Source organism: Polistes fuscatus, unplaced genomic scaffold, assembly GCF_010416935.1.
Source record: "Polistes fuscatus isolate 324 unplaced genomic scaffold, CU_Pfus_HIC Scaffold6, whole genome shotgun sequence".
NCBI classification, from domain to species: domain Eukaryota; kingdom Metazoa; phylum Arthropoda; class Insecta; order Hymenoptera; family Vespidae; genus Polistes; species Polistes fuscatus.
Window position 1 is genome coordinate 3012811 of NW_025113140.1, and position 141361 is coordinate 3154171.

The window sequence follows — 141361 nt, forward strand, 5'->3', positions numbered from 1 at the left end:
AGCACTTTTTATAAAATAGCTTGTATATCGATGAGAAGAAATAAAACGAAACTTCGAAAAATTGGATAGTTACAATAGATGAACGAACAACTCAGCACGTCGTGGTACTGATTGTCATTTTCAGAATCTAATCTTCTAATGGTGCTTTGATACGTTCAACTTCAATTAGAAAAATAACACTAGTAGGGTCAGGTTTTCTTTAGAACATGTTCGAATTATTGATCTCAACGATATTCTATTTAGTAAAGTAACGCGTTTAAATAGTATTGATGTAACAAGAGTTATTAATCTTTACTTTCGAAAATCATATGTAATTTTTATGTAATATTTTATTAAGTATATTATAATAATACTGTCAGAGCTACTTATCATATAAACAATGTTTTCAATTGCACGTGGTATGTATGTGTATACGTAAGTGTTAGTTTTCTATGATTATTATTTAATTAATGTCTACAAAATAATCAACAAAAATTTATGGACAAATTTAAAAATATTATTATCTTTTACAATATATATATATTTTAAAAATTATGTAATTAATAATTAACGAATTATTTTATTCTCTTAAATTGTTAGATAAAAAATAATATGTTTATTTTTCAATTTAATTATTTAACTAATAGCTGATAATAGTAACCGCCTGATTATTTGTTATTCTATTTTCTTTGAAATTAAAAAAAAATTAAAAAAAGAAAGAAAAAAAAATCGCCCGAACAGGGACTCGAACCCTGGACCCTCAGATTAAAAGTCTGATGCTCTACCGACTGAGCTATCCAGGCTATGGAAATATAGTACAAATATGTACTTCATATGCATAGTCTATATGTTATAAGTTTATTAAAATATTTCTAATTATATGTAAATTGAAAATATTTACGCAAACTTTTAAATTATTATAATTATTATGACTTACCATCGTGGAGCCAAGATTCCTGTCTCGTATAATCTTGAGAAGGATACAATTCGCTTCCTGTAACACAAAATAAAACAACACACATTTAATATTTAATTAACGAAATAATAAACTAATATATATAATTACAATGTTAGAAATTTAATAAAAATTCAGTTATATCCCAAAAGAATAACGAAAACAAGAAAAGAAATGTAAAAAAAAGTTTAATGAACGAGTGCAAATGATAAAGGATAAGAAAAATAATTACAGAGGAAGAAAAAATGGCGACATGCGAGAGAAGACCCACCAGAGAATAAGAAAGCGAAGGGATGAATCAGAAGCAAAAACGAACCCTTCGATGCGAGAACATACATACATAAGAATATATATTGTAGGACACCGTATGACGTGGGGTGCGTTTAATGGATCTCAAGATTCGCCATGGGTAGCCACTCGTTGGTAACTTTGTTTTGTTCGTACGCAGAATCCCGTCCAACGAATCGAATCTATTTAAGCTTCAGCTCATTGCTTAGAGATAATGATACTACTGCTATCGACTATCCTTTCAGTGAAAAAGAATTTCAACGGGGAACAAGAACATCGACACATTATTCTATTATTCGACACGTCTTTATCATCAATATTTTTATAGAATATATTTTATTTCAAGAAAAATAAAAAGAAAAGAAATCAAAACAAAAAAAACAAACACGATTAAGTTAATAATTTGATATTTTAATAAAATAAAAATCTCGAGGGGGTTTTGGGGTTGGTTCGTCGATGATTGAAAAATATCGAAGAATCGTAACATACTTAGCGCGTAGCGATTCTCTCCTCCCAGAATTCTGTGACGTTGTAATATTTTTCAATGCAGAATCACAAGAGCCGAAGAATGAATGGGAACGGTTGGTAGGGCGTAATACGATTACGATAGAGAAATTGCGGCGTTATAGGTGGTGATTGAGTTAGGCGGAGGTGGTCCATCCTGACTGCCGTCTCACACCACAGCGTGCCGATGCTAGATATAAAGTGTCAATCATTGAAGCCAGATTTCCATAGGGCTCTTACGAACAGGAGGGTCACGCTTACGCTACTGTATACTTGCTTCTATGAGAACATACCTCACAAGGGAGACTCTTTCGGTGTTGATAATTTCCTACTTATTGAATTAGAGAAACAAATGTATACAATATCTAGTATATACGTTACTAGGTCAAGGATGTTTAATAAGAAATCGAACAAATGTATTTAACGAAATCTACTAAATGTAATATGATAGCATAAACCTACACGTGATTCGTTTGATCATTAGATGTTATAGTTTGGTACTACAATGAACGTAAACTTCAGTAGACCGTTCATTCTATCGATGAAAAGGCAATTGAAAGGATGATTTTGTCTATAATTGCCTGCTAGACTCGACCACATCGTTTCTCCATCAAAGATATAGTATAATCCTGAGCGACGAACCGTAGAAAATAATATCGTCGTTGATGCGACTATATAAAGATATCGACTCGACAGTCTGCGAGTGACAGCCTCTCTTCGGGGGTCGATCTGTGTTTTCTTTCTCTTTCTCTCCCTCTCTCTTTATTTCTGTGTATCCCACTTCGTTCCTCCTACCGCATACATCTTATGCGTGTTTCTAATCGAGCCCTCTACGTCTACACACTTTTCTTATGTGTTCGCGACGTTTACTGGTATATTGGTTGAAGACATGTTAGAAACTTCGCGACCTGATAGAACAGCCGCAAGAAGAAGCAGTCTAACAACGTGATGTTATCAAAAGCTTCAATCTTACAGAAGAGAGACACCATAAAATGAAAAAGGAAGGAGAGAGAGAAATAGAGAGAGAGAGAGAGAGAGGGACAGAATTTTCTTCGCTCGTACTTTCCCCTTTCCTTCCATTTTGTTCACCAGCTTTTATTTCATCTTGAAAAATCGATAAACCATGTTGTACTATCTAGTTCTACGTCTTTCCGCTTTTTACCTGGATTTTATATTGAAATTTCTTTTTCTCTTTCTCTTTCTCTCTCTCTCTTTCTCTCTGTGAAAAGTAACAAATAATATCTTAAAGTTGGGTTACCCTTACCAGGTTGCGTTTTCTCGTCGTTTCTCGTCTGAGACGTAGAGTAATTATTGTGAGTACAATAATCGCTGCTCGTAGTTTGAACCGATACAGCTAATCTTCCGTAATCTTCCGATGGCTGAAATAAAAATAAACACGCAATCAGTGTTAAATATATTGTTGATATATTGTCAATATTATTATATAACAATTAGAGAAAATCGTTTTGTATACAGTTTTATAAAACTAAACCAATCAAAGTGTAGTGTATATATATAGAAGAAACAAGCTTGCGACGAGCCTGCCAGGAAAATTGAGAAAAGGGAGAAAAGTGAGAAAGGAAGAGAGAGAAAGAGAGAATGAGAGTGAGAAAGAAAGAGGGTAAGGAAAGGAAGAGAGATGAGATGCGGCACAGAGGACATCCGGTGAATGATTGGATGGGTCCTTCCTTGCGGAGCAATCTTGTGGTAAACTTGATTACCGGTTTCGGGAATTCTCAGTTATTAACGCGCATTCCGATAACTTTGTGGGCGCCTTCGATATCACGAATTTTGACTAGACGTTCTGATTTTCTTCCTTTCCTAGGTTCCGACTTTGTTTCACAACAGGTAGAACGAATTTCGATATATTTTCAAGTTAAACTAAGTTACAAATGTAATTATTGTTTCATAAACAATATTTATTGAGATTTGAATAATAATAATAATTTATTATTATTAACCGATTAGTTGTAGTGTTTTAATAACGTTAAAATGAGAAATATTTGATTGATATTTTTATCATATTTCTTTTATCCACCTTTTTTTCTTTCTCTCTCTCTCTCTTCCTTCGTTCTTACTTTCCAATATTTTTCGTCGACACTAATTAACAGAGATTTGCAAATTAATCGACCTAATGACCGTGGTAAGGCATTAAATCCACGTGCCACGTGCCAAGACATAAATCTTAATTTACTGGGTATTATATTAGATTTAATCATTAATAATACTTTCGTCGTAAAAAAAAAAAGAGAAAGAAAAAAGAAATTAAATACACATATTTCTTTATCTAACGTTTATCTATCTTACGCGATATTATTAAGAATAATCTAGGAAGACAATTGTTATTTTGAACGTAACATTTTCACATAGAAAAGTAAAAGAATAAGTGACACATTATTCGAAAAAATGTATGATAGCCAGGAACTATTGTACATTTCTTTTTCATCGATGATGAAATCAATCGAACGAATTAACGTGGTAATGATTCGTAAGCGGAAAGTGCAAACATTGCCGCGTGCCGTTTAACGTATGGTCCCCTATGACTTTTCCCATCGGATGCGTTCATGACCCAACCGAATGTTAAGTGTCAGTACAGCAGCAACGGCAGCAGAGTAACGTTACGCACGTGTTCGTATGTATATAGATAGATGTGCACGCGTACATATATATATGTGTGTGTGTGTGTATATACGATGCAACACGACAGAGAAAGAAATAAAATAAACATACACGTTCGTCTCTTTCGGGTATTCGTGAAAAAGAGATACTCATGAACATCGAAAGGGGAACGCCCCGTCGTTCTTCTCGAGTTTGCGAGGGTTCGACACCCCCTTCATTCTCATAACTACCCCACCCTCGTAATTGCGCACTTCGCTTCGCTTTATAATAAAGTCATCTTACAGACAACGATGGTACCTACGCGAGAACAGATTTCTGACCTCCGATCCGTTCGATTTGAATCCGACGGATTCACACAAGAAATTATATTCTTAAAAGATAAGGGATGTATATTATATAAAATATCTAAATCGAATTTCTTCTCTTGCTATCTTATTTTCCAAATATCTTTACTTTCATTCGTTTTTACTAATTAGATAAAGAAAGAAAAAGTTTAGCTACTTTGATATATATATATATATACGAATGTTCTTTTTACCTTCGTTCGAGAAAAGAGGGTGCGAAAACAATGACGATCCTTACCACTCGAAGACGAACAATACTTGTCAGCACGAGCAGGCCAACTATCCGAGAAAAATATCAATCCAGTGATTTTGCTCTATTCGAGCTTAACAAAAGAAAAACAAGAAGATACAGTTTCTTATCTTCAAAGTAAATATTTTATACTATTTTAATCTCTTACTTATGCATAAAAAAAAAGAAAATATAAAAAAAGAAGGTTTAGGTTTTCACGTTCGAGAAAAAGGTCATTTTAGATGATCATTGTTGAATAGATATATGTTACGAGCTGCCAAACAGAACAGGGTCACCCCCCCTTTCGATTCCCTTATGGGAAATTCGACTGGTATCATATGCACTCGAACACAAGAGTCAATTAAGCGGTGATACAAGCACGTGAGTAAAGTACGTGGGAATCGGCTGATTATTCGAATAGAGAAACATAAATCAAGCATATTTCGAGAGAGAGAGATCTACGATGTCTCTTTCACCCCCTCTTTTCTATACTTCTCGAACATAGGGTAACCATCGACCACCCACGGTTTAGAATTATAGATGTGTCACCGTTACGACAGCATTTCAATTCTAAACTTTACAATTTCGTTAATATTCCTATAAACAATTATATAATAAAATACTTTAAAAGCAAAGAGAAAATACAATAAAAATGAAAAATCTTCATAATTATTTAATTTTTACGATTTTTCTCAACAGTCCTAATCATATTAAAATTATTTGAATTTTTAACACGATAATAGAACATGTATCACTTGAATGAAAGTAACGATACTGACCAACCTACGTTAAAAGCTTTTTCTATGTAGAGAAAATGATGGGGATTTTCACATACACATATATATATATATATATAATATCTACGCACGCACAACCGTACATATACAGAAGGGGGATGCAATGGTTCAAGCAGTGGTGACAATTACGTGTTTAGAAGACACAAAGGGGTTTCACCCGTGGGACGAGCCATCGATGCGTGGAGTCGCGTGCCAGGGCAATTTGGTAGTTGAGGATCATCGTTTGGAAAGTACATTATGTTTTGTTACGCTTCACTATATGATCTCCATTGTAAACGTTGAGTGGCTTTACGGTCACAAAAGCTTTACCAGTGGTATTTTACCCGCTACGTGACTTTCTTATACTTGTCATCGAAAAATACGTCTTATAAACTTATAATTCTTTTCTTTTTTTTTTTAATTTAACATATAATTTTTTTACATCTTTCTGGTTTCTTCTTTATTCTTTTTCTTCTTTTTTTTTCTAATATACAGACTTTATAATAGAATTATATTGTAGGCACGTGAATATTTCTAATATTTTTCTAAATATAATCATACGACAAAAATACATGCATTGGAAAAAATCTTGAGTGTATACTCGACTTAACAAATACTATACAATTGTAATAGTTTAATACATCAATAATACATAGAGTTATAATTGTATATTAACTTCTTCAAGAAAACTAATACATATATATGTGTACATTTAGTTTATTTATTATATTAACATTTTGCTATGTGAAAATACGTTACAATCTTCTTCCTGTACATTCATTGTTTGTCCTATTCGTCCTGGCTTAGAGAATCGCTATTGATATAAAATGAATAAAGGAAGAAATCAAATAAGAAATTAAATCATTTTCTTTTCACATGAAAAAATTTATCCCTGAAGAAGTTACAATTCTTATTAATATAATCTACTTTAATATTTTATTAATTATTCATTATTACATAATAATTATAAATATTAAAATACACTCGACTTTATTTCATTTCTCCTAATAAAATTTAATTAACAAAAATATTAGATACTTAATACGCTCTATCACATATATATATATATAAACATTAATCATTAATACGAACATACCAATCTCCCCAAATTTGCGGTAGCAGCTGGTACCTCCTGATCGGGGAGATTCATCGTTAACCGTTTCTAACACTTTCCTTGTTATCCAAGATTTATCGCGCTCGTTATCGAAAAACAAAAATTCACTAAAAAATAAAGAAATAAACTAATTAACAATGAAAAATATACAAAATCGAAAGAGAGAAAAAGAAAAGCACCATTATCCGATTGCAGTAAGAAATAAGAAGAAGAAAAAGAAAACTAACAACTAACTAAGAGAACGACGAAGAAATATAAACGTAAGCAAAAAATATGTAAAAATAAGAGATAAAAATAGAAACTCTCGTTCTCTCGATATGATTTCGATTCGATCTTGTCAACGCGAACGTCACGAAGTTCGAAAAGAGAACTGATTCCGAATCGAGTGATTTGATTTCGGGTAGACGCGGAAAAGACATCCCCCGTTTCGCTAGTCTACGTCCTCCTCTTTCTCTCTTTCGAGGGGTTGTGTCTCCGATCTGTCTACGCCCACATCGTGACGTCGAAAACAGTCCTGCGCGGCTTTTGATACTTAGGGGTTGTTTCCTACCACTGCTTGGTAGGCGGAGCTTGAATTCATTGGCGGCATGCACCCTTCTCGTATTATATGAAAGCTCCTCCACGGAGAACTTCTCTTCTTTGATGGACTTTTCTCTCTACGTCACTTATTTCTATAGTATACGTCATAACACTGTGTTGAATTTCTGGATACATTTTTGTAAAACGTCTCTGGAAAAACGTCCCCGTTGAAATTATACTATATAAGAACTACAAGTAAGTATAACGTATTTATATGAAATATCTTGTTATGTTTGTCATAATACATTTGTTACTTACAATTAATTTAAGAAGGATGGAAATAAAAGGAAAGAAGTACTTAAATATCCTTCAACGAGATTCGTTTGAAAATTAATATTTAAGAACAAAGCCTAAATGTGTAATTTAGTAATAGATATAGATATATACCCTTAAATCGTTGATAATTTATAAGAGTCAACAATTGATACTAGATTATACTTTTATTTTTAACATGTTTTCGTTTTCTTAATGTTCTAATCAAATATAACATTTATAGATTTAATGTAAACACGTGTAAACGGTCAAACGAGGATACGTTTATTATGAAAAGGCAATAAGAAGATGTAAATTACCGTTTATAATATACTTCACGTGTAACAATAATTATAATAATTTTACTTCAGTTTTATAATAGTTTTATTGTAAAAATATATAATATTACTTACTTCATATCGGCAAGCGGTTTTTCTTCAAAAAAATGAAAACTAATAACTGTTACAGAAACATAGTAACGCCCTCTATACTTACTTGGTACTAAATCGAAAATAAATCAAATTTTAAATATATTAACGCTTTTTCCTATTAAATGCATTTGTAATATATACTTGGAATAAAACTTTCTATAAATTAATTTATAAATTTTCTATTAAAAATATATATATATATATGAATTACGTGAATTAAAAAATTATAATTTTAATAAAAAGAAAGTATGTTTTTAACGTAGTGTACCATATCGATAAAGTTGTGAGTGACGACATAGAATGATAAGAAATGATTTTTTGCTTTGTCGATAAAACAGTTTAATAGTCATTCAATAAATAAAACTTTTGTTGTCAATTAATAATATTTTTTAAGAATATTACATATTTCTACGTAATAATGTATTTGATGAAAGTTAGACATACATATTTGTTATTATTTTCTATTTTAATATCGAACGATTAAAAAATGAAAATCTCTTTATAAAATATAGAAAATAAAATTATAAATAAGACGTTTAAACACATAAACTGTATTTATAATAGTATTTTTTATTTTATTAGTAAGTATTATTAAACTCTTTACATAGTTTATCATTATCATGAATAACTGATAGAATTCTTAGCTTAATACATTCACTCGTTCTCAATGCACGCAGTATGTACCACTCGATAATTATACTCGCTTTTCATGACTATTCGTTCAACCCTTGACAACTTATAGAATAATTCTAATTGAACATATTACAAAATCTATTTATTAATGCATCCCCAAGTTAAGTAAACTTACGTGGAGGGCAAAGTTTCTGAAACCAGCTTTTTTTAGAGAATTAATAATAAAAATCAAATGGATATTTATATTAAATATATACTAGTACACAAAATGAATATCTTATATTTTGAGTAATAATCTAAAAATAAGCTGAAACATTTGAAATAGCATAACTACTAAATGAAATAGTCTATGTATATTCTTATTGTACAGCTCAGGGAGATTAAAGACACATTTCTACAATGTGTACAACTATTGAAAATGCGAGTTCATGAATAACAAAAGAGCATACATTATTGTACTCTTTTTATGCTTACATTTTAGGCTGTTTCAACGTTTTTATATTTGTAAACTTGTATTCATTAACACAAAGAGAATTACCATCAAAGAAAAATCATTCTATGTCTCTTCACATTGCTACATATTTTACTAAAACTTAAAATTTCCATATTTTATTAAAATGATAACGCAATTGTCATTGGTGCAACTGTATTGTTTAATCTGTATGTATTTATTTATATCTAACTTTACCAAATTGAATAAAAATTATAATTAGCTTTTTTAAATTCGTACATCCACAATTAACATTTTTAGGAAATAATGAATAACAGTAAAAAAATATACATTAACAAACTACCAATTATGATATACAAGTAAATATGAAGAATTAAAAATTTATTTTTTTAATGAAAATGAATGGATATTTTTATTTGTTATGTATATTACATAACTTATATCTTTATGTGAATCCTCTTTTTACAATTCAAGATTGCATAGAGAACAAATAAATGTTGAGAAATTGTACAACTTGGTTTCAGTTAATTTCAAATAAATACAATTCGTACAAAGAGTAATAATACAATACAGCAGCATTGATGCCATTTGATGATCTATTCCGGTATAATCACTAGCAGCTTAAGTTAACACCATAAACATTATCAAATGTGACAGACTGAAAAATACCAAAACAATATTTTTGATACATTTTCATAGTACTAATTGTCAATGGTAATCTGTTCGCGTGAAAATTATATTATTTTATTTAATTATTATAGTCCAATTCCATCCACCACAGAAGAACATATATTTTTTTGAAAGCTAACGACAGAAAAAGATTCTTTTTTGATATTAAATTAAATGTTATTTTAAAATTATAAATGAATATCTCATTCTAAAAAATGTAAGAAACTGCATATCTATATCTGTTACATTTTTGTTTGTTTAGTGAATAATTAATTTGTAAATGTATTAGTATTCGTATATCGCAATGAATTAAAAATAAATTTGCATAAAATGTATCACTTTAAATGATAACAAAATAGCTTCCTCCCGCTATAAATTTCATGTAATTATTTGATAGAATCTGAGTGAGAATCTAAAAGAGAAAAATTGTATTAGATTATAATAATTACAGGAAATTTTATACATACATATATATGATTCCTGATTTCTTATATTCTAAATCTGTTCTAATATACAAATTTTAAACATACCCAATTTCTATCAACAGAAATAATTCATTAATATTTGATTGAGTTTTTTTTTTATGTAGTGAATATATTAATTAATGAAAAAAATTGATGAATAGATATAATCGTGCAGAATTATTATTATTTTCTCAAATTACAAACTCTTTAGTAAACTATTTTTTTATTGTAATTATTGATGGAAAAGTGACATTTAGTTAACATTTGAAGTGATCCATCAACACACTTTATATGATAATATCAAGCATGTAAATCTTTCAATTATTAAACGTAACTGAATCAAGACAAATATAATGTAATTTACAGCATTGATAAGTTAGGACTACAATAGATCATTTACATAACATTTGAATTTATGTAAGACATTGAAATATTATGCAGTCACACGAGAATCACATATAAAGTGCTAGATCATATAAAAAGAATAAGAACGTTGAAACATTCATCAAGAGTGCCAACTTCATACAATCCTACATCACATTATAAAACAGTGTAATACTTATAGAAAATATTTATACTTTCTTGTTATTTAAATTTTACACAATGAAAATGATAAGTGATGCATTTATATTTACTTTGGAACTCTAATTAATTCTTGTTATATGTACTCTCTAAGACCCTATTTTATTTCTCTCTCTCTCTCTCTCTCGCGCGCGCTCTTTCTCTCTCTCTCTCTTTCGCGCTTTCTCTCGCTCTCTCTCTCTCTCTCTCTCCCCTCTCTCTTAAGAAAAACTTTTGTCTGTCACGAGCATTCAAGTATCTATAAACGTTCCTTTAATATAAAAAAAAAAAAAGATTAAGAGTTCATATTTTAATTAAGATTGAATATTAGGTACAGTATTACTTATTATTGAAACTAACTGAATCAGATCAAATACTTATTGTTTAATGGCCCCGATAGTAAATGAACTTAACGAATGTAATTTAGTAAGATACATATATGTTGCATATTAATTATGAAAAAAATATTTCATCAATTTTGATTCATACATTGTACATTTTATAAACTTCACCTTCCAGCTAATGTTACCCTTCAATAGTTTAAAAATGGTTGCCATATATTTTGTAACTTACAATATTAAGTGGAACGTAATAATAAGTGGAACAGTTTTACTTGGATATCTTTAAAATCATTGATTTTTAAGTGTTTAAATATACAATGAATTGAGCAAGAGTGGAGCATAAACAAATGCTAGTATTTTTGTGATTAATTTTCATTTACAAGATGCCACTTCACGGCCTGCAGTGGATCATATATACAGCATAATATTATAATATTACAGTAAAACGTCACTTTACTATGTTGCACTATAATGCCATTACAGTGCAACAGCACGCAGATAAAAACACACATTCATCTAGGACATTTATGTTATCTCAAAAGCCTGCTACGACGATACTATTTAATGCAAAATCATTTTTCATCCTTTATTGTACTTAAAGTTCGCTTGTACTTGTCCTAAATACATTAAGTCATGCAGCTATCATAGCTCTGTGCATTTTGTTATTTCTTGATGGCCAAGTATTTACTATATGCACGTGAAACTGTATATCACATGTATCTTAGGGTAGTTTTGTTTCTTTTTTTGTTATATATCCATTGTACTTCTTTATGTATGTATCAAATTATGTATCACACCTAAAATCTAATATCCTTTAGAATATACACATATAAATCAATAGACATTAGCTGCCTTCATAAAGGAAAAAAAAAAAAAAGAAAAGTGTAGGGAAAAAATTTAAAGACGATATTTCACTCTAAATAATAAATGATACTAAAGTCAGTAATAAATATATAAGAGAGCAACTCAGTAAAACATAAGTCTTAGTTTTTGCAGGTGATGGAAAAACTCATTTATCAATTAATACTTGCAATTAAATAAAATAATATATTTCTTAGGACAAGATTTCATGAGTTATCAAATTAAAAGGATGTAATTTGAATTCTTTCGCGATCATAAGTTAATAATGAATCAAAAAGAATTCTCTGTGTGTAGAGTCTATATTATAACAAAATCATTTGACAATGTATAAGCAGAATTTTTCGCACATGACTCCACATACATATCAATCTTCATTTTAGAACAGACTCATACGACCAAAACTGTAGAAAGAGTACGATTTCGCAAAGCACAGTACATCACAATTCTCCTATGTAAAAGTAAGAATGTCATATAGTATACTGTGTTCATTGAGCCAGATGATGCAACTATCACATAGCACTATTAAATGCATTGTTGTCACATGTACGGTGCTGTTGCTGTTAATACAAAAAATTGTTTACTCTGTCTCTTAGCAACAAACTTCTCATTACAAAATTCTGCCATGTTCTTTCTATCCACTAATTATCGGCAGTTGATGTACGAACGTCATCTCTTACACAAATATCAGTCAATAATTTATTCTGAGAAGTAACCTCTTCTTATACATGAAATAGCATCGTTAAGCAGGCATTCACACTTTTTTCCACAACAGAAATTCGTTTCCTTTTAAAATCCTATAACAGACAAACAAACAGTCACCATGTTTTGGGCTTACCTCATTAACAAGAGTGTGATATTTTAAACTTGGCTTTAATAAATATGCAATGTGTATCCACTTTGATGGTGGCTGTACTAGTGGTAGTAGTAGTGATGGTGGTAGTAGTGGTGGTTGTGAGAGTAGTTGCAGATATAATAATTTCTACATCATAGTGTTTGTCGTTTGATCTTGCACAAAATATTAGGCAAGAATTACAGTTTATTCAGTCCTGCATTTCCTCCGGCAACTCATGAGGATTGAGAATACCCGGTACTGCCATTTGCTGTCTCCTTTTTTCTTCCTGAGCCAATCGCAAAGCTGTTTCTCTTTCTTCCAAATAAAGATCAGAGTCATCTTCACCAGTATATTCCTAAAAAGAAAAGATACAAATTAACAAAAATTTTCTTTCACGTTACTATTATTAACAACTTTCACGTTATTATTAACAAAAATACCATCGATTAATACTTACTCTTATCTCTACAAGAAAATCTCTCAAATGTTCTTTGAATGCAGGGATGTCTTGATCAAGATTAAACAAACCTTGTACAGTTATTTTAATCTGATTATCAGTCAAATGTTGAAAAGCAGTCCTGAGTAATCTTGCTACAAATTCTTGAACATACATTGTATTATCAGGCATAGGTCCAAGCGGTACCTGTATTCTTCCTAACTCAACTAATGTAAACATGTACGCCAAAATTGTAGCGTGCATTGTAAGGCCTATAGAATAACATTAATAAGTATACTATACAAATATAAATGTAACAGATAAATAATATATATAGATATAATATCTACAATGTAAGACAGTAATGCAAAATAATTTTACCTGCGGTATGCGATGTATCTGTAACTACGCTAAATACATGTTGAAGAATATCTGTAAAATATGTCTGATAAAAGCTTTGTGCAGCTTGTTCATGCTGCTCAATATTTCTTAGAAGTTGAAATAAGATCTGCAATCCTGTATCAGCTACATTTCTCATTGTATGTTTGAATGCCCAAATAATAGAATCAAGCACAAGCTTGAACTGTGCTGGTGGAATTGATAAAAATGCGGGGAAACAATGATTATTCACTGCCTAAATGAAAAACAAAAAATTGATCAGAAGTATTTAGTCATGATATTACACAACATATGTATTATGATATTGTTTTAATTATTATTATTTTTACCTGTAATAAAAGGAAGAAATTCGTCCTATGTTCAGGAAATTCTTCAAAATCTTTATTAATCATTTCTAAAGTGCATTCAAATACAGCATCAAATATTTTAGGTACTTCACTTGTGATATGAGCTTCCAGTTTATTTACTATAGTAGCCATAGCACTGAGTACTTCTGGTTCTCTAGCGCAATGAACATTTGTCTTTTGATAATCCAGTAATACTGCGTCTAACAATGGTGGTATAAAATTCTCTAGTACCTAAAATGTTTGAGAATGAAGACTTTTGTTAACACGTTCTTTAAACGCATTTTTGTGCCCTTCCTAAATTAAAAAGTATTCATCTATAAAAAATGATAATACTATACCATTTGTGGATCGATAGATTTGCTAACCCAATCTGATATTAATTTTAGTGTTTCTTTTTTTACTACTCTCATACTCTTAATTAGAGGTTGCTTCATTACTGTTTCTCCGTTTAAAGCTATTGCAGCACTTATATTCTCACTCATAACCTAAAACATTAATATTTGTTAAATCATTTCCTCTGAACTTGTTGCATTAACCATATATCACATTTTATATTACTACCTTATAAACATTCAACATATCGAGATATATTCTTCCTAACTGTATCACATATGGATGTCCTAGAGCTTTACAAGCTCTAACATTTGTTTTCAAAATACTAGCAAGTTGTTTAACTGCTTCAGGATCTTTCAAAACATCAACATTCTGAAATGAGAATCCATATAATATTATATAATGAACATATATATTAAATAATCTGTTTAGAATTAATGATTTTTAATCTTTAAATTTAAATTATGAAAATTAAACTCACTTTTGAAGCTTGACATATAATATCATCCCAAACTTGATTGGGCAAAAGCATATATTTTTCTATTAGTCGTTCCTGAACTAATGTATCTGTTTGAGCATTAATCATATAACCAACAGCTTCATAAAATGTATGTACCTATACAATGTAAATGAAAATGAATGTGTGTAACGATTTCCAATATTTTTTTACATCACTAACAATTTTAATAAAATCCTTAAACTAAGACTTTACCTGCTGAGTCTGAAGATCACAAATAATGCTACTAATTGTTGAAAGGATTTCTTCAATAAACGGTAATGCTTCCCCAACCTGTGTTGTAACAAAATGTCGCCTACATTTTAAAGCTATTTTTATGAATGTGTCACAGGCCATATCTTGTACTCCATCGTGTGTCTCTAAAATAATTATTAAAGAATATTAATACATGTTCATTTCCTCTATATATATATAAATAGTTAATATAATAAATAATTAACAATGTATAGTTTAAACTTTTTAATACATTACTTACCATGCATAAATTCAAAGAGCTTATTGACAACAGTTTTCAAAAATTTCCAATGAGCTCTAAGAAATCGTGGATACTGTCCAACAACATACATAATATTACTGGCAATTATAGCTTTATTATCTTTACCCTTTTTTTGTTCACATAATCCAAGTAAGTCTTTAATTACTGTCACTAAAAATCTCTTCTCATCTTCCTCGTGCATTGCACCAGAAATACTACCTATTGCCCAGCATAGCTAATGTCCAAAAAAAAAAGTATTATATAAGATTGATGAAATATTAACTATGACAAATATTACCCCTTTAAAAAAATTAATTACCGTATTGAGATTTTTCCAAGACCATTCTGAACCGTTAACCTGATTCTGGAGTTTTTCCGTCATAACACGATCAGTATCCACACAGTCCAAATGAGTAAGATATACAAGAGTTTCTCTCATATTTTTGTACAAATTAATAGAATCAGTGTCTTTCATAAATTCTCGTACTACTTCACCATGTTCATTTTCAACCACCAAAACTTCTTCTGGTTTAGCCATTCTACTGATCATTATATATCTGACTTTAGTCAAAACTGTACAGTAAAAGACTCTCCTATGTGAAATTGCCATATTCTTGGACGCAAACAAAGGTGCAGGTGCCACAAATGGATGATCTTTATATAAATCAGCTAATAAACCATTCCAGTACTCTAGGCAAATTTTGAATATTTCAACTTCTTCTACTTCTGAGATTAATACAAGATAATGCAAGGCTTTTAATAATGTTTCATTTAACTGTTTCTTTTCTATCAATTGACCATGTTCCTTTAAAAAAGTACAAAGAAACATTGCCAAATTTTGTATAAAATTTTGCTCTTGGTTTTGCCCAACTGCATATGCTTCTCTAATATTAGTTTCAAGTGGAAGCATTTGTTCTAACTGCTGCATCGTATTAATGAATAATGCAACAAACATGTCGTCATAACTTGTTACTGTAACAGCAGCAATTTCTGTGAGACAATTGAGTGTAATATTCCTAAATATTGGAACATTTAAAAACTGAAAAATACAAAAAATATATATATTTATATATATGTAATAATGTATAAGTAAAAGAACGTAAATACTAATAAATAAAAATTATGTACCTTAAATATTAATGTAGTTATCAATTTTGTTTCAAAAATATACCCAAGTGGTATCCAATTCAAAAACCTTAATAACGTTTCCAGAGTAACTGCTACCAATGGTACATTCTGTGAATTATCCATTACAAACTGACAAAGTTGAAAAATTTGTGAGAATTCACTACACATTGTATCCTTCAAATGTTTAGCTTTTGTTTGCGTCATTTGACCACTAGAAAAGTCAAATACTTCTTCTGAAAGAAGTTTCAGAATGGCCATGTTATTTTGACAAAGGCTTTCATTTGTTTTACTCGCTCCAACAATGTCACTAATAAAAGATTCCCAATTTTTTGGCCATTCTCGTTTCAATACCTATAATTCAATATTATTATGATTTCAAATTTTTTAATTATGTTAGTAATAATAATTAATATTCATTATACTGCATTACCTGCACTAAGATCATATTCAATTTATTGAGATAAACTTTAGAAGCTTCCATTGTTTCTGGATCACTACTAGTTTTTATAATGAGGCCTACGATATATTTTTTTATTCCCTCGCATTGATTTCTTGGTAGTACTTTCCACCGTGTCTTAATTACTTGCTCCAAGATTTGCAAGGCATAATATTTTGTTTGCTGATTCTGTAGTAAAGGTGAAATAGAATAATAAATAAATAATAAATGAAAACACATGATTAATATTCTTCCTGATTTACTGCCAAACATATTTTTTTGGCACAAAATGAGACTCGAGAAATAACAAACTCGTAAATTTTGAATAAATTGTTATGTCAATTATGAATTTTACCACCTCTTCTAATTTTAACATTATATGAATCATTGCTAAAATAAATATTTATATTTGTAATGTGTTATTAATGAAACACAAATTAATATAGGATGTTTTATAGGTAATTAATTCAGAAAAAAGTAAAAATGCTAATTAAACATTCTAACAATTTTAAATTCTAAATCTCTATGTTCTTGAGATAAAGAATTCATCAATTTTTCAATAACAATAAATTCTAATTATATATTACTTCATGAGATATAAAATTTTAATGAATTGAACATTATTATATACATATGAAAATACTATATGCTACTATATCATAAATTACAATTTTTTATGAAATTTAAGTATTAAAAAATAACAATGCAATTTGCTACTATTACATTCTACGCTTAATATTTGATAAATACTGAATTAGATTCTTTAATCTTCTTTTTCTGTAAATTATCCTCTTTTATACTGTTCAATTGAATTATAGCTATACAGTATTTCTACAATACGTATAGACATGAATTTTTAATAAATATCTGTCTATATTCCAAACTGTTACAAGCAATTTTGTAATTTTTTATATAAAATTTTGAACAGTAATGTTTAATAATATTAACTACATTTTGCACGCTACTCTATAGGAATGATTTTATTCAAGTTAAATTCTACTTTCTTAATACGAATACTTTATTGCGTATGAATATTATCAAGCATGTCGTTCTTGCATACTAGTACTATTGCAATTATATTTGATACATATATTATCTGATGATCTATCTCACCATAAATATATATGCGCAGATACCTGTGTTTTAATATATCATAATCAAAATTACCTGAGAATATTCTAGAATGGTATCTACACGAGTCCATGCATTCGGATGCTCCTTAAGGGTGGTTAAAACCTCCTGCGCAACCCTTTGTTGCTCACCTATTCCAGTGTACATACATCCTACTATATTATCAAGAAGCGTTATATCCAACTTCTGGTTAAAGTCCAATAATTTGGATGCTTGTTCTGCCAAAGTTGCCATTCCGTAGTATAAATTTTCTTCCTTTCATACACTTAATCTAAACACAACAAATTTTTTTTTATATAATTACATATAACTCTGTGTACATAGAGCAAAAATAACATACATATATTAAAGTAAATTTATGAATAGATATAAGCAGCAAATGATTTTCTCTGACTAATTACTTTAACGATTATGATAAAAAATAAATCATCATTTTTATAATTTATAACGTATATTAAAACTACACTAGTAGTAATAGTGTGTTACAAAATCAAATGCAAAGAAGAAAATCATTCCCAACTTCTGCGAGGGAGGTCACCGCACTGCGACCGTCCAACCTAACCTACATTTGACAATCTCAAACAAATTTCGTCATTATTAAAATGTATAAATAAATAATTTAATAGATATAATTGAGAACAAAAATAATAATATAATAGAAGAAAAAATATTATTAGAGAAAACAGTGAAAATCTGCGGCATTTCGGTCGCCCGGGCCTGATTTCCCCGCTGCGTCGTTGTTCGTAGATCGAAGTCAAAAGTATCGTTTTAAACCTACATCAATGACTCTCATACGCAGATTCTCAAAAAAGGTATAAAACACACGTTCCACACTGATAATCACGACCTTTTCGTGCAAATCACAAGCACAAAAGGATTAAACACACCGCTGCTGATTCCCGCGCGCGAATAATTTTGTTCTTCGTTTCACACACTCGCCGTTCCTCACCGCCTTTTTATCATCTCTTCTCTGTCCCACACAGCACCCCCTACTTCCGTGCACCCCTGCCCCCTCGCGCTCTTTCACTCACACTAACTCTCTCGCTTCGTTCGTTCGCACGTCTTTCTCTCTCTATCTCTCTCTTTCTCTCGGCTTTCTCTCTCATTCTTTCTCGCTCATTCCTCATCCGTTTTTGCTACATTTGCGATGTTCGTCAACGAAGAAAGGTGCCATTCGTCGTTGAAGTTATTCAATCTTTCCCATCAAACCTTAAACTCATCGTACCTTCGTTTCATAGATTCCAAAAGGGACTACACTCCTTTTTTCACTCACTCATAGCGAGAAACAAGAAAAACGGCCACACTGCGTTGTCGCCGAAACCCAACCTCGAGATTTTCGAAAATAACAAGATGGCCGAAAAGTTTACGTGACCATTGCGGAGCAACGAAAGACGTGATTGGATGCGTCGAATTTTCTCGACCAATCGCGTAACATATAAACAACGTTCTGAGGAACATCTAATGACGTCACGTGACTTCATAAGATGTACGTTTATTCCACTTTATTCCGTTTTAATTTCAGAATATGTATATTCAATCATTCATACATACTTATATCTTTATTATCGTTTTGTTTATGTTAATTTTCAAAATTAAGAGAATTTTTACGATTCCTAGTAAAAATAATTTTCTTTTCTATTGTATATATTCATATGTTTTACTTTTCATTTAAAGATGATATTTTTAAATAATATAATTCTTTTTTCATTTGGTTTGTTTTAAAAGAGATTGTTTTATTTAATAGTAAATGTTTGTTTAACTGTTTAATGCTAAATATCTAAACTGCCGATCGAAAAGAGAGATTGTTGAATATCATTGAAGACGATTGCATACAAGACAAAGTAAAGTTCAACCAATTGTACGTTGGCTTGTATGAAGAATAGATTAGAAAGCTCCAATCATACTTAGTCTTTATAGTACAATTATTACGATTATATAACATTTAAATAAGACGCATATATGTAACTGCCAAAGAATTATTTTGACAAATAAAAGATATTGAAAAGTAATTATTCATCCTATTAATTTTAAATGTTAAATTACATTTATTGAATGTTTGTATTTTTTTAAATAATAAACTAAATATAATATTATTTTTTACTATAAGAATCTAATCGTTATCATGTATTTTTCTGAATATCTTTATACTCATAAACTATTCAAAAGCACAGCTGCACTTATGCAGCTTTATGTTGACACGTTTCTGATTCAAACTAAAGAAAAGTAGTTATATAAAAACATCGGTCTATAGAAGATTTAAAAGTTAAGTTAATTTGAAATTTTTTGATTTAGCATCTATTGGCAAGTATTACGTAGTATAAAAAGAAATATTGAAATATGTTTGAAAAGGCCTTTCAGAACATAAGTGAGGTTAATCATAAGTTCATTATCTGAACCTTTTTTTGAATACAAGAATTATATATTTATTAATTTAATACTATGGATGTTACAAATTTATATACACATAAAAAAGAAGATATTGAAGGCAAGGACATATATATTGTAGTAATTATAAGTTTTATAAAAATAGTAAATAAATATGTAGCATAAGTATACAAAATTCTAATAAAAGATACATTTTATTTAGATGAAAATAATGAAAAGGTTATTGCTCTTAAAAATAGTATACCATTGTTAAAAGATATTTTTCATATACATAGAAAAGTTGGAGAGGGTACATTTAGTTCTGTTTACTTAGCTACTTTAAAATCATCTGATGGTTCTAAGAAATATGCATTGAAACATTTGGTACCTACTTGCCATATAGAAAAGATAGAACGTGAATTGCAATGTTTAAAGCAAATCGGGTAAATACTAATGGAAATTAATTTAAATAATAAATAGCTATAAATATTACTTTGATATATATATATCTTTATATTAAAATCTTATGATTTTTTAGAGGTCAAGATCATGTTGTTGGTTTAGAATTTTGTTTAAGAAATAAAGGATCTGTTGTATTTGTAATGCCATATATGAGGCATGATAAATTTTCTGTAAGTTTAACATTTTATCTTGTACATAATATTTATAGCAATAATACTTTTTAATGCAAATTTATTATGAAAAAGTAAGTTTGATTAATAATTAAAACATGTTAATTAGGAATACATTCAAGATATGACAGTACAAGAAACAAGGGATTACATGAAAGCATTATTAGTTGCATTGCGCAGAGTACATCAATTTAATATAATACATAGAGATGTTAAACCAAGTAATTTTTTATATGATCGCTCTAATAAAAGGTGATTATACTAAAAGACAATATATATTTATTAATCAATTGTTAAATAAAAATCTAAATAAGAGTAAACATTTTTAGATATTTATTAGTTGATTTTGGATTAGCTCAAAAATATACACCACCAACATTAAATGATCAGAAAATTTTAAATAGTACAGTGCAGTCTGTAAAAAGAAAAAGATATGATGAAGTAAGTGTTTTTATAAAATAATCTACTTTCATATTAATTTCTACTACTTAATGTCGAATATTTCTCTCATATAAATTTTGGTATTCGCAGAATAGCAAAAATGTATCTTGTACTTCTGAAAAAATCTACATGAATGATCAATGTGTATGTTTTGGAAAACCTAAAACTTGTTCTTTATGTTTAAATAAACGATCCCAAGTTGCACCTCGAGCAGGCACTCCAGGCTTTAGAGCTCCTGAAGTACTTTTGAAATATTCTTTACAAACACCAGGTATAAATTACAAACAATTTATATTTTAAAATAATGATTAATATATTATATACCAATTAATATATTAAAACCATTTATTGTATATAAATTTTAGCAATCGATATTTGGGCAAGTGGAATAATAATGTTATGTATCCTAAGTGGTACCCAGCCTTTTTTCCGGTCGCCTGATGATTGCACAGCCTTAGCAGAAATAATATCAATATTTGGTACACAGAAATTACAACATTGTGCACAAAAATTAGGTAAATTTCTAATATATATATATGTATATATTTTTTTTAACTTTGGTTTTTGTTTCAATTATTTTGAAAATTAAATTATTGTAAAATTAGTTTTCAATTGCTTTATTTTTTATTTATTTTATTTATTAACTTAGGAAAAAAACTTATTACTAGTGAAAATTTACCAGGAATTGATTTAATGACATTATGTCAAAAATTACAAAAAAGAAACAGAGATTTACCACATACCAGTAATTATAAAAACAAGGTATTTTTATTCTTTTGTTTTGTTTTATCCATGATTTTTAAAGGGAGCATTATGTATTAGTTAAATTTAATGAAAAATATATTCTCCAATTTCTAGATATCATCATCATTTGAACAATATCCAAAAGAAGCATACCAACTATTAACAAGTCTTTTAGATGTAAATCATAAAACGCGAATTACGGCAGAACAAGCTTTAGATCATCCATTTTTTAAATTATCATTATAAATAGTTTTTATATCTTTTTAAAACAAAACAAAACAAAATATATGTATATATACATACTATGTGATAAATAAATAATTTTTATACATTTTGTTAACTACTGAAATAAATATTATTTTCATCATATGTATAAGAGTTATACAGTATTTTATATAATAATTTATGTGTTGAGTAATTTTAAAAGGTAAAATAAAATCAAATTTTGTAAAAATACAAAATATACTTCTTGTAGATTAATGACCTGATTTTGTTATTAAGTAACAATGCCATATAATACATAAATAAGCACGGAATCTATTTATATTTATTATTTGCAAAATCATATGCATAAATAATATAAGTTATGTAATGAAATGAAATAAGTACAATGCATATTATGTACATGTGTCAATATACATGCGTAAGAAATTCTAATGAATCACTGAATACATTATAAGGCACTTTCATTAAAATGATTGCTCCTGTTGTAATGAGAGTAAAATATTAAAATATTATGGTGCTGTAGGGAGAATGAGTTTCCAATCAGCAGCAGTTCCTAAGGCTTTTGATGCTAGATCTTTAATTTTTTTATCTTTCACAGTATCGCTCTTTACTAAAGCCATTAAAATTTCTATTATATCTGTTTCAACCAACTTTGCAGCAACATCTTGTGAGCTTTTAATCATATTTGATACAATAATTAAACCTCGATATTGTATTTCAGATTTGGGATTAGCAAGCAAAAAGCGTAGTACTTCTAGCCAATTTTTTACATCAAAAATTTTCTCTATAGTTTTGGTGCTTACTGATGTTAACATTGCTAAGGCTCCAGATGCAGCTAAACTTGTATCTTCATCTTCATCTTCACAAAGAATCACAAGATATTTCACTCTGTCGTTTTCTTCTTCAAAATATTTGATTGTATCTTCGCACATTATTAAATTGTTTATTACTTGTGTAGCTGCACGTCTTAACATATCATGATCTTCATACATATACGTTTCAATCTTTGAAAAAGCACCTTCTTTCAGAAGACGTTGTCTAACGGTATCACTAACACCAGCTAAATTACATAACGCCATTAATGCTTCAAAGTTTTCTAATGCCGAACATTCTGGATCTAAAAGCTTTAGAAATGGTCTTATAACTTCCATGATTCTTTGTCCAGGAAATGCTACTTCTGGATTTATTGTAATGCCTAAACGAGCTAATGCTTGAGCAGCTTGTTTTTTTCCTTTGTCTGTTCCATTTAAAGCCAAAGGTAAAAGAACTTTTGCACCTCCTTGTTGTACAACAATTCCTCTTACTTCTTGTTGACTACATAATGCATTAAAAACACGTGCTATTAATTCTTTACTATTTTGACTCTCTGTTTTAGCAAGACAGACTAAAGCACTGGTTACACCTGCTTTAGCTAAAGTATTTAATCTTTTATTTACAAAATCTGGATCGTCAAATTCATGTTCTTCTGGTATATGGTGTTTAGCAAATTTAGCTAATTCTACCATTTCAGGTATCATCTCTTGTTTGTCATAAGCATTACATAAGTTAACTAAAGTTGTAACTACTCCATATAATACAGACTGATCTCCAGTTTTGGCAAGTTCTATCATAGCCTGAATGGCATCACGATCTTCTATTAATTTTTCTTTAACTTCAGCATCAAATGTCAAATAAGAAAGTCCTTCTACGGCCCATTTTCTCATATCTTTTTGTTTTTTAGGATTAATCAAAAATCTTCTACAAGCTTCTGCTAATTTTTTTGTCGCTCCATCAGCAAATGGTTTAATGGTTGCATCCGTACCACCTGAACTACCCAATTTGCATAAACCAACTAAAGCTCGTACACGAATTGAATCATCCTTTGATTGGTACAGTTTTTTAAGTATATTTACACCTTGAGATATTATAGCTGTAGCTTTATCCTTTTTAGATGCTGCAGCTATGATACATTCACATGCAACTTTCTGTTGCAATGGATCTTCTGTGCCTGCCATTACAAGAATCATTTCCATAATACCTTCTTTAGCAACAACTGAATTTCCCACGTCTAAAGGTCCAAGTAATAATGTTGTTATTGCAACAACAACACGTACCTGTGAATATATAAAACATTTTAATTATAAATCATTTATCAATAGAAAAATTATAAAATCAAGCCATTACCTTTGATTCTATATCTGGTGTAAGCAATTTTGCTTTTATGTATTCATCAATAGCATTTCTAAACCTTTCTTTAGCAGCATCATAATACATATTTTCATAAATTCTTGCCAAACAAACGCTTGTTATAGTACGCGTAGATGAAGTTATGTCCATTGCAGACTCATACTTGTATTCTTCTAACTCACTAGCTACTTCCATCAACCTTTGCAAACCTTGGATTTCTACTAAACGTTCTGCCCAATTTAAGGTGGTGTAATGTATATTACGCATTATAATTTCTATGATTGCATCCCTAGCTTGACCAGTAATTGTTCTATTTGTTGTACTATATACTAAACAAGATAAGATGGTATCAATTTCTTTCTTATATTGTTCACATAAATCCTTATTAGGTTTAGTTTCTGGTTTATTATCCATTCCACTATAACTGTTTAATATGGTCTGAAATTTTAAACATATAAGTAATATGTATATATTCACATGCATATTTATGTTATAAAAATGAATACAAAATTTATTTTTAATTGTACCTGCATACAATATTGAGCTGCATTAACTCTTTCTGTATTTTTACTATTGATCATTTCTAAGATCCATGGTATACCCAGAATATTTAAAATTTGTTCAGTTCTAGTGATATTTTCTTTACATAATTCAGCAACAATACGAATAGCAGTTGTAACTATTTCCTCATTCTTTTCTAGCTTTAATAATTTCATTATTTTAGATGCTATTCCTTCGTTAAACATTATATCTGCACCAGCTCTTTCACGAGATAGTACTAAGAGATTATTTATTGCCGTTTCTCGTTTTTCTTTATCGTATTGTGGATCAAAAGTTATATCAATCATTTGAGATACCTAGATACATATACACATATTTAAGAAATACATAATATATGTATACATATTGATAAAAATTCGAATAATTATATATATTTACACCAAAATGAATAAGAAAAACAAGTAATAATACATACCCTTGAGCTAATACGAGAATTCTGTTTATGTCGATCTTGTACAATTTCATGTAGACGTGCAATGATAGGTTGAATCGCTTTATTACCAGGATCCACAGAAATGATATACCGAGCATCTCTATATGCTTCTTCGAATCTTTCTAAAGCTTCTAAAGCTTGGCATCTGCGAAACAAAGCTTTTGGTTCTTTGGGGCAAATTTTTAATGCCTCATTGCAATCATTAATCGCCTTGTTATAATCTTGTTGTTTCAAATACGTTGCTGCACGGTTCTTATAAAAAACAGCTTTCTCAACACTTTCTTCTTTTGTAAGGTTGAGAGCATTCGTGTAACAACTCAATGCTTCAGACCAATTGCCTTTATTAAATTCTTCATTACCTTTTTCCTTCCACTCTTGCGGTGTTAAAGTTGATTTTGTCATCTTAATATATATATATATATATCAAATGTTATTATATATTTTCTAATCTATACAACAATATACGTAAAAAATAAATAAATTAAATAAATTCTTACTTTCACGTTTATTAGTTGAGAAAATTTATTTATTTATGCGATCACAATGAAGTAACACGTCTAATTGTATAAGTTTTTAAATTTCTTAGATAAAACTATCACTTCTGCAGTGATCACTTATAAACTTGCACAGTTCGCGTCAGAAAGTTTTCTATCACTGTTACTATTCTTGCATTATATTAAATGCAAATTAGAAGTATCTAGACGTTACTAGATAGTCGAAAATTTATTTTTGACTTCTTTGGCTCATGCTAAACGGAAACGTAGTTTTTAAAAATAGACGAGAATTCTTGTTGATAAGGACGTATTTTTTTTTATTCCGTTTTAATCTATATAGAAATGTAAGGTTATTTTTTTTTCTAAAGATGCAACTAGTATTTAAAAAATAATAACTTTGGCACAAGAATTTTCTTATTTACAATTAGAAAGAAATATGTGATTTAAAAAATGATTAATTAATTAACCTAAACAAATTTGAGCAGGAATAAAAAAGATACATCATAATTGTAATTATATTATTCTATTTCATAATTATTTCATAAGTATTATGAGATTTGTATTTCACTTTTTTTCTTGTTAAAAATATTAATTACTATTTGTTACTTTTATAATAATTAATTAAATACCCCTTTTACACGTTAACAGAACTATCCTTTGGCAATATGTCGGTATTTTGTTATTGATTCTAACTTATATGAAGATTAGAACTTTGACGCACTTTGGTAAGACAATTACAGTTTAATACAGAGTATTTACTAATAAACTTCTATTACTGATTATAAATATTGTTCATTATAATTCCATGAACATCTTTCAATAAATTCCAGCAGTATTATTTTTGATATTGTGTAAAAAGTACAAAGAAATCTAATTAAAAATGATGTCAGTTATGCCAAAGGATTCAGAAGGTAAAGATGGAGAGGGTAGAGCTTTAATAAAAGTTGTTGAACGTCCAACATTTATATTAAAAACTAGAGAAGGTGAAAGCAGAGCTGTATCACCAAGTCAGCGTAATGGTAACAAGTAAGAACTATAAACTTCTCAGATTTAATCTTTTGATCCAAACTTCATATTATAGTAGAACTTTACTATACTTATATACATACACATATATATATATATATATTAATATTTTAGAAAAGAAGCAGATTCAACTTCAACAATGCCATTGAAAATACCAGATAGTAAGTGTTCTTATTATAATTGAATAAAAACTTAATATAGTTAAAACATCAAATACTTATGTTAGTATAAATATAACGAAGTAATAGTTCAATATTTATATTTTGTTTTTAGTAACACGCACAGTTATTCCTACATGTATTGAGATGACAAACTGTGCTAAATTTATGGATGAAAATATGCAGCTTAGCGAAAGTGCATTAGAGTTTTTATGTGATCAACAAGACTTCTTAGTAGTAGGATGTCTAGGTAAACAAGGTGTCGGGAAATCTACGATAATGTCCCTTCTTACATCAAATTATAAGTTAGTTTTGTTCTAAATATATATGATTCTCTTTTAAGTAATTATAAATATAATAAATATTTTAATTATGAATTCAGGACTGATATTTTTGGTGTTCAAGATTTGTCTCATCACGAGAGTAGTACAAATTGTACTAGTGGAATAGATTTTTTTGTAACTAAGAATAGAGTGATATACTTAGACACACAACCTATTCTATCAGTTTCTGTAGTTGACTACAATTTGTCATTTGAACAAAAAAAGAGTGCAACTGATTTTGCAAATAATGACGCCAATTCAGAATTGCAATCGTTACAATTTACAGCCTTTTTGTTTTCAGTGTGTCATGTAATCATATTTGTACAAGATTGGTTTGTTGATCCCAATCTACTGAGGTATTTATGATAATATGCATTTATAATATATTATTTGTGTATAGCATATTTTATTAATGAAGGTTATATACCTTTCGTAAGTATAAAGAAATCTTTATTTTACAATAGGTTTCTTCAAACAGCAGAAATGCTAAAACCATCATCTACAACTACTATGGATCAGGATTATGTTGAATATTATCCACATATATTGTTTTTACATAACAAAGCAGATGCACAAGATTTTATGCCAAGTACTGTTAAAAAAATGAAGGTATCTTTTATTAGTACAATGTAATGTATTATTGGAAGAATTGTATGAAACAATCTATCACTTTTTACTTTTTTTTTAGGATTTTTATAATAAAGTATTTTCTAGTTCTAGACTACAAACTCATAGTGGTTTAGATATGAGTTCTGATTCAGTTGAAAGTGGTTTGAACTTATTTTTTATACCATTAATTGCAGCAGAAGGTATATTATCAATTAAAAAGTTTAATCTACATATTTATTTTTGATCTATTATATCATATATTGTGATTGCAGATGAATCCAATGTGCAAGAAAATGAAAAAAAATTGATTGAACAATTAAGAATGAAAATACACGGGGTATCAAGGCATCCAATGACACCGTCTACTTTAACGGAAAAAACTTGGTAAATACATTTATAGAAATATTATAAATAGTATAAATATATAATAAATAATTTCATAGGTATCACTATGTTTCAAAAGTCATGGAAGCAATTAAAAAAAGCCATCTATCATCAGAATATGGAAGATTAATGCCCTAAAAAATGTAATAATATAATTAAACTATAGAAGATTTATAATAAAATATAATAATAGGAATAAGTTTTTTTATTTTGCATTATTAATATTTTAATTTGTACTACACAGATAAATGATCTATTTTAAATTATATTGAAAATAAATCACAGAATTGAAGGTACTTTTAAAGTGCCATTATACATTTTTTACTTTTATTAAAAATAACATTTCCTATTTTTTTTATATATATGTTTCTTAATATAGGTTGTGGTAAAACTTTATATATAATCGATTGAATAATTTTTGTATTGTATCTTATGAATAGTCTTCTTGTTCGCTGTCAGTTTGTTGCATTGATGTCATTTGTGCAACTGCTTGTAATTGTTGCCATTGTTGTTGTTCAGCAACAGCTTGTTCTTCTCTTGCTTTTGCAAAAAGTTCTTGTTGTTGTCTCAACAATTCTTCTTCTGGAATTCCTAAATTCTCCAATCTTGTACTCTGACGTCTTCTTTTGGCTGCTACTGCTTTACAATCTCTTAAAACAGCTTCCGCTTCTGCACTGTAATCCCCGAAACCAAGTTTTTCAAGTGCTTGCAAAATATGCTCTGCATTTATTGTCTTTTTTTGTTGTTGATTACATATTTCATTGGCTTCAGAAGACAATAAATGTATGAATTCTGTACAACAATTTAAGATTAATTCCCGTGACTCGTTAGCAACGCGTACGTGCGGTAGGATTTCCTTGATCATCTTATTAATGGATGCACGAGGAAGTGTTAACTCGTCATCCTCAGTCGGGGACATCGCAGCCGAGGCCATTTGAAAATCTATAACATTATATAATTAATGTGTTAATAATAAACAGTTGTTATTTATATCTTTCACAATAACAATATTTACTTTATTATTTTATTGGATTCAAATATATGTGAAGGATAATTTTTATATGGAAGGGATAAGATATCGAATAAAATTAATATAAAATAAAATTAAATAAGTCTTAATCTTATCAAAGATTTAAAAAAAATCTTTGCCCCCTTAACGCATATTTTATCAGATAAGATTTTCTTAGACGCTTGGATTAGATTTAATTCAGTAAACTATATAAATACTACTGATTAGTACAACACATACATAATAGCATATTATTTTGATATCTATTAGTTTATTGTTCATTTCATTAATAAAAAATGTTATTGCAAACTTCGTCATTCTTTTTACAATGTATGGTGATCTTTTTTGTTTTCAATATTAATACATCATGGGCATCAAATACAAATAAATTTGTTGGTAATGTGAAAAACATTACGGTATATGTTTTAAAAGATGACAAATATTTAAATTCTGATGATATATATAAATCATTAAAATTAAATATATCCTGGTTACCACCAAATGGAAATAAACAACCTTCCTCATACAGGTAGACATGTGATATTGGTATCAATCATAGTTAATTTTCTAATGCAATTATTTATAAGTTTTATATTATAACAGTGTGATAGTAACAAGTATTTCAAGTGAAAAATCAAATCTTACAATTTGTCCAGAAGGAACACTGTATTATAGAACACAAAATAACAGTCAACTTAATGTTTTACTACCACAAAATGAGTTATCAATTGATGTACCAGAGATGTATATTCATCCAAGCTGCTCATACAAGATAGAAGTTTATGCTAATCCAAGAACAAAGCCAACGGGAACGGCACAAGGGGTAAGTAGACTTGTAATTACTCTATAAACAGAATATAGATCTTCTAAATATTATGATTTTAATGAATTGATACTATCTATTTTTTAGGTAATTTATAAAGTTCCAGAATGTATAGGTCATAAATGCATTTGCGTAAATAAAACATCTGTATTACCAACTCCTCGTGTAAATGCAACTGTTAACAAATGTTATGTCTTAATTAAATGGAACGTAGAAACTAATAATACCTATGTACATTCTTACAAAATTAGGTATAATATAGTACATATATTTAGAAAGTAAAATATCTCTTAATTGATATATTGTCTTTAATATTGCAACATGGTATTGTTCATATTTCAGTATAGGAGTACCTCTTTTAATGTCAAAAGCAGGTTTTCTTGTATATAATATCTCACAAATAGGTATTACCAAAGCAAAAGTTAATACTTTTTTATGGAATTTACATGATGGTTATCGCTGTAATAAGTTACAGCATAGTTACAAAGTATTTGTAACTGGAATAGATAATCATGGTTGCTTTGGTAATGATGGAACATTTATTCTTGATTTAATGGATCAGAATTCATCAAAGCAAAGCTATACTATTGTATGTATTTATAGAAAATAAGAAATGAATATTTAATTCTTAATTATTTGATCATTTTTGTAGGAATTTATATCTATTGCAGTAGTCTGCATAATATTTACATTGCTTAGTTTGATTATTGTTTCTAAAATAAAGGAAGGAAAATTCATTTTGAGGGAAGAATACACATCACGGTAATATTAGCTATTTATAGAGGGAAATATACATTAATATTTACTATATTTAAATCATTTATAGAAAGATATATATATATATATATATATTTTTTTTTTTTCAATTTTAGAATGCAATCAATAGATTCTATTCCTAAATGTAAATCAAATTGGGTGAATTCTATTCTCCGGAAACATAATGTTCTATACACTGAATGCAATACCGAGGTAAGAGAATAATATATATGTATATGTCTACGTGGATAATTCTATAAATAATGAATTTTATAAACAATATTTTGTAAAGATTATGCTGCATAAACAGGAAGCAAATGAATTTGAAATTCCATATAGTTCTTTAAAACTAACTTCTGAATTGGGTAAAGGTCAATTTAGTAAAGTTTATCTTGGATACATAAATAATAATGCAGTACCAGTAGCAGTTAAGATATCACGATTATCAAATGAATTAAATAGATTGGATGTATACCAAGAGTTCGTGGAGGAGATTGAAATAATGAAAAAGGCAGGAAAACATCCACATTTAGTTAATCTTATGGGTTATTCCATTATGCCAGATAAATCTATATGTATAATTTTAGAATATATGAAAGGTGGTAATCTATTGGCATATTTGCACTCAATAAGAGATAAAAAAGCTGAATCAGATATGACTATAAATAATTTCAATAAATATGAATTTTTACTTAATTCTTCGGAAAGTATGTAATATTTTATTTCTATATTTTTGTTTTTATTTAAAGAATTTTATATTTAAGAAATATGTTGTTGATTTAATTGTTTTAATTATTACTTCAGCATTATATACAACAATAAATACACTATCTATATCTTCAACATATTCAAAAGATGAGAAATTGAAATTGACTAATTTAAGATATATTAATTTAGAGTGTTCTGAAAAAGAAGAAAATACAATAAACATACAAAGTGAAGTTGAAAGAAATCAATTTATACAATTTGCTCTTGATATTGCAAAAGGAATGGAGCATTTAGAATCTAAGGGTATCGTTCATAGAGATCTTGCTGCAAGGAATATTTTACTTACTTCAGATTTACATTTAAAGGTAATACGTTATGAAATTTATCTTTGTTAATAGAACTAATCAAATTCTAAATATTTTTATAATTTTAGATAAGTGATTTTGGACTTTCTCGAAATGGAATTTATACTATAAATGATACATCAAACAAAGTACGTCAACTTCCAGTACGCTGGATGTCTCCAGAAACTTTACAAGACCGTATATTTTCTTCTAAAAGCGATGTCTGGTCATTTGGTATAGTACTATGGGAAATCGGTACTCTTGGAGCTTTTCCATATTCGGATATACCCGATAACAAATTACTAGAACATATAATTATTGAAAAACAGTCCTTAAGTCAGCCGAAGAATATTCCTTGTGATATTTATAAAATAATGCAATATTGTTGGGCATTTCAACCAGAGGATAGACCTACTTTTGCACAACTTCTATTAAATTTACAAATTTTATTAGAATTATTTCCTTTGCAAAATGGAAAAAGTAATCCTTGTTATACGTTGTTGTCTTATACTTAAGATAAGTAATAAGGACAACACCAAATTACAACTATTAATATTAGAAATCTAAATAATAATTGTCTTGATATTAAACAATAGATATTTAAATAAAATGAAATTTAATATTTCTATGTTAATAAACATTATAATTATAATTAGTGCACATACGGATTTATATAGATGTTACTGAATACCGATTGATCAATGGTTAAGGTGGGCAATTTACTTATCTGATCAATTCTTTTTTCCTATACAATATTTGCAAGCTTACAATCTGTTTCACTCCTCCAAATAATTTTCTGCTGTTATAAATACAATTGTAAAAATACAATCGTAGTGTTTTTTATACTATACTTCAATCAAAGAATGCAGAAGTACATAGAAACTCACAAGTCCCTTTTTTACCTACCCAGATTCATTTTAGTTACTACCGGGACCACCAGAAGGCGATAGTAGGTACTTTGAAAGAATACGTATCATCTTACTTGCTATTATCGATATATATCGACAATTTCTAGTAAGAATCTTCCTTCGTTGCCAACGATTTATCGTGCTTACTTCACGTGGTTCGTGTCTACACGTATAGTATATGGACATGTGTAGATATTGACGTTTATATGCGTGATAAAATGTGTTTTAGGAAAGTAAATAATAATAATAAATTAGTTTAACAAGTATTATATATATAATTTTTCGGTTGCATTGTGGATTAATAATTTGTTTTTCAATATTGTATAAATTTAAATGTTTTCCTTATCGTCTTATGAATTATTCATATCAAAGGTTAGGTTTACTATATTTTGTTGTGCTTTAAATGATTTCTCGTTTATTTATCGTGTGTCAATGATTTAATGTAACGTTTGAAACGTTTAATTGTGTGAGTGAAAAAGAACTGAAATGAGGAACATTATTATTATGTAATAAACATTTGTTATTAACAACGCACTGAAAATGGAAGAAGAAATTACAACTGTCGACCACGATTCCATTAAAGATGGTAAGAGATATACATTTTAATACTACTTTTTCAATGTTACATTGTTAAATTAAATATTGTAATGGATCACGTTATATGTTAATTTTTATTTCCTATTGTTGTATTAGATTTTTTTTAGGCAGGGTATAAATTACTTTTTATACTATATACATACATGAATACAATTTGCAAATACTTATTAAATATTGATGGAACGAATAAATATAATTGTTCTTATTAATACAGATAGAAAAATATTTGAATACTCTTATAAAAAATAAATTGTATCCATATCTCTATCTTACCTTTTATTTTAATATTATCATTTGAGATTTATAGTCAGCTTATTAAATTAAGCTTTTGTAATACTGTTTACAATGTTTTTTTATGAAGCAACAATAATATAATATTATTTTATTTGGGATTTCCTTTTTTTCTATTTGTTTCTTCCTTTTTTTGAGAAATTATAATATTATACAAAAATTTGTATAATATAGTTTTAATTATTTGTATAATATAATATAATTTAATATATTCTTAAAAATAGCTTAATACGAATAATACTATAATAAAAAGCAGATCTACATTGTTTTATTCTGCATGGCCCATGTTGGAAACTCATGTAAATTAAATACATATGTACCCCAGGTACAAAATGCTCCTACAGTTATAATTATTGTTATAATAGTTGGACCTATCCCAGCAGTTAAAAAATCTTTCGTTTTTATATGTCCTGCTGCACTGGCAATGGCATTGGGTGGTGTGCCTACTGGTAAATGAAATGAAAATGAACAACATATAGTTGCTGGAAGCATAAGATATAAGGGATGTATTTGTAGCACCACACACTAAAAAATGATAAAAAAATAATTAATAATTTGATTTAATCATATTGAAATTGATGACATAAATTTTGCTTACCATTTCTGCTAATACTGGTAATATAATATTTGCAACAGCAACATTTGAAGTGAGTTCAGTAACACTTTCTGCGAATATACAAACAATAGCTAATATTGCTATTGGATGTATAGAATTCAATCCTATTAATGCGTTTCCAAGGATTTCTGATAGTTTAGATGATTTACTACCAGCTGATATAGCAAAACCTCCACCAAGCACCAGTATCAAACTCCAGTGCATTTTATTATGTATCATTTGCCATGTTATCATACCAGCCGATGGTTTCGTAGGACGTTTATTTGGATCATTATCGAAAGCATGCAGAAAGTCAAGTTTTGCTGGAAGTATGAAGAACAATATTGTCAAACACGAAGCTGCTGTTGAATCCTTGACTTGCCTGTAAAATAAAGCTAGAGTAATTTTACAAGATGTAAAAAAATCTCAGTCATTATTATATTTATATATTAAACGTAATTTATACAATATGTCACGAGTTGGTGCGATTAAACGATAAAAAATTATACTTACAAATTCGTGATGTATGATGGCCAACCTGTAATGAATCCAGGACTTCTAAAGAACCAAAGTAATACTACAATTATAAACATAATTCCAACTATAGACTCGTGCCACGAAATCGGTCCAAGTTCCTTGTATTTTTTGTCTATTACTGCACTAGCAACGCGTTCTCCTTGCGAGCCGATATCAATCGCTCTAGCATCTTTACTTTTTGGCCTGAATAAACCCATATACATTACTTGCAACCATAGCCAAGTGAGAATACCCATCAGTAACATTGTTGGTACCGAATAAAGCATCCAAGAAGCAAAACTTATACTTGGACTATTTGGAAAACGCCTAAGAAAAATAGAATATAAATATATTATAGGATGTTTCAAAATATAAATTGAGAAAATTAAAATGGCATATCTATTACAGAATTTAAAGCTTAGAATATTTACGTTTCAAAGAATCCTTTCAAAGTTAAATTTGTTCCACTTCCTACTATTGTACCAATACCACCGAGAGTTGAAGCATACGCTGCTACCAAATAATACACCATCGTACTATGTGTCGGTCTTTTTGTACTATATTAAAAGTCAATAATATATCAAGAAATATTATCGAATATATGCATAACAAAAATATATAAATCAAATTTTACGTACGCAGATAAAGTCTCTGATTCATTATTAGTGGTTTCGTTTTCTTGAATGAACATATCACCAAGTCCTTGCTGAAATAAATTAATTAATAATAATTAATTAAATTCAAATAATCTAATAAGGTCAATAAACTTAACTTACTGCTTCAAGTTCTATAAGTACAGTCTCCACAATCGGTATCATCATCGCGGTAGATGCGGTATTAGAAATCCACATAGAAATGAACATCGTCACGAAAAATAGACCTAAAGTCAGTCTGAAAATATTTCATCACTAATAATATCCTTATAATTGTAAAGGTATATTATCAACGATACTGACGATGTTTAATGAAAAACATAGTGTCACCTTCTATGACTGCAACCAATCATTTTGATAATCAAAAGAGCAATACGCATATGTAGACCAGAGTTTTCAATAACAACGGCGATGACCAAGCTACCAAAGAACATCATTGTGGTATCATTCATATAACAAAGGCAAGTTTCATTAGTGCTCATAATACCCATCAGAGGATAAAATACCACGGGTATGAGACCTGTGATGGGTAATGGTAGAACTTCTGTTACCCAAAACATTGCCATCAAGGCGACCACGTATAAACATCGCATCGCCAATATCTATAATAAATATATATTTAAATAATTATTATATTGCATTTTATATTCATGAGTAATGGATCGTTAAAATGTTCTTCATTTTTTTAAAAAGTTGTTTTTCACCGTTTCATCGAACTGAGAATCGTTAATTTATTTGAATTATCTATTAATAATACTTCATGGGTTTTATAAAATATTTTTAAACGATTACATAATATTGCGTATACTACGTAACGGTCATGTGTTTATTTCGTATCTTACTTTTATAAGGTATCAAGGCAACCTGATATCTAGTAATTAAGCCTTAACGTACATTGTACTAACTTTATAATCACAATGAAAATGAATGGTGATATGAATATGTATAACGAAATTTGTGCTAGTCATCAAGTTGTATTCTTCTTGTAATTTGCATATATTCTGTATTGTTCTATAAATACTATTATATTTATTTATTTAAATTGTATAAATGATATTATACGAACCTCTTTAGTTTCGATAAATACTAATGGTAAAAGGATCAGTGGCCATAGTACAATTATAAATGATTTCCAATATATTGCCACAAATCGTATAAGTAGAATACCCAATGACTTTTTCCTAAAATGTTTTTTATATTTTAATAATATTTTTAATACATTAATTATCGTTACCATTAATTATTACTTACTCTCTGGCCATCGTAACGGTAATTTCTGGATGGGGTTCCACCGTAATTGTAGACATTATATTTTACTAAAATAAAAGAGTATTATTTGATAAGAATAATTTAGGGTTCGCTTATATGAAATACAAATTACTGATAAACGAATGATAATTGTTAATTGCATGAAATGTTGTATATTTGTACAATGTACATATATTATCATTCATGAAAATAAATATAAGGAAAGTAATGATCGATATAAAGATTATGCAATTGATTTTAAAGTACAAAATACCGATAAAAAATGATTATACAATGAATTATCATTAACGGACGTTAATAGGCTTTTGCGTCTTATTGTTCGAGTTTTATTGACCATTAAATAAAAGATACAAAATACGACAACATGGTGTTAACTTTTTATATAGACAGTTTATTTTTGAAAAAATATTAATAAAAAAAAATTGGTATACAATATTTAAAAGAAAACGTATTATAAAAATTATGAAATTATTAAAAAGTATAACTTAATTCAGAATATTTTATTAAGATAAAGATAAAAATAAACTGTTAAGCACGCACATGTATGTGTGTGTGTGCGCAAGACAGAAAAGTTTGTGTTATAATAAATAGAATCGAAATATAAAATTATATATTTTGTTTACGTTTAAAGATATTAACGTCTTTAGCTATAAAATAAATGCACGTGTATACTGATAGAACATAATTTAATAGATAAATGTAATGGAGTAAAACTAGACAGACGATGTGATGTATTGCAATCATACGATCTTGAAAGTGCAAAGGGTTAAATTTTCATCTTCTGCAGATTAATGCACGTATGTATACATATTATGCAAAAGGAATTACGCGTTGCATGTTGAATCAAAAATAGATTATGTCTTATTTTACTGTTTTGTTTTCTTCCGAGCACTAAATATTACTGAGAGAAGATTAGCACAGAGTATTTGTGAGAACAAGTAAATTCTATGATTAAATGACGTCATTTTAATTCGATAAGATGGGTCCCATACTCATTCATTTTTATAATAGTGGTTCTAATAAGATCGAGAAAAGTGTTTATCGTAGTACAAGTTCTTCCCGTAGATAAGCAAAAGATAGAAAAGAAAAGAAAATCTAATCAAATAAAAATCCATTTTTCCGATACAACAATAATAAAAGGAAGAAGACAAAGAAGAAGAAGAAGAATGAAAATGTGTACCACGCATAACAAACTCACTGGTTCCAAAATTTGATTGAAAAAATGTTGTCTTTTAGGATCTTCTATTCTTCTTTTAAAAAAACAAAAAACATCAGCACAGTGTTACAGATTTATAAGGAATACATTTTGACGAAGAAAGAATCATGATGAATGAAACTTAGAAAATGATCATAAGGTGTGATCGATTTATTCCTCGAAAACAGTATGATTATGAACTAATTAAACTTATTTTTCTTTGTTTAATTAATTTTAAACGATAGATTCCTTTATTTTTTATGATAGAAATAGAAGAATGCACTTAGAGCTAAACATTTGCGATGAACCGAGAAGAAGACGATTGAGAGTACGATCTAACTTTCCGTTAGTTGAAAGCACACTGGAAGACATGAAGCAAAACCACCAGAGTTTAAACGAACGATTCAAGTATCACCCCTCTCTCTCTGTCTTTCTCTTAACTCGTTCTTCTCTATTTTCTTTTTCTCTTATCCTCTTTTCTTTCTCTCTCTCTCTCTCTATCTTTCTCTTCCACTCTTTTACTCTCTTTCTTTTTCTCTCTTACTTTTATTTCATTGAAAAAAACAATGTGAACCATTAATGGACAACTGTTAATTATAAGTTTCTTATATCTTAATGTGATTCTATTGATAACCTTTAGTCACATTCTTTTGACGTTTTTTTTTAAAGTAAAGGAAAAGGAAAATAAGAAACTCTAGAAAGATGACCATACCATTCTGGAACGTAGCTGGAAAAATCCCTACTCTTTCACGCAAGAAAGAAACCCGTAATCCCATGATATATTAAATTGATCTTTTTGTTTATTTGTAAATAAGAAAAAGAAAATTATTTTTTCTTATTTTTTTTTTGTTCTACCTAGCGAGAAAAAGTTGGAACACATTTTTATGTATGTCTTCTGTAAATCTGTAAAAAGTATATATACGAGAGAGATTTATTATTTAATATTTTTATTTAATATATCTTTCAAGACTAAAATCTAAATATATAAGTATACAATTTTAAAACAAAACTATCATCTATATATGTGTATGATTTTACGCATTTTAATTATTATTGTTATTTTCTTTTGCTAATACATTATTCGTTATAACATGTATGTTACATTTTTCATTCTCATAAAATTATACGTAAATAACGTAAAAAATTACAATTCCTTATTATCCTTGAATTATTTAAAAACTATTAAATTTTATCTATGTTTTAAATAGTTTGACGTCACACGTGAACCAAGTTATTATATATATTTATAATTAAGTATATATAATTATTATTTACTATTTTAAAGAGTTTTGCTTTAAGACAAAATTGCAAAATTTATTAAACTTTAAGAGAGGATCATCTTTATTTTTACTTATTTTTTATAATCCTCTTTTTTTTATAACTATTAACTGAACATAATACAATATAATGGTTTGTCATCTTTAAGTTTATTCTGATACTCGAAATTATAGTAATATCATTTATCAAATGTTCACTTCAATTGGTAATTTGGTCAAGGAGATATAGAGAAATGCATTGTCATTGATTAGCCTTTTCTTTTCTTTTTAGGTAATACCAACATTAACTCGTTGAACTCGTAATTACAATCTATTTATTCATTGTCAGAAGCAATAAAACTACATTCCTTCACACCCAGATCCCGTTAAAAGACTATGCTATTAAAATAACAATGATTGTTTCTTAAGGAAGAAAATGAATGTAATTATTTTTAATGGAAAATATTTATTATCGAAGACGCAAAATAATTTTCATTTGGCAAGAATGGCTTAGCAGGAGAATGGTTTATGGTTTATTTTTTATTATTTGTCGTCAGACGGATGTTTTCAAACTAACTCGATAATATAAAAATGCGCATGAACTCTGTTCGCATTAATTATTGTTACGTGTTCGAATTCTAAATAGGAAGTATTCATTCAATTAATTTAAATTATTCCCTTTGTTATTCATTTCACGTGTACGATTTTAGTCATTTGAGAAAGTAACGCGTTCTCGAAACAATAGGTCATTCATAAGAAATTAACTTTACTCTAGCTCTTAAAATTTTTTTATTTCTTCGATTTCAATCAATATACTTACTTACATATACTTCTATATTTATACAATCTATACTAAAAATCGCTTTGTATTTTATTTGTAACTGAAGATTCATATCTTGAAATGAAAAACGCGTATTTGTAATTTTATTAATAAATCAATGTTGATTTCTTTTTGTTTTATTTTTCTTTTGTCAGTAAAAACTACTTTTAGAACACTCCGTATTGAAAATAGGAAAATTATATTGTAATTTGCAGTATAAACATGATCGATTGTTCGTACAATTTAATTTTTCTTTTCCTTGAAATTACTATTTGCATATCTATCTTCTTTTCTATGCTTAATTCGAATTGCTTTTCCAGACATTTATTTGTCAATCTTCTGATAATATTCGTCTTCTGTCAAAGAGGAACATTCTTGTTAGACTTTTCATTCATACATCAGATAATTTTTCAAATTAAATGATATGTCTTTACTATATAATCATAGAAAGATAATGAATGACTTTTGTTTATGCGGGATTTATACGAGATTATTAAAATGTTATATTGTAAAAAAAAAAGAAGAAGAAAAAGAAAAAAAAAATTATTTTCAAATAACTTGGCAACCTCTTTAGAACTCGTTTGCTATTACGTAATATACATATGTATTAACGAGGAAATAATACGTAAAAAAAAAATTTGAATAGATAATCAAGTAGATTTAAATATTAAACGTGTTTTATTTCGTTTTGATAATTAAGATAAAAGATATATCGAGTTATTAATTATGTATTAGCGAATGGTCTAATATAAAATTAATTCCTTTTTTTTTTTTTTTTTTTTTTTTTGACAATTAAGACAATAAAATAAACGAGAATTATAATTAATGCTTTTATTAGACGTATTGTTATCATTTCTTCACTACAAATATTATTATCACATAATGATACTTTACAGTAGGATAAGTATGAAAGGATAACGAATATGATAAATTAAGAGAGAGATTGACATTAAAATGTCGTAGGTGTATCTTTGTTCGAATGATGAAATACTATTTTAAATTAAAGTTGAGTAAGTTTAGCATTATCTAGTCGTAGGTTTATTTAAAATATCATTCGATATCAAATATAAAACGTTTCTAGATTTTATTAACTTATCTAAAAGTAATCTGTTAACATTATAAGATCTAATCACTCGTTTAGTTAGAATAAACAAATACAACAATACCTTAATTTGTTTTTTTAATTAATTAATTAGATTGATCATGAGTATTAAAGAATATAATGAACTAACACCACACTTTTTAGCCGTATAAATACGACTTTATAATTTCGTTTCGATAAATTTTGGAATGATATCACCACTATCTCCTATATGAAGATAAAATATCAAAAACTATACAACATCATTCTCTTATTCATTTTTAAAATCCACGGTAAAGTAGTCATTTTTCATATAAAAAAAAAAATTAAACGGAACATTATTCTATATTAATTTTTAATTAAACCAAAAATAACAGACACGGCTACCATTCAAGTTCGACACTGACACTTAACTAACATTTACATTTCGGATAGTGCCAGAAAATGTATAGTCAATTTGGATCTAGTTCAAATTATTTCGAAGGTTATTACTGTTTAAAAAAACAGGTATTATTTTTCACCTTTCAATACTTTTTGATAACGTAAGAAAAAAAAACAAAAGTATATTAGTTGGTCGCAATCATAAATATAACTAATGTATATGTGTCGAAAAATAATTAATACTTTTGCTTCTGCTAATTGTTATAGTAAAAAAAATATTTGTAAATTATTTAAGAGGTTTTAAAAACCAGTTTTTTCCTTTTTATTATGCCTGTAGCTTATCAATTGATAATAATTCTAAAAAAAAACCAAGTGCCGCTATTTTGGTATAATACTATTACAATGAAACATACTCTGTGTTTGACGAGCATACTCGTTATCACATCATTCAAACGATGCAGTTAATAAAAAAAATGTTAATGCGATCAAAAAATTCTTAATAGTATTGACTTATCTCTTGAAATCTTGATTATATATTTCAAAATTTATTCAAATAGATTTTGCATTATATATTCAAATAAAAGCAAACAAATTATATATCAATTTGTATATCATTTATGGGTTTAGTGTAAAGAAATTCCTAAAATTTTTCTATTCTCGACGCCCTTCCTAAACCCAAGTTTTCTCTGTTGGGAAACCGCGACTCCCTAAAACACTGCATTTTGAAAACCATTGGTTTAATGTATGATCGACATAGTAACGATCGATGTAAGAGTTTGAATATCCTTTTGTAATTCCTATATTATTTTGCTTACAGAAAAGTATAGAGTATATGCCAGCATTTCTTTTGCGGTGATACTGTTAGGAATTGGAGTACCACTTTGGTGGTACATGACAACTGTACCGCGGGTGGCACTTCCTTACTCTGGAATCGATGATTTATCAAATCTGGAAATTAGAATCAAAATGAAGATCATTGTTGCTGCTCTAACTGATGAACGAGCTACGGCATTAACTGAAGAAATAAGAAGAACATTCGAAGATAGTGGTATTTTCCTTCTACTATGTTTAGATATTTCTTTTGATTGTAATCGTATATTTAAATTATTAGAGTCCTTGTTACTCGAAACTAACTTCCCATTAAAATACGTGAGTAGAATAGCCTTAGGAATTTTTGATAGGTCTATTGTTGACATTGACCTCTTTTAAAGTATGCCACAAGTGCTGAATTTCATGTATAGAATTTAAAGAGATACCTATATATGTTAATGTTTGACACACATAATGCACATAATATTATAGATTGTTTGATCAGTTCCTTAATTAACCGTTAGTCATGCAGAATTTATTATTTATTAAAATTGATCACGTCATTGTATCATTTCAGAGATCTACGATTTGGAAGTTGTATATCAAGTGGTATCTAGCAATCTTTTGGCATTCGCATTTGCCCATCATGAATTGGAAAAAATTGCTTCCACTTTCGATTTGGACGTAGGGAATCTTTTACTCTTAGAATCACCAAATCTTAATGATGCTGTACTCGTTGGTTCAAAAAGAACTATATACTTCTCGATTGAAACAAGCAAGTTGTTATTTTCAACAATAATTTTCATATTTCATAATGTGAGTAAATAACGTTAAAACGATTAAAATCTTGTTTAGGTAATACAAAATTGGTACAAGTACTATCCGAATGGATCCTTCGTGAAAAGTCGTTAGATCTTACTAAAAATGCCCTTACAAATCCAACTAATTACAGTCTCGACGAAGAAAATAGACGAAGATTTCCTGCAAGTTCAGCATACGATGTTCTGATAACTTTGGTGAATCCCGATCCTGAAACACTACAAATCAATTGGGATCTCCAGGCGATGACCGAGGGTATATATTATTATATTAAATAATCATTCACATAGACGATTGTTATATACACATATAGCAAATGTTCATAAATAAATGTGTCTATTTTATTTAGAGTACATAGAGCCATTCCTCGATCAATTATCGATGATAAGCAATTTTTCGGTGAAGTCACAGTGGTTATATTTCCTACCACTAAGCGTTAATCTAATAACTGTTCCCGACAGTAGTTGGAAAGGTAAACATTATGCTCTGGTGGAAGATGTTTTACCTCATATTGTAACACCATTAGAAAAAAAATTAGGTAAAACTTTACTTTTACGAATTATTAAAAGAAATATTAGGATATTTCTCTTTGATTCTTTATATTAAAAATAAAAAGACCATCAATTTATCTTATTCTAGCATCTCAAGTGAGTCTTCATCCGTGTATAAATTTCGTAGCATATGTAGTTTCATGTGATAATGCTCCCTTACATATTTATGCACGTAAAGGCCACAAATTAAAGACTGACGGTGACGTCGAAGCATTTCTATCTCCAAGGTACGTAGTTTTTTGTTTTTATAAAAGAGATATTTTTTCTCTTTCTTTCTCTCACTCTTAATATTAATATTAATTATATATATATATATTAGATGGGGTGGTGTTGTATTCGCGAATCCTCCATCTGAAGCATGCGAAGCTGCAGCATATGGTAACGTTACTACCATTGTTCCCGACGAAGCCACTATCATCGGGATATTTCTTGCACAACTAAGATTACTTTTAGGCATTCCAGAAATGGTAATTCTTTTGAAAAAGAAATCCAGTTTGTTAATTAATCAATAGAAATATTCCATTTGTAATTTCAGAAGCCTATAAGCAGTGTAACTGTAGTACCACTGGTTGGATTGAAATCACGTGATTGGGAAGTAGATGCTTTGCTGCGAGTTCGTGCTATGGAGCAGTTAACTTCTGCTAAGTTAACATTGCAATCATTAGCTCAACTTCTCACGGAAATCAATCGTATCGTTATTACTGATGTTGTAGGAAATAGAATAAAGATTGCCCTAGATTTAGTGGAACGTTCTGCCGAACTCCTTAAAAATGGTGATCTTATGAATGGTTTTATGCTTAGTAAAGATGCATTTATTACTGCTGAAGAAGCTTTCTCCGATCCAACTTTGTTAGCACTTCTTTATTTTCCAGAAGACCAAAAGTAAGCCATTCTTTCTTTTTCCTTCCTTTACTTAATTTTCTATGTCAATAAATTGTCCTCAATTGTAATTACTCATTTTTTCAGATATGCCGTATATACACCTTTATTTTTACCGGCAATGATTCCCGTCTTGTTGTCTCTTAAAACTATACAACAGTATTACAGAGGTGGGAAAACCAACGTGAAAAAGGTAACTGGTCAAAATAAAACGAACGAAGATTCAACAAAAGTAAAAGACGAGAAAGTAGAATAATATAAATAACTTAATTTAATACATTGAGATCTACAAGCAATTTTTATTCGAAATAAAGTTAAAGTTGAAGGGGATTTTTGTTTTTTCAAGGTAATAATAGAAATAATTTTGTTTTTTATTTTGGTAACATATGTATATGTAAATGTTTAGAGATTATTTTACTGTTCATTATAAATTTAATTTCTGTTCATTATAAAAGCTCTTTACACTTTCAATCTTTACACATTTATAAGAAAAATGTCAGGAAAGCGTAAAAATAATTTGCTTTAACAAAAAAAAGAAAATAAAAAAATGTGTGAAATAATGAATATTCTTCAAAAAGAAGAATATGATAAATGACTCTTCTTTCTTGAGCCATTTGTAATGTTCAGTTGCGAATTAAGTCTCTGAGCGTCAAACAATGTGAAAGTTACAAATAAGTAATTGCACTCTTTTTTTTTTTCTTTCATACATAAAAATTCTAGTTGCCTATAATTTTCATTTTTCTAATTATGACAAATGAAATTTTTCGTATGTCATAATGTAACGTTAAGAAGACGTTCTACCATGTGTACATATATATTTATTCGTGTACACGATGAAGACTTACACTTAACTCGAGCAAACATACCACCCTCCCATACAATCATTTTATCAAATTTGAGATTAATTATCATTAGATCGTTAGAAATAACTAATAGTCTATTTACACGTATATCAAATCAATCCTCAACCAGTTACCACAAGATTACAAAAACTTGCAAGTTAAATTACTATAAAAAATGTGTCCATCTACCATAGGAGATTATTTGTATCATCGTTTATACAAAAAAAAAGAAAAAAAAAAAAAGTAAACAAAAATCGTTTCGTGAAGCAAACAAGTATAAAATAAAATAAAATTATTAGCTGCACTCTTTCGCCTTCACTAATGTTTCTACAAAATAAAAAAAATAATAATTACAATCGCAGATGGTATTTGAAATAAGATATAATTAAAAAGTAATTAAAAAATATATTCTCTATCAAAAAATAAAATATAAAATAAATATTAATTTTGAACTCTATAGAAATATATATTTTTTTTTCATTTCTTTTGCTTTGTTGTATAAAACAAACAAAAAAAAAGCTTTTTTAATTGTAAAAAAAAACTCGCGATCCTACAGTAGTGCGCACAATATGTTATTCTATTATATATTAGTCAATAATAAAAGTGTAAGAAAAAAAATATATCTTTATACGAAAAACAATCGCGTTATAATAAGATATTAACAATTATTATTATTATCTTGAAATGTCAGTAATACTAATATAAGTTTTAGTTAATATTTGTAGAAACAAGAATGATAAACAATTTGTATTGTCCCCACCCGTTGTCCCGTAAATCTCAAATGGTAGTTGGACATCGTATAATAAAAATAAATTAATCGTCGAATCTATGATCTTATTCGTACGAAAAAATAGAAAAAAGAAGAGGAGTTAAGTCAACAGGGACTTTGAACTAGCTGTATCGCATGTTGCAGTGCATCAGCGATATTCTGAAAAACAGGTACACCTTCGCGCTTTGCATAATCCGACAGGTACATCCTTCCCCGATTATAGTCTTTCGTGGCTTGTTCGGTTAACTAAATTTTTATCGGAATATAATATATATATATTTATAGATTTTAATTTAATGAGAAAATATACGATAATACTAAATAATAATAAGATCTCACCTTTTCACCAGAAATAATACAACCTTCAGGAAGAATTTGAACGCACAGGACAAGCTTAGCACGTATTCCAATCATGTGAGCTGCTAATGCCATTATGGCAATGCCACGAGAGTGCTGCGGTACAATTAATAGGATTAACCGCGAATTTTTCATCCTTTGTAACTCGTGTGGCAATACCCTTACGTTGTACTCATTCAGGCTTGGTCGATATAGAGTCAATCCCATAGACCTTAAAAATGTATTAATTATAAACAAGTCACGGATATTCTGGTAAGAAATATTCATGAAATTTTAAATGCTCACTCAATCAATGGAGCTGCAGAAGATTCTAACCAATACAGATCTTTAGTGACCACTCCAACATACAGGTCTCTCTTTTCAGACTCTGGTATTAAGGAGTTAGTCCAATCTAAAAAGTTTGTGTACACGTACATTTATAAATATATCTCTGTTCTTTTTCAATAATGAATTAAATTATATTAAACGATCGAGATAAACTACTTCTACGTCGAGATCACGATAAGATTTGTTGAAGGTAGATGTGCGAAATACGAGTCAGACTAAGTGGGAAGTTGCAGAGAAAATCATAAATATACCTAGGAAACGCGTAAAAGGGTGTACAATAGCTCTGCGTAGAAATTTTGAGGCCTTCCTACATAATATACTCCAAACTGAAGGTATCTCACTTTCACAAGAAACTCCATTGTTCTTCATCCGCCATGAAGCTTCGCTGGCTAAAGTGTAAAACTGTTCGAAGTTTATCCGCGATTCTGCTGGATCACTCCCCTTCCCTGGAAAGCCATCGATCACGCTTCTGTACGTTTCTACAAGACATTAAAAATATTTTTGCAAATCAAAATATATAATGCTCCTGACATATTTTATTTAAATGTTTATGTATAAAATTTACGTATATACATTACCTGATTTATTTACAGCATTGAGCAGATCTGAAACTGACACATTACATTTTGTGTTTGTCTGTAAGGCTACCCAAGCCTGAAAATATCATAAATAATAAGGTACCATTCATTTATTCCTAGATTTGTTAATATATGGAGATGTGTACTAACTTCTCTTAAACTTATTGTACCACTATCATTAATGTCCAAAGATTTAAAAATCTCTCTTAACATTCTGTAAAAAAGAAATAGGATACGTTGTTAAAATATTGTTTTCATATTGATATTTTATCAATTAAAATCTCACAATTGCAATATTTATTTACATTATATCGGACCCATTTTGACTTAGAGAGATTCTCATAGGTCTCACCCCATCATCAGCATGTAAGTCCTGTACATTTATTTGTTCGCGCAAAACCTAAACAAATTCACATGTTACCATCATATATTTTAATCCTTTTATATTTGATTTTATTTTTGTTACCTTAGATGTACAATTTAGAGCAATCGACACACTTTCGAATATAGGTATCCTGTTTCTTTCCATAAAATATTGAAGTACAAGCAATCCATTCATTAAATCATAGTATTCCCTATAAGATATAAATACGTTTATATTTCTCTGTATTATTGCATCTTTGAAATAATTTATATTACATACTGTGATGAAACAGTTTCTCCGAGTATAGTCTGATCTTGCCGGTACGGATAAATTACAAGAATCAGAGATTCACTCCTAGTTGCTGCCAATTGAGCTGCTTCTATAATTCCTGCACTATTACGAGTTTGATTATCAATTACAAAAAGCAGAACACGTGCTGTTTGTTTTGCTTCATATTCCTGAGCTATAAGCTCTGGACCCCATTGTGATACTTGCTACAATATATTTCATCTATTAACACATCTACAGTTTTATATTAAATTCTGAATCCTCTAATAGAGTAATAAAGCTTACAGGATTATAGTAAGTAATTCCAAGTCTTTGAAGTGTCGGTATTGCTATCTCTGACCTCCAGGTGGTTGGATTACAAGAGCCACCCAAAAATACCTCATATGCCATTCTCTCTGGAAAAATAAATAATTTAAGTTTATATTTGTCTTCACGTATTAAAGACAATTTTTTAAATTCACTACTCACTTGAACCAATTGTGTGATTAGTATCCTTTCCATCACAGTGTAAAAAATGAGAGGTGCTCATAGGAACGACTGTTCTATAATTAAATAGAAACAAAATAAATAATTTGACTTTATAAGCATTATACAGTGATCCAATATTATCACACTCAAACAATAATACATTTTTTGCAGCAGGATTTGATATTTTTGTTGTTTAATTATTGAATACAACAATGTAAAGTTTATAAATATAGGAAAAGTGGTGTTGGAGTGTGGTAATAGGATACTTTTCATTGTTACTTATTATCAGAATTTATCTAATTCAATTAAATATTGCACATACTTCCAAATATCAAATCCTCTTGCAATGAGAAACAGCTTATGTTGTTTCATCATCATTAAAATATCCTCATAGCTATCTTAACCAACTGTTCAATATTTTCTGCCTGTAACAAAGATTTATTTTTAACAGATTATTGACTTTACAAAGCAAAAATTATTATTGTATACGTAAACAATTAGTATTCATTTTTGTTGTGTTGTAAAATCCATTCGGTATTATTAAATATTTAGATATACACATATCGTAAAACAGTTAATATATTTAAAGATTTTACAATACCCTCTTTCGCACAGAAGTGCCAGTTCTGCGGCAAATATGCAGAACTCCTCAAACATTATACAGGAATCTGTACTGATCCCATAACAATTCTCAACATCGTCCAGCACGCCTTGCGGCTGTAACCAGTTCGGGAAGAACAGCATTGTGTATATTTTTTTTATCTGAAATATACATAACAGATATATTATTTTCTATATAAAACACAAAGTTATTACCATCAAATAAACCATTTATAGACTGTATTAAATATTACTTACAAAACTGGGTCAAGTGGCAAACTGAGCAGCCCTTGGTCAGTGCACAACAAGTATTCATCGTTTAAAAGAACTCTTTTAATCCAAATACGTTCTTCCAAAAACAAAGGTATATTCCAAATTCCTGACAGACTTTGGATTCAAGTGTTTCTGTATAATAAAATAAATAACCGCGATATTCTTTCTTTCTTATTACAACAAATGACAGAATACAAATCAAAAATTAAGTTTAAATTAATGGAAAAATAGTATTGTGAAATTACCAAACATTTAAATCAATGGAACACAAAACTGATATATTTAATGATAAAAAAGAAAAAAAAACAAGAAAATTTAGATTCTCGTAGGATTCTCAAATAAGAATACAAATTAACGCGTTTACAGCTGGAAATATTATTTGAAAAGGTGTGTAGGAGAAGACGCTTTTGGACGGATTGTGAAAATGAAGGAAGGAGGGAGAGAGGTAGATAGAAAGAAAAAGAAAGAGAGGGAGAGAAATCGTGTAAGAAAGAAAGAAAAAAAAGAGAAAGAGCAAACGATAAATCGTAGCTGAGCACTCCTGCTGATCATTCGATAGAAAAGCGATGGTCGAGAAGTAACAGCACACAAACAAACATACACACACACACATACATACAGAGCGCACTAACCTTGGTGTTTCGGTACTGCATACCCACGCACAAAGAACATATACGGTAAACGTCAAAGAAAAAGTCATAAATGTTGAGAGCATTTGATGATGCACCCTTGATCTTGGATCTCCGATGAAAATAGAAAAATATCGGGGCGATGATCGATAGTCCACAAACGTGCGTATCAGAAAAATGTATACGTTCGTGTTGAGCTCCGCGTATTCCTGCTATTGCTCATACTTATTTATACACCGTTATATTTAAAATGAAAGACCGTGTCGCCGGATATCAGCGGGAGCTGGACGTCAAACGAGCAATATTATCAAGAAAGCTTCGTTAAATCGACTGACAACGTTCCTAACTATATAAAATACCCACGTTATAGCGCGACGCGTTTATCCAACACAACACACACCACTTCTTCTATCTTTTAACAGTCAAACAGGAGCCAAAAGAGTAGTGTTAGTAACGAGTGAACCAGAAGCTGGCGCTACCGTGTAAAGCGCATCGTGCTGCGCTTGACATGTTTTGCTCCCGCTTCTTTTATCCCTTTCATTTTTTTCCCTTTTTTCTTTCTTTCTTTTCCTTCTTTTTATTTTCTGTTTTTTTTCTTCTTTTTTTTTTAGACAGAGAGTTCTTTCTTATGCTCTCGATATAAAGCAAATTTTGAACGAACTATTATCTTCGAAATTACTTAAGATATCCAATTAACATTTTCGATCTTTACGTTTCATATCAAAATCTTAAATGAACTTGCGTGTCTGCTGCTGTTATCTTTATGTATCTACTCTATCGTTCTGAACAATTGAGTTAATTCGTTTAACATTTATAAATGCATATATAAATAAAAAAAAAAAGAAGATTAAGGTATTTACAATCAAGGATTCACAAGTAATTTCGGTTCAATCCAATTTCCGGTTTCAAAATGGCGGGCATTTGAAAAAGTACAAAAATTTATATGAAATCTTCAAATCAACTTGAAAATAAATTAAAAATTTTCTATAGAAATATTACTAATGATCTTAGCCATTAACGTGAACTACATTAGTCGTGCCTATACACTCACTCTCTCTCTTTCTCTCTCTCTCTCTCTCTCTCTCTCTCTCTCTCTCTCTCTTTCTTTCTCTCTTTCTCTGCGTGTGTCTTATATAGAAATATTACTTTCGATATTACCATGTAGCACAATCGTTCATTAAACTTGTAGAATATTTCCGTTTGTTATAGAAAAAGTTAATAGAAATGACTTTAGAATAAATAATAAAAATATAATATCAAATACGAAGAGCAGACGACATTTTTCTCTTACCCGCGCGCACCGACCGACTCAAAACAACTGGTTTTTCAAGGAATGACGTAAACTTCCAACAATGAGACCCTCGCCCCACTCCCTTTTACCACCTCCTCCACAACGAACATCTAGTACTACTCGCTTCTAGTTTTTGATGGTAGGGGAATATAAGACTGGGTGGTGGTGATGGAGGTGGCGATGATGGAAGTGGTAGTATGGTATGGTGATGTTGATGTTGATGGTGGTAGTGAGGCAGCACGTTGCTTTTCGAATTTTACATCCTGCAAATTACATTTGTGTCATTCCTCATGAGATCACATCACATATATAAATATCGTATAAGCGAGGAGCCTTTTATATATATATATATATGTATGAAGCAATACATTCATTTGATCATTCATTATTCTGAATCAATCAGAATTATCCTCAGAAGTAAAGCGGCAAGGATTCGAAAATGATATGCGTCGATCATAAGAAAAGGGAAGGGGTAGAGATGACGTTTGATTTTCTTTCTCTTTTCCTCACGCCTCTCTTTTGAGCACTCTCCTTGGCGCACACCGATAACCTTTCAAATCGAATCTTAATCGCCGTTTGCCTCCGTAGTAAAAGGGAGTCCCATGTGCGAAATGTTGAACGCGGTTTTTGATCAAATATGGTATCGCTAGCGCTTGTTACGCTTTGTTGATCGAATCTTACTTTTACGCCGTCCTAATAGAGTGGGCGTCTTAAGAATTTCAATTCGCTCTAAAGAAGGGAAGAATCGTTTTGCTTTGAAGGAGTATTTCCTTTTCACATTATCATTATTATTTGTTCATTATCGAAGAATTTCGAAAAGAAATTTTTATTAACATTATCGCAAAAACATACTAACGTACTAACGAAGGGATGAATCAAGGATTGTATTTAACGATGATGATAATAACGGGATGACAAATACAATATTGTATATAAAAGGTTGCAATATCTTGATAAAATATTTTCTGACGAAGAAGCCGATACTGAGATGATACAATCGTTTATAAATTATATGTTATTATGACACATACTTATATCATGTGACATGTGTATATATTGCCATACGTATGAGTATATACGACGTCATACGACTTTCTTATCGTGTGATCTTTACGTACGCAGCATGTTTTGTACAAACAAAGAGAATCCAAACGATTTCTTCTTTTCTTTTTTATTCCTTAACTTTTCTTTTTCAACTTAAGCGCGGCCAATTGATCTTCTTCCTATTTGTCGAAATCCACACATAATATGAAGTTTAAATGTAAGCTCGATTTTTTATTGAAAGTCAATTATTCGTCATATTCATGTGAATGCCTATAAAGCGCAGATAAAAAATAATCTCTCTCTTTGTTATTGATCTGATTAAATGATAAATTAGTTTACATTTGTTAACAGCTATATCGAAGTATTATCTTCTTTTTTATTGATCTGTTATTGTCCAAATAGTTCCATGACTCTAACGTTTATTTTCTCTGATAAAATTGTTTAAACTTTGACAGAAAACTATTTATTCGTTTAGTTCTTTGTGGCTACTATTTTGATTACCGCAATATTATTTGGATATAATTTAAATACGACTTTATATCAACTATTACCAACTATTTTTCTGGACAATTAGAAAGGATTACATTTGATTGGTTATTCACGAAATGTACAAATGGGCGTTTTCATTGCATCTTACTTTTTGCGAATGCTTTGTAAATCGTTAATAAAATGTATGCGATTTCTATCTTATGAACTGAGCAGTATATGTTCGATCTTAGTTTGTTTTCAAGAAATTCCTTCTTACTAATTACATATTCTATGGCATATATAGTTATTTTAGCGGCGTTTGCATTATTCTCGAAAGTGCAAGAACGTTGTAAACACGTACGTTAAATGACAAATATATTGTTATAATATTGTGATTAATTAAATATCTTATAATGATATAATTAGAGTCTCACGATGTTGGGTATAATTGTATCTGGTCGTCTAGTAAGTAAATTTTTTAATTACACATATTGATAATATTCTTATCGTTATTCCGATACTAGCCACATTAATATCTTTTGATTGAAATATTTACATCTACTTGAAGATTATGTCAATTTTGAATGTTAATCGGATTTTGTATCGACTATTGACATTTCTTACACATTAAAAAAATACTCAATTATTGTTATAAATAGTTCTTTATCTTTTAGGTTCAGACGGATTTTCAACAAATTGGAGAAAATCAATTTTTAATCACTGTACCCGATGCTGATAATATAAATCATATTGTAGTGTTTCTTACAGGCACTATTCCATTCCCTGATGGAATGGGTGGTGCAGGTAATAATGATTTCAATAATACTTTATTATGCTTTTCTTCAATTCAATCATGCATATACGTCATAATAAATTTTATTTTCTTTCAGTATATTTTAGTTGGCCAGATTCAAATGCACCACCAAACTGGCAGTTTCTAGGATTTATTTCTAATCTTAAACCGTCTGCCATATTTAAAATATCTACGCTAAAGAAAAATCATGAATTTGAAAATAGTAATTTAGGAATATTTGGAGTTGGCAAGATATCTCACGTAGCACAAATAGGCATTTCTGTTGAACCGTTGAATGTGATAGAGCAGCAAGCAGCTACTGTTACCGAAGCTGCAACTAATTCTTTTGTAGAATTTGTACAGAAGATGCTTACAAGCTTTATAAATTACGCATCCAGTTTTACTGTGACTCAAGTACAGATGACTCCAAATCCTACAGAAAATTTTGTACCGCTGTCTACTGTACAAGGATGGTATGAAACCTTCGAAAGAAGATTACAACAAAATCCTAATTTCTGGAAAGCGTGATGAAGATTCTGAATGGGAATTAGTTAGGTTCTACATAATTTTTTTTTTGTAGCTTTAAAAAAATCTGTATGTTACCTACACTTCTCTAGCATTTTTATATTATGTCTGCGACATCAAGTCAACTTTTCTGTATCCTTAAAAAAGGTAATTAATTCCTTTGCAATTTTTGTTTAAGTAAGAATATTTTAATATCCTAATTAAGCATGAATAGGAAGGCATATTAGTCATTCTAATAGATGAAAAATAGTATTGATATCATTTTTCATTTTATTATAATCAATAAATGCATTTAATGCACCAATATAAATCCATGTAAGATACATCATCGATATAGAAATATGTATTTACATAATGTCACATAGTATTCTTGATGCAAATGCTTAGGAAATATATTATTTAAAATTAAAGATAAAATGATAATTTTGAATAAAAATAATAATTAATATTAAGGATAACTACACGTCATTTTTCTATAACAGCTGATGCAATTTGTGGTTGATTAATTTGTATAAACCAATAAACATGTATATATTTTTCTTGATACTTTAAAAAAAAATAATCAATGCTGTGACATATTAAATTACGGTACAATATTATGAAATAATATACAAATTGAATGATGTGAATTGTTATTTGCAAAATTAAATAAATTTTCAATCCAAAGAAAAAGAGAAACTAATTTTGAGCTTTACAAAATATACACACAGATACTCTTATAAAATAAAATAATTAACAAAGAGAAAAAAGAAATAATGAAAATGTCAGGTGATAACAATGTTTATATACACGATAAAAAAAGATACGTAAGAAGCAAAGTCCGTTGTATTTTAATTACGATTCAAATATAATCGTTGTTAGATGATCGAGTATAACTATTGGGGAAAATGTTACAAGCGTTTACAAATGAAAAAGTGATTGGACGCTGACGAGAGTGCGCGTAAGTGCATCTTTATCCAATGCATTGTCGTCGACCTTGCAAACATCTGTTCCATATCGCAAGTGATCAGTTTTACATGAGAACTTAACTTAAAGTGTACATAGACCGATCTGTCAGTACTACATCTTTCACGTCGCTCGTACGAATTTCGTTAAATAATTTTTACCAAAAAAACTCGACGTTATATCTATCGTAATCGCGGTTTGTTTTTCGCCACGTTATAATAAATAGTTATACCGTTGATGGAGATCGTTTTCTACTATGTGGGCCATTTTCATGAACCTCCCTAATGAAAACTAATCGCGTTGGGCTAGCGAGATTTTCCACGGCCGTTTATACCATAACTGCATGCGCCTGACAATCCTACGTGTATCGCGAGGTCACACGTTACTTATTTCCATAAGGGTAATGCGGGATATTGTTGTTTCTTGCCGAGAAATGTTAATAATCCTTCATGATTTAAGATAAGTGTCGATGCATTTTGTATGAGACGTCAGGAATTCCAAATATCGTCCACCCCTCTCCCCCCTATCAATTGCGGAGAAACTTCGCAGTCCAAAGTAAGATGTCTTTGCGAGAGGATGACTGATTTCATCGCATTTAATGTTTTGACATTTACCAAATCAACGTATATATTTTTGCACGCTTTCATTTTTAAAACGGGTTTAACCAATTTATTTATTTATTTTTTTTTTTTTTAAATGATCTATCGAGACGTCCTTTTTAATACTGTTCGTTATTTCGTTAGAGAATGCAATAAATAAACATACAATTGCTATTATGTTCGATGGATACTTTCCTTTATAACATACTCAAGAACTCGTGAAACTTTCTCACGTACACGCATTTTTACCCGTAGACTAGAAGGTGCATGCATTTCTGAAATTAATCGTTTGAAATAAACAATTTTATTATTTGTAATATGAAAAGGCACGCTTTTTTAGTAGATATTCAAAATTCGTTTGATATGTAAATATATGTATATATATTTACGTTTTTTACTTTAATGTGACGTTTGTATTATTTTGTTCGAACAAGCCTTATGATATACAATGATAATCAGATATTTTATTATGCATGAGAAGGAGTATAAAAGTTACGGTTGCATAAATTGCAATTAAATGCATACATTATAATTATATCTACATTTAATAATATGCGAACGTTTTATCAATACTTATATTTGATCGATTATTTTACTAAATATTTTGAATGGTTGTTACAGGAAGCAGAATTTAAACTAATTAGAAATTCAGATATTTGTCAGAATCAATATTCATAATAGGTAAGTTTAATGTTATTATATTTACTTATATATGTTGAATGCATCAGTAAAAGTGCAAAAATACAATGTGAAATTATAATTTTAAAGCAATTTCACAGAAGTATTTCCTTTTATTATAGATTGGAAAGTAGAGTGGAAATGGAGAGTTCCGAAGAGCCAACCAGTTTGCAATCAATTTGTCACCTGCATGCATCAGAGTTATTTCCAAAACATCCACATTTTGAATGCGAAGATCAGACATTGACTATACCGTTCACTCTTTTAAGCGGAGAATCAGTGGTAGCATTGGGACGCATATCGGATGGTGTTTTGGCTCTTTCTAATTATAGACTCTATTTACAACAGAGTCAAGCCTGTTACAATATACCATTGGGCCTTATTGAACAATTAGAAGTAAAAGAAATATTCTTTTTGCATATTGGGTGCAAAGATGCACGGTCATTGAGGTATAGTTTATACATTGTTTTACTTATATGAGTTTCAATATACTATATCTTGATTTGTACATCAACGTGTAATGTTATTGTTACAACTCAATTTAGTATTACTTGTCATAGACTTATGTAACCATTTAAAACAGAACAATATTCTTATAACGTTTTAGCTGTTCATTTTCCACTAACGAACATTGTCTGGAATGGTTCAAACGATTACATAAAGTAACTTACCCACGTAAAAGTATCGAAGACATATTTTCTTTTGCGTATTATGCATGGTCTATAGAGGAGGGTAAAGACTATCCTAGGCTTGGGAAAGATAATAGTTCTTATATCTCTACTTTTAATTCAGAGGTAAATTTAATTTAATATGATGTTATATTTGCTAATATAAATTAATATAATGTTATATTTGTGGATACCATATAATAACATTTTTGTTCAATTATGAAGGTGGAACGATTGAAATTTAATCTTCATGGTACATGGCGTATAAGTCCGATAAACAAGGATTATAGAATGTGCCCATCTTACCCACCACAACTTTTGGTTCCTGCTTGCATTTCTGATGAAACTTTGGAAATTGTTGCTAAATTCAGAAGTTCCAGACGAATTCCTGCAGTTGTGTGGAGGTAAAATAACCAAAACCATTTCCGATATAACTTAATTTAATGTATTTTATAATTAAAATTAATATTTTAAGGCATGTAAACAATGGAGCGGTAATCGCTCGTAGCAGTCAACCAGAAGTTGGTTGGCTAGGTTGGAGAAGTTCCGAAGATGAGGATCTTTTAAAAGCTTTGTCTGATGCATGTTCCTACGATAAAGGAGAATCTACAATGGTTGATTCACCTATTAACTATTCTGATGTTGGAGATGATGCGATAACTCCAAGTGTTACAAAAGTAAGTATAAATCTTAGTTAAATAAAGATAAAGAAAAGAATATGTCTTTTAAAATTATATACATTTCTAAAAATTGTTTTATAGAAAGTTCTAATTGTGGATGCAAGATCCTACACAACAGCTGTAGCAAATAGAGCACGAGGCGGTGGTTGTGAATGTCCTGAGTATTATCCAAGTTGTGATATTCAGTTCATGAATCTGGCAAATATACATTCTATAAGGAAAAGTTTTCATGCAGTCAGACAACTATGTGCATCTGATGCTGATCAACCAAAGTGAGTTAATTAAATAATAAATAAATGTGGATTATTTTCTAATGATTTAACACTGTACGAATTATTTTAGTTGGTTGAGCTTATTGGAAGGTACTAGATGGTTACAACATATGTCAGGTTTATTGCGTGCTGCAGTTACGGTTGCATCTGCCATAGAACGAGATGGACGACCAGTATTAGTACATTGTAGTGATGGCTGGGATAGGACACCTCAGATTGTTGCCTTAGCACAGATATTATTAGATCCCTATTACCGTACTATAGAGGTAAGATTTATAATACTTTCCATATTTATTATTGAATACATGGAAAATTTTTAAATGTAGGGATTTCAAATATTATGTGAGAGAGAATGGTTAGACTTTGGACATAAATTCGCTGATCGCTGTGGACAAACAGTCGGTTGCGATGATCCAAATGAACGTTGCCCAGTATTTTTACAATGGCTTGATTGTGTACATCAGTTAATTCAACAATTTCAATGTAGTTTTCAAATGTCTCCTGCATATCTTGTAAGTAATAATATGTATCTCTAAATAGTATATATGTAAAGCATAAAATTAAGGTTAATATATTTAATTTATGCTCTAGGTAAAATTAGCACAGCATACATATTCACAACTCTTTGGTACATTTTTATGTAATACAAGACAGGAGAGATTACAGTTAAGAATACAAGAACGTACTTTTTCAGTATGGCGATTTCTTAACTCTTCTTTGTTCGTTAATCATTTGTACTCACCTTTAAAAAATCAAGTATGATATAGTTTCTTTTTTATATTTTAAATCTATATATGTAAAAAGTATTTTAACATACTTTTATGCCCATTTCATTTAATAATTAAAATTTTTATTCTTTTTAGGTATTATGGCCAAGTTGTAATGTACGAGATCTTGTTTTGTGGTCAGAAGTATATTTAGGTTCTATGGAATCCTCACTTGGTATTAGGGATGATAAACAAAGAGTTACAATGATAGATATAGAAGGAGGTGAAAGTGAAGAACCACAAGGACAAATGACTAAAACACGTTCTTACGGGGATCTTATACATACCCCCGATCATGCAGCCTACCTTCACCGCAGACTTAGCGATCCGAGTATTTCTGTGGAAAAGTAAGTGGTCATTTAAATAGATATTTGTGTAGAGGTACATTTCATTTATATATAATAATATAATTATTTTAATAATAATTCTTTTTTTTATAGAAAATTTGATTCTTTAAATTTGGAAGTTGAGGCTGAAAAAATAGTAAATAGCATAGATGATAGCAAATTTGAAACTTTAGAAGCAGATCCATCAGAGACTGACATTAAGACCAAACAGTATACTACAGTGCAAGCATTGAGCGAATCACCTGCTAATCCATCAGTGGATAGTTCTACAGATACATTAATACCTAATAACGATTCACTTGTTAGTGTTCTCAATGGAGAGAAAGAAGCGTAAGTTTTAAAACAAATTCTAACTTTCTGGTGGAAGTATGATTATATAAAATGTAATATGAATATTGATTTATGTATATCAATTACAGATTGCAAACAAATTTAGGACAAGATAGTATTTCACCGTGGATTGAAACTGGTACAGCGGGACGAGGTACTTGTTCCTGTAATCGTAATCACAATGAAGGTAGTGATGTCAGTGATACCAGTGCTCCATTGATATCAAGAACACCAAGTAGCATATGTCCAGCTTCTCCAACTCATCAGGATGCTATATTAGATAATCCTGATAGGCTGGATGATGTCGATGGTCTTCCTGTCATTCATTGTGATATTCAGTTACGAGTACAACAGATTATCGTCGAGCACAAGGTACATAAACGAGCAAGAAAACAAAAGATCAATTTTTAATGTACAATCATTTGTCATTGACTTAAGCCAGACATGAGCTACCTTTACAACAAAATTTTTATTATATTTTATGTTGATTTGTTCCATTTTATATAAATCGATTAAAATATATTTTTTCTGGAAATTTTATCAGCGAAAGTGAATTAACATTTGCCACCACGTTATTAATTTACGATTGATGAATGTGTTTTTGTAAGGGTCATAATGTTTTAACAATCTTTTACTTACGAAAAAACAATTTCGTTAACTATTAATTATATGTTGATTAAAAAGAAAGAGAAATCTTCATTATTTAATCTTATTTTAATTGGAAAAGAAAGAAAATTTTATATAAGTTTAATTACTTAGGAAAAATCAGACTCCAGTCGTAAATCGTTTGTGGCGTGATTATGGATTTTTTGATAGTCAAAGTGTTAATGACTTATATCGGGGAATATTGGTTGCCCATGACTGACTTAAATATAATAAAAGGTCATAAATTTTTATAAAAATCAATTTTTTAGTTGACTTATTTTCAAACCACCCTTCTTGAACATTGTAATGAAAATTACTGTGTGCCTGTTTCTTTAGCTAAAGGAAGAAGCATTACGAAAGGAATTACATACAACAAGGCTAGCATTAATTAAGCAAGTGTGCAACCACAATGCAGATACCGATCGTATTGATGATATTGTAAGTCTAGTATTAAGATTAAATGTTTAAAGTGGCTCCAGGCTTATTTAATTTGTATGGTATTTCTTTATACAGAAAGTATGTTACTGAAATTTTAACTGTATGGATCGCCTGTTGAATATTATATACCGTGTAGACATTTATTTGAAGATTTTGAAGAAAGAAGCTTGCATTTTGTCAATCCGATTATTGATATAGATTTATTGAATGTCATTGTGTTGATCCTGCTATTTACGTCACACTTGTTTTCTTGCGATCCATTTTTCGGAATGTTACTAACAGGTCAATAGTTATGAGGCATTGCATATTTAATTTATATTTCTGTTTCAAATATCGAGAGAGTGCAGTAAGGTGTTTAAATATATTTTAAAAATGATAAGAAACCAATTGTTGGGTTACAGGGTTCATTGCCAGATTCGGTAGGCAGTGCTGGAGAACACGGAGAATCCTTACCATCGGATATGTCTTGGGAGGCTGTCGAGGACTTGGTACCAGCTCCAACTCTTTGGGTTCCAGATCATGCAGTAAATCGTTGCATGGGATGCAACACAGAATTTTGGCTTGGTAGACGTAAACATCATTGCAGGTATGCAATAATATTCGCTACAAGTATAAGGATGAAAGGAAAAATATGAGAAAGGAAAAAGAAAAATAAGTCGATAAGAATAGCACAATTGAAAGAAATTGAGAAAGAACAATATCTATATTGTAGATGCTGCGGCAAGATATTCTGTGCGGATTGTTCGGAAAATTCAACGCCGTTACCCTGAACAACTTTATAATCCTGTAAGAGTTTGTAAAGATTGCTTTTCCCGACTTCATCATCATACAAGTCCTTGCCAGTGCAGTGCTCGACATCAGAATAAAGTAGATCACGAAACGGATTTATCATCTAACTCAGAAACGTTGGTGACTTACCAAAGGGCAAAACCTATTTCTATGACAAAAGATACCTGCTGCGACAACTTAATGCAGGCTGCTCATCAAAAATCACAACCGTCTATTACAGCAGGTACGGTAAATTGAGCGTTTAGTTTGATATCGCGACTGGAAAATGCAGTTTGGGTTTCTCAATTTCAATAATGCCGAGCATTATCTGTTTCTGATGGGTAATCACATTACTATCGGATTTATACATAATTTGTATCGTATACATAAATGAGATACGCGTTGATGACGCGTTAGGATTCTTTAAGTGATCTAATATTTATTGCTAGAGTAATAATTTGTACGAAAAGTGTATAGCAGTAAAAAACACAGAGAGTCAGTATACGAAGCTGTATATACCTTATTATGAGTAACTCGATTTACAATTTTTGGCTTCTTTCAATGAAATTCTTCGAGTTTTCCGTTTTTAGGTATATCGATACGGTAGTAGAGCAAGAGAGAGGGGGGAAGAAAGAGAGAAAGAAAGAGAGTGAATGAAGGTGAGGCATGTTTTGGACAGGCTGTGACTGATGTCTAATTTTAGGCAATAGGCGGGATATACTGCTAATTAATAATCTCTTTATTGTGTAATTAATTAGCAGTCGGGTAAAGTTACGACGAAATTGTATTTGTATATTGTCGCCGTGTATGAGAATTGGAATATTAAATGTCATCGTGGTATCTCACCGCATTTGTATAGTGCCAACACTTTTTTTTTTAGATGTATCCTTCTTCCTTTTCATCTTAAGATGATGCGAAGAGAATTTGGAAAATATTAAATATCGGTTAATCTATATAATATACATTTATACAGAGTGCATATATATTTATCGGGCAATAGATCCACTGTAATTAGCGATTTTCGAACACAACATTTTTACATGAACGTAAACGTATTATATTACACGGGGACATTCCAAACATATATTTCATCCATCATTACATTTATTATTATTATAACAGGTGGGTAAAACGGCAGATAAATAGTTCTACAAAACAACGGACGAGGCGGTTAAATCTATGAACTACTGTAATATGGATAAATATTATATATGTGTATATCAGTGCATAAATTAAAAGTGGACAGAATATTGTATTTATATAAACTATTTGTATAACTGCCGCATGCCTATATTTATATAATTACCGTACGCCTATTTCAATTGTCTTGTCCTGACAAATGGACACCGAATTGTACATTGAGCTTCATTTGACTCTATTGGAGAACGTTAAAAGTTTATTCAATTTATTAATTAAACGAGGATGTCAATTATTGTTTATGTAATATTTACTCTTAACGTATGTAAAAAAAAACTGAAAAAAAATGAAAAAAGAATGAAAAAAATGAAAAAAAAAAGAAAAAAAAACAAAGAAAACAAAACTACAAGAAAATTATGTTTGATTAAATGCATTATGTCTGATCGCTGTGAGATTGTGGAGAGTCGAAGCGTTTCTCAAAATTTGTGTAGCATTTTTCAAGATGTTATCTACATCGTCTTTCGTATTGTCTTCCTTTTGAAATTGTATGAGAATTACGAGATATGTCGTTACCGCGCTGGCAATCTGAAACATTGGCAACAGTCATACATTATTGAATAACGAGCGAATATCGATAAGATCTTTGTGTTGTGTAGGATTCGTAAAATAAGAAGAGTCGAATGAAAAGAAGCCTAACAATATTCACTTTTCCATGTTGTGTATCGCTCACCGAAGTGAAAAGAGATCTATCTAAAGAAAATAGTCCACAAGCAGTAAAGTCCAAAGGTCGATGCAGTAATTGAAGTGAAAATATTTCCAAGTGTTTTCTACATTCCGCGTTTGGATTAGAAGAAAGCAATTGGCTAACGAGAATGGCCGTCCTTTTCGCCTGTAAAAAAAAATTAGACTTTTTCAAGTTATAAACTAAACATTATGTTGTTAAAATTCAGACAATATCGATCGGGACAATAAAACATTTCACCTGAATGACAGCATAATATGTAGGTTGTATGATTATAAACATTCTCGCGATGTGTAAGATACTCCACATAGATTGAATTATCAGGTACAACCATTGACGACCTCCACCGATCTCTACTATTAGAAAATAGGGTGTAATAATCAGATGTAAGAGGCAGGAGAGTGTAACCACTAGCATGACAAGACCAAATGAATTATTTATAAAAGAAACCGTGTCGCATAGAGACGAGTGCACCGTCACCAATTGAGCTATATTATTTGCAAAATTCTTCGTTTCTAAACAAAAGGATATAATATGGTAAGTTTCTTTTTATCGGAGTTATTTAAAAATCAAGTGTCATTTATATATTAACTTACCAAATCCAACAGGATACCACTCCATAGCTTTGGATATACGAATGTACGAAGTTGGTTGTTCTCGATTTTTAAAATCACCAGCTGTGTTAGCATTTACAACAGAAATATTATTATCGTGTATGTAGATTACGTTCTTTTAAATTACGCGACATGATTAGTATCTTTAAATTATTATCACGAAAAAATGAAAGAAGAGAATTATAATTGGTACACACCCAAGCCAAGGTCTTTCCTAAAATGATCAGTCACTTTGCCTGATTTCACTATACCTTCGAGACACTTATTAAGCCTCACAAATCTTTGACCCACGTTGTATGTGATAATACTATATTGGACTTCCAATACAACGATAATCATATACATGATATAAAGTGGCATGTAGTTGACCGCACCTTTGTTCTTCATTTTTTTATTAGTCTTTGAATCGCGATTCCACCAATATGTGTCGAGACCCGAAATTATCGTGATATAGGTAAGAGCGCAAGTAACTAGGATAATGGTATATCTTCGGGTTTTCTTCGGTGCAATGATACCCAACATTTCGTCGATCTAATTTTCATATATTAAAAGAAATGAGAAGTAAAAGGAGAAGAAAAAAATATTGTAAAGCATACATATATAAACTTCATAGATAAATCTCATGATAAAAGATTCCTTCGATTTACCTCAGCTAAATTATTAAGAATGGTTTGTCCGTTTTTCCAACGAAATGGTGAACCTAATATAGCAATAGTAGCTTGTATTATTACTCCAAGTATATCGCTAGCAGTTGGTATAACGGCTGAACGAGATTTTAATCTTGTACTGTTTTCCCAGCCATCTTTCATTTCTCGCCATAGACCCCAAGCTTCTGCACCCATGACAACTCCAAAAAGAAATATGCTAAGGAAAAATGAAGAAAGGAAAATTGATTTGTCTAGAAAATTATTCTAGAAATGTAAATTTTACCTGTAAATTACATCGACAATTTCCAAACGACCTTGATATCGGTCTTGTGCTTGTTTCGTGAAACGAACTGGACATAAACCAAACACCTTGCTGATGTGATAAGCAGGAAAAAGAGCTTGAAAGAGATCGCTGTTCACTACTGGCTTGTTGATCTCCATTCCATCATTTTTAATATCGCTCACTTTAATGGTTCCTCGTTTCCCTAAAAATTAAATTATTTTAAATCTGCTACATTTAAATTTAGAAATTTTTGAAGTAAACCAACTTACTGTTTTCACGTTTATTCCATCGCACGTGCATTCTATTATTTGTAGTAGTTTCTTCACGTTTAGCAGGTTCTCCCGGTAAAATATTTTCTTCGTAAATATTATTATCATAAAATTCTTTTCTTATCAGAAAATACATGTTTATTTAAAAAAAAATTTTTTTTTTTAATTTTTAGGGAGAATATCGAATTGTATCATTGAGTATCGATTAAAGCAATAATTATGTTTGTATTTTGATCATCTCCACTATTCAAAGATAATAGTTCGTTGTTTGATATTATTTTCAATAACCGAAATATGCTTTTTTTTAAAACGTGTGTGAACTAGAAAGAACGTCTTTTTACTGTAAGGAATACTGATGAGAAACGAACCTCTACGTATATCGTACTGCGAGTTTTATTGTATCGCTTGTTGTGTCCATCCATTCGCGTCAGATCGTCAACGGATAATTATTGTTGTTGAACGAGTGGCTCTTCAGTGCGATGGCTATCCTTCGAAAACATTTATATACGATGTTTGTGTTAGTGGGTGGACGCACATAGAATAAAAATTCTTGTAAAAGTAAGTACATAAAGTTTTTTTTTTTTATGTTATATACGTAGTATGTATGTACGTGTTAATAACACATTGAATGTTTCCTTAACTATAGGTGTTTATTTTTCTCTCACGTTTTATTCGATTCGATATTCGAAAAAATTCGAAATTTTTGCTTACGCGCGCTCTTACGCTTTTGCTTATCTAATATTATATACTTACTTTTAATCATCTTTCGAATGTTCAGGGGTAAAAATTATTATTGCAATAATAAACGACGAACCTCGCGAAAAAGGTACACACTTAAGTTGAATAAACAAAGTAACTTCGATCGCGTACCAATCTATATACAATTTCCGATGAAATAGATTGATATATCTTCTGTAATTATATGTTGGGGTGTTCCCTCGACTTGATATATTATTTCTATTGAGCGTATCATGTGTATATAACATGTACGAAACATCTCATTAGTTTCTTTATTTTTAATGAAGTATTTTTTTTTCTTGTTATTTACCACGTCTGTGTATGCAGACATGATTTATTTCGATTTTTTCTTTTATATTTTTCGCACTTATGTTTACGTAGGACGTTAAATTTACCGTAGATTCGTTGATTGTCAAGTCACTTTTTCATTGTTCTTATCTATTTCGCTTGATTCATCGATGAATCTTCATTTGTAGTTATATTCCGTTTGAATAAGAAATTACGAGTTAAAGCTCATATATTATATAGAGATATAGCAATTGATTGATCATTTCAAATCACTAGTGTATAATTTAATCGGGATGTTTTCAAACTTTGGTGGGCTGGTACCGATTTTTGAAAACAATTATTTTTCGCGGTCTTTTTTTAATGCCACTAAAATAAATACTTTGAAAATTTCTGATCTAATTAACAACTAACGAGTTATAAACTCGTATAGCTGTGGTATTGTATACATGTGAATAATATATAATTTAATCAATAAATTTAATCACACATATAAATTAAGATTGAAATCTTATATTTATTCGTTAAATAAATAAATCATTTGTTGATTTTCTTATCGGCGCGTTTAAAATCAGCGCCATCTCTCGAGCAAATGTTTGTTAAGCACTTTTTAAGTATTACCATTCATTCCGTTTCATTTAATTTTTGATACTATCAGCAAGTATGTACGATCTATAGTTTGTTGTTTTGAATTTTAATATTCGTCGAACTCCACATTCGTGTTGTTTCTTCATATATTTATACCATATACATATTTTTCTAGTGTATTTATACGAACATTTATTTATTCTCAATAATCAACCAGTTGCTTTGAATAATATTGTGTGTAATGTATAAATTCATAATGTTTATTTGAAGAGCAAAGGTTTATGTTAATTTTTATGAACAAATGTTAGTACCTGTAATATTATAAATTTGTCTTTATCAATTTTTATAAACTTGTGTCATAACAGTGTTTCGGAGTGTTATTTCGTGTTAAATTCTTTTTATTATCAAGAATAAATGATTTGTATATAAAACATAACCTTAATGTTAGAATTTAATAATAGTTTTTATTAATAATAATTACGCGATTATAGTGAGAACCTAATGGTATATAATTATGGAAAGAAACGAAGAAGAGTGGTCTGTTGAATGTTCAGATGAAGAAAAATATGAATTTGATTCTAAAGTAAGATATTTACATATACTTTTAAGTTAATCTTAGTTACTACTATTTAGTTATCTAAATTTTTATATGTTCAGTGTTATAAGTCTACAAGCTTATGTACAAATGAATCGAATATGATTATTTATTTTCTTGATATAGAGTGAATGGGTGTTAAAGTCAGAAGACATACTTTCTTTAATCGACGGACTAGAAACTAATCGTATACTAGAGCTTGAATGGAAATGTCCTGGTAGAAGAGGTCCTTCTCCATCTCCTACTAGTAATCGACAGCAAGAACATGGCTCTCAAGAATATAAGTAAGTTAAATATAATCTCTTGTTTGATAAAAAAAATTCTTATTATTAGTTTGTAACTGTTATTTAATTTATTAATTTTCTTCTTTTTTGTTTGTAGACCCGAAGAAAAATCAGACTTTGATTTTATGGATGAAATGTCATCGCCCAGATTACCAGTACGGAGAGTAGGAGAAAGTACTCCTAAAGGTAGTGCGAAGAAGAAAACTGCCAGTTTTAATGGTGTTCTATCGACTATGTTACGCCATCGTAGATTGGAACAACAAGAAATTAATTCCAGTCCTAAGAAAAGTGAACCTAATTCACCAAGTTTGAAAACTCAACCGACTTAACATTATCTTTTATGTGAGGAAAATACTAATACTGATACAAGCGCATATTATATTTCCAAGATATGGGAAAAATGAGAGAATGTTTATTTTGTTCACATATAAGGTCTTGAATACGAAGGCTATATATTGTATATGAGTACAATATGAATATGGAAATTGATCGGAAATAATTCTTAAAGTAAATCTTGTATTTACTAACCTGAAAACATTTTTTACCTGATGAAAGGTACTTTTTATTACCCTCTATGAGGGTATAATATAATTATATTTGATAGATCAAGATAAAAATAGCTATGTTTAGAATCCCTTATATATTTTCTAGATCAAATATATTTTTGTTTATCTGTTTTGAATTAATCATATCAAATTTCTATATTAATTTATTTTTACTTGAAATAGATTTATCAATTGAACTAAGTATAAAATGTGTGAATTAATTTTAAAATATTTTAAAAATAAGATGGAAGGGAATAGGACAGAGTAATGATGCACGATAGATAATTTTAATCAACAGAATCCTAGTATTTTTTTGCACATAAATCCTTAAAATATTATTTGATATATATATGCCGATTTTAAACATATATCTAGTACTTTAGAACTTCTTTATACATTTTTATATGTACATTTACTTATGAATTTCAATTTAAATTTAAACACATATTGTACAAAAGTACTTAGAAGAATTATGTATTATTGTAATATAAATCTAATGACTTTTAAACAAATTTCCGCGTTATATTTATTAATTTTTATTGAAAGTTAATATATAGAAATTTACTTTTTCGTTTATATATATTACCAATACATAAAAAAAATTAACCACATGTAGTATCTTCGCTTGATCGAATATCTGCAGCCCAAGCAGGAAATTGGTTGATATCGAAGATGTAGGCACCCCATGTTGAAAATATAAGAAGTACAACTAATAAACTATAAAAAGAAGGTATACATCCTCCGAGAATTAACCAGTTAGTTGGAATATGACCTGCGACTGTTACGAGAGCATTTGGTGGAGTACCAACTGGTAGTCGAAATGAAAATGAGCACATAAGCGTAGCTGGTATCATTAAGTACATCGGATGAAGTTCCGTGGCTATAGACTGTCAATATAAAAATTTATGTAACACAGAGATGAGAATGTAAGATAATATCGTACCATTTGAGCAATAACTGGCAATGTTATATTGGCAATGCCCACGTTAGACGTAAATTCTGTAATTATACCGATGAAGAGACAAACGAATGCCATTACAATAATGGGTGGTAAATATCGAAGTGGTTCAAAAAGTTGACCGACTCTTTGGGATAAGCAAGAATGAATACTTCCTTTAGCAATAGCAAAACCGCCACCCAGTAAAAATATCAAGCTCCATGGCATTTTAGTTTCAATAACTTTCCAAGTTATCAAACCATCCGATGATTTGATCGGTCTTTTGGCAGCTACATGATGTACAATTGATTATATTACATATACGAGTATCTATATTTTTAATAATTTAAATTATACTTACGATCTTTGCTCCAGGAATAAATGAAAGCAGGATCTTTTGGTATGAAGAACATAAGAATCGAAGCAAATATAACTGGTGTAGAATCTTTTATTTCTCTGTAAAGATAATCAAATAATAAACTAGCATAAACGATTGAATACTATTAGATACATACATATCTGTTATAACTTCGGACCATCCACGTATAAAACCAGGTTTTCTAAATAACCATAAGAAAATACACATTAAAAATAATGTACCAACTCCGATTTCGTGAAACGACACAGGACCTAAATTCGTATATCGTGTTCTAACGACCTGCGAACGTTATGTTTTATCAAAATAAATTAATAATATATTATCGTTAATTTCTGTGTGATAACTAACTGCATAACTGCATAATTGTAATTGGATTTACATTGTTCGCGATTTCTTCGCCTTCTTTGCCAATTGTAGCTGCCAGGGCATCCTTACTTTTTGGTCTTAAGAATCCCAAATATGCTATTCGAATGTAGATCCAGGTGAGAAACGAATTGATGATCATTTGTGGAAGGGAAGCTATCATCCAGTCGGTGAAATTGATACCACTGGCAGAAGGGAAGGTGCTCTCATAAATTCCTTTGAATGTAAGATTCGTTCCGGTACCAACGAGAGTTCCCGTCCCACCGAAAGTGGAAGAATATGCGATACATAAAAGATAACCCACTGTGATCTTGGATGGTTTCAATATTCTGCAAGAAAGAATATATATTTGTAAAAAGGAAGAAGATTTTAAAAAGTTAAATGAATATATTACTTACTGCTCATTGGGATTTTCTGGGTTAGGCTCCGTTAGGAATACCTTACCGAATCCAGCCTGTAGAGTAGTAGCAAGGATAATAAATTCATTGGCACATATATCAATGATAAAATTAAGATGTCACAGACCTCTTCCAATTCTTGGAGGATAGCGAAGATAATAGGTATCATCATAGCCGTCGCAGCTGTGTTCGAAACCCACATGGATATGAAGGTGGTGACTGCACAAAGACCACCAAGTAGTCGGGCATGACTACAACCGACTATTCTCATTACACCAAGGGCGATTCTGAGATGCAATTGGGAATGTTCGATCGCTACAGCGAGTATCAAGCCACCTATGAAGACCATGATTGTATCGTTCATGTAACAGGCACATGTTTCAGCTGTACTAAGTAAACCAAGAAAGGGGAAGAGAACGATAGGCAACATTGCAGTGATTGCCATGGGGAATACTTCTGATATCCAATATCCAGCCATTATTAGTATAACGTAAGCACATCTGATGTCCTAGAATTGAAATTATATTTGAGAAGATAAGACATTTTATATGAATTTGCGTACACGTCATGTATTCACATTAAAATAATACCGGACGATCGTAAATAATCATTAATGGTAATAAAAACAAAGGCCAAAGAACAGCGAAAATAATTCTCCAATAAGTTTTTAGGAAGTACAGTGTCCTTTTTCCATAACTAACGTCGTCCACGACAGGGTCCCTATATTGATAAGAGACGGTTAAAAATTTGTAAATTTTTTATTGAAGATTATTTTTGATTCGGTAGATTTTGTTTACTGACCCATCTCTGTCATCTTCCTCGGCCATTTATTTGCGATGTATTTAATAATACAAGAAGCCAAATTTTTAAAGAGCCGATGAACAAGCTTTTATCTCAAAATAGCAGATTATCGTATATTTTATTTTTCACGTATTTATACAGCTAACTTCATATTGGAATGTTTTAAATATACGTATTTCAACTTTTTTCTTTTTATTTTTTTCTTCTTATTTTTTGAATCATATCATGCTTAATGAATTAACTCGAAGAAATTTTCATTTGTTAGTCGGCATACGTGATATGCATCCAAAGTTCAAACATCTAAATTTAGTCGGCCTAGAATCTTGAAAAGGGCTGGATAAGGTCGCGTTTCTTTCTATCTGATGGAGAGAAGACGACGATGGAAGCATTTGGTTCGACCTTAATGACGTCTCTTCAAGCAAGACAGGGAGCAGTGCCTGCAGCGGTACTGATTGCGCTCTTTTCATTGTCCGAAATACCTCCAGTACTTTAGCCAACTTATATCTACCATCTTCGCCGTTTCGTAGTTTGACTTTCATTCTTCAGTTAAATAATAATAATAATAATAAGAAAAAGAAGATGAAGAAGAAGAAGAAGCAAAGAAAATGAAAGGAATAAATAAAAAAGGAAAAGAAATGATTCTATAATAATTAACATATGTTATATTCATTGTAAAAATAATTAATAAGTTATATCAGATAAAAAATCCTAAATAATTATTGCTTTTTCTCAATAAGTTTTATACGCAAAATATTGGGACGACCTAATAACACTATTGGTTAGAAATTTGGAAGTTATGCGCACGTGTTTTGAAACATTCTGTATATATGTTACCGTGAAAGACAGAAATTGGAGAATGTCAAGATTCACATGATCGCCTGGTGTAGGTCCGAAATATTAATGTATAAGGATAAATCCAAATATTCGGTCTTTCACTGATGTATTTGGCATGTGTTGACAAGCGACAAATTAAGAAAGAAATAATTTTATTATATCTCATTTTATATATTATAAAAAATAATCTCGACGAAATATTTTAGATGCATTACTATTATCAATACTGTCTTGTTTTCGTCATATTTAATGATATTTTGAGTATAATATTAATGAAATTATCCGCAATGTCCGTGGATACTTGCATTGAATTTTTTATCCGCCCATTCCGGGAATTTCTCGATGCCGAAAACGTAGGATCCCCAAAGTGGAAAGATGAGTAGTTGTACGAGCAAGCTATATATCGCGGGCAAACATCCGCCGACGAGTAATGCTGGCGTTCGTATGTGAGCCGCGATCGATATAATTGCGTTTGGTGGAGTGCTGACTGGTAATCGAAATGCATAGGAGCACGTTATTGTCACTGGTATCATCAGATAAAGAGGATGTACCTTCATCGCGGAAGACTGTAACAATAACGTCATACGACGTGCGTTATCGTTTCGGTATTGTTCATACCGTTATAATTGATTTTTCATAGTAATGGGTTACCCGAAAAGGTTCATGCCGATTTATAAATAATATATTTAAAAATATATATATATATATATTAGTAAACATTTGAAACAATGGATTAAATGATTATTTATATTATAAATCGTCAAATAAATTTTGTTGACTTATTGACACGTGGATATGTATATCGAAATATTGGCACAAATTTTTCGGATAAACCAATATTACATGATGGTTGAATATTTAATAAAATTCACCATGTGTGCTACTATCGGTATAACAATATTTCCAGTTCCTACGTTTGAGGTCACTTCCGTTAGAGTACCAACGAATAACAAAACGACTGCCAATAATTGCAGAGGGTGTAAATTTTGTAACGGTAACAATAATTGACCTAGTCTTATAGCCAGACAGGATTGATTGCTAGCCTTTGAAATGGCAAATCCACCACCTAGAAGAAAAACCAATCTCCACGGCATCTTTCGTTTAATCACGTTCCAAGTTATTAAACCTTCGGAAGGACCCCATGGTCTTTTCTCGGCTATTTAAACAAAACTAATTAATTGTCTTTCAATACATAGTGTTGTGATATAACCTGATAGGTGTATTATATATATATATATGCTCACGATCTCGGCTCCAAAAGTATATAAAATTGGGATCTCTAGGGATGTAAAACATCAACAAGCAAATGAGAAGAGCAGGTGTCGAATCCCTGATCTCCCTGTTCGATTAAAAAACAACAAATCAAAAAATTGTTTGATATTTCTTTACAAACAATTCTTACACGTATGATATAAGATCTGCCCAGCCTGTCACAAATCCAGGTGATCTGAATATCCATAGAAATATACACGTTAAAAATAGTATCGATACAGCGATTTCGTGGAAGGACATGGGACCTATTTGTTTCAGTTTTTCTTTGATCACCTAAGAATACCGCGTTTTTTGTTATATTGAGTCTAAACACAATCTCGAATGTAAGAATTCATTTCGATTCGTATATAAGTGATATCTTTTTTTTCTTTTTTTTTTCGCCCAATAGGAAACGATCAAGATTTTATTTTTGAAATAAAGTAAAGCTCACTCGATTAGCTACTTTCTCGCCTTCCGGACCAATTCTCGCAGCTACGGCATCTTTGCTCTTTGGTCTTAGAAAACCGAGATAAACTATTCGAAGATGCAACCACAAAAAGAAAGAATTGACAGCCATTTGAGGAAAACAAGCGACAGTCCAAATGCCGAAAGTGATTGGTTCTGCTTCGGGAAATGTGTATTCGAAGATTCCTTTGAAGACAAGATTCGTTGGTGTACCGACCAAAGTTCCAGTTCCCCCGAACGTCGCGGCGTATGCTGCCGCGAGAAAATAAGCTTTCGTCACGTTCGTTGGTGTCAATTCACTGAAAAAGGATTTCATTTAGTTTAGAGTATTCGAGAAGCAACCAACCGTTCCTTCTTAATATCATACGAGAAAGAAAGACAAATATAAATTCAATCTAAAGATAGTTTTACTTACGGATCGGCATCGGGTTCCTCCGGATCTATTTTTACGTAGAATACTTTTCCTAGTCCTTGCTGTGCCAATATTAACAATAAAAAAAGTAATAATTAAAAAAAAAGAGTTAAGAAGAAACCTATGGGAAATAATTTAGATACTTGATAACGTCGAAAAATTTCGTAAACTCGTAATCGTAATATGAAATTATTTCGATGATATAACGATATTTCGAGGATATTATTATTAAAAAAAAAAGAGAGAAAGAGAACCCTTTCCAATTCGTAGAGAACGGCAAATACAATGGGCACCATCATCGCCGTGGTTGCAGCATTAGCGATCCACATGGATATAAAAGTGGTTACGGTACAGAGACCACCTAGAAGTTTCGCGTGGCTACATCCAAGCATATTCATGACCATGAGAGCTACTCTCATATGCAGGTTGCAATGTTCCGTCGCAAACGCAAGGATCAAGCCACCCATGAAAATCATTATGGGATCGTTCATATAGCAATACACGGTCTCGAGTGTAGACATTATTCCAAAGATTGGAAAGAGAACAACCGGTATCATAGATGTAATAGGTATAGGAATAGCCTCGGTCACCCAATATCCTGCCATTAATAGAACCACGAATGCACATCTGACCTCCTGAAAAAAAAGAATACACATAAATTAAAAGAAGGATTTTTAACGGGAATTTGTTTCTTTTTTTAGTTAGGTTAACTATCATACTTGATTTGGAAAAGTTAATTGAGAAATTCGAAATACCTGACAATCATAAATATAGAGAAAAATTGTTAGAAATAGAAACCAAATAATAGCAAAGATCGACCGCCAATAGAGTCGAAAAAAGTTGCCAGTGTTTATCCAGAATTCCTTACTATTGGAGCTAAGAAAATAATGATTAATTACAAATTATAATCAATTTAATAAGATTTAATGGATTATATAAGAAAAAGGCAAATAGTAACTGTTGTTCCTCATCATCTATCTCGAAATTATTTTCTCTTTCAGCCATTTATTCGGATTTTAAACAAGTTCCTTCGTTAGATTTTACTATACGAATATCATCTGTCTCCCATATTGATTTTTCCGTATAAATAATGCGATATATATCGATTTTATTTAGGTACTTTTCTTGCGTTATAAATTTCATTCGAGAAAAAACGATATATAGATGGCGTAAAATAGAACATCGTTGTCCAACTTTTCTTTTATTGTTAATAGACTTATTTAAATGAAAAAAAAAAAGTAAAATTAATTTTCTAAAAATTTTTGATTACTTCCTGCGATACCTGTAAAAATATAAAAACGATTTAAAAAAGTGCCTTGCAGGTGCATTGTAATCAATCATCACCTCCATTACGAATTTTCTTTTCTTTATGCATATGCAACCTTTGGAAAGTCATATAAACAATAATCAATAAAAGAACTTTCACAGATGATAATGAACCAGTCTAACGATGAATATCGAAGAGTACGTTGAACTTATACTCCGTGCTTTTAAACAACAATATACATTTCTTTCGATTAATTAACAATTATTTACGTTATATCGAACATGGTACTGTATTCTATTAATATTTAGAATTGTTTAAACTAAAGTATATTTGTTTTAACATTCTTATGCAGTGATGACTTCTAGGATAAAATTTTCATCTAATAGAATATAAAATTGAAATTATTTTATATTTAAAGTATGTTAATAGATATGTAAAGTTTATGAAAATGTATATACTTTTAAACAATCTTAAATATGAGTAGAGTGCATTGATTATTAAAATAATTGTTAATTAATCGTATAGGAAATGTATATTATTGTTTAAAAGTACTGAATATAATACCTATGTACCGTACTCCTCGAAATCCACCGTTAGATTGGCTCATTGTTATCTGTGACAGTTCTTTTATTGATTGTTGTTTACATGATATGCCTAAGGCTTCAAAGATAATAATATTCGTAATAAATAGAATTTCCTTATTTGGAAAGTGAGATATAAACAAAAATCAATAAAAGAACTTTCACAGATGACAATGAGCCAGTCTAACGGTGAATTTCGAAGAGGATGGTACGTTGAACTTATACTCCGTGCTTTTAAACAACAATATACATTTCTTTCGATTAATTAACAATTTTTTAAGGTATATCGAATATTCTAATGTACTCTATTAATATTTAGGATTGTTTAAACGTATATACATTCGTTTAAATATTAAAAAAACAATTACATTATACATTTATAATATAACAAAATTTAATATGAATATACTTTATTTAAATCTAGCTGTACGTACATAATTTAATTATTTATTGCTTTATTTATTGCTACGATATGTGTACAATGTTTATATTCATGTTTGTGGTTTTAATACTAATAACAATTATTACATACATATATAGTGTAACCATAAAATCCATTTATTATCGTTTCGTTAATTTTGAAAGAGAACTAACGATAAGCCAACAAATTGAAATAATTAATACTTTACGATTTATATTATAAAACAAATCATAAAAGTAAATGTTTTTTTGTTCCAATTTTTAGATATAATAATCCAATGTCGTAATTACCAAATACGTGTATAGAGCATTGAAATTTTCAATTAACGTTAATTCGTGAAATCGTGAAAAAAATCTTTTATTTAGAATGGCGACGGTTGAAATGAAATTTTAGAACGAGTCGATGGTAAAACGTGGTTTGTCGTCGATTCGAGAGAAAGCTAGGTAACAGGAGAAAAAGGAAAGGAAGATGGGAAGGAAGGGAATGGGGTGCAAGAGAGGAGAGAAGGGAAGTTCAGTCTCATGCTGATTCACCGGGAGATTCTAAGCTGGCTGATTCAGAAAGAGAGACGAAGGGGATGGTGGAGGGGGAGGGGGAGGGGTGGCTGTTGAGGTGGCGCGTTGGTAGACAGAGAGGGTGGGTGAAAGTCGGGAAAACAAAAAAGAAGCAACGCACCCTCGGTAGACTCGTGGCAGGGAAAACCCGTGGAATAAAACAAAAAATATCGAAAAGAAAAAGAAAGAAAGAAAGAAAGAGAGAGAGAGAGAGAGAGAGAAAGAAAAAAGAAAAAGCTCGTCGAGGGAGGATGGTTTGGTCGAGTAGAGAGGCCTGAGTTTTGAGGACCGATGGTGGTGAAGTAAGAAGGGGTAGTAAAGAGAAAAAGAGAAGGAACGCGACGAAGATGGCTGGAAAAATAGATAGAAATGGATATATGTATACAGGGTGTGTGCAGTGTAATACTGCCACCACCTTTATTTATATAGAAATTTATCAAATTTTTTCTTCCAAAAATTCCTTTAAAAATTATACCGTTATCTATCCATTTTCCTATCCTATATAATAAAAAAAACTTATTCCAAAGTGGAGTCCAATTAACAATGGATATTCTGAAGTAAGAAATTCAATTAACGTTGATACAAGTTCTATCCTCTGTTATGTACACATACACATATATACATATACACATATATACATATATATATATATATATATATATATATATGTACATACATACAATATACAAGCTGAAGAAAGAAACTTTCAAAGTCTACCAACACTGCAAATTTTCAACGCAAGAAACTTTCAATTGTTCACGTTACATGGCTCTCACCCTGTATATAGATACTACATAGATATACACATTATATATCATATATATATACAGTAGTCCAGTTGTGGAGGGTTGACTACTCTCTCTCTCTCTCCCTCTCTCACTTTTCTTATTCTCTCATCTATGGTGGGGAGTATCGCTGCGCGAAAGAGAGCGTGTTGCCGAAAGGTGGAAAAAGGAGTGGGAGTGAAAGAGAGGGTTGGAGGAAGGGGGTGGGTGTTGCGTTCGCACGTGCTAGTGTATAACATTGTAATACATATACGTATATATGTACGCGTGTAAGTATATGTAAGCCTCGAGATTGGAAGTACAGAAAGATAGAGGGTGGTTGGTGGTAGGAAAGGGTGAGGGAGGGTGGGAGGGTGATTATGCGATGGTAGTGGTAGTGATGGTAGTGGGTGGTGGTAGTTAAAGAGCCGTTCTTCGAGGCTCCCCACGGCGCGCAGCTCTTCGTTCCTGGCTTTGCTCTGCATTGCGCATTCACGAGGCAGGCGCATCGTGCTGGTTGATAGTCATAGTCATCGTGTTCTTCTCCTCGTCGTCGTCGTCGTCGTCGTCGTCCTCCTCCTCTTCTTCGTCCTCGTCCTCGTCGATATTAAAACGATTCGGTTGATTTTTATTAAAACCGCCATTATAATAAAACGATTTATTTTCTACATTTGTTTTTTTTTCTTTCTCTCGATTATCTCGATTACGATCGAGTGTAAAGATCGTGCCACGTCGTGAAAAAGAATTTGAGAGGGTCATCAGCCCAGGTAACTTCTCGCTCGAACGGTAAGCTAAGAATATTAATCTCTGTAAATACAACGAATTAATTTAGTTCGATTAAATCGACTATTTGTTTGACTTTTTTCGGGGAAGAAGTTGAGGGGTAGTTGATAAGGGAATTTCTTTGGGATTTATTTGATCGCGAGTTTCTTTTTTTCTTGATCTCTTTGTCTTTTAATCTTCTCGTTCGATCTCGCAATTATGCGTTATTTTAAAAAAAAAATCAATTGGTTTCTTAACATTTATCGATTAAACTTGACCGTACTGCATATAAGTTTTCCATTTTCTTAGAACAAGCATTGAAGATATTGTATGGTTTATCGATGAAATTTCGACGAGAAGGGTAATGTCATAAAATATTTTATGGATGCCCATTATTTAATATCATCCGTAAAATGTTCTCTAAGTTTATAATCGGATAGAGAAAAAAGAATCTATTATGGAAGTTCAAGGTAATGCGAATATCGATTCATTTTAAATCACGCGCCGTTTATTCAAATTCGATCAGTTCTTTCGAGCACGATTCTTAACGAGATTTAATAGGATATTGATTACGATTACATGAAAATCCATTAGCATTTCTATTATAATAATAATGATTTTCATTGATTATTTGTCATAAAGTATTCGAAAGAATTTTCATTGCAAAAACTTAAGGTATGTATTGTATAATATAAACGAGAACAATTAATATTTACGTTTATTCTTAAAATATCTCATTAATATCTTTATAACAAATAATATATGTAATATAATATATTATTTATAAAAAAGAAAAATAACATTATTAGATTGATGTAACGAATCGTTGTTTAAAAATAATAAAACATTGTTAATTTAATTCGTTCGATGACATCTAGTGAAATAATTATAGAAGGGTTATAAAGTGACTGTAGATTAATTACATTAGAAGAGAAATTTCGTTATCTCTTACGAAGGGTCGTACTCGTCTAAAACTTGACTACTTAACACTTGTGAGTGAGGCTCTGAGGGGGCTGACAAAATTCGATCGTTACTACTAGCGGACACCGCGCTTGTTATCTCGATGGCCTCGTCTCTGGGACTATAATGATTAAAATATCACCCAAACGATATAGAATTATTTCATTTGAAAATAAACATAATAATAATAATAATATAATGAATCTATAACGAGAGAATCAATTTATTATTAAAATAAATAAATACAACAAAATATCTCTCCTTTATTTGGATTTATGTTACAAGGTAAAACGTAACCGATGGAAGAAGGTAAGAACAATTAATTATTCCTTGGAAATTCCATTATTCTGACGCTTATAGCATACGCGTATATATATATATTTCCGTATATAAGTTTTTAAATAAACTTTCTAAAGTGTTACACAGAGAAAAACGTAAAAAAAAACTTGTATATTATCGAACGATCTTACCAACGGCCATTCTTTTATTGTGTACAAAGAGTCAAGAAGAGTACGTTAATGGATGAAAAATTCATAAGATAGAATTCTTCGAATGTTAATAATATCTACGTGGTCAAAGGGATGTATACTATATACTATAAAGGTTGAATGACCGAAAAAAGGACTTTTTCCAGTCTGTGAGTAAAGTGTAAAGCAAGAGCCATTGAAAGTCCCTTAAAGGGTTCATGGTTAGTAACACCGATCATTACCTTATCGCGGTTAGCTGCGAAAAGTCACTCGTGCGTTTGCCTTTCCCCTTTTTATTCGTCTTTTTTTTTTTATAGCCGTACCTATTCATTGATGTAGCCTAAGGGACTAGATATAAAACAGAAAGGGTCGAGAAAAGGCAAGAGGAAGATAAATAAAAATAAAAATAAAAAAGGGTTTCAATTCCGTACTATATATTTTAGCATGTAGAAGGATAATAATAAGGATGGGGGGAAAGAAATATTCGGTTAATACCCTGACTAACACCGAAGCAATATAGCTAACTATGAAGTTCGATAGCGTAGAATGGTAGCGCACGATCTCTTCAGTACAATAGAGGATGCAAGGTATGCTAGGTACAGACAATGAAGCGTAGCAAAAGAGAAAGCAAGAGAGAGAGAGAGAGAGAGAGATAAAGAGAAAGAAAGATAAGGGTGGATAGAATAGACAAGAGAGAAGAGAAAGGGCGAAATAGGGGAAGGGGGTGGGGTAGAGAAGGGGAGGGAAAGCATATATACCTGGCCACGGTTACCAAGCTGTGTGTATCTGAGCGCGCATTGCCGTGTGCATCGTTGTGTGCGACAAACTAGTTGTCTGTGTGTGTGCACGTTGACTTGGAGGGCGACAGGCGCCATGATATCGATCCTACGCAATATCGTGCTCGGTCCCATGTTCCATGGACGAACCAACGTTTGACGTGTCTCGTGTTCTACTTGCTGGGTTATCCAGCAAACGCGATTTATAGTTACTACGTGTATGTGTACGAAGTTTATGTACTAAAGCTCAAACACCGTTTAGAGTAGGCTCACCGAACGAACGAACGAACCTAGGAACCATCGTGTACGCGTGTATATATATGACATGGTTTTATTAACATGTTTCCTGGGACAATGATATGTTATTTTAGATCATTCGATTGGATTAAATTATATTAAATCACAGATCTATCTGATCTATCGTTCGATAAAATATAATACGATTAGCTCTTTTATTTTTCTAATTATTTTGATTAATTTAATAATAAGCGTATTAAAATTTGATATTAACGCGATTTTATGATTAATCTTTATCTTTATAGTTTCATTTTTTAATATAAACCTTTTTGTATATATGAAACAGGCGATATCGATAAATTCGAAGTAATCCTCGACAAAGGACAATGTGGGGTAGAGCTAGCATGGCTGCTGTGATTTTATTCCTCGCTTGGTTGTGCATCTTCGTTCCTTGCCATGGTAAGTCTCGTACAATAATTGTTTTCATGATTTATCATCATCACAAAGATCCCTTTATTGTCTAGGAAGTAACACGGAGCTTACACCATCGGATATGGAAACATCTTCTACGGATGCTGAAGCAGAAACCATTTTGGAACGTGCTACTGCTTGGCTATGGAGTCAACGAGACAAAGATGCTGGATGGGGTAACGATACTCACAGGGTGATTTTGGTTCTTCGTTTGGGTAATCTTTCACGTAACGATAACGTGGCACTACCTGCTCCATTAGAATTGCAATTGAGTTCCAAGGAAATGGAATTGGAAATAGTTCTTTTACTTTGGAGGTACATTTTAAAAGAAAAATTAGGATGATTTATTTCTTTTAGAAATATTTATTACGTTGTTTCCGATTGTTGTTACATTTTGATAATCTTCAGACATAGGGAAGTTGGTTTCTCTCCGGTTCGTTTGGCTCGTTATACTTTGGCTTTGAATGCTATGTGCATGGATCCAAGACAATTTCACGGACACGATTTGATCGGAACTTTGCAACATCACGAGCCACCGACCGATTATGAATTCGCGCTTACCACATTGGCTGCGTGCAGTGCTCAAGCTCACGTACGTAAACGACAGATACGACGTTTGTTGGACATTGCTAATGCTTCGCAGGACCATAATGTTGGTGAGTTCAAGAACACAATGAACATTGAAATGAATGATTTCAAATGAATCCTTAGAAATGAATAATTAATTACTCTTATAGATACCGTGGCTATGGTGATACTCGCACTGAGATGTATCGTACAAGATCATAGACACAGAAATTTACATCATTTCGTTCGAAAGCCATCAATCGGTTTGGCTCAACAGCAAAGGTTAGACGGTAGCTTTGGCGATCTTCATACAACAGCATTGGTCATGCAAGCTTTAGAAGAAGTCGAGAACGAACCTACGGACAATTGGAACAGATCAGCGGCATTGGCATGGTTGATGAGTCAACAACGTCCGGATGGTTCCTTCAACGGAGATATTCGTGCTACTGCCGAGGCACTTCTTGGTGTTTCACCACGTGGGTTGGCTAGTATTCGTGCTCTCGATTGTGGACAGGGTTTGACCGATAGTTCTCCACCTAGACTTACAACGAGCAATAGTAAATTTGTTTTCTTTTCTTAATTATTATACACCTTGATATAATATTTAATCTTAAAATTCATATAATACTGTTTTAATAATTATTGAAAATAATTTCACATAATTTAGAAATGGGGAATATCTTTGACGAACAAGTAAGATATGTCTCGTTAAAACTATGAGTTGCAGATTTGGCGACCTTAGAGAATCACAGTCAGACGTTAGCAGCAACGACAAGCGGAAGTAACATCAGTAATACAGATACCATTATCACTGGTACCTCGGTACCAATTATGGTTAACGTTTCATATACACTTTGGGTCGGAAGTAACGTCAACGAAACGTACAATTTAACGGTTTCTGCACCGAAGAACGAAACCTTCTATGGCGTGATGCTTTTAGCTGCTGAAATGTCACCGCATTTTCAATTCGCTGCATCGGAATGGCCAAATGGACATTATGTGCATACGTTGGCCGGTTATAAGGAAGAACCGATGTCTTATCATTATTGGTTGCTCTATCGATTACCAACATTACCGGATCCTTCCTCGCCACCTGGAAATCAATTGGTTGCACCTGGAGGTGATACTTGATCGATGCTATAATTTGATCATTATTATCTTAATGAAATCGACTAATTGACGTTACTTTTCTTAACCATTTATTAGATTTCTTTAATAATATTGATGAATCTGTTTTTTTTCTTCTGTTTATTGTCAGGTGTCGATGATCTCCAAGTCAGCGAGGGAGAACATTATCTCTTTTGGTACAAGAAGCTATGAACTGTGTACAAGAGACTGATATAATCGAGTAAGAAGATTCGATAAAATAGAAGAGATCAGCGAGAAATAAAAAGAGAAATAGAGAATGTATGCTTATGGAAGATATTTAGTATGAATGTTCATGCATCTGTTCTCGTCTGTATGAATGTATTTGAGAGAAAGGAAGAGAGAGAGAGAATAAGAAAGTGAGAGAGAGAGAGAGAGAGAGATAGTGCGAAACTGATATTTCGGATTACTAGAGCGAGAGCCGATAGTACTCACTGCCATTGCTAAACCGTAAAGCATATTCACCTAAGCACGTATTCGTGCCCAGCCGCTCGTAGTTTCAAGGACAAACCCCCACCCCCAAGAACGGTAAGAAAGGATTGGCAGTGATTTCTCAAACTCCGTTCTAGTGACTGTTTATCGGGTCCGGTATTAATCTAAAGATGAAGTACGTTCCAGCATTACCGGACCATATACATATATCAAGGAGAAACTACGCGACTCGTTATTTAAGCTACGAAGAATACCGTTTTCTATGAAACTGCAATGCACAACCATATTGTATTATGATATATCGTATTAATTAATATTTAATAAATCCGATACTCATACGTGTAAAAAAAATCAAATTATATATATATATATATATATATATATATATATATATATATATTTATTTATACATATATATATGTATATTTACTAGCAAAAGAAAAAAAGAAAAGATGGCCTGTTTCCTGTTCTTGCAAAAAGTATTATTAATTTAGTAACACTCGTATTATGAAGAGGAATTAATAAAAACACAAAATAAGGTATTAGATTGCTTATTGATAATATGGGTTATTAAATTAAGGAAAAATCAAATAATCATTTCATTCGCATACGCTGTATCATATGATTTGTTGTTTGAAGTCAATAAAGAATAAATTCATATGTAAGAGAAAGAGAGAAAGAGAAAAAAAGAAAGGAAAAAAAAGAGTACAAGGAAATGGTGCATTGGTTCTTAGCATAGGTGTCTACTTAAACAAAGGTATGTTCCTATTGATAACAAAATAACATATTTTTGTGACATATATTAATAATTATAATATTATATTCTATATTAATGCATGCACATTTGATGTTGAATATTATAATAAAATGAAGATTTTGTGAAATATCAAAGATAAGTTATCGATGTAGATGCTATGCCAAGTAGTTTTCATTCGATCTTATAGATAGCAGCATTGGATTATTTATCAAGTTTCTTTTTTGTGCAGATTTTTATATATAAAATGTAATAATTTTATAATTATTATATATTATATTACAATTTTTATTTTACAAAATAATAGAAGTAGCTCGAATGTATGTAGTATAATTTGTAAGAGAGAGTAATTTTTCACGATCTTATTCGAATTTATCATTAAAGCTTGAACTAATTATCTGTGTTATCATAATGTTTACGTAAATTGATTAGCAATCTGTATCAAAGACAAAAGAATACCAAAAGGAGGATTAACGTGATAAATTTGCATGCTTATCATTTCGACGAACCTACAATTTCGTTATTGCTCTTACAGTTTCGTTATTTCTTTGAAGAAATATCGTAGTGAATTTTATAATAACGTTTCCATTGACAATAATTTAGATAATACAATGAAAATTTTCAAATATAATATTTTTAGAGAGAAAGGAATGTAACGAATTGTGTGTTTTATAAAAAATAAAAAAAAGACCAATGCTATATTCGAATAATAATATAATATTAAGTTATAATACAGTGGAAACCGACACTTGACGACTCCTCGTGTTCTACTTGTTATGTTATACAGCAGATTAGATAAGAATTACTGGATCAATCATTCGATTACATTGATAATACGTTTAATTTTGAGTCATTTGAAAAAATCTAGTAAAACCTCGGCATAGAATTTTATATGAAAAAACATGATTTAGAATTTAAATTATTTTTATTTTCAGTTGATCTCTCTCTCAAAATTAAGCGGTTTTTCTTAAATGAGAGAAATCGATAAATTTATAAAGTAATCGTAATCAAAAAAGAATGTCGAGTAAAATCAACATGGCAGCTGTAATTATTTTCTTCGTTTGGCTATTTATTTTCGTTTCTTGTAACGGTAAGTCACAAATATTTGTATTTTTGATTTATAAGATGTGACCGATAATTCTCCATCTAGACTTTTAGGCATCCATCTTTTCTATTCTATTCATTAACTCTTTGACTAAATATTAAAATTTATAATAATTATTGGAAATAATTTAATAATCTAGAAAGAAAAATATCTTTGACGAACAAGTAAGATATGTCTCGTTAAAATTATAATTTATAGATTTGGTGACATCAGAAAATCATATTGAGACATTAACAGCGACGAAAAGCGGAAGTAACAACAGTAATACGAATACTATTATCACTGGTAGCTCAGTACCAATCATGGTTAACGTTTCATATACACTTTGGGTCGGAAGTAAAGTCAACGAAACGTACAATCTAACAGTTTCTGCAAAGAAGAACCAAACTTTCTATGAAGTAATGCTTTTAGCTGCTGAAATGTCACCTCATTTTCAGTTCGTTGCATCGGTGCATCCTATATATGGACACTATATCCATACGTTGGATGGTATTAAAGAAAATAGGATAACTTCTCATTATTGGATGCTCTATCAACTGCCAACATTACCGGATCCTTTCTCACCACCTGGTGATCAATGGCTCACACCTAAAGGTGTGATAATATTTGACCGATTTTATAGTTTGATCATTATTACATATAAAAGATATCGATCAAATTGATGCTATTACTGTTTATTATTATTTTAGTATATTTTTTATGGAAGTAATAGTGATCAATAATAATCAGTTTTATTTTAGGTGTCGATGGTGTAAGAGTCGACGAGGGAGATTATTATCTCTTTTGGTATAAGTATGTACATATTAGCAAAGAACCATTGATCGATTAAGAAGACCCATGGAAACAATAAGAACAGTAATATAATCGAAAGAAATTGAGAATATAAGTATATGTATGGAAAAATATGTAGAACGATTAGTATGTATCTTTTCTTATTTCATTCTTTTCTGGTTATGGGAAATATAATTTTCTATGAAACTGCAATATATACACAATTTTATTGAATTATTATATATTATAATAATTAATATTTGATATATATTAAAATATGTAAAATAAGAAATCAAATAATATATAAAAAATATATTCACATGAGAGAGACAAAGAGTCTACTATTACCGACGGTGGCAGTTACCGACAGTGGCAGTTACCGACAGTGGCAATTACCGACGGTCGAAAAGATAAAGGTAGAGCACTACTATTACCGATATAGGTCTTAGCCGGCCTGCCACTATATTGGCTTTAGCGAATATTTTTTCTAGGTCGATGCGCCACTATAGTGGCTCACTGGAGTAGCTCATTTTTTTCTGCTGTTGCGGTTCTCTATGCCAACTTTTTTGTGCTTAGCTTCATTATTATTATGTAAGAAAATGAAGATTCTGGGAAATACCGAGGAATACGTTATCACTGTGACTGCACTTCCAAGTAGTTTTTATTCGATTCTACAGACAGCAGCATTGTGTTGTCTATGTGCAGATTTTCGCACAATATTAAATATTTATTATTTTATATACATGTATAAGTATGCGATCTATTTATTATATATAGATATATATTTTTTACAAATTTCTATGTGTAAAACCATATAAGTTGTTCAAATGTACTAGGGTGTGTTGAAAAGTTCTGAGCCTCAACAAAAAAAAACATTTATTTATAGGTAAAAATAAAAATTGGTTTGTATGAAAATAAAATAGTATCCTATGTTAGGCTCAAAACTTTTCAACCAACTCACGTATATAATATAATAGTATACAATGTAATTGATTTTTTAGGATCTTACAGGAATCTATTACATCGCAGCTTGAACTAATTAATAATATTGTCTACGCTTTCATGAAAACTCGTTAACAATTCATATGATGGACAAAAGAATACCAAAGTAGGATCCTCGTGATCAACTTGCATGTTTATTATTTCGACGAATCGACGATTTGACAATTTTGTCATGGCTTTGAAGAAAGTCTGAGTGAATTTGTCTTTTAATTCAACGGGTGTCATAACGTGGGCTGATAATATGTGACGTAATTGGACGAAAAAACTTGACGTTAAGTATTCTTCGAGTAGGAAGGATATAACGGATTGCGTGTCTTATGAAACATTAAAGTTATATTTTAATAATAATTTAATATCAGATTAATAGCGTTTAATATCGTAATTTATATAAACATTTTCATGCTTATCAAAATGCATATAATATATCATATATGTGTCGATAATTTTGATAGTGGATTAAATGAACAAAATAAAAAAAAAATTGATTTTATGATATATTTTATATTACATTGTGGGTTAAGTTATTGTGACATATTAATTAATCATGATTATGCTTATGGGGATAGATAGCTTTAAAAAATATCAAAACGTCTGCATCGAAATTTTACTCTTCGTCTTTATTTATTAGTGTCCGTGAATATAAGTTATTCAAACAAAAACAATTTAATTTAATATATATATGTACATATAATTAGTTTCATTTAAAAATGATATTTGGTGTTATCAATGTTAAATTAAATTATTAAATTTCTAATCGGAATATATTATAAAAAAAATCGTAAAATCGATTTTTTTAATTTCTTGACATAACCCACTATCGTAATTAACGATAACACACATATACATATATATATATATACCTTCTTCAGCTTCATAAGAAATACTCGTGTGTTTCGGTGCAAAAGTAACTTCGGGTTTATCTTCTTCCTCTTTCGTCAGGTGGTTCGAGTCTTGCGTTTTTTCCTTGCTCGATTTATCTTCTGAAAAATATGCGCTCGCATTGTTATTTATTTTCTCTCGTCTAGTCTCGTAAAGGTTACGCAAAGAAGTTGATAAGATTATCGAAGGTACGAACGAAAGAAACAACACGAAGCAAACGTTCGTTCTTTAATAGAATATTGTCATTCGTTATTTGTTTATTTCAGCACCTTGCACGTATCGATAGAGAAAATATTTTCGTCGTTCTCGTTTATCATTCTTCCCTTTATCAATATTACATCACTGTAATTGATAAAACCTTGAGTTAATTCCAACGCAGAATTAGCGACAATGTCGGGATTTTCCGGTAGTCCAGCTTCGGCCACGGTCACAACGATTGCTTTTGGTTCCGCAGGATTTTCGTTCGAGGATCCATCCGTGCTCATAATTGTTCACGAAATTATCGATAAATGTCATCGGACGGAGACTTGAAACAATTTTTTTTATTTTACAAATAAAAATCACTCGAAATTAATATTTAAAAAAATACTTTTCACGAGATGAAACATCGAAAAATGTTTCATAAAAAAGGTAAAAAAGGAAAAAGAAAACAAATACGTAAAAGATGATACCCCCCACAACGCGAACTTATAATTTTGATAAGAAAAATTTCGAAATTACAATAAATATCAATCTGAAATTAACGTTTGCAATCGAACGATTATAATCGATCAATACGAAATAGTAAAGACGAGTTAGAAAAAAAAAAAGAGAAAAATAACAAAATCAAATCCCCTTCTCCGACAAATTACAAAAGAAACGAACTTCTCAAAACCAACACGATTTAATATTTTCTCATTCTATTTAACGAAGAAACGGGAGGAAAAGAAGAAAGAGGCTCGTGAGAAAATCTCAAAGAGAGAAAGAGAGAGAGAGACTAAAGGGATACGAAGTCGCGGAATAAAAGTGACTGAGAGAGAGAGAGAGAGAGAGAGAGAAGAACAGAGGGTGAGAAAAAGAGAAAGAGGTGGCAGACCGCATCGAGGGTGGCAGAAACTCGCGTGTTTCGCGAAAAAGAAAAGCGCGGAAGTTCGGCGCGTGTCTCGGCGTAACAGGTGGTTAAACTGCTGTAAAGCAGCAGAGAGTGAGAGAGAGAGAGAGAGAGAGAGAGAGAGAGGCCGAGGGGTGTAGAAGGGTTGGAACGAGAGAGGGAGGCTGGCTTAGAGAGAAGGGGGAAGAGGGTTGAAAAGGGTCGGACTTCGCGAGCGAGTGAGACCTCGAAACGCGATTCTACCTTCTCCCTCTCTCCCTCTCTCTCTCTCCCTCTCTCTCTCTTTCTCTATTTCTCATTCTCATTCTCTCTTTCTAAATATCTATCGTAATTTTCTTTCTTTACATTCTATACCTATATATATATGTGAGTGTGTGTGTGAGTGTGTGTGTGAGTGTGTGTGCGTGTTCAAGTTAGGTATATGTATCACGCACGCTTGAATAAATTACTCGAATCGTGCCAGCAAAGATACATACTTAATTAATTGCCATAATACAAATGTCTGTCGTTCGAGTTTTCTTCCAGTTGAAAGGCAGATGCGCGAGAGCATACAAAAACGCATAGACACAGACGCACACATATACAGACAAACACATATATATATATATATATATATATATATATATATATATGATTTTTCTTAAAGTTAACCCTATGTTTAATACGAACAGTAAATTCTCGACGTAGCAAATAGCGACTCCCGACGACGTTCTTTTTAATACTATTGGCTTGTTTAATCGTTGCAAATCGTTTGTTTCTTTTTCTCGTGTTTATTCGTTTTTTTTGTTTGTTTCTTTTTATCTCATTTTTTAGAGGGGGGGGGGAATGAGAATCATTCATTTGAAGTCACATTTATACCCCCCTCCCTTTCCTGGGGTGTGTTTTCTTTTTAACGATAATATTCCGAATTTATAATTTATTATCATCTCTTGTATCACATATTTTCGACAATATGGATGACAGAAGGTGTAAACGTAAGAGAGACAGAAAGACAGAGAGAGAGAGAGAGAAAAGAGAAATAAGAAGTAAATAAGACTTTCGAAAAGAACTTAAGTTTTAATGTTGTAAAAAGTTTATCGCGTTAAACGCACCAATTCTCTCTCTCTCTCTCTCTCTTTCTCTCTTTCACACGAACTAACTTAAATCAGCTCAATTAAACGACGAGGTAGTTATCTCGTTTCTTATCTCTTGCTACTTCTTCTCTTACTCTTCGTTTCTCCTTCAACCGCTGAAAAGTTTCATCGAAGTATATATACCTGGTTGGTTGGCGATCACGTTTTCACGATGTTATCCTTATAACGACGTCAAGACGCGAGACAAATTTATGATTAATCCGTGATTAATCCCACCACCCCCTTCCCGCCCCCTCCCCCACCGTTAGTATATATAGGAAAATACTATTAAAATTATGTTGAGTAGATATACTAGTAGATACTAATAATAATAATAATAAATGTCGATGAGAAATAACACTCTTTTATCTTCCTTAATTTATATATATATTATATAATATATAATATTATATATAATAATATTTTATTATTATATTTAATTAATATATAATATTATATAATAATATATTTATAATTTATATATGTTATTTTTATATTTCAATGCGTCATTAAATATTTCAATACGTATCGACGTTGAAAATTTTCTCTTTTTTTTATTTTCCTCATTTCTTCTCTATTTTTTTTTTTTTTTTTGGAAAAACTCAAACGATCGCGACGGTTAACGAGTTATCTCATGGTTGAAAGAAAGAAAAAAAGAAAAAGAAAGGAAAAAAAAACTAAAAGAAATAGGGAGGAGGAGAGGGGTGGGTGGGTGGTAGGAGAAAAAAAAAAGGAAGAAACGAAAAAGTTGAGTTTCTCGCAAAGTTAAAAGAATGATACGGTCAAGACAAGGAGCGTTGGTCCTTTTTCGGAAGAGCCGAAGCGAGTCTAAAGCGAGATGGAATCGAACGAGATGCTGCGAGTATCAGAGAGAGAGAGAAAGAGAGAGAGAAAGATGGTAAAAGAGCTTGAGAAGGATGAAAAGACGAAGGAGAGATGGTGGAAATGCGGCGCCGGAGGCGACTGACGCGTCTGATGAGACCTTTCCTCTCACTCTTCGAACCCTCACTCTTCTCTGTTCCTCTCCTGGCAACCACCACCCTTCTCTTTTTCCACCCTCTTCACCGTGACGCGTTCACTCTCTCTCTCTCTTTCTCTCTCTATCTTTCCTTCCCTTATTTTCTTTCCTTCTCCACTCTAACGCTTCTCTCGTTTCTCTACTTCCCTTCGTACTCCTCCTTCGGATCAGCCTTCAGCTTTCCTCCAGCTACAGTGATTACTGCTCCACGGCGCCCACGGCAGCGCCACTTTGCACCCTTCTTCTTCTTCTTCTTCTTCTTCTTATTTTATTTCTTCTTCTTCTTCTTCTTCTTCTTCTTCTTCTTCTTCTAATACTACTACTACTACTACTACTACTACTGTTACTGCTACTATTACTTATACTACCACCAACACTTCTACTTCTACTTCTACTATTACCCACCACTACCACTCAAACTTCAACTACTGCTACTACTACTACTACTATTACTTTTACTGCTAGCATTGCTGCCACTACATCGAAAGGCCCTTTTCGCTTCCTTCTCGTCCTCCTTTGACCTCTCCGTACCTATTTCCCCTTCTCCCTTTAACTTTCCTATATCTTTCAACGAATCAATCTTTGGCCTCTCTACTTTAACATCAGTTCGTTCTTATACCCCTTACGAAATATACTTCATTCTTTTTTCGTATTTGATCCTAATTGCTGAAAGTTAGTTTTACTCTACGAGAAATACTCTTCGAGAAATTAACTGTTTAATGATGAAATTTTTAAGAATTTGCTTCTTTTTTTTTTTACATAAATGATATAGACTCGTATCAGTGATATAAATCTATAGATCATTTTTTAAGATAAAGTCTATTATAATAATTATTGTCTAGATATTTACGAAGAGAATTGTTCAACAAAGTTTCTTCAGATATATGAGAAAAATCGAAAAAGTGAGTATTGATAGAATTAAAAAAAAAAAAATAGAAAAGAACAATTTTTTTGTTTACCAAAATGATAGATGGTTTAGTTTAATTTAATTTTTGTTCTGTTTTTTTTTTTTTTAACCATATGTTTATTGCTTTGAACCAATAACTACTATACTACTATTATAGAACCATTATACTTTTATTTATTATATTTACTATTTTCTTTTTACTTTTATCTACTTACTGTGCGTTACTACTAATATAATGATAAGTTTAATAATAATTACATAATTTTAATTTCCGTTTTGTTTTACCTATACATTTTATATTGTACTACACTGTAATTAATGGCCTTTAGAAGGAAGCCTAGGCTCTAGGGTCAATAAAATATTATTAAATAAATAATTAAATAAAAAAATACTAGGTATAGACGTAAAATCACATTGGAGAGATAAGTTGTCTAATTATAATAATTATTATTGATCGATGAAAATTCTTCGAGATTTAAGGAGAATCTCGTTTGAGAATCGCAATCCTTTTCCTTTTGACATCATCAATAGTCTCGTATATAAGACAACGGTTGGTAGAGTATTGCGGTGAGATCAAAGTGCAATCTAATCGCGTAATGGCGGGGTATTAGGATCCCAAAGTCCGGACTTGGAACTCGTAGACGTGGTAATTAAGGAGCGCGGCGAGGCGCAATGAGGTGCACACGGTTCTCTTATTAGAAGTCGGAAGTTCGAATGCTCATTCTCGAAGTGTCAGGGCAAAGTTCGTTTCTCCAAATGGCCGGCATATCACCTGTCCTCCTTACGATTTTCACGATTCTGTTATACGATTCGATCGCGAGTTCTTGGAAATGATAGAAGAAAAGATATCTTTATTCATCGTCAGAAAGTAAGATATTTTATCTGATTTTTTTCGTGTTTCTTTTATTAAATGACCCCCAACGTCGAACATGAATTTTTCTTCCTGTTCTATTTTATTTTGTTTTAATTTAGAATTAAGATCCACACCTGATATTGGTTGGTCATAGTTCATTATTGTTTTTATTTCTCTCTCTCTCTCTTTCGTTTATTTGGTACCCTTATTCATCGTCAGAAAGTAAGATATTTTATCTGATTTTTTTCGTGTTTCTTTTATTAAACGACCCCCAACGTCGAACATGAATTTTTCTTCCTGTTCTATTTTATTTTGTTTTAATTTAGAATTAAGATCCACACCTGATATTGGTTGGTCATAGCTTACTATTGTTTTTATTTCTCTCTCTCTCTTTCGTTTATTTGGTACCCTTATTCATCGTCAGAAAGTAAGATATTTTATCTGATTTTTTTCGTGTTTCTTTTATTAAACGATCCCCAACGTCGAACGTGAATACTTCTTCCTGTTCTATTTTACTTTGTTTTAATTTAGAATTAAGATCCACACCTGATATTGGTTGGTAATAGCTCACTATTGTTTTTATTTCTCTCTCTCTTTCGTTTATTTGGTACCCTTATTCATTGTCAGAAAGTAAGATATTTTATCTGATTTTTTTCGTGTTTCTTTTATTAAATGATCCCCAACGTCGAACATGAATTTTTCTTCCTGTTCTATTTTACTTTGTTTTAATTTAGAATTAAGATCTACACCTGATATTGGTTGGTCATAGTTCATTATTGTTTTTATTTCTCTCTCTCTCTCTTTCGTTTATTTGGTACCCTTATTCATCGTCAGAAAGTAAGATATTTTATCTGATTTTTTTCGTGTTTCTTTTATTAAATGATCCCCAACGTCGAACATGAATTTTTCTTCCTGTTCTATTTTATTTTGTTTTAATTTAGAATTAAGATCCACACCTGATATTGGTTGGTCATAGCTTACTATTGTTTTTATTTCTCTCTCTCTCTTTCGTTTATTTGGTACCCTTATTCATCGTCAGAAAGTAAGATATTTTATCTGATTTTTTTCGTGTTTCTTTTATTAAACGATCCCCAACGTCGAACGTGAATACTTCTTCCTGTTCTATTTTACTTTGTTTTAATTTAGAATTAAGATCCACACCTGATATTGGTTGGTCATAGCTCACTATTGTTTTTATTTCTCTCTCTCTCTCTTTTGTTTATTTGGGTGTTAAAAGTGATTTTGAAAATCGGCTGGATTAATTGGCGGATTTAGGTGTACATCATTAGATTTCTTTCAAATGTAAAAGCAAGTTCACGAGGGTAAGGTGTCAGGTAGCTTTAGCACCGTGTATCTTTAGATTCTTTTAGGTTGTTCGAGTGGTGGTGTTGCCCTCGAAATTCCTCTCAAAGGAAGATGGGAGAAACTCTCATTTTCGAGAGCGTGTTAAGTTAGTTAGAGCGAAGGAAGGAAGGAATCGATACTTAGGATCGATTTATCGAAATTCGGATAGAACCTTCGTATTATCATTCTCGATAAGTGTTATTTTCTGAACCTTTCTATTTCTCTCTCTCTCTCTCTCCTATCTTTATAATATTTCGGGAAAGGTGGACACAGGAGAGATATGAGAGAAGAAAGATAGTAGGTCTGGTAATAACAGCTGATATTCCACCTGCCATAATCAGGGCGAATTAGACCTTTGGCAGAAGTCCGACGGCGCACGGAACACCCTGTGATCTTTAACGTTAATCAGAAGCGTCGAGACAATTATTATGGTTGTGTAGCGCAGGTGTTAGCTACTCTAACGGGTGAGCCTCGCGCAAACATAGAAAAGCATACGGAAACAACGTGCCCCACACGCATATACACCTGAACAACGACTATATACATGGATACACACATATATATATATATCGGTGATCCTTTCTCTTTCGGATTTATTTAATCGTTGGCTTCCATCCTTTGCTTTCCATCCTTTGCCTTCCATCAAACGGCAGCCAGCATTTTCGATCTAGAGAAGGTTGCGGGAACTCCTGCGGGCACCTTTCCGTAAACAGATTCTCGTTATCCGCGCGAGTGTTGCTCTCTCACGTTTTACCCTCGGGCGAACGAGGCGCGAGGCAATTTTCAATTCCACGGTGTAATTAATTAAGCGAGCAAGCCGAGGGAAACCGCTCGACGGAGAGTCGGCTTACTACTCGCATTCGCTCGTTCAGGAAAGACGGTTAATTGCACGGAAAGGTGCATGTCCGAATTCCGGCTAAAGTTTCTCCCCTAACCCCGCCCTCCCCCGCCCCCTCTTCTTGCGTTCCCTTGCGTTCCCATTTTCCACGATATTATTTCACAACAAACCCGTGAAACTATTCACAACAAATTTCATCTTTCCCTTCTACCCTTTCTTTTTTTTCTACTGAATTTTTCTTTTCTTTATCCTTTTTTTTTCATTCGAGGGATAAACCATTTTTTTTCCAATTTCCAATTCTTTCTACTTCTCGTTAAACGATTCGCATAAGTTTCCTTGTTCAATCGTTTCTTTTTTTCGTTTGCTTTTTTAACCTAATTTGAAAAGATTTATTGTTAAATACATCTTTTACTATCACCTCGAGGTCAAAAGGTATATACATATACATATGCATATACATACACACACATACACACACATATATATATATATATAACTTTATTTTCTCCTCTTAAAAAGAATCTTCAGAATAGAATTTAAAATCAGGCAAAGACCTTTATTAAAATTCGAGAGTCGTATCAGCCCAAGAAGAAGAATCTTCGGATTATTCTACGAAGAGAGGATTGCGCTTCTCTCTCGGTCCAGCTCTTTCATTCGCGTTCGTCCTTTTCTCTTTCTCTCTCTCTCTCTTTCTTTTTCTCTATCTATCCTTTGGCTTCAGTATGCTCGAAGAAATCGTTATCTCGTGGTAGCTAGTGCCAACGCGATAAGCTTCTTTTTTCCTTTGCTTTGCTGCGCTTTGCTGCGAACGATGCCGCATAAATTTCTATTTCTTTGTTTTTTTTCTATTTTTTTTTTTTTCTTTCAAATTAATGACGCATCCGTATACTCTTGTCTTGTTTCAATTAATACAAGACCTCAATATCTATATATAAATATTATAAACGTATGTATACCGGATGTTTCATTTTAATCCTGAGTGATGAAATATTTCACACACACGCATAACCATATTGATTTTAAAAACAAATATTTTATATCAATGTTACTAACTTGTAATAAAATATAATGTAATATTTAACGCAGGTATATATCATAGAAAGAGAATATTAGTCATCTCATATGATATTCGTATTAATATTAAAAAATAGAAATTTGTATCATTTGTATGCATCTTTTCATTAAATTACGATTCGTAGAAGTTTAACAATGTTCACCAAAATATATAACATAGCTCAATTGCAATATATAATTGTTAATGTAATTGTTTCTGTGACTTTTCTTATTGTTACTTATTAAGGACAAACATGAGACACCCGGTATAAAAGAAAACCAAATCAAAAGGAATATATACATGTTATATAGTTTTAAACTAAAAATGGGATCACAGGAAGTAAGACGCAATAATTTTCTAGACAAGTTTCAAGTTCGTGCTTACTACCGTGGTACGCTGTTCTCTGTGATAGTAAGGTATAAAAGGGACTATAATTCAGTATTGGTAGGGTCGAAAAGGCACGAGAGTCTCAGGTGCAGGCAAGAGTTGATTCGGTAGAGACCTCGAATAGTGCATGTTGCGTCTGTTTGACGGACACGAGCCACGCCTATGGTTCGACGCAATGGCCCTATCAATTTTCGCCGCCCTTTAATTTGCCACCCTCTGCTACGGTCTCTACCTGAATCCTCTTTCTCTATCGTCTTGGTTCTTTGCTTCTTGTTCTTGACGCTCGTCGATACTTAAACCGTAACAAGACTCGATGACTATACGTTTTATATCATTTTAATATATACATATATGTATGTAAGTGTGTGAAGCTAATTATACGGAACATAATTAGTAACATTTTGGTTTAGAATTTCAATAAAATAAATCTATGATCAGAATTTTTCTATAAAGATTTGATTCCCGATAAAATGTATATTATCTTGCGCGTGTAATCGTTTTATTATTATTATTATTATTATGAATTTATTTAACGATGGAAAAATAATGTTAGAGGGGATCTTAACTGTTTGAATGGAAAAAAATAAAGGGAAATATTTAACGCTAGAAACTAATCGAACCGAAAACAAGTGGACGCAACGACGCATATAAAAGCGTGTAATAACGAGCTTTTATTAAAGGAACGAGGTAGAGGATTCGTAGGGCCGCACAGAAGACGTCCGGCTTATGGTGCACGTTACGATGGTTCATGCTAATGATATGACTCAATTAACAGCTTCGAAAAGTTCAACGAAGGAAAAAAGAAAAGGCACCGTGAAATTCGGCCCAGATTACGACTCGATAATTTCGTCTTTAATGATCTTTCAAGCCGGACGACTAAACACGCCCTTTCTTGGTCGCCAATTTTTTTTATTATCTTACTTTCTTTCTTTTCTATATATATATTCAGATTTCTTACGTTTTCTTTTTTTATCTTTTTTTGTTCTTTCCATATCTCTCTCTCTCTCTCTCTCTCTCACTTTTATGCAAATTTATTGAAATATTTTTCGCATAAACATTTCCAAGAGACAAAGCAGTTTGTTAAGCTGATTAATATGGACGAATATATAATTATTCTTTTTGAAAGATTTATTGATTAAATTATGGGACTTGTACAATTAGCGAACAAGTAGATACGATGCTGCTAATTGTATCTGTAATTATATACGGTGGAAAAATCAATTTTATGATTTATTTTATATAACAATTCTAATATATATATATATTATTATTTATATTATATTAACTAAATAAAAATAAATTTTAACAATTTTTTGACTTAGTAAACTGTCATAATTATAATAGCACAATTATACATAGCCAATCAATGGAGTAATAATCAACTTATATTTTTAGACACGAAGAGTCGTCACTTTCGTTATACCGTCACGTACACCGGTTAATAAGAAGAACGTTAATGATATATTATTTTTGGTATTGACCGTTGTACGTACCTACTCGTAATACGATTCGTAAAAAACATTACTTATTTCGTCGATGACGTGTATTGACGATCAAGTTGAAGTGTCCTTTGATCGAAAGTGGCGGCGGGCGTGCATATCGTAATCGTCAAAGTCAATTACGCTATCTAAATTATATAGTCCTTTTGTGGTCACGATGAACGTACACGCGTCAGGAGTCGGCAGCACGCATCGCAGTCCGGATTTGGTGCATATGCGTATTGTATATCTATATATATATATATATGTATACGTATATGTAGTTACGTAGGACATGCACATGGTCGACCAGCTCGACAAGCGCGTTAATAATGCAGCCTTGTCATTTTGCGTGAGAACGATCACGCAAATTGCTTGGACTCGCGGATTTTCGAGTCATTATTATCTATGTATTTATCGATAAAAATGCACATTTATTTATTTATCTCTGCTTATTGACAGAAATTCGAATAGCGTTTCTACCATATATATATATATATATATTAATATAATTCGATTGAATATATATTTACAATATGTAGATATAATATGTCACACGTTTGATTTATAATTACTATTCCCAGATTTAAATATCTCCGATTGTTAAATATCCGTAATAGAAAGAGTTCGATATATATATATATTTTGTTTTAAAAGGAATGAACTTTTTATTTGAGAATTTTTCATCGATCAAAATTTTTACATGCGATTTAGTACAACCGACAAGAAAAATATAAGCGCACAGTTTAGTTGTAGTCATAGTACGAAGAAAAAGAAATACCTACCTACGAGCGGTCACCTCTCTTTTTATCTCTCCCTCTCTCTCTCTGGCGCAAATAGTTGGACTTAACGATCAGTAATCGGTTTCTCGCGGCACGGTCGTTAGGACTCGCACGGGCTCTAGGACGTCCAGGTAAAAAGTTTAATGACTAGAAAAAGAAAAGGATTGGCATTAACGATCGGCGCTTTGCCCTTGCCATAGTCGTCGTCTTTTTCCGTACCGGCCGAAAGGCGTTCGTCGAAGGTCGTCCACACGCGAAACACCACACGCGTTAAAAGTAAAAAAGAGAGAGAGAGACTGAAAGAGTGGGGGAAAAAAAAAATTATTTACGTGCGATGTCAAAGAATATCATGAGTCAACATTTAAGAATGACGTTTCGTTATTCGATACATCTCGCGAGAATAAACGGAAGTGATCAAATGTATAATTAATATATAAAAAGTCAGATCGGATTCCTGACACGGACACATCGGATTTACTAAAACGCGCATAAGACGACGTTTCGTTTCATAAACCTGACCGAAAGAGAACTTCGGATTTTTGTCTCTCTCTCTCTCCATTAATTAACCCATTAATTTTGTATCCTACCTTTTATATCCCGATATAAGAAAATTCTCTCATTTATTATACTTACCATATTTATTTTGCAGGATACGTCGTCGTCGTCGTCCGAGGTAGTCTCCTCCTCGTAATCGTCGTTGTCTTTTGATCAAGGAAATGAGGTCGAGGTAATGAAGAGAAATGAATTTGATTATTAAGATATTATACAGTTCAATATATATGCTTATATTGACTGCATGTCTAAGTACATTGATAAGGAATTCGAATTCCAGAGATATTTAGCAATTATAGACGTAAGTTTACGTGGTGAGATGATGGTGTCTCTACAAGTGTAATTTTCACGATCTCGCACGCTTTCATACTATTTCCCTATCTCGCATTCCTCTCTTACATTCCATCCCATCCATCTAACTCTTTCTCTCGTTCTCTCGCAAGTATCTTACTAATAATAATACACGCATATACATCTAGATAACATCAAAATAAATCTATATCTCGACAATAGCAATAGTTCTGATCGGGATTATGTACACACGATGTCTCGGTTTTTAAACGCATTTAACGTATCCGTTCACTCGTTTACACACTCGTTCACTCCTTTCTCTCTCTCTCTCTCTCTCTCTCTCTTTTTTATCTATCTTTTTATTTCTCTCACAAATGCACGCTCGCATACGCTTTTAACATACGCTCGATTCATCGCACTACTTCTCTCATCGTTCATTTACATACATACAATTAATTATTAAACGACATAACGCGCGTATCTACGATACATCTATCGTTCATTACGCATTATCATCATTATCATCATTATCATTATCATCATCATTATCATCATTATCATTTCATCGAACAAGGTCTTTGCACAAAAAAAGAATCGTTTCTTTTTTTTTTTTTCTTTTCTTTTCCTTTTTTTTTTTGTCTTTTTTTGTTTTTCGTCAAATATTTTGTATTTTTATTATTCACTTGGAGAAAAAATTCGGAGCTTCGTCATCGGACGTCGGATAATTTTCTTCTATCTCTCTCTCTCTCTTTTTTTTCTTTTTTTTTCTTATTTCTTTTATTTTTTTGTTACGATCGTTAAATTTTTTTCGCCTCGTTTACTACTTTGGCATTCTGAATCGCATGAAACTGCTTCGAAGAAGAAAAAGAAGAAGAAGAAGAAGAAGAAGAAGTAGATAAAGAACTTCGAGTTTGACGTCAGACGTCAGGCGTTATTGCACGTAAGTATACTTACTTACGTACTTACACGTCGTTTTTTTACACGATCTGGAATCAACGAGTCGTGAGAAAAATGTCGACGAATACGCGCATTATTTTTCTCCGAGAAAAAATCCATTGCGCTAAGGAAAAACCATTTCGCGTGGGGTTTCCTTGACTAGGGGGGATGTTGTTTCGAATCGAAGCTGTTTCACTCGAATCACCATCGATAAAACGTTAAAGTATGTATATATATATGTATGTATAATTTATATACAAGTAAGATCGACGCAATCGATTGGCAAAAGGTATTCTCGATTTACCAAGGCCTCCACATGCTCTCTTCATCCTTGACGGCCTGTTGACCGAGCTGCGATGGCGATGGCATTCCAACAGCTATTTCACTACCCGCATGACTAGAGGGTCTCTCCTCGTGAACGATCGAACCGTCAGCCGTCGTTCGCGATGGTTGTATCTGCTGTTGTTGCTGTTGTTGCTGTTGCTGTTGCTGCTGCTGTTGTTGCTGTTGTTGATGATCGATACTCGGTATACCGTGAATAGAGTTTCTCGAGCCCGTCTTTAATTTCTTCGAATTGGTAGTAAAGTCCAGAGGTTGTTCGGGTTGTTCCTGCATTCGAGGACTCTTGCTAGGTTTAACACCTGCCGCAGCCTCCTGCCATTCTTGCATCTCTTCGTGAGGTCTTTTAGCCAACTTGTCCGTTGCTTTGAGCAAGGACATGTTTGTAGCTGCCCAGATTGCAGTTGGTGGGTTCGGTCCGATACTGATGCCGTTCGCTGCCGCTGCCGCAGCCAGTTGGACGTAGTGACTAGGTAGAAGGAAGACCACCTGGCCGTCGGGTAGTCTCGAAGGTATCACCTGTACGACCGACAGCATATTCGGATTTTGCTGCGATGTCGAGGCTTGATCGACCGGTATACCGGAAGGGTGATGCGGATCCAGACCAGCTGGATTGACTTGACTGAACGCCGAGGTTGGTCTGCTACTGTTGTTGTTTTCGTCACCGGCCGTCGTGCTACTGTCAGGCCTAGCCGTCTCCATCTCTGGTATCTCTGACTTTATCAAACCAGCTGGATTCAAGGCCGTACTGCAATGAGGCGTCGGTGGCACGTGGTGATCCAAAGGACCTGGACTCGTAGCTCCGGTCACACGATCCGTCACGCTGCCAGGACTGCTACCCAATCCACTGTCAGGTCTCGATCCAAGATCTAGATCAAGCTCGGACACGCAACTGTCCAGATGACGAAGTAACCTCTGCTTCACTGCTGGGTCCATCGGTGTCGTATTGCCCGTAATGATGTCTGGAGCATCGAGATATCGACTCACCTGAAACATGATCAATACGGAACGTGTAGGACGATGGAACGAATGGATTACAATGTACTTTAAAATAACTCATCTCATTACATTAATCATGGTATCGTTTGAATTACTTTCTTGAAAAGAAGAATTAACGCTACATCAAAAACGCACGCTTTAATGCGAATTCCGCGCTGGCTTCCTCGCTATATTATTGCTGGCAGTTATAGCATAATTGAATATTTCGCCGACTGCTCTTTAATCCCTGATTCGTGCGCGCGTACTAACAGTTGTGGGCCGCGACCAGCCAGCGAGATTAGTCGTTACTCGATATTTTCGCGGCCGCTTGTAATTTATCTAATAGTCGTAACGATATCACACAAAAGCCGTGATAAAAATTCTTGCGTTAATTTCGAGACTATGAAATTTATTTTCAACTAAATCTTTAATATTCCCCCTACAATCGTATCTAATTATTTCAATATATTTTCCTTTTATTAACGAGTATTCTTCATAGACGATATTTAAAACATCTAACTAATTTGAATGTGTGCTACAAGTGAGAATTTTTGTTCCTTTTTGAGTTAATACAAAATAGGTTACATCGTAACTGTATAAACATCACGGCAACGAGATCGATTCCCATAATCAGAACACGACGCTTAAAATTGGCGATCCGGTTCCAACTTTAACCCACGCGCGATATATGTGTATTAAAACGTAGGGTGTTCGTGCGCTCTCGCGTGCTAGTGTGCGAGTGTGTCTGTCTGTCTGTGTGTGTGTGTGTGTGGGTGCGTGCTGGGGCCGCGAGTTTTGCTGACGGTTAAAATATCGACTCACGCGCGCACGGCACGTCTGACTAAACTTCTACAGGCTCGTTTCGAGACACTGCTTGGCTTTCTACGATCCCGAGCTTTTATGGTTCGCTAGTTCAAAATAAAGCAATAACCGAATCCGGTGTTAAAGGAGTTTGCGCGTTCTGGAGTGCTTCTTGAGCTACGTTCATTCCAATATGGTTGGTTAAGAAAAAAAAATGCAAAATTTCACGCTAAGCATCATGCTTTGTTAATAAATTTATCATCAAAATGATCAGATAAATCATTTCAATGCAATGTCTCATTTCCTTTTTTTTATATATATAATTTATTTATATTTCTATCGTAAAAGATCTATGTGTATATCTTATATATTTTTCAAAAAACAATTCGATGATTATTATTATTATTATTAACAAAATAATGAGATATATAAAAATTGTTAAAAGCAAGGTATTAGTTCAATTAAATTTCTGTTAAAAATTGAATTTAACTAAGAAACGTGGATCCTTTGTTGCAGAAATACGGTACGCGATTGGAGAAGAGAGAAACGAAAAGGAATCGGAGTGGAACGGAAATGGACCAACGGACAAAAGCGTACGGCGTCATATCTCATCGCTACACAGTTCGCTTTACGAGCCCGTAAAGTTTGCTCGAAGGAGAGCTCTTCGTGGGCTCTGTACCTTCTTCTTCTCGAGCACGCTGAGACGTGACTTTGCTTAGAAGTTTGCCCCTTCGTCGTTGTAGTCGTCGTAGTCGTCGTCATCGTGGCGTCGTTCCGTCGTCCATCTTTCACCTTTCTCTTTCTTTCTTTCTTTCTTTCTTTCCCTCCTCCATTTCTTCATTTTCAAAAATTCTCCTCAACGAATCATAGAAAACTTTCGTCTACTTGAATCATCGGTAAAAAAATCGACAATTTTTTGTTTTATAATTTTCAATATGATAATGCAACTTTTGGAATATATATAGAAATAATTATCGGTAAATGGCGTATCGATTTAAATTAATTTCGATCGTAATAATTCACGTTTGATTAATTAAATCTACTGAAATTTAGTATTGTTCGATCGCATAGTTTCTCGAAGATTTTAGACTAATTTAAAGTTGGAAAAAGTCAAACGATATTTTGATAGTTCTATTGTAATAAATATAAAATCGTAATCTTCTATATTTTTTATACGTGCAAAATGTTAGAAACTTATTACCACCATTAGAAAGTTAAGTTACCTGAGTAAAAATGGTATTTCGTATATAATACGTACGCTACAAATGTGTACACCTGTTTTTATAGAAAAACATACGATCTTCTTTATATCGTATCTTTTTTGTTGCATCGCTAGTATTACTACTCGTTCGTGCATAAACGTGAAAACAAATATAGAAGAATCATTAGTACAGCGATCAAGAGCAACATATTTTCTCGATTTAACGACGTTTACAACAAGCGACGACGATGACTTGTCGACACAGTAGAAATCAACCGTTAAGGTGAATGTGAACGATAACAAGAAAATATTTCATAAAAATGCTTTACTATTTAGAATATTTACTATAAGAGTACTATAAAAGTAATACTTTTATTGTCACATTTTATTGAAACGTTCAAAATATTTACTATAAATTAAATTAAACAATAATTAATGTCGTTTTTAATTTTTATACGTTTGTTTATAATTATTGTTATGTTATAATTGAAACAACACAACTAAAAAATTTGATAAACTGATATATATCATTCTATATTATTTTAAAGATAAACTATTGTCAAGAAAATATTGTAGGAGAATTTTTTCTTTTTTTTGGCGGGGGAGAAGGGGGAGGGGGAAAATCTTATACAATTTATAGGAGTATAAAATTGAAATTATAAGTTATCGGAATATAAATTGAGCATGATAAAACGTACATGATAATCCTGCGAGTATCAACAAAGGATGCTTTCTTTTTTCTTTTCTTGTTGTGACTTAACCCTATCGCTTCATCGTGCTTGTAAAATATAATGCGTGTTTCCATGAACGAAATGCATCGTTGACAACTCCGACGCTGATGTACGGCGTACTTATGATGCTCGGATACGTTCTTCGTACCTGAGCGTCAATTTTCCGATGGCTTATACGTACTCCCGCTCTTTGTACTTGAGCGTCCATTTTATCGTGGGTGTATTTAAAATATATACATGCACCGTTCAAAGCGAAAAGGTTAAGTATTCCCATAAAAATTGTCATTTAGAGATATTTATTGTATTTTATAATCGATTAGCAAGCAAAATATTTCAAATATATTGACCGGAAAAAAACAAAACGAACAATATTACTTAAAGCATTTAACACGTAGGTAAATTATCGTTCGCGTATAATGATAGGTGATTATTAAAGTGATATTTGTAACTTTAAGTATTTACCGTTACATAAAACGTTTACACTTTAGATACAAAAAGAAAATGCATTTTTACACTTTTAAAAGATTAATGGTAATATACCTCAAATTTAAAATCGAACTAAATTATACGAATTAGAGCTATAAAAATTGGTTTTTCCTTTTTTTTTTTGTAAATTTATAAAAAAATAAGAATAATTCTAGACGAAACTATTGCAATGACCTATACAATTATAGAAAGAAATTATAAAAAAATACGACAATGCTGAAGTTAGAATGGTAAAAAAAAAGAAAAAAAGAAAAGAAAAAAGAAATTAAAAAGAAAGGAAGGAAGGAAGGGTAAAATTTTCACGCGATCGATCGCTATCCGTCCATCCGTCCGTCCGTCCGTAGGTTTGAACGTACGTACGATACACGAACGGTGCACGTTCGTATCGTTGCAGAAACGTTCCGTTCGCACGTTTATTTTCTTCCACTCGCGATTTACGGCCGTAACCAACGCGTCGGTGCTTCTTAATCGCGACGCAACGTCAGCCTCGCTCGTAGTTTCGCGATAACATACGCCGCCTGTAATCTCGCTTACGTGCGAGAAGTGGTGTGGTGACGACGATGTGTGTGTGTATGTGATGTGGTGTGGGGGGCGGAGGGGGAGGGTAGGGGGGAGAGGAGGCTTTGGTGTTGACGATATTAGTGTGTTAGTGTTAGTGGTGGCTGGTTGTGTGGTGGTGGTGGTGATGGTGGGTTGGTAGTTGGTGGTGGCAGCAACCGAAAGGAGCAGCAATACGATCGTCCTCCATCTTTCTCTTTCTCGTTACGAATATATATATATTTGCAGTGTACGTAGTAGTTACACGGTACGGGGAACGAGAAAATCGCACTGCACACACGCGTTCGCCGTGTCGTTCTAGTTTACAAAAAAAAAATGAAAAAGAAAAAAAAAACCCACGAGACATCTTTTATAACCCTTTTTTTTGTTTATTCCTTATTTTTTTTTGAACACATCTACACGCGTTAAGATTATTCGATTTTTTGATCGAAGAAAATCTAACGAACAATCGAAATGATTTTTATTAAGAAAAATTGTGTGATATCAATTATATTGTATTATTTTATTTCGTTTTGTTTATTCGAGATGATTTTTCGAATTTCATACTACTCTTGCGATTTTATTTTTTTTTTTTGTATTCTCTTTATTATAAAGTACTTCTTTTTTATTAATGTTGAAACGGTTACGAAGCCTTTCTCAACGTCTCTCTCTCTCGTGCGTTATGCGTTATGTAAAGCATCATTAGTCGAGTTCGCGTTCGCGAACATAGTCCATCCTGTCTCGAACGATCGTGATAATCGTCGCGATTCTCTCTTTCTCTTTCTTTCTCTCTCACACACTCATATGTATTACTTCCCTCGTTTCCGCATTTTCAGTCTATCTTTTTTTTCCTGGAAAAACGTGGCCGAGTGGAAAGATACGCATGTAAGTATTATATATCTACATATGTATACATGTATGTATGTATATGTTTGTATATATGCATGTATACACGTGTGTATGTATGTATTTATTTATGCTCTCGTACAGTTAACGCTTAGCGCCTCTCTTTTCGCGGCACTTTTATCGCTGCGGGCACAGAACGCGATAACGTTTCCATACGTATACGAGACTCTTATAGGTCGTCCTGTATTTTTGTCGATCATCAAGCAAACTTTATCGGCACGACGCATCCCACGATCGTTGTCGGTCTTTGTACGAGTTTGTATATATATATATATATGTATATATGTATGTATGTATATGTTTAACAGCACGAACATTGAAGAAATCGAACAAATTTTGAATCATAATAAATAACACAACGTATCATATTTCGATATTATATTTTTATTATCGATGATTATTACTTCGAAATTTGTTTAATTAAATAATCGTTGTATTTATGAATTATATTGTTTCATTCTTTGACTTAGAACAAATTTCGTGCTTATTATAAAAAAAAAAAATTATCTGTGTATCATTTCATATCGTATATAAATCATTGTCAATAAAATAACATATAAAATACAATATAATATCGATCCCCGAGACTAATCTTTTCACGCAAGCACGATTTCTACGTAAAATCAGGCAATCTCTTGAAAAGAGATCGCATTTTTCCGAAGGCGTATCGCGTGAAAGCGGGTATTTACACACGTAGAGACAAGTATTACGTGTTTCTGTTCGTCCTACCACTTTTGGGTATATTATATGCGGTGATACACCTGACTAGCTTATCCGGTAAATTCAGTCCGACGGTGTGCTCGAGACTCAGTTCTTACGGGGTGTCTGCTTTCAACGAGTTATGCCTCTTCTAGGCTCGTGGTCGCATCGTTGCACCTACCTACCTAAGTGTACATATATACATACATATATATACATAGCCACACACGAACGTACATATATATATATATAAAATATAAGTATGATCACGTCCCTTAATGCGCTTCGAACTTGCTCGAGAGTCACGCGAGAGTTTCCAACGACAATCCGATACTTCGATCGAAGGAGAGACAGAGATGGATAGATGGAATCGGATAGTATACGTTTACGTGGATGTCTGTGTGTATGTATGTGTGAGTGTGCAGGTACAAGCATACTGGGGTGCCCTTAGATTCTTCCTAGAGAGGATTCCTCCCCCACTACTATTCCACTCAACTACTTTTCTTCTACTGCTCGGCTTTCTATCTATCTCTATCTCTCTTCTTCCTTCCTTCCTTCCTTCCTTCCTTTTTTCTTTCTCTTTTTCCTCCTCGTGCCCTCCCTCTTTTTTCTTTCTTTATTTCTCTCTTCGCTCCCTGGTTTCTCGACGTAAGACGAACCAGTTCTACCGAGTTCTCCTATTACACGCTCTCCGAACGCGTTGGAATTCTACTTCCCCTCTCGCACTTTCAAACTACCCCGTGGCGGTGCGAAACCAGCCGGGAAAAAGGATAGACCATGACGACGATGACGACAACGATGACGACGACGACGACGACGGTGGTAACTATCACGGATAAATGACTTCTATCTACGACGATCGTGTCGCCTTTCCAACGACTTTTCTATTATGCCCTGGGCAGATCGTACGATCGATCGATAGAACGAATAATAGATCCTGTAGATCCTGTTTTCTTTCCCCCTCTTTCTCCCTGCCCTTCCCTGCCTTTCCCTACCCCTTCCCTTCCCTTCTCTATCTTCAATGAGCCTCAAATTATATCGGACCGCCACGATTTCTCTTCAAAAACTCGAATCATTCAATTACATATTCACGATAATTATTAATCCAGTTAGAAATGATCTCATTTCTTTCATGTTCTACGTTAGTCAATGCGAAGTAAAGACAAGATTTAAATTAAATTTTACGTAAGCTGTGTGATATTATATCGATATTGAAGATAAAATATATATATGTGAGTGCCAATAATTATGACAGTGGACTAGGTTGAAGAATTTGAAAAATTTCTTTTACGATTTATTTTATATTACCAACTTTAAGATTACCTTTTTTCTATCGTTATGAAGTGTTCTCATCGAATGGGTCTTCTTTACTAACAATAAATTGAGAAACAATGCTGCAATAGTTGTCCATTTATAGAAAACAAAATGTATATTATAAAATAAAAATAAAAATAATTTTTAACTAACATCACTCCATTATCATAATTACCCCAGCTCACATATATAAAATAATAAAAATATAGAAATATATATGTGTAAGGGTGTAGTTAGTGTTGGTAAAGTTATATACGACGACAACACTTACCTCCCTCGAGCAATCTTGGTAGCCGGCCTTGTACCTGGACAGGCCAGGTTGTGCGAGAGATCTTTGCCTTTGGAGATGCCTCACCGTCAACTCCAAGATGTCAGCTTTCTCGAGTTTACTGTGCTTCGTATTCTCGAGCCGAGCGCTGTCAAGGATCAGCGCCTTTAGGGCTGCCAGGGATTGGTTGATCCTCGCTCGTCGTCGCTTTTCCATTAGTGGTTTGTTCGCCTGCAATCATGCGAGATACAATAACGTCTTTTTTTTATTGTTATTGTTATCATTGTTATTGTTGTTGTTGTTTTTGCGCTTTTATTTTTATTTCTATATTTTTTTCCTCGTTTCTTTCATATTTATTTATTATTATTTTTTTTTAATCGTGTCGTATCCTTTTGCTCGTTCGATTCTTTATTATTCATCATTAAATTGTGAAACTGGTTAACGAGAATCAGGACGTAGTAAATAAAAGTTGTATATCGAGAGATTAAAACGTCGAATAGTAGTAGTAGTGGTGGTAGTAATAGTAGTAGTAGTAGTAGTAGTAGTAAAGATCGGTTCCGTTTTAGCGATCCCGTTCGATGTCCAATAGGACTCGAAAGGCATACCTTTCTTTCTTTCTTTTTTTCGTTCGTTCGTTCGTTCTTTCGATCGGTCAAGAAGCACGAAGCAGCCTATTCATGGCCTAGCTTAGACGATCAGCTGTGAGAAAGGAGATGAAAAGTCGAAAGTCTTGGAGAGGAGGCGAAGTGGAAAGAAAGAAGAAGGCGGAAGAAAAGAAGGCTGGGAGATGCGACGCGGCAGTGCGTGTCAGAGCACTCTGTTCTCTCATAATACAGTGCCTTTCAAACAGCTCCGTGACGACGAAGACGAAGACGAAGAAGACGAAAACGAAGACGAAGACGAATACAACCCGTTGTGTGCTTCTGCTGCTTGCTTGCTTGCTTGCTTGCTTGCTTGCTTCTCTGCCGGTGCATCTCCTGCATTTCTTTTTCATTCCTTTTTCTTCTCTTTTCTTTTCTTTTCTTTTCGTATCTTTTCTCGTTGCTGCTCTCGTGTCTCACAATTTTTCTTTCTCTCTCTCTCTCTATCTCTCTCTCTATCTCTCGACGAGTTTTTCGTACAACATACGAGCCCGGGTCGCTGGCAGAGTGCCGACGTCGCCTACGGCGATGTCATTCCTCATCCGAAGGCAAGAGAGAAACAGAGAACGTATAGATTTGTATGTATATATACGTGTACGTGTGTGTATAAGCCTAAAGAGATAGAGAGAGAGAGGTGTAGCGAGACGATATCGTGGGAGCAGCGTGTTGTTGTAGAATACAAAAGAGAGAGATACCCAGATAGAGAGAGAAAGAGAAGGGGAATATAAAGGGTTTCCCGCTTAGCTGTTAGAGAGTAGGGATTGCAGAGAGTAGGATGCAGCAGAGCGCGAGGTGTAACGAAGGGGGCCAGGAGGGTGAAACAAGGTGAAGCGGTGTGGTGGCGCGTTTACACGGGAGCGAAGCGGCGAGTAAACAAACGAGTGAGCTGAGCTGAGCTGAGCTGAGCCGAGCCGAGCCGTTGTCATCGTCATCGTCATCCTCAGCACTAGCGTCATCATTATCTTCATCATCATCATCATCGTCGTCGTCGTCGTCGTCGTCGTTGTCGTCTACGTTACCCTTGCTGTTAGCAGCGTATGCGTGACTTCGTTCCGCGTGTGTGCTCACGCGTAAACGCGCTTCTACGGTTTACCACCACCACATATGCGTGCGTAGTATTCTCTGCGTACGTGCGCCGTGTATACACAGGGATTGGTTCGCGCGTGCCCGCGTTATTTTCTCTCTCTCTCTCTATCTATCTATTTATCTATCTATCTATCTATCTATCTATCTCTTTCTTTCCTTCTTGTTCTCTGTTTCTCTCTCTCTCTCTCTCTGTTTCCCCTTCTTTTACCGCACCCCGTCGACACTCAGCGTGCACGCGCGCGTGTCACCGTCGTTGCCACGTTCGTTTCACCGCGTCCTATTATTATTACGAGAGCCCCACGCGCACGAAGAGCCTCTCTAAAGTCCCCGAGCAACCTCCTCCTCCTCCTCCACCTCCTCCTCTCAACCTCCTTCCTTCGCCACCTCCTCTGCTCCTCTTTCCTCCCTCCTATTCGTGTACGCTACCGCACACCGTTCGTTGGTGATCGCAGCAGATAGCGAGCGCGCCCATTCCACCTTAGCGATTATCACTTCGGACGATTTCAAAGAAACAAGCGCGGATATTATTATCTTTTTATCAATTCTTTTTGTTTTTTTTTTCTCTTTTTTTTTTTTTTATCTTTCTTCCATAAATCCTTAATAATTTCATGTCAATCTTTTTTACTCGTCGTCCTGTTTTTTTTTTCTTTTTTCTCTCTCTCTCTCTCTTCCGTTCGTTATTTTATTATTAATATTTTTGAATGTTGCGTTGCTTCGTTAAACTACTTCTATTACTAATTTTCTTTTTCCTTTTTCATACAAAGCCTCGATCTTACGATCACCTACGACCTCTTTTTATAATATACTCGACAAAAAACAAAGACTGTCAAACGTGTGGTGGCAATCAATTATTTACGATCGTCGTATTAGATACATAACCCCGACGATTGTAAAACGCGACAACGTGTTTAACGCTTAATTCATCTTTTCTTCTTATTCTTATATTCAAATCTTCAATCGTAAAATGTTCGAGTGGATACATCTTATTAAATGCATACAAAAAAAAAATACTTTACAGATATTATACAATATGCAAGTTATTCGATTATTACATTAACATATTTTGTCTTATTTCATTGTTTATTTTTATAGGTATATATCGTGACACACAGTTTAAAAAAACGATTCCCTTCGTATACAATCTAAATTTTGAAGGAGATCCGTTCGTTATCGGATATAAACCAATCTCATCTCTCCGACGACAGATAATTAGAGCTTCGCTTGGTTGGATGGACCTCTTCCTGTTAAGTAGCGTCAATTAAGTTTTCAGTCGTTGCTATCGCGTTTGCTCGACGTCAAGGCGACGAGATGGATAACCACCGGAGACCAGCAATCGTCCTCGTCTCGTTCTCCTTCTCGTTGCCGTCGTTGTCGTTCTCGACCTCGTACTTACAGTTCCTCCTGTAGCTTCATCATTTTACCTTCTAGTTTCTACCTTGGATCTTCACCAACTGCCATCGCTTTCATTAGCTTAGAATCTCTCCCTCTCTCTCTCTCTCTTCCTCTCTCTCTTAGTAATTCTCTATCTTTATCTCTATCTGTATTTCGCCATGCCCCAAGAGTTTACTCATCCGTTACTTCGTTGTATCCACGGGTGATAAACCAGCGGATAGAACGAGGACAACCGGAGGAAGTTCGTCGCGCGTCGAGCTCTCGATTCGCTCAAACGGAACGTTGCTATATGCTCAAGCGAAATGAAGCACGATGAGAGAAAACTTCTCATCTGATCGTTACATCTACGCCTATCGGGTTTTCTTATTTTTTCTTTTTCTTTCCTTTTTTTTTGTTAATTTGTATATCTAATGTAGTATCAATAATTAGAAAATGATCGATAACATTTGGAAATACGTATATCTTTTGTCATCCGAGATGTGATTTGCCAGGATTTCTTAAAAATGTGACACTATGAAAAATTATATAAATATCTATTTGTTTGAGATAGATATTTGAAATAGCAACACACGTTGTAATTGGAAATTCATATCTTCGATTTTTTGTGATTTGATCTATAAATTCGTTTTTAGAAAATTATTAGAAATCGTATACACCGTTCATGATCGAAGACGTAGCGATCCTTAAATGGTAGCGTTTCTAAGTTCCAATACTAGTTGTGAGTGTACCGAGACTGTCAGTCTATATGGGTGAACGTGTGCGTGTCCTGCGGTGAGAACCAATACTTTTCTCTCTCTCTCTCTCTCTCTCTCATACTAGGTTACTCCGTCTCTCTTTTTCTTGTTACTTCAGTCGTTGCAGCCGCATGGTCACGTATCACGTCTTCATGCGTGACGCGTACGCGAATTTGTGATTTGCATCGGTAAACCGCTCACGGCGAGTCACCTCGTTCCCCGTTTCCGATCCATTCGACTTTTCGTTTCGTCGAAAGCAGGATTCGCGAAACCAACTCTAGACATATTCACGAAGAACTTTCCTCCTCCTCTTCCTCCTCTTCCTCCTCATCCTCCACCTCCTCTTCCTCCCCTTCTTCCTACTCCTCCTCTTCTTCGTACTTTCTTTTCGATCGAAAGTAAACTACCCAAAGATCATTTCGAGAATATTCTTGGGAATATCAAAGTCAGATATACATGTATATATGTTTACTTATACTATGCACCAAAAGTAATGAACTCGTCATTTAGATTAGATATATATATATATTATACAGAATATACTTTTCAATGTTTTCAATTATAGATACGAGTGTTAATTGCTCGTAAATACTTATTCGATTAACGCATATCGATTATACAAGGCTTCCGCACTTATCGTTTCTACCTCGTTCGTTACGAGAGTAACGAAACTTGCTCCTTTTTTCTCTCTCCTTTATCTTTTTATTTATTGAAAAATCAAATAACTATTCACGACGTGTAGATAAAATTGAGAGTTATAATATGATTAAATATCGAAATTTCTTCTTTCTTATATTTCTGGATTTTTCTTGACCTACTTTCCTAATAAAAAATATTATCAAATTTGTTGTGATAATAATCGAAAAAAGATTAACGGGATCTTGCTGCCCTTTTCCATATTACTATTACAATTAGTATAAAATATTTAATTAATCAAGAATTGATTTTTCTTTCTTTTGTCATTTTTTCGATACTGTGTTTCAGATTCGAAAGAAGATGTATAATTATTATGATCGTCATCATTATGAAAGAAACTCAAGTGCAACATACTGCTGTTGGCGTTCCCTTCGTCCTCGATATTGGTGCGGTCACTTGACAAAGAGCGAAGAACGCGGGACACGTTAGAACGGATGAAGGGAAGGAGGGTTGAAAGAGGCACGTGCTTAGCGCCGGATCGTATCACGCCTGAGCTTCGTGGATGGGGATTAGAGGTACACGCAAAAGGGTCGAACGATGGAGGGTGCCAACGATATTTTCTACCGTGACAGAACAAACGGTCTCTCTCTCTCTCTTCTTTCTTTCTCTTTCTTTCACATATATATATATACCCGTATATATATATGCGTGTGTATATATATATATCTTTTTTTCTTTTATGGGTAACAATAAGCCAACAAAAATACGTTCATTTTAACGTTAAACATTTGTTTAACAATTTTATCTATCAGCAAAGAGGACAATTTCACAAATTTTGAATAAATTTTTATATGCATGGTTATAATTTTCAACGCGATAGTATTCGAAAATTTCATTTTATGATCACCATAATCAGGAAAAATGTGATAATATAATAAAAATAGTATTAAATAATAATAATAATAATGAAAGATACTTACTCGACGTCCGTCCGAGTGTTTCGGGCTCGGGCTAAGGCTAGGGCTGGGACTGGGTGCCGGACTAGGACCCTGATGTACGGCTTGTTGGTGTTGAGATTGTTGATGATGTTGCCTGTGGCTATTACCGACTGATTTCTTCTCCTGGTGCCTCAGCGAGTGGAGACGCGCGGTCATTTTAGCAGGCCGGCACGGCCCTCAAAAAAGACGTTCGCAGCACCCTACGTTCTTGTCTCAAAGTGGCCGAGGCACTCGGCATTTCGCGTATCACAATGTCCGAATGCGAACGAGATATCGTACGTTTGAAAACTACTTTTTTCCGTCAATCTCTAAGACAATGAGTTCGTTACGTGAAATCTTTTTCAAAATAATTGTATAACTTTTTGGTAGTAACAATTATTTATTTTTTTTTTTCTTCCTATTTCACTTTCTTACTTTCTTTACACGAAGAAATAGTTTCTTTCAAAATTAACTGTCCACACAATTGTTATTATTATTATTATTATTTTATTTTATTTTATTTTGTTATTTCTCAACGATCACAAAAGTTCCACGAGAAAAATCTTTCAAAGTCGTCACAAGATAATGGTGGATTTAACAAAGTCTCCGCATGGGAAAATAAATTTTCTCCGGATTGTGTGTGTTGTGTGTGTGTTCGATACCCGATTGATGTGTGTGGAAGCAAACAACACACCGGCGCAAATACAAACGGCCACGTGGTTGAGCGCGCGTCGCCGACCACTTGTCACTCGCGAGATCAAGAGAGACGAGACTACGCGTCTCTTTCTACCTTTCTCTCTCACTCTCACTCTACCTAACTCTTCTTTAATTAGTTCTTTTCACCTCTCTTCCTCACTCTTTTCCCTTATACCACGAGAAAGAGAGAGATAAATTAATATACAGAGCAAGAGAAACACACGAGCGACGAGAATCGCGAGATTTTCGTCTCCGAAAGGAAACAATCCAGTCTTAAATTCGTCAATTCTTTATCCTAATTTGTTCACACACTTTAAAATGTCATGAAAATATTTTCTTCCACACTAAACTACAAACAAATATAATCCAATCGTCTCGTAGCAGTATATACGTATACTCTTCACGTTCTTCTTAATCCCAAAAGTGTGACACACACTCGCTGTACGATTTCTCACAGTCTTATTTAAAAAAAAAAAAAAAAGGAAAACTATCGTCAATAGTCAAAGGATCACTTCCGTTTTGGTAATAATAATAATAATTATTATTATTATATTATTATCTATATATATATATATATATTTATTTGTCTTTATTTTTATATAACAACAATTGACAAAGAAACGACACGAGGAACACGACAAAAATACTCGTTCGTGTATCGTAGATCTCGGCCGCGATTAAAACTGTAACGAAGAAGTGGTAGAAGAAAAAGAACAACTAAAAAACTGAAGGGTAGGTTTGATGTAAGAGAGAAACGGGCGCAAGTGTTAGACAGAGAGCAAATACGTCGCGCGTGCTCGCGCAAGGAAGAACGCTGACGGACTGTGAGCCAACGAGCGATCGCTGGCGGCTTTTCGCCGTGGTTGGCGCGTGTGGGTCGAGGAGGTGAGGGGCGCTCGCGTCGTGGTTGGTCGTGCGTGGGGTTGTGGGCTTGAGGGGTTGGGGGAGAGACGTTCTGTCGGCGGCGGCGGCGGCGGTGGCGGCAGTGGAAGCGGCGGCGGCACTACCGTCGAGAGAGAACACAACTTGTGGGCTGCAGAAGGGTGCGAGCGGCGAGGGGACAGAGACAAGGCTCGCTTGCCCGCTCACGCGCGCCCTTGCCTGCGGCTACGCGCGCTCTTTTCTTCTTTCTTCTCTCTCGACCGTGTTCCTCCCTCCTTCTGCCGCCTTCTCTTCTCTATCGCACGTACTACATACACACACACACACCACACAGAGCACAGAACACAGACACGCACACGCATATATAGAAAATAGTATATACATGGCATACACGTTCGTGTTTGTTCATTACATCTTTCTCACTCTTACTTCTTGTAATTCGTGTGGACATTTCCTTCTTTCACTCTCTCTCTCTCTCTCTCTCTCTTTCCCTGTCTCTTTTAAGCTGGTTCGTGCTCACTTTTCGCATCGGTTCTTTTTTCTCTCACGAACGAACGTGCGTGTTCCTTTCGTACCTCTCTCATGGCCGTTTTATTGCTCAGCAGCCACCGTCGTCTCTCTCGGTGGCGTCGAAGCAGGAACCGATTTGGATATCGGCGTTTCTCTCTTTTACTTTATCTTTCCCTTGGGGGGAAGAGAGAGAGAGAGAAGTGTTTTTTAGCCGTCTGGCTGGCGAAGAGTATCGTAGCTCTCTTCTCGCTCGAGAGCGCACAAAATCGAACATTTTCGCGAATGATACGTTCGCTCCTTCGCGCGTAACGCGATATCTGCGTGGATGCGGTAAATTTAACGCTTGAGACAATCCGAGAAAGAGAGATAGATGAATAAAAAGAGAGAGAGAGAAAGATAGTTTCTAGTCAGCTCATTTCTGACCGACGCTGAACTTTTCCCTCGACTTTCTGGTCATTATCGATGACGACGAGGACATCGGCCGTCGTTTCGATTAAACTTTCCTCTCGTCGTTTACATTTTAATTATTTTGCATCGGAAATAAATTTCTTAATAATCGTCTTTTCCTCGGGAAAAATGATAACGATGTTATGAAGAAAATCATGTTTAGTCTTATTCATTCGTATTAACCTCGTTCTCGATACTGATTATTTTAGAATATTTATACGAAAGTTTGAGATCATGTCGAATGAAACGAGTAGATTACTTGTTATTATTTTCAGAGGATCATTAAAATCGTTAAGAACTTTGACAGTGTTAAACGATTTTAATCGATCTTCCAATAAAACATTGTTAAAAGAACTTAAGAGGTACGATCGAGTGATATTTATCAAGACTGTCTCGTACATGTGTATTCTTGTTTCGATCAATCCATAATGAACCGAACGAAGAAATTTCCTTCGATCTTTCTATTTTGGTTTTTAGAAAAAGAAAAAATATGTATAAATGATTATAGCAACGATATCTGCTGTCTATGACACCGATGCTTGGAATTTTATTTCACGCGTTAGAAAAGCAATTTTCAATTACGCATGTATGTATGTATGCATGTATGCATCTATGCATGCATTTATGTCTATATATCAGTAGACAGTTCATATATGTTACTAGCTAGTCAACCCGAAATCATAGAACGTGTTGGCATAATACACAAGCGCATAGGCGCCCACTTACACACACGTATACAGAAACGATTTCAATCATTTTTGCGTTGTTCCACCGAATTCCACGCGAGGAAAGTTCGCGTTTGATCAAAGGGAGCCGCCGCTGTTGCCGCCGCCACTACGACGACGACGACGACGACGACGACGACGTAGCCTAAAGCCGAGTAGAATCGCTCGTTCAACTCGTATCGTATCATACGGTAGTAATAATAACGTTGATGATGGTAGGTGGTAGTTGTAGTAGTAGTGATAATAAACGTATTGGCGCCTCGCTAACGATAAGACTTTGTCCTCGTTATCATCGACACATATACATACACATACATACATATATACATGGATGCGTGCGTGCTTGGGCAGAATACGCAGCTGAGTATTTCTACAGATGCATGTATATATGTATATATGTGTGGTGTATCTATGTACGTACATAAATTACATGGATGTATTGGAAGCGTCGAGAAGGAAGTTTCTACGCGCGACGGACGGCGCGCGATAAGCATCGTTTAGGTTCCGACGACGGCCTTTAATCTCTTCCCGTCTCGTCTCACGAGCGAAAAGACGACGACGATCACGACGACGACGACGACGACGACGATGAAGAAGAAGAAGAAGAAGAGAAGTACGACGTCATGCGGACATTCAGAGAGAAAGAAAGAGAGAGAGAGAGAGGTATGCGTGTGTGGAGTATATCTGTGTGTGTGTATGGGGATTGTGTGAGACGCACGATCAACGAGGGTAGAGAGCGACCGACGACGGCTTGGGAAGAATAAAAGGAGTAAGAGAAGAAGAAGAAGAAGAAGGGGTCGTGGCTCGAGGCAGAGGAGGTGGGACAAAGAGAAAAAGAGAAGAAAAGAGAAAGAGAAACTCGAGAGAGAGAGAGAGAGAGAGAGAGGCCGTGAGGCGATGAGCCCTCGGGGCGGTGGCCGTTTCGTGGGCGGCCGAGAGGAAAGGAGAGGAAGTCGTGAGGAACTTGGCGTGGCGCGGCTCGATGCTTGAGCTGCTTGAGGAAGAGGAGGAGGATGAGGAGGAGGAGGAGGAGGAGGTGTGGAGATGGAGGAGAGTCAGGCCGAACGAGCGTGCGACGCCGGCGGGCTTCGCGAGACGTGGTAGAAAAGCAGGAGGATGAAGAGGGGGAGGAGGTGGAGGATGAGAGAGAGAGAAAGATAGAAGAGGGAAGGTCTCGTCGGCACGCGCGCCGCGAAGTGCGCTCTACCCACGCAAACGTGCCACGCGCACACACGCTCGTAGGAAGCTCTCGTGCGTGTGACCGTGCGTGAGAACGCGCCGCTTCGTGATGCTAGTCCTCTCTGTCTTTCTCTCCCTTCGTCTCATTTTAGGTTTCCACTACGGATATGTCTGCCTGCCTGCCTGCCTGCTGTATGTTTTCGTATGCGTGTGCACGAGAGCATGTGAGAGCATGTGTGAGAGAGAGAGAGAGAGAGTACTGGGTAGATCGACGCCGCCGGACGGGCGGGCGGACGGACGGACAGACGGTCGGTCGGTCGGTCAATCGTTTCGAAATTTTGCACGCGCCCGGCCTCCGCGAAGAAACTTTGTATCGTCGGAGACCCTTCGAATCCACTTTTTCCCTTTTCGTATCCTTTCAAAGAAATCTTTAGCGACGGCTCGATACTTGATCGATAGATACGCTCTTCTGCGAATTCTCTAATGCCCAACCTTTCGAATATTTTTTATTTTCAAACAGACCGATCTATCAATCTATATCTCCCTTATTTTTTCGTTCTTTCTCTGTGATCGATATGCAAAATCGATTTCCTTTCCTTTTCTTTTCTTTTCTTTTCTTTTCTTTTATACATTATCGATCCTCGTTACGGTATCGAAAATATTTCATACGATTTTCTTAGATGTCGATCGATATAACTTTGTTATATTTGTTCATCTTCGATACGTCGAGACGATCGATGAAAAATGATCGATAAAAGCGATCGTCGGTGCTTGCTAATCATTCTTTTTTTCTTCCTCTTTTTTTTTTTCTTTCTTTCTTTCCTCTTCTTTAGATTCATTCCACGCGCGTAGGAGGACATATCCACGGGATTCGTCGAAATTAGTCCGGGAGTTCCTTCACAGTGTGGTGCTCTTCGAGTAGAACGGGGAGAGGGGAACGAGGAGGAGCGTGTCGGTGCGCCGCGTTTTGATTTATGTTGAAAACTTTTTGGACACGGCGTAGGCGGCCTGGCGTAGCGCGAGTTGGCGCGGCTCGCTCGGCTCTTTTTATCCTTCATTCTCTCTCTCTCTCTCTCCGTTTCTTTTTCTCTTTCTTGGTCGGAGTGGCAACCACCGTCGCGTTTCCACGCCCGCACGGCTCGCACGCTGCCGTTGAAGATAGGTATACAGCGTGGAGCCACGTTCGCTTCACCGGAATGCGCCGTACCTAGTACCTGCCTCGACGTCACGTACCGGGTGTCGTTCGAGGAGTTGCACCGTCGAACGAATTCCATAGGAATTTCACCTACCTTACTTTTTTTATTATGTTTCACCGATTGGAGTAGAGTACTACTACCGTGACTCTATTTTCACGAAATGTTTCCGCGATATTATCTGTCTCTATCTGTCTCTCTCTCTCTCTCACACACATACACACACACATACATTCTCTTTTTCTAGGTAACGACATTTTTATTATCAGGACGATCGAACGAATTCGACCAAGTTTCCTCGTAAATCTTGTATCTTCGTCAAGCGCAAAACGATTTAGATTTTACAGGATCTATTCGGGCGCGTTTGTTCATCGAGGTTATTCGAATCCAACGTAACACACACGGCCCCGAGGATATCCAGGTCCAAACGAGCTCACTCTCACACGTAGAGAGAGAGAGAGGGAGAGAGAGAGGGAGAGGGAGAGAGAGAGAAAGATACGTATAGATAACTGTCCTCGGCGGCACGTTACTCGTGAAACGCCTCGTTTATCCTGTCTATATCTTTCTCTCTCACGCTCACGCGCACACACACAACATATAAGGCTATATATAAACCATTCTACGTGGAGAAAAAGAGAGGACGAGTATCGTTTGCGTGCCGCCGGCATACGTACGCACATACGGACGCGCTCGTGCGTACACTTTCGGCGAAGAACCCACTTGAGAACGTCAGGACCATTATTCTCACAGATGCTGAGTGGTCGGTCGGTTGGTTCTTTGGTTGGTCGTTCGGTCCGTTGGTTGGTTGGTCGGTCGGTCGGTCGGTCGGTTGGTCGGTTGGTCGGTTGGAAGGGACAGAACACCGACACCGACGACGACGACGACGACGACGAAGATGATGGCGACAAGAGGGGGATGAGGAAGAAGATATCCAAAGAAAGAAAACGAAAGAGAGAGAGAGAGAGAGTGAGAGAGGAGGATGGTTGACGCAGAGGAAGGAGTAAAAGGGGTGCGAGGCTATTTTGTCTCGCGCCGAAGATGCGCTCGCGATGGTACTCACCGTTGTAGATGGAAGTAGTGGAAGAAGAGGATGGGAATGAAGAGTAAGAGAGAGAGAGAGAGACAGAGATAAAGATAGAGCGAGCGAGCGAGAGAAAAGAAAGGAGATGGCAAAGAAGAAGAAGAAGAAGAAGGAGGTGGCTGCGGAGGAGGAAGAGGGAAACGATGGAAGCTGTGCGCGCGCTCGTCGCGTCGAAACGAGAGAAGAAGAAAGAGTAGGATGAGGAGGAAGAGGATGAGGAGGTGGTAGAGCTTTTTTGCCGACACGCGCGGTATCGTGCCACGCCATCGGAACGAGGAGGAGGAGGAGGAGGAGGAGGGGGAGGAGGAGGCATCGCGCCGTGCCAAGCCATCGCGCCGTGGCATCGCGCCGTGCCAAGCGAGCGTTGTTGGCGTGGCGCGCAACGCCAGCAACGGGGCTCGGTGCGATGCGCGCCACGCCAAGCAATGCCAACGACTCGGCGCACTCTCGGCTGGCTCGCGGAGTGCCTCGCGTCGCTGACTACTGAAAGAGGAGTGTTCGCCGGTTCGGGGGGACGGGTGAAGGGTATGGGTGGTAGTGGTGGAGGTGGAGGTGGAGGTGGTTGGGGGGAAACCGACCAGGCGAAGCTGACAAGGCCGCGCGCGCGATCGTTGTCGTCGTCGTATCGTCGTCGTCCTTCCCCACTCTCTTTGTGTGATGAGTGCGAAAGTGTAAGAGAGAAGAGGAGCACGTACTTGCGTCGGCGGCACCAAGAGACATTACCCGCTGCTACAAGAAGAGACGGGGCTCATTAACGCCGATGCTTCTCTCGTCCTCTCGACCTCCTCCTCCTCCTCCTCCTCCTCTTTCTCTTTCCACATCTTTCTTCTCTTCTCTTCTCTTCTCTTCGTTTCGCTTCGCTTCCTTTACCCTTTTCCATCCAACTTCCCGCGGTACTTTGCTCTTTACCGTCGTTCTTACGTGGTAATCCTACATACGTAGCAGCAGGTAATCATCGGTGGCGCTTCTACGTATCAAGCAATCGTGTCAGACTTTCCAACGTTATAGATCCATTATTTCTTTTTCTTTTTCTTGTTTTGCCTTCTCTTTCCTTTTATCCTTTTTTCCTTTTTATTTCTTTTCTTTTTTATTTTCTTTTTTTTTTCTTATTTTATTTCGCAGCAGAGAACGCGTCAGAAAATTCGATGCGTCATTCGCGCGTTTTTATCATTTTCTTTAACATTTTCTTTCTTCTTTTATCCAACAGAAAACTTGCAGAGTTCGATATTATCCCAAAGTAGGTATATTTATATCTGATTTTCGTCGAGCAAAATTTTCGAATGTAGACTCGACAGACAGACAGACAGACAGACAGACAGATAAAAAAAGAAATGATAGAAGAGTAACGCTATCTTTTGAAATCAGTTTTCGTCGGGTCGAGCCCGCGTGCCTTGAATCCTTCGACTTCATCGGATACTGAACAGTACCGATCGATCCATGACTAACTCCTATCGCGAGACGTACTTTTCGTGATAATGCGAAAGTGTGATAAACGATAAGGAAAAGGAATGAAAAAGCGATAGAGAGGATGGAAGTCGGGTGTTACTGTCTTAACGAATACGAGTTGAAAAGAGAAAGAGAGATCGTTGAATTCTTAGTAGAACCTACTGCCTCGTCATTGATTGTTCGTAACGGAAACGAGTTAGAAAGAAAAAGAGAGAGAGAGAGAGAGAGAGAACACATTAAAAGAGAAGTTGGAAATGTTCGACGTTGCGAGGCGTTATCTGGAATGCAAGAAAGCTTAATCCTCGTTAGGAAGAGGTACGTTGTAGACGACGTAGTCGTTTCTCTTCCGCCTTGAGCGATTTCTAGACGCGAACCTTGGTATCTCTTGTCTTTCTCGTATAGGTGACAGACACTACGTGCAATTCCGAAATCACCGACTATTTCGAATTGTCGTATTTTAACCATCGAAGTCGTAACGATTTTCCAGACATTGTTCGAGTTCTATTTAAATAAAATATAAAAAGAAAAAAGAAAAAATATTCTCGCGAATGAGCGAAGGTAGGAAGGTAGAAAGGAAGGAAGGAAGGAAGGAAGGGGTTTTTCAAATTCATCTCAGGAATATCTTCGTCCGTTCGTTATGCCAGAAATTGTTAGAAGTATAGTAGGTTAGAGTTAGTAACGAACCATCTCTTCCATCGTTCCGTGATTTCGCGTGAGAACGTATAACGAAGGAAGGAGATAGAGAGAGATAGAGAGAAATAGAGTGTGAGAGAGATAGATAGAACGAGAGAGAGAGAGAGAGAGAGAGAGATGGAACGTATTCCCGGACTAGCGATACCAACTACCTGTTAACCGTGCTCTACCACAGTCTCGAGTCAAACGCGTCCTCGAGCTACGCTTCGTCTTGTTCCGCGATATCTTTTATCTCGCGCTGTATCTATGTGTGTGTATATATATATACACACTTATACATAGTTCGCTCGAGCCTTTCGATCGAAACGAGGCGAGATTCATGCTCGTATCTTCGTGCTCGTTCACCTTTAGCTTTTAATCATCGAGCTCGTTTCTTCCATCGGACTCGACGCGTGCTTTTCGAGCTATATTATATACAAACAGAGAGAGAGAGAGAGAGAGATATCATAGTCGTGCGTTAACGACATTCGGTCGCTCGATGGATTTTACTTCAACTTTTTTGAGTTTTTTGCTATACGAAATAAGAAAAAAAGAAAACATATACGTTCTCTTTCTTTTTCTTTTCTTTATCTCTTCTTGTTAGGTCTTCTTCTCTTTCTTTTCTTTTTATTCTACGTTACCTAGTTATTTTTTCCCCCCGATAACTATTCACAGCCATTTTGACGACTATTGGAAATTCGAAATTTAATATAGGCGATTTTTATCTTGCGTATAATTATAAAATTGAACGAAGAGAAAGAGAAAAGATTAGAAAGTACAAATATATATATATATATTTTAATAATAGAGAAATACACGCGCTTATATACACTCATTCCATTCGATAGATTTGGTTATAATATATCCCACGCGTTCTCTAGGACGCGTATTAAGAACAGCAAACTGGCATGCGATAGCCTACTGGCACGGCTCCTGGCGAATTCCTTGGAAGAACACGAGACAAAGATAGAGAATGTAAGGTCGAAACGTCATCGTCCGGGGAGCAGCGAGCGAACGAACGAACGAACGAACGAACAAGTAAGCAAGCAAGCAAGCGAACGAACGAGCGAGCCAGTTAAAAAGTGACGCGAACAAAAAGAACACTGTGAAAAGAAAAAGGAAAAAGAAAAAGGATTGAAAAAAAAAAGAAAAACGAAAATAAGAAAGAAAGAAAGAAAAAAAAGGAGCATAAAGAGAGAGGGAAAGAAGAGGGGAAAAAATGGAAGGAAATAAAAAGAGAAGGAAGGGAAAAGTGTGTTGGCGTGGTTCTCGAAAATAAGGATAATGACAGGAGGCGCGGGCGGGAACGCCATTTAGAGCCGCGAGCCGACGATCGTTCGTCCGGTGGCATACATATAGAGTATATTATACACGCTCGTATATAGCCGTTGAAACGACACGTTCGCGTTTCGACACGAGCACAGAGTCAGCCAGCCAGCCAGCCAGCCAACCAGCTAGCCAGCCAGCCAGCTAGCAAGCAAGCAAGCAAGCAAGCCAGAAAGCCAGCCAGCCAGCCAGCCAGCCAGCCAGCCAGCTAGCTAGCAAGCTAGCCAACCAACCAGTCAACCAACTGACCAGCTAGCCAGCTAGCTATCCAGTCGACCAGTCGACTCGGTCATTATGACTGCCAGGCTAACGCCAACGGGCTATGCATCATTAATGGTCCTCGTGCCACTACCGGCCACGGCTCCCACGATACACGCTTCTGCATATCCACATATATGTGTGTATGTATATATATATATGTGTGTGTGTGTGTCTGTATATCTCTCTTTCTCTTTTTATATATATATATATGTATGTAGATATGTGTATGTATGCCGACTGCCGTCGGCTATTCTACTGCGCGAAATTTTTACAGTCTAATACCGGGTGTCCGTGAAGCTTGCTGCTTTTCTCCTACACCCCTGGCCGAGTTTCAAAAGAAAGACAAATCGTACGTTGACTCGTCCTTCGCAATATTGTCCTACCTTTATTCTCGATAATCCTAATTTTTTCTTACGCTTAGTGTACTTATCTTTTTTTTTTATAGCGATTATCGTTTATAATTGGTAGGGGCTTGGTATCATTTTTTGCTGCTTGCTTGCTTGCTTGCTAAATATCCTTGAGTTTGTCTAATTAAAAACAAAAAAAAAGAAATACATAGGAACAAGCCAACGTAGTTAGAGAGAAGTTAAAATACGACGTGTCTTTTTGATTTACAATGACGGGAGGTGGCGAAATAGGGTGGGTAAAAGAGGGACAGAGAAAGAGGAGAGATGGATAAGCATAAACGTGCGTGCTTTCCTGTTTCATATGCGCGAGAAAGAGAGAGAGAGAGAGAGACTGAGAGAGAGATAGAGCAAACTAATTTGCATACAAACATTAGCCAGGGTTTGTGCCCCCATTAATTATGCGATGCTACCAATGAGCCACTAGCTAACGCTACTTCTTTATACGTATACAAACTTAGACTTATATACGTTATATCATCATTTTTTCTTACTTTTTGTTTCTTTCTATTTTAAACTATATAAAATATATAGGTATAATAATATATTTATTTTGTTTTATTTTATATCATTTAAAATGTCACATTTTCAAATTACGCTGAATATTTAAAAAAAGCTTCTTTGGTATAACTGACCTATATATCGCGTATTTATATTTCATTTAAACCTTTACAGTTTCCAATAACGATTAAACTTTCTGTTTCCCTCTCTCTCCCTCTCTTTCTCTTTCTTTCTCATTCTATCTCTCTTTCCATTCTACACATTTATATTTCATAAAAAAAAAAATAATAAATTTTATTTACACGAATTACAACAATTAAATATATAGGAAAAATATTTCCCGTCATTGTTTCTCTTTTCACATTTGTCCCTTTCTATCTTTTCTCTCTCTCTCTCTCTCTTTTTATCGAAGATAAGTGAATGTTTTACGCGATTACGCGTTAAATTCAAATAGCTCGTGCCAACGTGCGCGGCACGCATAGACAGAAACGGAGAAAGGAAGAGAGAGTGAGAGAGAGATAGAAAGAGAAAGAGAGAGAGAGAGAGAGAAAGAGAGAGAGAGAGAGAGACAAAATCGAGGCAGCAAGTTATCTTATCAGAGCTACTAGGTGGGCAACGAGCTCGATCTGTCTCTCGATTCTACCATGGCTTGCCCGGACGCGGACTGGCCAATGATCGTGTCTTATCGACGAAGTTCTGAACGTCAGTTACGTGTATATATACATATACATATGTATATGTAGAGATAGGTGCACTAACATATACGCATGTCGAGGGTGAACGCGACAAAGCCTATGACGTATGAGAATTCACGGCTCTCACTACGCGATCGATACCTCTGTGTGTGTGTGCATACGTTTGTATGGACATGTGTATGTATGTGTGTATGCTGAAACGAATCGGCTGATACGTACGATCGTCGTTCGATAATAATAATCGCTATGTTATATTAGTTAAAGTACTTTCCGCGAAGTTTTCAACGTGTACGTTCGTAAATCGCAAATCTTTTAAAAAATAGAAAATGATTCTTCTCTTTACCGATGACGTTATTCTTCTTATTTGTTTATTAATTTAATTTTTTTCTCTTTTGTACTTTTCGTATTGTTCTTTTTCGTCGTGCGTGTATTTATTGCTTAAATTATTTAAATATCATTCAAATGGGTCACGATAAGTAATATTTCTACGAGTTTTAATTGCAAATATATCGAATAGATGATGATATGTTTGTATTGTAAGGAAAGGTAAATATTGGGTTGAGTTTTAAATCGATATATTTAATTTACATTTTACGTCAATGGTAGAGATATTTGAGTATAATCGATAATGACGTTAATCGATATGATAGATTATTCTATGGAAAGAAAAAATTCGAATGATTTTCAATAAATTATTTGTAGTTTTTGTGTTGCCAGGAGAAGGCAACAGGTCCGTTCGTTTGGAACAAACGAACGAAATCTATATAAGATAGAAATTGTATTCATGGTTATCGTCAGTTAGGATCGTTGATGGTATTCGACTCGTCTTAATTTTCCGATAGCCATACCGGAAACCGACATGATCGAACAGTGGAACGCCGGAAGTTATAACGATTTAGAATGGATTGACGTTGGAAAAGTATGAATGATCAATAAGCAAGAAATTCTTACTCTTAAATGACCTGCGGATTAGCAATTTGACAATTAGCGTGGATTATTATGTGATTCTAATTAAAATTTTGATGGTGCATATTTTTGAAACGAGAAAATATAACGAAAAGAAATTCTACCTTGTGAAAAATTTACACGGGAATCGTAAAATCATCAATCAGAATGATATAACGTAACGTGATAGATAAGATTCGCAAATGTTAATAGCACAGAAAGATATTTTTGGAACAGTCAACGATTAGTTAAAATCAGTTCTTTTAATTGTTCACCTAATTTTATCTAGATCAATAGTTCTCAACCAATTACAAGCTACGCCCTATTTAAGTATCTCTAAAATTAAGTATCTTGACACTTTTAAAAGTACAATTCAACTTTGTTTAAAACAAATATGATAAATAATTAAAAATAATATAACAAACGCATGAAACCCCTTATATACGTCGAGTTTCAAAAATTCATTTTAAAAATAAGAAAAATAAAATAAATCTAATCAATTAATCGCAAATAAATCAAACATAAATTAATAATTTCTGGAAAAATATAAAAGAGTAAGTTTAATTAAAGAACTATATATAAGGATTGTAGTATAAAATACGTTATCTTTAGCGAAGTAAACTATATTACGTAGAGGATAGTTCGAGATAGGCAATGGCGACTGTCGTTAACGATCGGTTATTATTACGGTGCGATTAGCGTATTTCGTTTGTCCCGATCTCAGCCATTCAGCACGCGTTCTCGCACCCACGCACTTGATTCCCGTAGTAGTCGCAGAAGCACAAATACACGTGCACATATACATACACGTAGACGTACACATAAAGAGGCACCCTTCGCTACCACACAGCCGTTGCCGCCGTCGTTTGAAGCCTGCTGTTGCTGATGATGATGATGAGGAGGAGGAGGAGGTGGTGGAGGTGGAGGAGGAGGAGTAAGAGAAGGCGTGACGGTGCGCCTTAGCAAACGGCCGCTTATTGCGAGAAGGTCTTGCTCCTTTAATGGGTTTTGCGTGCCGGGTAAGCTTGGATGGATCACACTCGGTGGGTCGAAGGTGAAGGAGAACACTCGGGTTCGTTGTGTGTACGTGCAAGATCGTCGATAACGAGGCACACGCACGACGACGCCTTCATAAAATGACTCCTTCTTGCGTCTACGCGTAAAATAACGAGAAGAGGAGGGAAGGTAAAACGATAAAAAGGAAAATAAAAGGAAAGGAAAAAGAAAGCAAGAAAGGAAGAAGAAGAAGAAGAAGAATTCCCACGCACGCGCGCACCCACCTACGCACACACGTATACACACACGGTTAGTCGAGAATATTTCGTAAACGCGTTTGAATGTCCAAACGTTTGCAAATTTTTGCTAATTTATTTCACCACGGTTGTTGTTCCGCATGCCCCCTTGATTTAGAATTTTACAGATTTGTTTCCCCCCTCCTCCGTTCCACTTCCTCTTCCTCCTCCGCCCTCTATTTCTTTATTTTTTGTTCTCTTTCCATCTTGCTCGTCACTTGCCCCAATTTTTTCTATTTTCTTTTAATTTCCTATTCAAAACGTCCCCACGTTTCTTTGAAAGATCGCGCGATCGTGGGAAACTAAATAGCAAGATAGTTAGGAACGGTGCGACATGCTTTTTGCTATACCATCCGCTTTAAATTCCAGCACACACGCATAAGTCCTCTCCATTGTCTGTTGCAAGCCTTAAAGGCGTTACAGTTTCTTGTCCTTTTGCTTGAGTAACGCGTTAAACTACCTACTTACTTACCGGTGCTGAGTAATCCACGGGGTCGTTAGAGTTTCTCGGTGGAATCATATATTTCTTAGATATTCTAATCTTTTTTCTTTTTTTTATTCTTTCTTACTATTCCATCGTATTAACTCGATCATTAAATTATTTATTATACCATTGATTTGGAAAGAAAAAAAAATAAACGCATATTAGATTTCTCTTGAAAAATATTATATTATATCTTTTTCTATCTCTCTCTCTCTATCTCTAGTTTCATCCAACCACACGCATCGTTGAAAATCTTCGAACATTCCGTGTTACGGACATACGCAATCAAGCCTCGAGCGTTAATCACGAGAAAACGAAGTATCATCGATGTTATAAATCATCTCTAGAACGTTTGGTATCATCATGGCATAGCATCCCCCTCGCCCGCTCCCCTCTTTTCTTCTTTTTCTTGCACTCGGTATCCTCTTTCCCCTTTAACATCACACGTTCCTGATCCCCAGGGAGAATACGAAAGATATACGTCGTAACGTCGTATCGGCGATAAATAAAGATGAAGCCACCGCGATAAAATGCAGGGCACGCCGTTCTCCGATCCCCCTCCCCCTACCTTTTTTTTTCCACCCCTCGACACTCCACCGAACGCTCACCTGTGTTCTTTCCTGCGCAGCTCGCCATTTTGATTCTCTCTCTCTCTCTCTATCTTTCTCTTTCGTTCATAAAGTCTAGCAGCTATAGCTATCTCTTTTCTCTCCACCCTCCGCCCCCCCTCCCATTCTAACATCTCCTCCCTCCACATTTCCACCTTCTCCAGCATTATCTTGACTTTCCCCGTGCTCTCCATCGCTTCATCCAGGCACCATCAAACCACCGTGAAACGAGGCGCACAGTCGTAAAAGCTGCACTACTCTTTCTTCTCCCCTTTCCCTCCCCCTCACCCTCACACACACTCTTTCTTTCTCTCTCGTACTTTCTGTTTTCATTCTGTTTCCTTTTCTTCTCTTTCTTACTCCTTTCTTGTCCTTTCATTCAACGACGACGACGACGACGACGACGACGACGACGACGACCTTTGCTAACGTTAGACGATCTCGAGACGAAAATACGACAATATGAGTGTGGATACTTGTCAAATGTTTTATGGAAACAGTTGGAGAGACGCCTTATTTAACAGTAATTTTGTAATACATAGTACACGTCTTATTTAACAATAATTTTGTAATACATAGTACATATAACACTAATTTTTATATATATATATATAAAAAATAATAATAATATATATAATAAATAATAATAACATATATAAATAAATAATAATTTTATAATATATAATATATAATATATATATATATATATATATATATAAATTACTGTTGTATGTACTATGTATTACAATTAAAAAATATTATATATACTATGTATATTACTATACATAGTAAGTATATACTTATATTATATTTATATATATAAATTACTTATATATATATATATATATATATATATATATATATACTGTTGTATATACTATACATATATATACATATAATATATACATACTGTTGTATGTACTATGTATTACAATTAAAAAATATTATTATATTACTATATATATTACTATACATAGTAAATTTATATACGTAGTAAATATATACTTACTATGTATATATATATATTATTTTTTATATTTATTTTATTATACATTATATATATATGTGAACATACACACGTACGGTGTCGTATACGTTCGGTGACCCCGATTGGAAATGTTTAATCCGATAAATGACTATATTTCGTTTTCTTCATTTTTGTTTTATTTTTTGTTTCTTTTTTCAATTCGCGTCCCTTCTTTTTGGTCTTGTTTTTTTCTCCCTCTCTCTCTCTCTTTTTTTTTGTACAAAATATAGGGCAAAAGCAAACATACGGGAAGGTAGGTGTAGATCATAAGCATTATACCAGAGGTATCGATCGATTATATTTGCTTGCCAACGCTGGGTCAGATAACGAGATCCCGATGGCATCCTCTCGTGGATAGGAGGGTTGAAACTAGCGTTCGTTTGGATCACCGCGAAAGAGAGAGAGAGAGAGGGAGAGGGGGAGACGGGGTGAGAATTGTTTGCGCCGGAAACAATTCCAATCGGCTGTAAATGCCGCGAGCCCGGTGTTTTTTAAATCGGAAGTGCTTTCTCTCTCTCTCTCTCTCCCTCATTCTCTCTCTCTCTCTCTTTCTTTCACTTTCCCTCTCATATATCCTTTTTTTTTTTTTTTATTTTTTCCCTTTAAAGAGAAACGTTACGCGATCGAGAGAACAAGAGAAAAAAAAAAAGAGAGAAAAAAAGGAAATTAAAGACGAATTAGCTCAAGGGGTGTAATACAGTGATAAAAATGAAGAATAAATTTATCGTATGCACACCTTTGATCTTGGCTAGAAAATATTACTATTTTTTTTTCTTGCGCGTGTGCACGTGTATGTGTGTGTCTCTCCTTCTCTCTCACTCTCTTTCTCTCTTTTTATTTTCTCTTTTTCTTTCTTCTCACGCGTCTCTGAATAATTCAGCGAGATATGTCTTATCCGAGGAAAAGAAGCAAAAAGAACGAAAAGAAAAGAAAAAAAAAACGAAGGAATAATAAGAATAAGAATAAGAAGAGAAAAAAGATAGGTGGAGTTAGGTCGGACGCAAATTTATCATTTCTTCGAAGTGGCGGTAAATTTGAAATTAAAAGTAAGCTCGTGTCTTTCTCTCCGGCTGTTGGCACCCTCCTTCTTTTTTTTCCTCTTCTTTCCCTTCTCCACCCATTTCCTTTTCTTTCTTCTCGTCGTTTTACTTCTTCTTCTTCTTCTTCCTCTTCCTCTTCTTCTTCTTCATTTTCTCGTTCGACAGAAGGCGCGGACGAAATCGATTTTCTCGCCACCGCCTTCTTTCTTTCTTTCCTTCCTTCTTTCTTTCTTTCTTTCTTACTCTGTTAGCACCGTGGGCCGTTACTTTCGCCAGTGGCGGCGGCGTCCCGTTAACGAGTCCACCCACGCGATTATAGCAACGTGGTGGTGGTCTCCGAGGCACGTGAGACCTCCGGGGGCTTTCGAAGAAATTCAAAGGAATCGTGATCTAGACCGACTTCGGCCCGGCGACGGGTTCTCTCTTAGGAAAACGAAGAAAAAGCTTCTCTCCTCTCCTACGGACGAATCGTCTATATCGTTTCGCGTGTCGACCCTTATCAACTCGACTATCTCACTCTCTCTCTCTCTCTCTTTCTTTCCTTTCTTTTTTTCCTTTCTTCTTTCTTTTGTTTCTTCAACCTCTTTTTCTTTTCCCATCTCAAAAAAATAAATAAAGAAAAAATAAATGGAAAAATAAAGTAGACGTTTTTTGATGATTTTCTGGTAAAAACGTAAGATAGAAAAGGAATTAAGGGGTTATACGCAGTTAGAATTTTAAAAAAATCGATTTTTTTTTTTTTCATTTTCGGAATGTACATGTATTTAAGTATATTCTCTGAAAATTTCAAATCGATCCGACAAATATTCTTCACTTTATGTAAGCTGCAAACAAAAATTTTTAACTATGTGTAAACGTCTCTTTGAAACTTTAAACGCGTTTTTCTCAAAACGGTATTTTCAAAGTCGGTGATCTCGATTATTCAAAAACGGCTTAACCGATCGGTTTCGAATTTTTACACAATCTTCTTAGATATATTCCTCGGGTATTAAGTATAAGGAATAATTTTTAAAAAATTTATTACTATTTTTTTGTAACAATTTAGAGCGAAAATTTTAGTCAAAAACAACAACTTTTTTTCAAATAGACGCCATTTTGTCAAAAATCAAAATTTTTATTATACCTTGGTTTTAATATCTGCATTAATCTATCCTTTAAAAGAATCCACCATATTTTTTAATTTCAATAATTCAAACCGCCAAAATGAAGATCACCGCCAAACGTCTTTTTTTAGAGGACGTTCAGGAAATCATCTACAGGAGCGGTGCAAATTAATATTTTTACATAATCGACGCGCTATTGTATTCTCAAAAGTTCGCTCTATTTGAATTACCATCACTTTTGTTTGAGAAATAAAAACTGTTTCTATAAAAAATTCATGAAAATACGTCTTTTTCGAGCCTCGCAACTGCGTATAACCCCTTAATGATACCTCGGTTTGCGAGCATAATTTTTTTCAAAAATAGTCCTCGTAATCCAAAGCATTTCTATATCTAATTGTAAGTATATTTCGTAATAAGAAATATATATGTAAACGGAAAGAATCGGATTATATTTTTCATTTAACAATTATTTATTTTCGTATAGAAATGATATGAAATACGTAAATACTTTAGTCAAAAATTCAACTAGTTAATCCGTACTTTACTTACTACGAATACGTTTGTCGTTTATAAAATATTATACAAAAATTCGTATACCCTTCTAATATCGCAAAACATCGTTCGTTAATCGAATCAAAATTTTATTCTCGTCTTGCGAATAAACCAAAGTTTGACTACATAGAAAAAAGAAAGAAAGAAAGTAATCGCATTGGTATTAGATTTTTACTCGTGAATCCTTGAATATGAAAAAAGTGAGAAAGACAGAAAGTCGTGATAGGAGGAGGAGGAGGGAGGAGAAGGGGAAAGACGAACGGAGAAAAACGAAACAGAAAAAGGGTGCTACTTGACAAAGGGACGATGATGATGGGGGGAGGGGGTTAGAGAAAATAACGTATAGAAATAGAAGTGTAGTGTAAGCAGGATAGGCGGAGAAAGAGGATGAAGAAAGAAGAGGAAGGTGGAGGTGAAAAAGGAGAAGTAGGAGGAGGAGGAGGAGGAGGGTTTGGGATCCGTCCGAGCACGAAGCTTTGACTCGGCTAGCCAAGCTGTGGTTTAGGTGTGTGTTGCCGGCTCGGGGTGGCACGACGACGACGAGGATGAGGAGGAGGAGGAGGAAGAGGAGGAGGAGGAGATGGACGGGGAGTGAATCGGGTTGGGAGGTTCGCTTGGGGTCGTGGGTGTCGAGCAACGTGCGATGCCGTGACATCCTTCCCTCCCCTCCCACTCACCCCGTTCACCACCACTCACCCTCTTTACTCGTAACGCGCACGAGCCTCGTTCTCGCTACTTCTCTTCCTTTCACCTCCCCTTGCCCTCTTTGACTACCACCCCTGTTAGCTCCTCGTCTTCTCCACTTCACTCTCTCCCTCTCTCTCTCTCTCTCTCGATTCCTTTCTCCTCGTCCATATCCACGAGCCGTGCTGCTACGCCCGACCACCGAACTACGAGCTCGGGTTCGAGCTCGCCGTTAATCCGTTTATCGCGTTACCGCCACCACCACCGGCCTAGCAACCTTTCCCCGATCCTCCAACCCCCCTACCGCCCCTCCCCCTGCTTCGAATCTACCCCTGACCCAGCCGCGTTTCGCTCCCGTTATACCCGCACTCTACTCTCTCACGTAGACTTGCACGTACGCCAACGATACGAGTTCTACTGGGTGTTTCGCGACTACCCTTCTCGTTTCGCGCTTTACCTTTTTCTTTTTTTCTTCTTTTTTTCTTTTTCTCAACCTTTTCTCTCTTCATCTTCTTCTTCTTCTTCTTTTTCCTCTCGTGTCTTTTTCTTTTTTTTTTTCTTTTCTCTTTAACGTCGAAACTTTTTTTATTCTTCCTTGAAGAAAACGCGACGGTCAGTCGGACACAAATTTCCGTTAGAATTTTTACTTCTTATGTAAGTATTTGGTATTAAACGAAACGTCGGGGTTATTTCGCATTGTTTATCTTTGATCTATGTGTTTGTTCAAATAGAAAAGAATAAAGAAAGATATGGGGTGGGGGTGGGGCTGGGGCTGAGGGAAAAGAACGCTAGGTCTTTCGTCGCATCTTTCACTTCGTATTTATATATATATATATACTTGTACATGTACAATACCAACACAAGTAGTCACGTCTCGCACGAGAAAAGAACGTGCGAACGTATACATATGTGTACTATTCTGCGGTTGCGACCAAGATCCTGATATACTGGCGTAACGACGACGAGGAGCCAGCTTCCACTTGTTTTTTTATCCACGTTCTGGTTCTTTCTCTATCTCTCTTATTCTTCTATCCTTTAGTTTCTTCTCTTTTACTTTCGAGTCACGAGCTTTTGGTTTTCGTGGTTTTCTCTCGTTTCTCTTTCTTTCTTTTTCCCTTTTTTTTTTTTCTTATCATATCATAGCACGCTCTCTCACGCTATCTCATTTTTATCGAAAGGATTCTCCTCTCTCTCTCTCTCTAAAGAGAATAAGAAAAATTATATACCGAGAAAGAGAGAGAGGGAGTGTGTGTGTGTGAGAGAGAGAGAGAAATAGAGAAATGGTACGTACTATTCAGTTGTGAATAGTATACTTTCTGAAGGAAGTACCTTTTGCTTTTGGTTAGTCGAACTTTCACGAGAGCTTTAAGGCTTCCCTTTACTTCCCTCTGCTTTAAAAGGATGGCCAAGAAAGGCACGAGAGGAGTGTCTTTCTTTCTTCGTCGATCGATCGACCGGAAAGCGTTTCGCAAAAGCCGAACGACTACGAGAGACCGAGGAAGGAATTACGCGGATATATTTTCCGATGCTTTGCGAATTCTTCTATTTTACCGTAACCGAACGTCTGTTTTGTGTATGAGAGAGAGAGAGGGAGAGAGAGAGTAAGAAAGAAAAAATAAGAAGAAGAAGAGAAAAAGCTTTACGATCGAGAGTGTTTTCATTTCTGATCGTTCGATCGTGTACATAATTATTTTCGTGTATTTTTAATATCGTCAGTATGAAAGAGAGAAAACTATCAACGAAAAGAAAAGAAAGAGAGAGAGAGAGGGAAAATCGTTAGTATTTTTTTCTTACAATTAGATATCGTATCTCGTGAGCAATTTCAAGTCCAGGGTTTTAAGCTTCGAATCAGCGATATTATACAGAATTTATTCGTTTTATTTTATTCGATTAAACATTCTCTCTCTCTCTTTCTCTCACTATACAAATATATTGTTATATCTATTTGTTTAAAAGAAAAAGAAAAAAAACTGGTGTGTGTACTTATGTACGCACGTAAGAAGTTATACTTCTTTGCCGTACCAAAACGAACATAACCTCAATAACCTCAAAAATAACTTCAAAAAAAACTTCACAGAAAAAAAATAACTTAAAAAAGAAAAATAATTATTATTATATATATATAAGAAAGAATAAAAAAACTGGTGTGTGTACTTATGTACGCACGTAAGAAGTTATACTTCTTTGCCGTACCAAAACGAACATAACCTCAATAACCTCAAAATAACCAAGAAAAAACTTCACAGAAAAAAAATAACTTAAAAAAATAATAATAATTATATATATATATAAGAAAGAATAAAAAAAAGAAAAAGAAAATATCAAAATATAGATATCAGTCCACACTAAATATAACAGAGATATATCGAATTAATTCACGCGTCAACAGCCATGGCGCGGTTACAGCATTAGTTCTCGCTTCGATCATTTAAGTAAAGCAGCGCTGTGTACGATTAGTATTTGGATGGGTGACCCGCTTGAGAAAAGAAGGGGAAGAAGAAGAGAAGACAACTTCATGCCGTATACTTGAAATCGCTTTGCCGCGCGTCGTAAATACCGACAAACTTCATGGTGTCGTTTTTCCAGACGCTCGGAACAAAATCACTCCCCATTACATTTTCCCCAACGCGCCAAAAAAAGTATAACTTCAATAATAATTATTCAATCGTTTTGAATCAAGCTCTCGTATGCGAGACAAAGAATGAATTCGTTGTTTTACAAACTAACGATCATGAATCTTTCTTGAACTTTTTACGTGTATTATTGTCCTTGATTAATTGTAAGATCCTTCGATTTTACATGAAGCAACGACATGTGTCGATTTCTTTCGCGAATCGGGATGTTTCTAACGAACAAAAACGAGTTTCCCTAACGAACGTTGAAGAAAATAGTACAATATTATTTCATCGAAGCGATCGTTCGGTGGTTCGCAGTATGGTTTACCACCGAAAAGCGGTGATGATAAATTTCACAGAATATCGGGAGAAACTCTATCTCCGTTAGAATTTCGAGATTGAATTGCGTATGCTCGAAAATTGCCGATTTCCTCTCTATTCGACCACCGAACCGAGTTCTACCATTCTCTCTCTCTCTCTCTCTCTTTCTCTTTCTCTTTCGTTCTCTTCTATCTCTGTTCACACGCACATAGAAACGTGTAGAACGCGTGTGAACACACTCCAATCGTCGTCCTAGAATTTCAGCACGTTGACACTTTATCAATTTATATCGAAGTAATTGAACTCACGGCGTGGACTCTTGAAACGAATGAAAAGTCGACACACAGGACTTTTGGAAAGAGTAGAAGGACCGATGGACATAGATAGAGATCGATACGACGTGATTTATATCGTGCATTACAAAAATCTCCCTGTAACTTTTCGAAAGAGAAAGAAACATATATGAATATATATATATATTATATTATATTTATTATTTATATATATATATTTTTATATATTTATATAAATTTATATTATATTTTATTATATTATTTACATATATATATGAAAGAATAATAATAATTTTACAAATGTAAACTTTTCTTTAATTTATATACCAAAAAAAAAAATAATAATAAGAATATTTACATATACATACTCATTCCAATGCAAAATATATTTACAATACATATTTTCCATTTACGTAAACTGATATAATAAAAAAGAAAATGCAGTAGAAGAAAATAAAAAAGAAAAGAAATAAAATTAAAATCATTAGTCAAAACGAATGATTAAAAAAACAAAAGATAAAGATAAATAAATAGATAGATAGATAGATAGATAGATAGATAGAAGAATTGGAAGTTGCGTGCAGAAAGTGCGAGCTCGTATCGCCGACCTATGACACGGTCGGTAGTATCCATTGGGGGTTTGGAGGGGTGAAACGTAGAACGTTACGCGTTGGTGGTGGCGACGGCGTTCCATGGGGTAGCGGCGTCGGTGGTGGCGGAGCGCATTAATCATCCCCCGGCACGCCATGGCCATTCGCAAGCCCCGCCGTTCCCAAACCACTGGTGGCTCTGGCGTCAGTGGTGCTCGATCATCCGTTTTGCGTTGTCGTGCTGCAGCCCGTACACGACCTGCAGGTTTTGGCCAGAGTAAATCTTCCTATACCTCGCTCGGGTATAAATCGTGTGCGAGAGAGCGCCAACTCTGTTCGCCTAGCGTTAGGTTGCCGCCTCGTTCCAAAAACGAAAGGGAAAGGGGGAGGGAAAGGGGGAGGGGGCGAGATGGGAGGGAGGATTCGTTCAGAAATACCCCCCTATACCTGGGTCTATCGAAAAATCATATCTTCCTTATCTTTTTGATACTTTAGTTACGTTGTGAAACGTAATTTCTTCATTGGTTATGATCATTTGTCTAATAGTTAGATTACGACGTATTGCGATTGGTTGAATTTTTATATAACGAAAAGAAAAGGTAAAGAGATATGATAAGAATTTTGTTGTTTCGACAAAGGTATAATAAATTTTCTTCGAAACGGTAGAGACGATAGAAGGATTTGAAAAGTTTCACGGTATATCAGGTATATCTATCTATATATTTATACATATACTACCTACTGTGTAGCAGAGAGAGAGAGAGAGAGAAAGAGAGAGAGGGAGATAGAGATAGAGGAAAATTCAAATGGAGTAGTAGAAGAGCCCAGGGTCGACGTTTGTGCGTCGGGATAAAGAAAGACAGAGAGGAGAAATGGCTTCGGCCGCGCGACTCATCGCTCCCTCGTCAAATATTTCATCGCTCCGACACGGCCCTCCGTTTTTGAAGGGGCGAAAAAAGCGACGTCCACGAGAGAGAGAGAGAGAGAGAAAGAGAAAGAGAGCAAAAGAGAAACGGAGAAAAATAGATGGAATGAGAATGAGAGAGTGAGAGAGAGAGAGAGGGACAGACAGAGAGTATGGAAACGTAGTCGACGGATAAAAGTTGCAACGAGGAGACGGCGGTTGTACGGCCCTGCGCAGTATCAACGAAATTATTTACCGATCGCAGCCCTTCGCCTCTCCACCCCTAGATGAGCAGGCGCTCGGCTCGCAACTGGGGTTATTAACGTGCCCGAGGGTCAGGAGGATCGATCTCCTTCGGGAACGGATCTTTATAAAATTAAGATCCTCCTCTTACTCTCCTCTTCCTCTCTTCTTTCTCTTTCTATATCTTGCTAAAGCTTCCTCCTAAAGGTCCACCTTTACTGTTCTTTCCTCGGCCTTTCATCTTTTCCTAACATTGGATCCTTCGACCGCACTCCTTTTCCTTCTTTCACTGCCTCTCAACCTACGGATCATCTTTTCTTCTTTACCTAGTTTTTTTTCTTCTTTTTTTCTAAAATATGTCTTTTTTTCATAATATTCCCAACATACACTCGGAAAATTTCGATAGAGAAAAAGTATGAGTTCTATTCTCGTTTTAATATTATTTCATTTATTGTCTTTACTGCTGTTAATTATTCGTTTTTCTTAAATCATATCGAAATTATATTTCTTCCTTTAGAAATTTTCGATTGGAACAATATAGATCGAGATTGCGATTAATTTTCGTATTAGTATCATCGTAATTCGTTAATAAATGATTAAGAATAGGTTGTAAGAAGCGAAACACAAGCGAACGTTTGAAAAAATTCTGAAGAAAAAAGAACGATACTATACGAGACACCCGTTAGATAGTTGATCCTTTACCGAGAAAGGAAGAAGAGTAGGGTTTTAGGTATACGGAACGTAGTCTAGACTGTAGATGGAAGATAGCTGTTCCTAGGCTAGGCTAGGCTAGCCATAATCGCCATTCACCACACCCCCTGAATCTTCCGACTCTATCTTTCTTTCTCTCTTTCTCTATTTATTTCTATCCTTTTTTTCCTCTCTCTCTTTCTCTCTCTATCCCTCGGGATTCCGCAATCCGGCATTCGCGATCTCGTCATCCACTATCCTTCGTTCTCTCTACAGCCCTTCAACACCCTCACCGCGACCCACAACCCCCTCGAGATATCCCTCGGATTTTACCTTTGTCCCTTGCGTTCGTACCAACGATGCCAACAGCATATATATATATATACATATATATGTATGTATGTATATATATAAATACACGAGAGGATCAGGCGCAAGCGTCGTTTTTGTTTGCGATATCGCGCCGTCGCGGTAACTCACTTCCATAAACTTTCGTATTTACATTTTGACGAAATTCCTATTCCTCTTCGTCTATAACTCTTTTTATCTATTTTCTCTCTGTCTTCTTTCATACACGCCGATTCTCATCTTTTAATCCCAAAGAGAAAAGAAAATCGGAGGTTAGAAAACTTTACCTAGAGATAATCTTGCAGAATAACTGATTACTGTATTTTAACACGGTAAAATATACATATAATAAATTTTAATAATATTAATTTTAATATATATAATTTATATATATAAATTTGTTATATATTATTTTAGTGACGCAACCCTGACGCATTTGTTCGTTCAAAGAACTCTCCCAATAAATACGAGCTTCAATTGTTTAACAAATAATCGAGAGGCCCGGGATTCGAACCCGGGATCTTTCGCATACCGAAAGAACGCTCTACCACTTGAGCCACGAAGACCTGTAATTTGTTATATATATATATATGTATAAGTATTTTATGATTGGAGTAATTTTAACGCGTAATCAATCGATGACAAATTTAGTTCCTCACTCAAATCACAATGCTTTCGATATTTTCTTTCTATTTTTCATGTTTTTTTCTATTTCTTTTTCTTTTCTTGCGAGTAGAAGGTAAATTAGACGTAATTATTGGAAAGTTGGAAGCCGCTTTTACCAACGTTGAATTTCGTCGTTGAGTTTTGCAGAGAATGTATTTGTATTGGAGACCACGAGAGAGAGAGAGAGAGAGAAAGAGAAAGGAGGGGAAATACGTTCGAGCCTCAGTGTTAATTAAATCCGTAGGGATTTTTTTTCTTCCCCCTTTGCCTCACTTCGTTGCTCGGGAAGGACGCATTGAGCAGGAATTAATTGATCGCCACTAATTTGCTGGGGACTCGTGGTAATCCCTCTACGTACTCATCGTCCGTTGTACCGATATGCATAAAAATATATATATATATATATGTATATGTATTTAATGTAATAGG

The 141361-nt window shown here is 33.4% G+C and overlaps 18 protein-coding genes and 1 non-coding gene across 41 annotated transcripts in view; 9 read left to right on the forward strand and 10 right to left on the reverse strand.

The window, feature by feature from the left end:
- Window positions 1-6910, reverse strand: part of LOC122523212 (ETS translocation variant 1) — a 16770-nt gene extending 9860 nt beyond the window's left edge. The window contains 3 exon segments of the mRNA XM_043644866.1: window positions 917-973; window positions 2991-3105; window positions 6791-6910. Coding sequence (XP_043500801.1) covers window positions 917-973; window positions 2991-3105; window positions 6791-6844 — 226 coding nt within the window. The 5' untranslated portion in view covers window positions 6845-6910.
- On the reverse strand, window positions 710-782 carry Trnak-uuu. The gene has a single exon. It is a non-coding gene; the product is annotated as a tRNA-Lys (tRNA).
- A 4120-nt stretch (window positions 6911-11030) lies between the features above and the next one.
- LOC122523546 (exportin-1) lies at window positions 11031-19561 on the reverse strand. 3 transcript variants are annotated; one of them, XM_043645370.1, is made up of 15 exons: window positions 18863-19561; window positions 18121-18355; window positions 16948-17142; window positions 16518-16868; window positions 15709-16428; window positions 15390-15624; window positions 15110-15273; window positions 14879-15013; window positions 14626-14769; window positions 14403-14549; window positions 14047-14295; window positions 13700-13952; window positions 13340-13590; window positions 13084-13237; window positions 11031-12844 (listed from the first exon to the last, which is right to left on the reverse strand). In XM_043645370.1, exons 2-14 carry the CDS (start codon window positions 18316-18318, stop codon window positions 13091-13093), a joined length of 3189 nt encoding a protein of 1062 aa, XP_043501305.1. In that variant the 5' UTR covers window positions 18319-18355; window positions 18863-19561; the 3' UTR covers window positions 11031-12844; window positions 13084-13090. The 3 variants fall into 3 exon arrangements, with proteins under 3 accessions (XP_043501305.1, XP_043501304.1, XP_043501303.1); XM_043645369.1 differs by having other exon boundaries at window positions 11031-13237; window positions 19310-19561; XM_043645368.1 differs by having other exon boundaries at window positions 11031-13237.
- A 212-nt stretch (window positions 19562-19773) lies between these two features.
- On the forward strand, window positions 19774-22562 carry LOC122523560 (cell division cycle 7-related protein kinase-like). 3 transcript variants are annotated; one of them, XM_043645401.1, is made up of 10 exons: window positions 19774-20089; window positions 20377-20569; window positions 20672-20891; window positions 20987-21080; window positions 21190-21332; window positions 21410-21521; window positions 21612-21792; window positions 21887-22036; window positions 22171-22283; window positions 22380-22562. In XM_043645401.1, exons 2-10 carry the CDS (start codon window positions 20524-20526, stop codon window positions 22509-22511), a joined length of 1191 nt encoding a protein of 396 aa, XP_043501336.1. In that variant the 5' UTR covers window positions 19774-20089; window positions 20377-20523; the 3' UTR covers window positions 22512-22562. The 3 variants fall into 3 exon arrangements, with proteins under 3 accessions (XP_043501336.1, XP_043501335.1, XP_043501337.1); XM_043645400.1 differs by lacking the exon at window positions 19774-20089 and having other exon boundaries at window positions 20115-20569; XM_043645402.1 differs by lacking the exons at window positions 19774-20089; window positions 22171-22283 and having other exon boundaries at window positions 20116-20569; window positions 22380-22480.
- A 177-nt stretch (window positions 22563-22739) lies between these two features.
- Window positions 22740-26566, reverse strand: LOC122523548 (protein unc-45 homolog B). The gene is made up of 5 exons (XM_043645372.1): window positions 26148-26566; window positions 25633-26052; window positions 25184-25513; window positions 24654-25094; window positions 22740-24583 (listed from the first exon to the last, which is right to left on the reverse strand). Exons 2-5 carry the CDS (start codon window positions 26050-26052, stop codon window positions 23000-23002), a joined length of 2775 nt encoding a protein of 924 aa, XP_043501307.1. The 5' UTR covers window positions 26148-26566; the 3' UTR covers window positions 22740-22999.
- Window positions 26567-26613: 47 nt separating this feature from the next.
- On the forward strand, window positions 26614-28852 carry LOC122523561 (protein SMG9). The gene is made up of 9 exons (XM_043645403.1): window positions 26614-26653; window positions 26793-27170; window positions 27285-27331; window positions 27444-27633; window positions 27711-28007; window positions 28116-28260; window positions 28340-28460; window positions 28533-28644; window positions 28704-28852. Exons 2-9 carry the CDS (start codon window positions 27025-27027, stop codon window positions 28780-28782), a joined length of 1137 nt encoding a protein of 378 aa, XP_043501338.1. The 5' UTR covers window positions 26614-26653; window positions 26793-27024; the 3' UTR covers window positions 28783-28852.
- Window positions 28853-28889: 37 nt separating this feature from the next.
- Window positions 28890-33194, reverse strand: LOC122523569 (protein Dr1). Of its 2 annotated transcripts, XM_043645413.1 has the most exons (3): window positions 33053-33135; window positions 30391-30497; window positions 28890-29586 (listed from the first exon to the last, which is right to left on the reverse strand). In XM_043645413.1, the coding sequence occupies exon 3, from the start codon at window positions 29576-29578 to the stop codon at window positions 29075-29077; it is 504 nt and encodes a 167-aa protein (XP_043501348.1). In that variant the 5' UTR covers window positions 29579-29586; window positions 30391-30497; window positions 33053-33135; the 3' UTR covers window positions 28890-29074. The 2 variants fall into 2 exon arrangements, with proteins under 2 accessions (XP_043501348.1, XP_043501347.1); XM_043645412.1 differs by lacking the exon at window positions 30391-30497 and having other exon boundaries at window positions 33053-33194.
- LOC122523213 (putative tyrosine-protein kinase F09A5.2) lies at window positions 29986-33112 on the forward strand. The gene is made up of 9 exons (XM_043644867.1): window positions 29986-30182; window positions 30257-30476; window positions 30564-30727; window positions 30819-31065; window positions 31129-31238; window positions 31349-31445; window positions 31525-31943; window positions 32116-32305; window positions 32374-33112. The coding sequence occupies exons 1-9, from the start codon at window positions 29986-29988 to the stop codon at window positions 32797-32799; spliced, it is 2070 nt and encodes a 689-aa protein (XP_043500802.1). The 3' UTR covers window positions 32800-33112.
- Window positions 33195-33321: 127 nt separating the features above from the next.
- LOC122523552 (GPI transamidase component PIG-S) lies at window positions 33322-45235 on the forward strand. The gene is made up of 9 exons (XM_043645385.1): window positions 33322-33778; window positions 42664-42894; window positions 43234-43431; window positions 43512-43730; window positions 43825-44013; window positions 44115-44253; window positions 44346-44493; window positions 44562-44908; window positions 44993-45235. The coding sequence occupies exons 1-9, from the start codon at window positions 33733-33735 to the stop codon at window positions 45159-45161; spliced, it is 1686 nt and encodes a 561-aa protein (XP_043501320.1). The 5' UTR covers window positions 33322-33732; the 3' UTR covers window positions 45162-45235.
- On the reverse strand, window positions 34328-51787 carry LOC122523550 (protein I'm not dead yet-like). Of its 11 annotated transcripts, none has more exons than XM_043645376.1 (14): window positions 50764-51783; window positions 50404-50683; window positions 49500-49660; window positions 48899-48972; window positions 48716-48825; window positions 48422-48636; window positions 48245-48353; window positions 48084-48178; window positions 47929-47992; window positions 47779-47854; window positions 47452-47679; window positions 47159-47264; window positions 46856-47084; window positions 46379-46762 (listed from the first exon to the last, which is right to left on the reverse strand). In XM_043645376.1, the coding sequence occupies exons 2-14, from the start codon at window positions 50422-50424 to the stop codon at window positions 46622-46624; spliced, it is 1629 nt and encodes a 542-aa protein (XP_043501311.1). In that variant the 5' UTR covers window positions 50425-50683; window positions 50764-51783; the 3' UTR covers window positions 46379-46621. The 11 variants fall into 11 exon arrangements, with proteins under 11 accessions (XP_043501309.1, XP_043501308.1, XP_043501310.1 ...); XM_043645378.1 differs by lacking the exon at window positions 50404-50683 and adding an exon at window positions 49757-49903 and having other exon boundaries at window positions 51559-51780; XM_043645377.1 differs by adding an exon at window positions 49757-49903 and having other exon boundaries at window positions 50404-51780.
- Window positions 51788-53494: 1707 nt separating this feature from the next.
- LOC122523566 (protein OPI10 homolog) lies at window positions 53495-55193 on the forward strand. The gene is made up of 3 exons (XM_043645408.1): window positions 53495-53668; window positions 53878-54007; window positions 54094-55193. The coding sequence occupies exons 1-3, from the start codon at window positions 53639-53641 to the stop codon at window positions 54522-54524; spliced, it is 591 nt and encodes a 196-aa protein (XP_043501343.1). The 5' UTR covers window positions 53495-53638; the 3' UTR covers window positions 54525-55193.
- An 86-nt stretch (window positions 55194-55279) lies between these two features.
- On the forward strand, window positions 55280-63090 carry LOC122523547 (myotubularin-related protein 3). The gene is given in 18 exon segments (XM_043645371.1): window positions 55280-56021; window positions 56687-56746; window positions 56866-57192; window positions 57351-57537; window positions 57637-57815; window positions 57887-58088; window positions 58173-58363; window positions 58434-58629; window positions 58690-58875; window positions 58955-59119; window positions 59227-59477; window positions 59571-59807; window positions 59897-60179; window positions 60789-60890; window positions 61292-61476; window positions 61603-61656; window positions 61658-61902; window positions 62781-63090. Coding segments are annotated over 16 exon segments (2979 nt in total). The 5' UTR covers window positions 55280-56021; window positions 56687-56746; window positions 56866-56884; the 3' UTR covers window positions 62789-63090.
- Window positions 63091-63129: 39 nt separating this feature from the next.
- Window positions 63130-65644, reverse strand: LOC122523215 (gustatory receptor for sugar taste 43a-like). The gene is made up of 8 exons (XM_043644871.1): window positions 65351-65644; window positions 65082-65283; window positions 64799-65015; window positions 64349-64682; window positions 64134-64214; window positions 63778-64052; window positions 63526-63684; window positions 63130-63380 (listed from the first exon to the last, which is right to left on the reverse strand). The coding sequence occupies exons 1-8, from the start codon at window positions 65484-65486 to the stop codon at window positions 63210-63212; spliced, it is 1575 nt and encodes a 524-aa protein (XP_043500806.1). The 5' UTR covers window positions 65487-65644; the 3' UTR covers window positions 63130-63209.
- A 914-nt stretch (window positions 65645-66558) lies between these two features.
- LOC122523570 (PAXIP1-associated glutamate-rich protein 1) lies at window positions 66559-68897 on the forward strand. 3 transcript variants are annotated; one of them, XM_043645416.1, is made up of 4 exons: window positions 66559-67034; window positions 67453-67544; window positions 67683-67840; window positions 67938-68897. In XM_043645416.1, the coding sequence occupies exons 2-4, from the start codon at window positions 67476-67478 to the stop codon at window positions 68167-68169; spliced, it is 459 nt and encodes a 152-aa protein (XP_043501351.1). In that variant the 5' UTR covers window positions 66559-67034; window positions 67453-67475; the 3' UTR covers window positions 68170-68897. The 3 variants fall into 3 exon arrangements, with proteins under 3 accessions (XP_043501351.1, XP_043501349.1, XP_043501350.1); XM_043645414.1 differs by lacking the exon at window positions 66559-67034 and adding an exon at window positions 67042-67264; XM_043645415.1 differs by lacking the exon at window positions 66559-67034 and adding an exon at window positions 67272-67382.
- Window positions 68898-68931: 34 nt separating this feature from the next.
- On the reverse strand, window positions 68932-71795 carry LOC122523575 (protein I'm not dead yet-like). Its single transcript, XM_043645421.1, has 9 exons — window positions 71264-71795; window positions 71053-71182; window positions 70590-70970; window positions 70463-70518; window positions 70081-70393; window positions 69838-69980; window positions 69684-69778; window positions 69329-69612; window positions 68932-69272 (listed from the first exon to the last, which is right to left on the reverse strand). Exons 1-9 carry the CDS (start codon window positions 71287-71289, stop codon window positions 68988-68990), a joined length of 1713 nt encoding a protein of 570 aa, XP_043501356.1. The 5' UTR covers window positions 71290-71795; the 3' UTR covers window positions 68932-68987.
- Window positions 71796-71995: 200 nt separating this feature from the next.
- LOC122523217 (protein I'm not dead yet-like) lies at window positions 71996-74942 on the reverse strand. The gene is made up of 8 exons (XM_043644873.1): window positions 74937-74942; window positions 74480-74860; window positions 74229-74287; window positions 73800-74112; window positions 73500-73642; window positions 73342-73436; window positions 72970-73253; window positions 71996-72663 (listed from the first exon to the last, which is right to left on the reverse strand). Exons 1-8 carry the CDS (start codon window positions 74940-74942, stop codon window positions 72376-72378), a joined length of 1569 nt encoding a protein of 522 aa, XP_043500808.1. The 3' UTR covers window positions 71996-72375.
- Window positions 74943-78429: 3487 nt separating this feature from the next.
- LOC122523557 (uncharacterized protein CG3556-like) lies at window positions 78430-83981 on the forward strand. Of its 5 annotated transcripts, none has more exons than XM_043645392.1 (7): window positions 78430-78598; window positions 81361-81473; window positions 81539-81800; window positions 81894-82141; window positions 82223-82609; window positions 82774-83172; window positions 83311-83981. In XM_043645392.1, exons 2-7 carry the CDS (start codon window positions 81401-81403, stop codon window positions 83370-83372), a joined length of 1431 nt encoding a protein of 476 aa, XP_043501327.1. In that variant the 5' UTR covers window positions 78430-78598; window positions 81361-81400; the 3' UTR covers window positions 83373-83981. The 5 variants fall into 5 exon arrangements, with proteins under 5 accessions (XP_043501327.1, XP_043501332.1, XP_043501331.1 ...); XM_043645397.1 differs by having other exon boundaries at window positions 82780-83172; XM_043645396.1 differs by having other exon boundaries at window positions 78430-78579.
- Window positions 83982-84008: 27 nt separating this feature from the next.
- On the forward strand, window positions 84009-86468 carry LOC122523568 (uncharacterized protein CG3556-like). Its single transcript, XM_043645411.1, has 3 exons — window positions 84009-85474; window positions 85688-86083; window positions 86230-86468. The coding sequence occupies exons 1-3, from the start codon at window positions 85402-85404 to the stop codon at window positions 86316-86318; spliced, it is 558 nt and encodes a 185-aa protein (XP_043501346.1). The 5' UTR covers window positions 84009-85401; the 3' UTR covers window positions 86319-86468.
- Window positions 86469-99768: 13300 nt separating this feature from the next.
- Window positions 99769-114939, reverse strand: LOC122523682 (protein hairy-like). Of its 2 annotated transcripts, XM_043645598.1 has the most exons (3): window positions 114513-114939; window positions 109047-109274; window positions 99769-102109 (listed from the first exon to the last, which is right to left on the reverse strand). In XM_043645598.1, the coding sequence occupies exons 1-3, from the start codon at window positions 114684-114686 to the stop codon at window positions 101084-101086; spliced, it is 1428 nt and encodes a 475-aa protein (XP_043501533.1). In that variant the 5' UTR covers window positions 114687-114939; the 3' UTR covers window positions 99769-101083. The 2 variants fall into 2 exon arrangements, with proteins under 2 accessions (XP_043501533.1, XP_043501534.1); XM_043645599.1 differs by lacking the exon at window positions 109047-109274.
- Window positions 114940-141361: the final 26422 nt, after the last annotated feature.

Bases quoted from the DNA above. Each gene is read 5' to 3' on its own strand.
- LOC122523546 (XM_043645369.1), bottom strand. From the start codon at position 18,318: ATGGCAACTTTGGCAGAACAAGCATCCAAATTATTGGACTTTAACCAG. The intron at 15,274-15,389 runs GTAAGTAATGTA...TAATTATTTTAG, and splicing joins GCTCTTTGAATTTATGCATG to AGACACACGATGGAGTACAA. The intron at 13,591-13,699 runs GTAAAATTATTT...GTTATTCTATAG, and splicing joins AGATACATCGCATACCGCAG to GCCTTACAATGCACGCTACA.
- LOC122523560 (XM_043645401.1), top strand. From the start codon at position 20,524: ATGGATGTTACAAATTTATATACACATAAAAAAGAAGATATTGAAG. The intron at 22,037-22,170 runs GTAAATTTCTAA...TTATTAACTTAG, and splicing joins ACATTGTGCACAAAAATTAG to GAAAAAAACTTATTACTAGT. The intron at 22,284-22,379 runs GTATTTTTATTC...TCCAATTTCTAG, and splicing joins CCAGTAATTATAAAAACAAG to ATATCATCATCATTTGAACA.
- LOC122523548 (XM_043645372.1), bottom strand. From the start codon at position 26,052: ATGACAAAATCAACTTTAACACCGCAAGAGTGGAAGGAAAAAGGTAAT. The intron at 25,095-25,183 runs GTACAATTAAAA...TTAAAATTTCAG, and splicing joins CAGCTCAATATTGTATGCAG to ACCATATTAAACAGTTATAG. The intron at 24,584-24,653 runs GTAATGGCTTGA...ATATATTCACAG, and splicing joins CACCAGATATAGAATCAAAG to GTACGTGTTGTTGTTGCAAT.
- LOC122523561 (XM_043645403.1), top strand. From the start codon at position 27,025: ATGATGTCAGTTATGCCAAAGGATTCAGAAGGTAAAGATGGAGAGGGT. The intron at 28,008-28,115 runs GTATTTATGATA...ATTTTACAATAG, and splicing joins GTTGATCCCAATCTACTGAG to GTTTCTTCAAACAGCAGAAA. The intron at 28,261-28,339 runs GTATCTTTTATT...CTTTTTTTTTAG, and splicing joins GTACTGTTAAAAAAATGAAG to GATTTTTATAATAAAGTATT.
- LOC122523569 (XM_043645412.1), bottom strand. From the start codon at position 29,578: ATGGCCTCGGCTGCGATGTCCCCGACTGAGGATGACGAGTTAACACTT.
- LOC122523213 (XM_043644867.1), top strand. From the start codon at position 29,986: ATGGTGATCTTTTTTGTTTTCAATATTAATACATCATGGGCATCAAAT. The intron at 30,183-30,256 runs GTAGACATGTGA...ATATTATAACAG, and splicing joins AAACAACCTTCCTCATACAG to TGTGATAGTAACAAGTATTT. The intron at 31,066-31,128 runs GTATGTATTTAT...TCATTTTTGTAG, and splicing joins CAAAGCAAAGCTATACTATT to GAATTTATATCTATTGCAGT.
- LOC122523552 (XM_043645385.1), top strand. From the start codon at position 33,733: ATGGAAGAAGAAATTACAACTGTCGACCACGATTCCATTAAAGATG. The intron at 43,432-43,511 runs GCAAGTTGTTAT...AATCTTGTTTAG, and splicing joins ATACTTCTCGATTGAAACAA to GTAATACAAAATTGGTACAA. The intron at 44,254-44,345 runs GTACGTAGTTTT...TATATATATTAG, and splicing joins GAAGCATTTCTATCTCCAAG to ATGGGGTGGTGTTGTATTCG.
- LOC122523550 (XM_043645374.1), bottom strand. From the start codon at position 37,151: ATGTCTACAATTACGGTGGAACCCCATCCAGAAATTACCGTTACGATG. The intron at 36,447-36,910 runs GTTCGTATAATA...TATTTATTATAG, and splicing joins TATTTATCGAAACTAAAGAG to ATATTGGCGATGCGATGTTT. The intron at 35,058-35,188 runs GTAAGTATAATT...TTTATTTTACAG, and splicing joins CCATCATACATCACGAATTT to GCAAGTCAAGGATTCAACAG.
- LOC122523566 (XM_043645408.1), top strand. From the start codon at position 53,639: ATGTTGGGTATAATTGTATCTGGTCGTCTA. The intron at 53,669-53,877 runs GTAAGTAAATTT...TTTATCTTTTAG, and splicing joins TAATTGTATCTGGTCGTCTA to GTTCAGACGGATTTTCAACA. The intron at 54,008-54,093 runs GTAATAATGATT...ATTTTCTTTCAG, and splicing joins TGATGGAATGGGTGGTGCAG to TATATTTTAGTTGGCCAGAT.
- LOC122523215 (XM_043644871.1), bottom strand. From the start codon at position 65,486: ATGTATTTTCTGATAAGAAAAGAATTTTATGATAATAATATTTACGAA. The intron at 65,016-65,081 runs GTAAAATTTACA...ATTTTTCCTTAG, and splicing joins ATTGTCGATGTAATTTACAG to CATATTTCTTTTTGGAGTTG. The intron at 64,053-64,133 runs GTAAGTTAATAT...CCTTTTGTTTAG, and splicing joins GTGGTATCCTGTTGGATTTG to AAACGAAGAATTTTGCAAAT.
- LOC122523570 (XM_043645416.1), top strand. From the start codon at position 67,476: ATGGAAAGAAACGAAGAAGAGTGGTCTGTTGAATGTTCAGATGAAGAA. The intron at 67,545-67,682 runs GTAAGATATTTA...TTCTTGATATAG, and splicing joins AATATGAATTTGATTCTAAA to AGTGAATGGGTGTTAAAGTC. The intron at 67,841-67,937 runs GTAAGTTAAATA...TTTTGTTTGTAG, and splicing joins CATGGCTCTCAAGAATATAA to ACCCGAAGAAAAATCAGACT.
- LOC122523575 (XM_043645421.1), bottom strand. From the start codon at position 71,289: ATGGCCGAGGAAGATGACAGAGATGG. The intron at 70,971-71,052 runs GTATTATTTTAA...TTTCAATTCTAG, and splicing joins TGATTATTTACGATCGTCCG to GACATCAGATGTGCTTACGT. The intron at 69,779-69,837 runs GTATGTATCTAA...TTATCTTTACAG, and splicing joins TCCGAAGTTATAACAGATAT to AGAAATAAAAGATTCTACAC.
- LOC122523217 (XM_043644873.1), bottom strand. The intron at 74,113-74,228 runs GTAAGTAAAACT...ATCCTTTTTCAG, and splicing joins GAGGAACCCGATGCCGATCC to TGAATTGACACCAACGAACG. The intron at 73,437-73,499 runs GTAAGAATTGTT...TTAATCGAACAG, and splicing joins GCAGATCTTATATCATACGT to GGAGATCAGGGATTCGACAC.
- LOC122523557 (XM_043645392.1), top strand. From the start codon at position 81,401: ATGTGGGGTAGAGCTAGCATGGCTGCTGTGATTTTATTCCTCGCTTGG. The intron at 81,474-81,538 runs GTAAGTCTCGTA...TTTATTGTCTAG, and splicing joins CATCTTCGTTCCTTGCCATG to GAAGTAACACGGAGCTTACA. The intron at 81,801-81,893 runs GTACATTTTAAA...GATAATCTTCAG, and splicing joins ATAGTTCTTTTACTTTGGAG to ACATAGGGAAGTTGGTTTCT.
- LOC122523568 (XM_043645411.1), top strand. From the start codon at position 85,402: ATGTCGAGTAAAATCAACATGGCAGCTGTAATTATTTTCTTCGTTTGG. The intron at 85,475-85,687 runs GTAAGTCACAAA...TATAATTTATAG, and splicing joins TATTTTCGTTTCTTGTAACG to ATTTGGTGACATCAGAAAAT. The intron at 86,084-86,229 runs GTGTGATAATAT...GTTTTATTTTAG, and splicing joins TCAATGGCTCACACCTAAAG to GTGTCGATGGTGTAAGAGTC.
- LOC122523682 (XM_043645598.1), bottom strand. From the start codon at position 114,686: ATGACCGCGCGTCTCCACTCGCTGAGGCACCAGGAGAAGAAATCAGTC. The intron at 109,275-114,512 runs GTAAGTATCTTT...GCATGATTGCAG, and splicing joins AACACTCGGACGGACGTCGA to GCGAACAAACCACTAATGGA. The intron at 102,110-109,046 runs GTAAGTGTTGTC...ATCATGTTTCAG, and splicing joins ACCAAGATTGCTCGAGGGAG to GTGAGTCGATATCTCGATGC.